Genomic DNA, 116524 nt, shown 5'->3' with positions numbered 1-116524 from the left:
AGCTTTGCAAAAGCTACAAAAGGAATGCGACCATAGTTCTTGTTGATTGTTAAGCCATTACAGTCCCAAATTGCACAGCAGCTCATTAATCATAGCACAGATAGGCAATCTCTTCAAACCCGATGAATTGAAAGGCTCGGGAGTAAGGCATGGTAAATTATGTTTAACATGCAGCCCTCGCCTATACAGATATGCAATGGGAAAATCACCCTTTTCAGCGTTAAAAAGAACTGCTTATCGCTGATTTGCATTCAACACTCTGAATGGTCTTTTAGCCAGTATTAACTCAATGTGCTCCCAAGTATTTTGACAGGCAAATGCTTTACCCACCACCTCCACCCATGTTTTAACAGTCTCCCAAAACAACAAGAGGTTTTGCTCAGAGGATTCATTCCGCACACATCATCTTTTCATCAGTTTGAAATGCAGAACTGCTCTCTTGCTCTCTTCTTTCTGAAAAAATAAGAGCCCTTACCATAGAAACGGTTCATCTCAGGATCTGGTTCAAACTTTTTTCTTCCCCCCCCCTCCAAAAAAATTAAAACAGGAAAAAGAGTGAAATGCAAATGGATAATTAAATACGTATTCGATATTAAATAAATGAAAGGACGTACGATAAAATAAAAATAAAATGCTGTGCACACGTGCTTGGCCAAAGTGAAACAAAATCTTGCTGTATTTCTTATGCTTGAGAGAGATTTTTTGGGGGGGTTTCCCTACAACGTGAAGTGCCTGAGAGCAGCACGAAATGTGTCCTGTTGGAATTGAGCGAAGATTTTTTTTCTTTTAGATTCAAACCATCAAAATACTGCTGGAAGCCAGTGAGCAATTTCTACTTCATTTAAAAGGCACTTAAAATGAGGCAAATGAAACGAAAACCCATATCGACTTAGCGTGCGACTGGGAATGGGGTAAAGTTTTTAAATGAAGAGGAACTTGAAATTGGGTGGTGGGTGGGGGGTGACTGAATGTTTTTACTGCTAATCTCCCCATTCAGGGACAACATTTGCCCAGTTTTTTTTATATATATATATATCAGATCCCTGCTCTCTTGACGCACGCCTTCCTTAATTGTTTTTGTATTGTTTGGTGACTATAAGAGGCATATGGCAATTTTTTTCATTTACACTGTCATGGTGTAATCCTGGTGCAAAACGCTTTGGATTTCAATCAAAGATGCATTTCACACCAGCAACGTGAGGCCTCACCCTTTCCTCGTGGAGTAATCTGGTCACTCACTCCCTGTGTGCGCCCATGTGGAAATTAAAATGAAACACTTCTTTAATCAGCTGCACAGGGAGAGAGAGAGAGAGACAGAGAGAGAGAGAGAGAGAGGAAAGTTGCTTCCAGAGATCGATTTACCGGCTGATCGCCACAGTTTCCCGTCTTTTGCACTTGTTCGACAACAGGAGCTTTTAGATTTCCTTTAGGACGTGGCTTACAAATAAGTTTATTGCTTAAGATGGATCCAAGGAATGGATAGACGCGTGTGCTTAAATCAAAGATTAACAGACAGATCACTCGATACCTTTCCGACATGAATTGTGAGACTTGTGAGCCTATAGTATATATTCTTTAACTTGGTGGAGCTAACGACCAACAGCAAATCAGTCTCTCTCTCTCTCTCAGTGCCAAGATTAATGTAATTATACACGTAGATTGCAGCACACGTGTGATATTTAAAGGAGCCGCCGATATAAGGATTGCAACTTGATTCAGTGTTATGTTAATTAAAGTTCACATGAGTGACAACCATGGAAAAGCAATACGTTGATGGATTCATAATTTTGGGGCAACATAAAACGCCGTGCAATTGAAGAATGCAGCTCGACGTTAGTTTCCATTTCAATTATTTTAAGTGTATTCTGAATTAAGAAGAGATGTTTGCACACGTTAAGTGTTTGGGAAAACTAATGATGGCCCATTCGCATTAATGCATTGCCCCCCCCCCACACACACACAACAACACAATTCACCAGTTAGATTCCGAGATGCAAATACCCCCACGTTAACTATTCTCTCCGAATCCTTTCTGCAATATGTATCCACTCACTACCAGACGCGACTGATGCGTTGAAGAATCCCAAATAAGATTAGTGAAATGCTGTAGTCGAGATAGAACTATATACTGCTTCTATCTATCTATCTATCTATCTATCTATCTATCTATCTATCTATCTATCTATCTATCTATCTATCTATCTATCTATCTATCTATCTATCTATCTATCTATCTATCTATCTATCTATCTATCTATCTATCTATCTATCTATCTATCTATCTATCTATCTATCTATCTATCTATCTATCTATCTATCTATCTATCTATCTATCTATCTATCTATCTATCTATCTATCTATCTATCTATCTATCCATCTATCTATCTATCTATCCATCTATCTATCCATCTATCTATCTATCCATCCATCCCCCTCTCAACTGAAAAAAAAACTTGTTTTTCTCCAGCGATTTCCTAAATAAAAGCAATTAGATATGGCATTTTTTTTTTATTTTCATGGCGGTTGACAGGCGCATGGAGAAAGGCATTAATGTTTTCTGACAGGCGACCCCTAATTGTGGTGGCTTTTCTTCCCTTGCTTTTCTGTGAAATCCTACATACTCGCGCAGCATAACAAAGTGCTGCTTTATTGAAAGCCAACGCTTGCAAGTACAACCAACCAAGGGGAGCAGCGTTATTCATGAATTTTCAGTTTTTTTGTGTGTCTTTTAACTAACCTTTTGAGTTTAATCAGAAGACGTGCTGGGCTCCCCTTTCCAAACTAAACTACTGCCCCTCGACACTTGGAGCCTGACGCTTGATACAATCAATCTATTCACATACAGATTGTGGGGGTTTTGTGCCCATTTGCCATGGTCATTAATTCATTTTTTTTGGTTATTCTGCAAAGTGTTTAATCAAGAAAGAAATGCATTTTGTTAGATATACCAAACAATGAGCCTTTTGTATCTTGAAGCCTTTTATGATTAATAGACTGTACAGTTTACAGTCTGGTTTATGTGTTATTTATCAAAGGAGCCCCGAAGACTGAAGGTAAACCTTCACCGAACTTCATGTAGGAGGCAGATAGGACAGGTGTGTTTTTTTGGAACTTGTGTTTTGTCAAAAATGTACAAGAATCTCCAGGTTTACAGCACTCGTCATCTATCAAATGGACTCAATTACATGGACACGTGGGCATGAAAACCAAAGACGGTTTGGCTGTGTGAAGTTATCTCTCACAGTAGACGAATCATCTTGTTAGCACTTTAACACTTAACTGGTGCCAAATGAAATGCAATGGCCAGAACTATAATATAATAAGAAGAAGAATAATAAGAAGAATAATCCTTGCATTTGATATCGCGCCTTGTCACGTCTTTCAGACCTCTCAAAGTGCTTCACGGAATATACTGTAAAGTGAACTGCCTGCATGTGTTGTGGGTGAAGCTGAATGCAAATAAATACTCTACTTGGCTCGTCTTCGGACTCCGCCACTGTTAAGCGCTCCGAGACGCCGCCCAGCGCGAAGGGCCCGATATAAATCCAAGTCGTTGTTGTACATTAAAAAGTTTATATAATAATAATAATAATAATAGTAATAGCAATAATAATCCTTGCGTTCGATATAGCGCCTCATCCCGTCTTCTAGACGTCTCAAAGCGCTTCCCTGGGGGTACACTGTAAAGCAAATTGAACCGTGTTTTGCGGGCGATACGCGGCAGCCAAGTGGGCAAATTCACTTCCTTACATGCGGTGCGGTGGGGGGTGGGGTGGGGTGGGGGTGGGGGGTGGGGTGGGGTGGGGGGGGGCTGCAAATGAAGGGTAAATAAATGCCCTTTGCAGTTTGCACCATCGCAAAGGAAGGCAGGTGAGCTGGAAGGAAAGCCAAACAGAAGCTCCAGCAACGTGGGAGTGAGTGAGTGAGTGAGTGAATGAGTGAGTGAGTGAGTGAGTGAGTGAGTGAATGAGTGAGTGAGTGAGTGAGTGAGCAGTAGCAGAGCTGCGTCCAGAGGCATTGCGGCTGCAAAGGCAAGGCATTGGCCCCGTGATAACTCGCTGACCCCCGGGGGGGGGGTGGGGGAGGGGGGGGGGAGGGGGGAGGGGGGAGGGGAGGGAGGGGGGGGGGACACACACACACAGACAGAGAGAGAGAGAGAGGGGCTCCTCCATCACCTCCACCACAATGGTTGGCAGACCCTCTGGCGGCTGACAGGCGGCGCATGCCGTGCCCCAATCAGTGCTGAGCGCTCGCCCACACCCCCCCCACACCCCCCAACACACACACACACACACACACTCCCCCCCTCTCCCCCCCCACTGCCCTCCCGCCCCGCATGTTAATGAGTCGGACACGCGACGCACCGCCGCTCTGCCCTCACTCAGCCTCACACACACACACAGAGAGCGAGACAGAGGCTGCAGCTCAGTGCTGCAACACCAACTCACTCCACACACCACCACCACACACCCCCACACACACACCACCACCCCCACACACACCACCACCACCACCCCCCACACACACACACCACCACCCACACACACCACCACCACCCCCCCACACACACACACCACCACCCCACACACACCACCACACACACACCACCCCCACACACACCACCACCACCACCCCCACACACCACCACCACCCCCCCACACCTACACCACCACCACCACCCCCCACACACACACACACACCACCACCACCCCACACACACACCACCACCACCACCCCCACACACACACCACCACCACCCCCCCACACACCACCACCACCACACACCCCCACACACCACCACCACCCCCCACACACACCACCACCACACACCCCCCACACACCACCACCACCACCCCCCCACCCACACACCACCACCACCCACACACACACACACCACCACCACCCCACACACCCCCACACACACCACCCCCCCCCCACACACCACCACCACACACACACCCCCACACACACACCCCACCCCCCACCCACACACCACCACCCCCCACCCACACACCACCACCACCCACACACACACACACACCACCACCCCCACACACCCCCACACACACCACCCCCCCCACACACCACCACCACACACACACCCCCACACACACACCACCACCACCCACACACACACCACCACCACCCCACACACACACACACACACCCCACACACACACCACCCCACACACACACACACACACACCCCACACACACACCACCCCCCCACACACCCACACAAACCACCACCACCCCCCACCCCCTCACACACACACATACACAACCTCACCCCCCCCCACACACACACACAGAGGCCGCAGCTCAGTGCTGCAACACTAACTCACTTCACACACCCCACACGCACACATACCCCCCCCCCCCCCGACCCCCCTACTCTCTGCGCACCCGTCAGCGGCTGAGAATTGCGGATCAGCAGCCACTCCGCTGCCCACTCAGCCCCAGCGAACCTGTCGCTGTGCCCTTTCGGGGATGTTGGCTGCAAAAGAAACCGTCCAACAGCACAATATCGGTGCAGACGCATTGCAGCCACAGACACCTCCTGATCAACATTTGTCTCTCCTGTTTTTTTTTGTTTCAATTAAAATTCCCCCCCACCCCCCACCCCCACACCCATGATAGTTAAATCCAGAAAATGCTGTTGTCGAACAAAACGGGTTTGTGTCTCTTTAATAGGGCATTAACTGTGGTCGAGTCCAAGAACGGTAGTAGGTTTCTGGGACTGTGTTATTGTGGGGAATGGGTCACTCTGTAAGTTATTGATTCATAGGTTTTGCGTAATGCTGCTGCTGACTTTTCCTTGGCAGGAGGTGCTGAATAGCCATCCATGCGAATACAGGCAGACGCTTTGTTTTGCTAAGCGATTAGGACTGACATAATGTGGTTTACTCAATCCTTCTTTGCGCTCTCCCATCATCAGTCAAATACCCATCTCTGTTTCTCCCATTTATTTTAATCACCGCAGACAAATTGCATATCACAAGATACACTTGCAGGATCTATCACACATCACACCATACATTTGCCAGGATTAAATATATATATATATATACATATGGGGCAGATGCCACTGCCTGGATCCAGGCTAATATAATTTAGGAATTCTTATAAGATCGATAATTTATCTTCATGGTCGTCCGAAACACTCCAGAGTTGTATTCATTCTGGATCAGTTCAAGCAATGAATTGAAACATAGGGTCCGTGTTGAAGGGACAATATACTAATCAGGAAGTCGTATGACAGGCAGGCGCCTGAGCAAGTGGCATCTTCGTGGTTTAATGGCTGTCATAAGTCTATCAAAAGCTCAATTAAATAAACAGTCCCTGGATCTTTAGCGATGGCTGTCGTCCTGTTGTGGATGTGTGTAGCCATTCAGGTTTGATTATTGGAGACATCGCAAACGTTAGAGTCGTGTCCTCTTTCCGCTGATGTGTTGACATGCACAGTAGGTCAGGTATCAGAGCAATGTGTCCTTAAGATTTCAATGTCCTATTAGCATTTTGGATGAGGATCTTGTACAGTATATTCTGGTATCAACGATATATTTTGAAACATTACATATTCTCAGCACAGCATCCTCTTACAACGTGAGCGTATTTTCGAGATGAAGACAGACTTTCCCTCGTCTCATCCTCTGTAACCCAATACACCACTGGAGAGTGGCACAAAGCAGATACGATATCCCACTGAGTGTTGGCGAATCTCGCTCTTTGGGGTCTTTCCTCACAATCGTAATGATTCTTTCCAAAATATTTTCAATGCATAAATTAGACAGTATATTGTGTTTCGGGATGGAGTACGTGCCCTGTGTTTTGCAGATACTGTATCTGCCAGATGAAGCAGTTTCGCTGTGGAACCACAAACAAAATCATTAGCAACGATTTTAGCACTAAAAAGCTGAATTCTCTGTGGGTTATGATGGAAACGAACAATGCGCCATCCACTTGTTCCAATAATCGTCAGGCCCGAACATGAAATAAAGCATCTTTACCTAAAAGAAAACACATTTTTTTTTATTGAAACAGCTCAGGGAGGTAAAGGGTTGTGTAAATCTTAAGGGGGGGCCACAGAGAGAGAAACAATAATGCACCGAAGGGATTCGTTGCTCAAGAATGCATTTGTAATGCGACTGGAATTACTTTCACGACTTTTGTAGGCGCTGTGGGATAGACACACCTTTTCCCCTCCCCCGAACATAAACGGGTGGATAATCCTGGAGAGACAGTGTGGCTCGGTTTGAACTTTGTGGCCTCGCCAACTCGATGGCCATTGTATGTCGTTTGATGCATTGGGCGATTGGATTTCCGCTTGACTGGGTGCACGCAAGCTGAATTTCCATGCAGTTCTGGCAACAAGCAATTGACAGCCAAAATAGACTGAACTGATATTCCTGTCACGTCCCTGCTAACTGACAGAAACCAGCTAGCCAAAACACCCAATTCTTCTGGATATTTGACCGAGCCCTTGTCTGTTTCCATCCACAACATATTTAATATTTCTGCATGATCGACAGCGAAGCGTATCTGCAGGGTGTGCACCCGACAATGCGTGTCTCCAAATAGCGAGGGACGAGGTCAAATTTACGTGTTATTTTTTGTTCGGAAGGTGAAGCCAAACCGCAGTCGCTTCATTGGGAATTCTGACCCATGCACCAGGGAATAAATCACAATACGTGCAATCTAACACCGCGTTGGCTTCTCTTTTTTTTCTCTCTCTCTCGTCCCACTCATTTATAATTGCATCACTTATTCGTAATAGGTGGCACAATTTTCACGTTGAAGTGGTGGTATGCTAACAAATGTGTACAAAGCGCGTCCTGTAATTATTACGCAAAGGATTGTTGTGTGTGTGGTGAGTGTGACAACCGTAATCATATGCCCTCAAGTCGCCTTGCATTTCACACTCACCTTTATGGAATAAACTTATGGAAAACCAGACTCGTATTCAAAGCACCACACAGAGACTGGGGAGAATTGATTGCAATAATAAAACACCCACTGGTCGTTTCCGAAATGTTTTATTACGAAACTAATATGTAGAAAAGGCAGTCATACATATGTGGCGTTTTTGTGGTTGTTGTCGTTGTTGCAGTTTTTTTTAAAAAACACACACACACACACACAAAACTACTGAAAGACAATGGCCAAAGTGTAAAAAAAAACACAACATAATTGAATTAAGATTCTGATAAGCGTTCGGACAGGAAGGAACTGAGTCGGTTTTGTTCAACAGTAGTAACACAGTCATTTCGGCAGTAATATACAGATAACAAGGTTTTTGTACAGTGATGTTCTGTAATAAGACACAGTGGTGCTGAAGTACTTTCGGGGATCCTATCCCGCACCTGAAAAGAGTGACTGTCAGAATCACATAGACACGTTGGCAGTTAAAGGCTAAGAGGAACTACCTCTATAAGTATGCAGAGGTATGGGCATTTCATGCTCATTGAATGGCATCGCGATATACACATATTAAAACCTTTTCTGTACAAAATTCTATAAATTCGTCTCTCTTATATACAAAAAAAAATAGTTTAATATATTCAGGTACCGGTTAGGATAGAGTACAAATAGATTTCCTTTCGTTTCATTTTTTTAAAAAAATCAGAAAGACCGGAATCGTTCTATATATTGGGGGGGGGGGGGACAAAAACAGTATAAAAAAGTATATAAAAAAAAACGTAGAACTCTTTGATTGGATAAAGCATCATATGAAATTTTAAAAAAAACACACGCACAAGACAGTGTTGTTATCGAGTTAAAAAAAAAAACCCTATAGGCTCTTTGCCACACTGGGATGACACGAAGAGGCAGTCTATATGGTCTGGTGTTGCTGGACTTTTTCTGATGCCCTTTTTTTTCCTGTTCTGTGGAGCTGAAAGGGCTGTTGAATGAGGTCGAGGAAGCCTTTTATTCCTTATCCAGTAGACAGTTCTCTTAGGCACTGTGTGTGATTGCATCCGTGGACCACACTCTCGATCGAGTCCTTCTTCTGAGTGCAACGCGGTGCTGAAACTTCTCCGAAGGCGGAGTGGACACCTTTATGCTTTTGTGTCCCTGTACGGTTACCGTGAGGGAAAAACTTTGCAGGTTTTCCTGACAGACCTGAGAAGAAGAGGAAAAACGCGCACCGTGGTTTATATCATCGTCACCCAGTGAAAAGCACACCACAAAGCAAAAGTAAAAAAAAAAAGAACTGCACAGGAGTCCTTCAAAGTACAATAAACACGATTAGCTCGTATTTTACTGACATTACACGTGCCAACCATCCACAAGGACTCTGTGCACATAAGCTCTGCAACTGGAAAGTAACTGAAAGCCCAATTTCTCACCAATAAGACCAAAGTCAACTTAGGGTTCTGAAACAAGTTGTTTAAGAAACTATCCTTAACTTTTGGTGAGCGCAATGTGTGTGTATGTGTGTGTGTGTTTCCATTTGAATTCTAAAGATAAACTAAACAGGACCAAAAGCAACCCACCCACCCACCCACCCAAAACCAACCCACCCACCCACCCACCCACCCAAAACCAACCCACCCACCCACCCACCCACCCAAAACCAACCAACCCACCCACCCACCCAAAACCAACCCACCCACCCAACCACCCAAAACCAACCCACCCACCCACCCACCCAAAACCAACCCACCCACCCACCCACCCAAAACCAACCAACCCACCCACCCACCCAAAACCAACCAACCCACCCACCCACCCACCCAAAACCAACCCACCCACCCACCCACCCACCCAAAACCAACCAACCACCCACCCACCCACCCACCCAAAACCAACCAACCCACCCACCCACCCAAAACCAACCAACCCACCCACCCACCCACCTACCTACCCACACACCCACCCACCCACCTACCTACCCACCCACCCACCCACCCACACACCCAAAACCAACCCACCCACCCACCCACCCACACCCACCTACCCAAAACCAACCAACCCACCTACCCACCCACCCAAAACCAACCCACCCACCCAAAACCAACCAACCCACCCACCTACCCACCCCAAACCCACCCACCCCCAAACCCACCTGCTGCGGAAACTCTCAAAACCAGTTGGTGAAGTCCAGCAGCTCGCGTTCTTCGGGGCTCAGGGGGTCGTAGGACGCCTCGTCGGACGAGTACGAGGAGACGGGAGAGCCGGCCATGGAGTTCATGCCGTTCGAGTAGTGGGGGGACAGAGCGGGCGAGAGGGCGCCCGACTGGAAGGCGGCGCTCACGGCGTCGTGCTCGTCCAGCAGCTGCTGCAGCGCCCTGATGTACTCCACCGCCGAGCGGAGCGTCTCCACTTTGCTCATCTTCTTGCTGGCGCTCCCGTTCGGCACGTGCTCCCGGAGGGTGGCGAAGCCCAGGTTCACCAGCTTCACCCGGTTGCGCTCCCGCTCGTTGCGCCGCGCCACGGCCGCCGGCTGCTGCTGGGGCGGACTGTAGCCGAAGCCGCTGAAGTTCAGGCGCCTCTTGCAGCGCAGCAGCTCCGGGGAGGACGAGCGCTGCCGCTTGACCGCCTTGGCCCGGTGGCCCGAGGGTTGGCCGTCGGCCGCCGGGCCGAGCCCCTGCGCGCTTTGGGGGGCGGTGGCGTACAGGCAGTCGGGCTGCAGCGGCGGCGGCGGCGGCGGCGGGTGGTGGTGGTGGTGGTGCTGCTGGTGACCGGCGAGGCTCCCTATGCTCTTGGCAGCGCTGCCCATGATAGGCATCGGTGTTTGGCAAAGGAAGGGGTGGGGGTGGTGGGGGGTGGGGGATGAGCAATGTTCTTGGGGGGCGGCGGGGGGGTGGTGGTGGGTGGTGGGGTGGGGGTGGGGGGGTGGGGATGTGGTGTGTGTGGGGGGGGGGTGCAAAGAGTTTTTTTTAAAAAAAAAGGTAAAAAAGGAAGAAGGGAGTCGGTGGTGGTGGTGCTGGTGCTGGTGGCTGTGTGCGTGTCAGTGTGTGTGCGTGTGTGTGTGTGTGTGCGTCTAACTCGTGGCGTTCGCGTGTTGCGCTGTGCGCCGCTCCACTTCACTTCGAGCTCCAAAGCCCCTCTCTCGTTGGGGTCGGGATCGGGGGGGTTAGGGGGGGGAGGGTGGGGGTTGCGTTGCGTTGCGCACCGCACGCTTCCTTTCCTTTGCCTTCCCTGTCCCTGTCCCTCTCCCTCCCCTCCTTGGCTGGGCTGGGACTGGCCTGGACTGAGCCCCCCCGGCACCGAGCGCCGCCTTTTCAACACACACGCACGACCGCAAGCCCGACCCCCGCCCACCAGCCCCCCATTCAGCCGCTATTGACATCCCCCCCCACCTCCCCCCCTCCCCCCTCTCTCCCCCCCACCGTGTGCCGCCTTGGTGTGCGTGCGCCGGACGCGTGCCACTCGGGCAAGAATAAACAAGCGAGAGCGCTTCAGTGCAATCGCCATCCTCCTCTCTCTCTGCCCCCAAAACAGGAGCAGGCGAAGCCCCCGAGTCCTCAATAACTTAACCAAGTATCCCTGCTTTTATTCATCAGCTCCAGAGAGAATTACACTTGCAATTGAGTGCAAGCGGTTACTTACTTATTTACTTACTGACTTATTTACTTACTTACTTACTTACTTACTTACTTACTTGCGTACTTGCTTACTTGCTTACTTGCTTACTTACTTACTTACTTGCTTACTTCTCACTTACTTACTTGCTTACTTACTTGCTTGCTTGCTTACTTGCTTACTTATTTACTTACTTGCTTACTTACTCACTTACTTACTTGCTTACTTACTTACTTACTTACTTACTTACTTGCTTACTTACTTACTTGCTTACTTACTTGCTTATTTACTTGCTTACTTACTTACTTACTTACTTACTTACTTACTTACTTACTTACTTGCTTACTTACTTACTTACTTGCTTACTTACTTACTTACTTGCTTGCTTACTTGCTTGCTTACTTACTTACTTACTTACTCGCTGACGACCCTCTAAGTCGCTTTGCTGCCTTGGAATTATTTATGTCGCTCGAAGTTCAAAAAAAAAAGGTTTCGCCCACGATAGCAGAGAGTGTCTGTGACTTTATTAACCCCCCGTGCGCTCACTCTGTCGCTTCGCTCTTCAAATTGGTTTGGAAATTCGGAGGGCTTTCCGTGTCCTACTTACTTACTCGTTTGGGCAGATTTTAGTGAGCGTCTGTGTGTGTGTGTCTGTGTGGGTGAGAGAGGTGCAATCCGACAAATAACATTAAAGTGATCCGCTTTCAGTGTAACTGTGCTCAGGCAAAGTGTCTGCGTCTGTACTCTGATTTCCAGCATCTCCAGTATTTTGCGTTTATGTTCTGACTTCTCCTGTTTTGGGGGCAATAAAATAAATCCTTGCATCGGCTGTAGTGCATTGCCACGTCTTCAAGACGTCCCCAAGCTCTTCACAGAATTTGGGTTGGGTGCAGGTTTTTTGGTGACTTTCACAACTTCTCCCAACCCCCCCCCTCCAGCCACCCACCCCCCAAACAAGCACACACCGAACTCACTCTCTGCAAGAGGTTTGATGTCCGCTCAACTTTAGATTATCAATATATTCAAAGCAAACACAAATGCAAACTTATTTTCACGAGTTGCGGCTGTTTCTCTTTTTTTTTCTCCCTGCGATGTTCTCAGCTTTTTGCACAATTTTAATGCGATTTGGTCACTTGAAGCCACAACTGTTCGCGCGAGAGACTGCTGTGGGCAATTGGCTGTCGATAAAACATACAGTCAATTCACATTACAGTCCACCCTGCGAAGCGCTTTGAGACGCCTCGGAAGACGTGATCCAGCGCTACATCAAATGCAAGGATTATTATTTGTATTTGAAATAATTTGCCCCTCCAAAAGAATCCTGGTAGCCGGTGTTTGCCAGATCTTCCCAGTGCTAACTCCGTGGTAGGTGGGTTTTTTTTAAAAAAAGGCGATGGGATGTGTGGCAGACGGGATGTGGGGTGTGGGGGGGGGGGGGGTGGGGGGTGGGGGTGGGTGGGGGGGTTCGTGACAGGAGGGGGAAAAAAAGTCGTCTCGAACTGGACACATGTTTCTTCTTGCAGTGAAAAGTAAAGGTCTTTCACGGTAAACCAGCTGATTCTCCACGCAGAAACTCCACACATGGATGAAAAAACACAAACAATCAAGAGCCATATACTTTTTTTCTCCCCCCCTCCATCCCTCCCTCCCTCCCTCCCTCCATCCCTCCATCCCTCCCTCTCTCTCTCTCTCTCTCTCTCTCTCTCACTACTGGCTATATGGCATTCAAGATTTGAGAAGCATTCAAGAAAGCAGCTCATTTTTTTTTTTGCACAGCGAGGGAGTTTCGAAACAAGCGTGGAGTCTATTCAAAGGCTATATCTCACAATTGTTGGCCTTTACACAACGTATCTTCCATGCCTTGTCAAACCATTTCTGAGGTCCAATTAGTGCTTTTGTCAGGACTCCTTTGCCCTTATCTTTCAGAAGTTCCGAGAGACTCTTTCGAGTGCGCTCTGTTTTTGACTGTTTCGATCATTACGCGGTGTAATAATTAATATGACAACTGGAGCTCGGGGTTTGTTTAACCAAACCCCCCCCCCTCACCCCTCCTCTGCTGCAGCGACAGAGAGGGTTTTTCTTGCGTCGCAGGCAGCAGACTGCAGAGAGAGAGGGTGGTGGGGGGGGGGGGGGGGGAGGAAAGAAAACCTTAACTTTGGGTCCAAAATGTTTTTTCAAAGGTTTAAAAACGTGAAGTTAAGTGCACTTTGCACCTGAGTTGCCATTCCCTGGAAATCTGAAAGGCTGGGAAACTCATCCAACTAAATATACTCTTTATATTCACATCCCACACTTACCGTGTCGTTAATAATCTCATCACAGTGTGCACATTGGATGGTCAGTGCTATTAAACAATCAATGCAGACGTTATAGTAACTTAAGTTATTTGGGCAAACCTATTTTGCTTGGAACAAGTGATGTTCAGCATCTCTTTGGGGATACAGTATATACAGAGGAATGTTGTATACTTTCTGGACAGTTTGGTGGGTGGGTGTTTTTTTCGATGTATTGCGGAAACAGAAACACTGTGAGGTTGAAAGTAGATTTAATATCACAGTATTGTGCAACTACAGAATATGATTTGGCAGATCGAGGTGACCAGCTGATGTGTTTTTTTTCTCCCCCCCCCCCCCCCCCCCCATTCTTCCACGTTGCTCTTTTGACAGTACAGAATCAGGTAAATGAAGAACTTGCTCCTGAAGTTATTCTGGACAGCAGTAGCTGCTACATCATCCTTATTTATATCAAATTGTCCGGGGGTATGTGCCATACAAGGACTTATGTTTTGTACATTGTACCCAAATAAGAATATGACCACGTTACCAGTCCGGAGCTTCACTCGAAGATCTGAACATTTTCTGTTCACAAAATAGGCTCTTCGCTTAAAGTGCTTTATTGGTCGCGCTGAAGCAATGGACCAAATTCTGCACATTTATGCATAAAACCAGAATTTATTTTCCATTCCCTATGAAGATCATGCTTGAGAGCCACTAAGTGCTTTTTCCCCCCAACCTTTCCCTACAGTTGCAGGATTACCCTGAATTCGACAGTGTTTGGGCGGTTGTGCAGGAGATTGCAATTACAGAATGTGTTCTCTCCCTATTTTAACACCGATAGTACTCTCTAGAACACAAACCACGAGGTTACAACGCATAACGCGTGTTTATTTATTTCGAATTGCTTTTAGAGATTGAGATTTTAGTGCACATGAACAGTGAAGTCAACGGAATGCATCATCAGTCCATGATCAAGGATGGAGTTAAGGTCGCTCTGTGGAAGGTTATGAACGGTATACGGTGATTATTTATTTGTTGTGAAGCTGATGTGGTATAGTTCCTCTGTGATTTTGTGCGGTTGTGGTACCAGTAACGTTGCTTTCCAGTTTTTTTGAAGAAAGCTATTCGGTATTATTTGGAGCTCAGTACGGTCCTCTGAAAAGCCAATATTGCTCTTTTCCCATTAGTGCTGGTCTATGGGATTAGAATCGTTTTATAGTGATTAGTGTTGGTCCTTGGAGATTAGTGGCCCTCAATGACGTTCCATCCGACTCTATGGCGTTAGTGCTCCACAGTAAAGATTAGGGCTGTTGACAGTGTTGGACTGTGGAAACCAGTGCCGAGTGTCAGATCGTTGCACTGCACAGACCAGTGTTTCTCGGTGAATGTGTTGCTCTGTAGAAGCAAGTGTTGTTGAGCGAAAAAAGAGCTGCTCTGTTGAGATTGACGTTGCTCTACAAGAGATGACTACTTCGCTACTGAGATGAGTGCTGGTGTTTAGCGACTCGCGTTATTAAGTTAACCTTCGATACTGTTGTCACAGACGTATGGAGGACAGTGTTTCTCTTTCTAGAAGCAGACCAGCATTGAGGCTTGTGATGCTCTAGGAAGGTTTTTTCTCCAAAGACCTTGGCATTGATGCATGTAGATTAGTATCGGTGTATGACGATTGGTTATGCTGAAAATGTGTTAGAATTGGTGTATGGTTAGGACTATTCTGAGGAGGTTAATATTGCTGCAGAGAGGTTAGTTCCGTTGCATAAAAAGGTTGAGATACAGTTATACACAGGTTAATATTGTTGAATGGACAATATTCTGTATATGGACTAATACCGTTGGAGAGAGGTCAAAATACACTCGACAGGTTAATAATGTTGGATGGAGGTTAAGACTTCTCTATTGGAGATAATAGATTTGTTTGGAGGTTTGGGTGCTTTATAGAGGTTAGTGCTGCTGCATAGAGGTTAGTGCTTATAGGTGTTAGTACCACTGGTTAACTAATAGATTAGTAACGTGTTACTGTTTTTTTATGGTGGCTGATACTAGACCAGAGAAGTGATAAAAGTTGGTGAAAATGGTAAATCGCTAAGGAGCAATCAATCTTTTCCCATCCCATTAACCTCCAGGAGCCAATTTCAGCATTGAATCCATACCAACGTATAATTCTGGTGTTAGAATAACTAATACAAAAGGAACGTGTAAACTTAAAACTAAAGTTCATATGTGGTCTATTGGACAAACCTTAACATTTTTATAAAAAATCAGAGAACTGGATGAACTCCCAAATCTTTAATAACTTTAAAATATACTAAATAATCCTTGCATTTGATAGAGCACCTTATTAGGTCATTGAATCGTCTCAACGATGCAATAAGGCACTATACCAAAAGCGAAGATTATTATTATTATTTGGCTCATGGGGTCCTATTAAGAACCAGACAAGTTAGTCATCAACAACACCCTACAGAGCTCGAACTCAGCACTGTTCCAGGGAGACCTGTTTAAAAAGTTCAGAAGATCGGTCACTCTGTGTTAAAAAAAAACTACATTTGCGTTTGTAGTGCTCTTCACGTTACAGCTTCCAATGATGTAAATAAGGTTTTCTTAATTTTCTCCAGACGCATTTCGAAAAATCAGGTGCATCAGAAAAGTTATTTGCTCCCCCCTCCCCAAATATTCTGTGAATATATGGATATAACTTCACTATTCGTTTAGTGTTAGGGTTTGGCAAGTTAGGAGGGGTTTTTTTTTTTTTGGCCAATGTTTGCGTGTCGTGCATACAGTTGAAAACGAAAGAGGCTGTTAGTTTGAGAAACAATGAATATTGATGCACTGACAAGATAGCAAACTGAACAGCTACTAACGTGTTGCTATGCCCACACCATCTTTATAGAGGCTCCTCGTATTTGCCCTGTTAACCACTGGAGACAAGAGCAGCAGGTGGGGATGCAAGTGCACCAGAGCTGAGCCCAGTCATAAACTGCACACTGTATACAGTATTCAGCTAATTTATTGGACTTCAAATTTGATGCATTGCAATGATGCTGGAGCAAGTTAATTGAAACACGGGGGTGGGGGGCAACACGAACAAGAAGAGGACGTTTTATTCGATTTAACGTGTTAATTGCTCCATCTACTGGTGGAGGCGACTATTCCACATTCCAGATTGCAGGAGCTGTCCATTGTAGCTCAGTGAAAAATGCAACCTTTCCAGTTACTGTCAAGGTTTGTACTATCGTTCACTTAAACCTAACCCCAACTGCGGTGAGCAAAGGATGAAGCTCATGGCTCGGCGAGGTTTGGAGACTCACAAATGAACTGATACTTTAAGCCAGAAGTTACTTGCTCTGCCACTTGCGACCTTCTCGTACCATCATCATCATAATAATCCTTGCATTTGATATAGCGCCTTATCGTGTCGATGAGACATCTCAAAGCTCTTCACAGAATATACAGTACTCGAAAGTGAATTGACTGCATATTTTGTGGATGAAATTATGTTATAGTTATGCTTGGAATTCATTGATGCTGGAACATTATTCATATAATGGAACATTATATTGTTTGAACCACACCTTGTTGTTTCTCCAGAGGTTTACCAAACCATAAAGAATGCAAACACTCAACAAGCAAATGCTACTGGGTTGTCTCTGATGATTACTCTAACCATGCTGTATCTCTATAACCTTAAAGGCAGCTTTATTAGAGAATACTGAACATGAAGTCTACTAATAAGCTTTCTTTGTGAAAAATAATCACTGCTAATCATTCTCTGATAGTTTCACTGCAATTTCCCTGCCTGCAGCAAATAATAAACCGGTATCAACAACCATCATTTCTCATCCGTTCTTTAACTGCCGGAATCCCCTGGAGAATGGACTGCAAGGCTAAGAGTTAAGAGTTGCATTGTGGAGTCCTTCCCTTCCAAATAAATAAATAATAAATTGATCACTCAATCCGCAACTGTCTGTGGGACACTCCTGTGCACAATTGGCTGCTGCATTTCACCCACAAGATGTACAGTCAATTCATTTTTTGCAGCATATTCTCTGAAGCGATTTGAGATTAAATTACATTATGCTGTACGAAATGCAAGGATTATTATTATAAAAGTTAGACCCAACTGTTGCATTACAGTTGATGTTTAGGGTCACACATTCCAAGGTAATATAGATGTAACCACTTCGACCATCACACCGCAAAAAAAAAACAACTGTGTTTAACAAAATGATATGTTTTGCAAAAATTAACAGCAACAATAATGTGTGGTGGTGGTTTTAAGATTGAACACCAAGTGCAAGACGTACCTTTGTTATGTTTAGACTATGGGGAAGTTCAAACTGCATGTTATAATATCTTCATTACCCTAAAAAAAACATTTTTTACTTTTATATAAAATGTTGGATTATTTTACCTTCCAGGAAGTCACACTTAACTGTAAGATATTTAGATACTGGCGCCCCCTTCTGGTCTTAATATACAATGCAGCTAGTCTTCAGATCTGTGGATAATATAGGCAATGATGATCCTTGTATTTAATGCAGTGCCTTATCATGTGGGAATGTCTCACAACGCTTTACAAAGTTTTCTGTAAAGTGACTGTATATGTTCTGGCAAACACAACAGCCAATTTGGGCACTGTAATATCTGGGAAACTCAAAAGCTGTTTAAATTATTAATACGAATAGTCAGTAGTCAGTAACTGCAATTATCCGTGAAATGCTTTGAACCAGTTCAATGTTATAGGCACAACATCAAATGCAAGGATTAGATTTATAAATCATACAAATGATTATTATTGCACTACAAGGAAAATGAATGAGGAACAGTACTTTTCAAAATATTCATTTACTGTATTATTTAATGTTTAAGAAGTGATAAGGCGCTATATGAAATGCAAGCATTATTATTATATGCCCCTATAAGTGGGAATAATTTGTCACCGTTTATGCTCTCTAAACCCTGTAATATTGGGATGACCAGTGGCTACAAACTTCTGTAGAATTTTGTAAGTACCACTTTGGAAAGGACCAACACTATTAGCAGCTTCAAACTATAAAATATATATACTAAATTGCCTCACTTATTGCCTCACTAATCACATGATGGCACGTCTCTGCTTGCAAAAGCCTGTTATCCTATTAACTTGTATTCTTTACAGTATTCGTGGAGTCCTGTAGCTCAGTGGTTAGAGCACTCGTCTTGCAAGTGAGACACATGGGTTCAATTCCAGGCAGGGCGAAACCTTGGGCAAGTTTCCTTACTCCACACGCCAAAAATAATCCCTCCAAAACAAAACAATAATAAATTGGTCATTTTTAATCCACCACTGTTTGTGGGACACTGCTGTGCGCAATTGGCTGCCAAGTTTCGCCCACAAATATACGGTCAATTCACTTCACAGCATATTCTGTGAAGAGCTTTGAGACGTCTAGAAGACGTGAAAAGTGCTATATCAAATGCAAGGATTGCTATTTATTATTATTCTTTGAAACAAATGTTCATATATGTAAGATGTTTATTGCGCTAATGCTGCATTGAATAGCGTTGGAGGCTTATAACTACCAGAATAAACAAGATCTTTGGAGTTTGTAAACACAGTCGAGTGTTTTTCCATGACCCATGGTCAATGTATTGGTTAAGGAAGGGAGCCCACCAATCGTATGACCAGAGGCGTACCTCTGGTAAAGCTTAAATCTAGAGTACAGAGAGGAGCTAATAGCACCCTATCTGCAACCCAGGCAAGCAATTGAGGGGATTTTCACCAGCATTGAGACTCAGAACCCAGAAGCGTTTTATAGGCTTCACTCACAAGTCACAGCTGAGAAATTTTAAACTCAAACTCACCGTGCCATGGACCAAGGAGTGAAAAAGATCAATGGAGAGCTTCCTCAGGTATTCAACAAGGCACAGTTAATGGTTGCATTATTATTATTTATTTTATTTATGTATATTTTTACAGTTTGTTAACTTGTTGCTTGTGGTCCAAATTATGAAAAATTATTATCTCCACTACAACCATTAACCTCTCTCTCTAACCCCATTCCTCTCTCATCCCCCGCTCCAAATGAGCTGTTAATTTAGTGTTATCTCAGGGGTATTTCTGATACGTTATGCACACAGTTACCATTCTATTCAATTTGGAATTCTAAAATCGTAGCCTTTTGCACACAAAAGAAACTATTATTTCGTGGAAGTTGGCAAATGATAATAATAATAATTGTTACATTTGATACAGCGCTTTATCACGTCTTCGAGACGTCTCAAAGAGCTTCACAGAATATATTGTAAAGTGAATTGACTGTATGTTTTGTGGGTGTAATAAAGATAATCCTTATTGAACTATTTTATGACTACACCTGATTAAAAATCCTTAGCCCAGGTTTGCTGTTTTAATTTTTGGCTTTTTACAGTTTGTTAACTTGTTGCTTGTGGTCCAAATAGTCCGAGTGCAGAAGTGGTGTTGCAACTTATGGAAAATTATTAACTCCACTACAAACTACAGGGATGATTTTTTTAATATAATATTATGTCAGAAATACCAAAATTGTGTTTATAGGGTTTTGTTTCTGGCTTTGGTAACCATATAGACAAGTACTTTGACTTAACAATTAACCCAATACCCAGTAGGGTACTTGGTAATTTCAGATATGTAACAGTCTTTGAACTGAGCAAAGATGTTGATCAAATCACTGTTTCATAAACGTGTGCTGTTATTTGAGGTTATGTTTTAAGCTGAAATGTGTAAACAGTTGTGAAAGGTTTCAGGGGCCTTACCAAGAAGAGGAACATCCATTCATAAGTAATGTGGTAGTGTCATTGGTCTGGCTAACCTATCACTGAAAAACAAATAGAGATTAACTCTATAGAGTGATTTAAACTCTGTAAATATACAGTCACTAGACTAGATTCTACTGTAAATCCTGGCAAGCACTTTCAAATATTTAGATGATGTGATAACATGCCACAACAAATGCAAGGATTATTATTATAAAACTGATTTCTTTTCACTTCAATAAAACTGTAATAACACAATAACAATAATAATAATAATCTTTACCTTTGGTTAAACGCCTTTCATGTTGGGAAGACAACTCAAAGCGCTTTACAGGATTTATTGTAAAGTGGAGTGACCAATTTGAGGGCAACTTTGACAGTCAACTTGTGCACAGCAGTGTCCCACAGAAAGCCACCAAGTGAATGCTTGGACTTTTGAATTCCTCTGAAATATTAGTACAGATTTATCGTGTTTTCATTTGTACCTACAAAGTAAGTTGAGTGGGAGCAATATAATAATAATAATAATAATCCTTGCATTTGATATAGCGCTTTTCACGTCGGGAGGACGTCCCAAAGCGCTTCACAGAACACACTGTAAAGTGAATTGACTGTATATTTGTGGGCGAACACGGCAGCCAATTGCGCACAGCAATGTCCCACAAACAGTCGTAGATTGAAAATGACCAATTTGTTATTGTTTTGNTTTTTTGGAGGGATTATTATTAGGCTCTGTGTGGAGTAAGGAAACTTGCCCAAGGTTTCGCCCTCTGCCTGGAATTGAACTCAGGTCTCTCGCTTGCAAAGCGAGTGCTCTAACCACTGAGCTACAGGATATAATATTTTTGCGGGATGATATGAGTTTTTCATAAACGCTCTTTGTATGGAAGTATGAAAACTGTGACATAAAAGCATATATCCTAGTATATTGTATACTATCTTAAAGTGATGATAGATTAATATTGAATTACTCTTGCACAACAGTTTCCAATCTGGCCAAGAGATGGCATTGGTGATTTCCCACTGTCCTCTAACCAACCTGAAAATTGTGCAATAATTTATTAGAAGTAATTTGCCAATTGTGTTGAAGTGAAATTTGAAGTTTTTAGCCCGAATTCTAGAGATTTTTGGTATTTTGGGATCTGATGCATATTGTATTTCTTTCATTTAGGGATCGGTGTACCTTGAGGAAAAGTCTATTAAGAGTGGAGTAACATCCCTTATTTTTTCCTTAAAGGAAGAGGTGGGAGCTTTGGCCAAAGCCCTGCGACTGTTTGAGGTAAGTAGTTTTGTATTTTCTCTCCATTTAGTAAGGAATCAAGCAAGATGTCAGTGTGGCTCAGTTGATAACACTCTTTAATAATAATAATCTTTGCATTTGATCCTACAAACAGTTGCGGATTGATTTTTTTGAAGGATTATTAACCCCGGAAAAGCAATCGGTCTGGAGTCCTGGATGAGCAGAAATTTTCTGCGGCTGAATGTCGGCAGGATGGAAGCCATACTCTTTGGCTCCTGTCAATGTCTTCTGTCCTGCAATCTCAACCTTCCCGGGCTCTCCCTCAACTTCACCGAATCCTTGCACTACTTAGGCGTCAGGTTCAATCCCCAACTTTTCTTTCTATCCGTTCCCTGACCAGGATCACTTTTTCCATCTCCGTCACGTTGCCTGCCTCCGCCAATACCTCACAACCAGGGCAGCCACAACTCTCATCCACGCCTTTGTCACTTCCTGGCTGGACTATTCCAATTACTTCCTCGCTGGTCTCTCCAGCTCCACCATACACAAAATTCAATTGCTCCGAAACTCTGCTACACGGATACTCACCCACACAAAACTCTACACCCCCATCACACTAGTCCTTGCCAGGCTTTGGCTCCAAATTACTGAATGGATCGATTTCAAGATCCTTTCAAGACTCTGCTTGTCCTTTGTCTCTTCTGTTCCATCATCGGCCGCCATGCCTTCAGCTGTTATGCCCTGAAACTCTGGAAATCTCTTACTCAATCACCCCACCTTGCTCCCTCCCTCTCTGCTTTCAAATCCGACCTAAAGATCTTCCTTCTTGATCGTGCTTATGGTCACCTTCTCCCTCTCTTCCCCCCAGCTCGGTGTCAGACTCCGCCACTGTCAAGTGCTACCCCGCGTGAAGGGCGCTATATAAATGCAAGTTGTTGTTGTAAGAAATAGAAAAACTATTTATGTTGAAGTGAAAAAGTTCCAGTAATAAATTTTATTATAATAATCCTTGCATTTGTTGTGGCATCTTATCACATCATCTAAATGTTTTAAAGCACGTCCCAGGATTTGCAGTGCAACACCAAAACAACAACGAAATTACATTTGTAAAGCATCTTTCACGTCAGGAGGATGTCCCAAGGCCCTGAACGGTCAGCAATCAGGACCCCAGCGTGGGGGGCAGGATTGGGATGAGGGTGGGGAGGGGGGATAGGAGGGTTTTGAGTAGTGCCTTGAAGGAGGCAAGGGAGGGAGCAAGGCAAAGGGATTGTGGAATGGAATTCCAAAGAGTGGGGGCAGAGAGGCTGAAAGCCCGGCTGCCGATGGTAGGGCGAGTTGGGCAGGAGACCTGGAGCAGGCCGGAGCTTGCCGAGCGGAGGAAGCGGACAGGTTGATAGGGGGTCAGCAGGTCAGAGGTGTGGAGGGCCTTGAAAGTGAGGGCGAGGATTTTGAATTCTATTCTCTGAAGGATGGGGAGCCAGTGGAGCCGGGCGAGGTGCGGGGCAATGGGGTCACGGAGCCTGGTGAGGGAGAGGACATGAGCTGCAGAGTTCTGGATGATCTGCAGTTTGTGGAGGGAAGAGTTGGGGAGGCCGACAAGGGGGGAGTTATAGCCAAGACAGCCAAAATGCACACAGCAATGTCCCACAAACAGCCATAAGGTGAATGAGAATGACCAATTTAATCAAGGGAATGTTGGCCAAAAAACCGGGAGAAACTCTCTTCTTTTAGAGAATTTCAACTCTTTTGTATTTTATGATTCTTGTTTAATGGCTATCTTTGTTTGCTTCACGTTGCTACTCTTTGTAAATATTTATGACTCTGATGCAAAGCTCTCCAAGGCCAGTATTAGATAGAGGTCACGGTTCTCGAATGTAGTTTATCTTTTGTGCCTGTACCAGGTGCTTTAACTGTTTAGATAAGAAACATATTTATCTTCTAGCTTGACACATTGTATAAGTCATGTTTTAAATTAATGTTTCTTCCTAAAATGGTTCTGCATGTTAAAATGTTGCTACTGCATCGGTAAATATAATTTAGATAATGTATAATTCAGCTCATTTCAATAAAGTTCTAATAACGCATGATATATCTTTCAAGCCTTCAGGATTGAAGAATGCTCAACCTCCCCGTTCATTCCAGTCTCTCACCGTAAATGTCATCAAATGTACCCAGAGTAGAGTTGGTTTGTACATATGTTAGAAGTAAATAGAAGATTATGGGTTATGGTCCACACGAGGATTTGAGGATAACATGACCAGAGAGTATAAAATTCCAGATTATTCTGTTCACCTATGTTTTGCCACTGCTTTGTCCCACCAATTAAATGTGATCATTGTGCTAAATAGGTGTCTTTTTCTAATGATTATAGTGAGTAACATTATTGCCCATCTACCTCAATTGATTGACTCGATTTTCCGAATGGTGAACGTAGCACATTAAAATGTCCAGCATGCCATCCCCTCTCTACCTACGTGCAGTGACCTAGTCACCAGTTGCTTTTCAGATTAGCAATTAACTTCTATTTGTATTTGTGTGTGTATGCGTGTGTGCGTGCGGGGCGGGGGGGGGGGCGGGGATTTCCACCCCTTTCCCTCCCACTGTACCGTAGTTCCCTTAAACCTAAATTTCAAATACACTGTACCATGCAATTCTTTACATCATATAATTTGTATGGTGGTGGAGGGGGCAAGGGGTGAAATCTGTTTGTTCAGCATCATTTTTGTTGCAACTTTTGAGATCACTGATAAAGATGAGAAAACAAGTGAAGCAAAATATATTTCCTAAAGAAACCATGAGAGGTACTCTGATAAGATAAACTCCCATTGTCACGATGACCTTGGATCTTCTCCTGGAAAACCACCTGTTTATACTTGGTGAAGGATGTCTCTTTAAGAAGTAAAAGGCAATTAAAAAGCCAATGAGATAACGACAGGAAGTACAAAAGGACAGTGAGCGTGGGACACATTTGGTGTGGCTATAGTTAGTGGATTGAAGTACTTTGAATTGAGAATAAAGAAATTTACTGATACACCCGTGCTTTGAATTGATTATCATTACAGTTTGGTTTTGCGTAATTTTATTTAAACAGAACTTGCTTCGTTTTTAATTTTTTTTAAATCTGCTTTTAAACTCCCTGCCGAATGTCACCAAAGGTTATTTGGATAATATAAAGTTTGGATTAACTTGCTACAGAACTACATATGAAATATCGGTGCTGGTGTCCGCCTTCACCTCCCATTGTAGCCTGGTTCCCTTATTTCAGGGAACATAGTCGAGGACATTGACTGAATGATGCAATTGTTTATTTTTTAGTCTGAGTTTTGGGTTGTTTTGCTTCCAGCTTTCCACCCCTTTCCCTCCCACTGTACAGTAGTTCCCTTCAACCTAAATTCCAAGTACATCGTATGATTTGTATGGTGGAGGAGATGGGGAGGGCTAAAGTTTTTTTTATTACCATAGATAAACATGTCTGGCCTAGAGGTACAAATTGCACCAAAGGTTTTTATTTGCTTTGTTCAAAGTGACAGTTTCAGTGATGCATACAAGGCCATTGTTTACAGCTGAGGTTCCAGTGGGGTTTGGGAGGCAAAGCGATGATTTCCGAATTTGTAAAATACAAAAAAAACAAGCTGACAAACCTGATTGTCTGGTGAAGACATGGAGTCCAGTGCAAGAGAGGATATGGACAAAGGTGTTCTTGATAATCTGGATTTTATGGAAGGCGGAACTAGGAAGGTCAGCGAGGATAATGCTTAAGAATCAAGGCTTGAGGTGCCCAAGTTGTGAATCCATGTTCTGGCAATGGTAGGGGTGAGAGAGGCCTAGAAACAGTTTCAGTCCAGCTAACTAAATTGTTGATCTCAATAACCTTAATCTTTTTTAATAGGCTCACATGATGCAAAATGCTATCCAAGTCTGCACATGGCTTCAGCTTATTTAATAACCCATTAAATATGATAGAAAGAAAGCCTGAGTTCCGAAACATTGACTGGGTATTCAGTGATGGACCATAATTGTAAGGAATTCTGCAAAGGATTGCTTTTCAACAAGGGCCACATTATTCATTTTAGAAAATAACAAAATTAGCAATTTATATGAAGAATAGAGTCATACTTTGGCCCTAATAAGGCTGCTGTCCAGGTCACAAGTTTTTCCACAGACACTTCCTGTTTCGCTTGTCTGTTATCAGACAAGACAGGCAGCGAAGGCTCATCCTGAACATCTTTATCCTCTCTGTGACATGAGGCATTCTATTGCACAACCTGTCTGAGAACCAACAAAAGTAGCGGATTGACTTTAGGTGAGCTATTTAGTAAACAATCCTCTGAATGGGGGAATCGAGTATTCTGGTCACTGGAGCCAAGTAACTGTCCTGATTAATATTCAGATATATCCCATTTGCTTGTTTGTATGTGCAGTAGTTTGTTCAACAGCAGGAGTTGTGTGCATGTGTTCGTTGTGAGTTGCATTGAACTTTCAATAAGTTCTATAGCACTTCTGTATTCTATAAAAATAGAATCTTATAATTTCTTCAGAGCACACTAACAAAGCATTTTGCTTTCATATTTTCTAATCAGCAATGTATTTTGATACAGAAGTTGCCAACAAAAGTAGTCCCTACACTTTACGGCATATCCTATGAAGCGCTTTGAGATAGTCTACTGACGTGAAAGGTGCAATATCAAATGTAAGTATTGTTGGAGTAAAATAGGAGGAGAACGGTCTTCTCTCTCATTAGGTTAATAATATTACTAGCCTATAATAGGTGAAGTAGGATAAGGCTTTGGTTGCCAAACATTCCACGACAATGTTGTGGAGTGTTGATCTGAATAATTGTTTGCTGCTCCGCTTGCTTTTTGCAGGCTATGCTGTACTGTTCCATGTGTGCAGGCCTTGTTGATTCTGAACAAAGAAAAGCACAATTATTTTTGTTTCAAACTATTTTGAGTCAGATTGGCATAATTCCACAGGTTTCTTCGCTTCTTCTCCAAGAGCATTTTGTTCATCATGTAAAGTAATGATTTACTCTCTACGATGGTTTAATTTGAGACAAAAAAGACTTTGTATTACTTTTGCCTGACTGTCAGCGTGGCATTACTCTGAGGAAAACCCCATAATAATAATAATAATCCTTGCATTTGATATAGTACCTTATCATGTCATTGATATGTGTCAAAGCTCTTCACAGAATATGCTGTAAAGTGAATTGACTGTATATTTGATTCTCTGTGTACAGATTCAAATCTATCTTTGTCCTAGTCATACATTGGTGTAAGACTCATGGGAAGACTAATCAAGATGAAGAAAAGTAAATAAAACAACTTGTTCCATGTTTTTTGAACCACTAACCACTTTTCCTTAGTCTTTAATCCCTATAGTTTCTTTTTTTTCCTCCCTGATAATTTTAAGGCATTTTGCTGTTCTTCTTCCCTTCAATAAAACAAGAAGGTGTGGAAATGCTGGTGTTTCATTGAGAAAGAGAAGAGGGATAAAAGCAGACAGTATATTTTATAGTTTGATCACTATTATCATTATTTTTTGTTTGGTTCGGGAATCAAAGGTTAGTCTGTTCTAAAGTTATATTGCTCTCTGCTGGTTTCACTGAGGAACTCGAATGCTCCAATTCTAGCCTCAGTGAGATTTGTTTTTGAACTGCAGATATTCTTGAATATTATTATATGACTGTGAGCGTTGTTTGAACTAAGATATTAAAGCTTGCAATAAAACTGGGAATAGCTACATTCCTATCCATATTTCATTTTGGAATCTGATACAATTATACTTGCAACCAACAAACCTAATTCAAAAACTATAATCATTGATACAAATTGTAGAAATAAAAACTATTTTATTTATACTGAAAATGCTGTAAACAACTTGCATTTATATAGCACCCTTCAGGCAGGATAGGGTTTTAATTTTGCTCCTTACAATTTTCCTTCTGCCCAGTGGTTTGGCTTTTTCATGTGTAAAAATTTTTTTATGCCTGAAAGGGTGGTGGAAGCCAATTCGATAACAACTTTTAAGAGAAAAATAGATAGTTAATTGGGGAGGACAAGTTTGAAGGGCTATGGGGAGAAAGCGGGGGAGTGGGATTGAATTGGAGAGCTCTTTTCAAAGAGCCAGCACAGATATGTTGGACCGAGTGGCCTCCTTCTGTGCTATATAATTCTATGATTCTATGATTCTGTTTGTTCCAAATATTCCAAAGCTTCCGAATATTGCATTAAATTAAAACTTTTTTTTCTGAGTGAGCATGTTTGTCTTGGCAGGAGAAAGGCATCAACCTTACACACATTGAATCCAGACCTTCCCGACTCAAGAAAGGAGAGTACGAATTCTTTATCAACATGGATAGTAAAAATACTCCTGTTTTTGAAGAAATCCTTCTTGGTTTGCATCAAGAGATCAGTGGGACAGTCCATGAACTCTCACGGGCCAAGAAGAAGGATACAGGTAGAGAACTATTTTTTTTCTTATGAGTTAATAAGCAAAGGGTTTTAAACTTTTAGAACAAACTGAATTACCAATCATTTAATCCATTTAAAACAGATTATTGCCCTAGGATCAAGTCAATTAACTTTACAGTGTATTCTGTGAAGCGCTTTGAGGCATCTGGAAGATGTGATAAAAAGCTATAATTTTTAGCTTTTCAAATGAAAGGATTATTATTATTATTATTTGAACAGAGCAACATTGGGCCAGTTAAGAGAGATTAAAGTTTTAGTTTGTCCTGATTGACATGGGTGGTAGTAAAATTATTCTTGCGTTTAAAATCAGAGAGAAAAAGATTTTAGGATTGGTTTATAATGTGCTACTCCTGTAATTACACCCAAGATAACGGGTTTGGAATCTGAATCTTACTCTGTGGGGGTATTCATTTAATGTTGGAGAGCTCATTCTATGTAAATACAATTATGAGTAGGTGCAGCACTGTTGCTTCAGTTGTTAACTGTTGGCATAGAGGACATAGACAATTTTCATTCCCCTGTGTCCTGAACACTGTGAATATTTTTCAATAGTAGGCATATAGATCCTGGGTTATTTGCTGTCCCAACTCTGAATGAATGATATGTATTAGCTTCCAGAAGGTAAGTTACTTTTGCTTATATGGGTCATTAGTTGTTCTTTTATTAACATTATACAACTCAACAAAAATGTAATTTTAAGAGGAATGCAAGCTCTTAATAAATGAACTTAATAAAAGCACAAACTTTCTACTCTTAGAAAGGTTGCTTCATTTTTACAAAGATTTTGATGGCATTAGCTATCTGGAAATATATGTGAATCCCCTTATCTGATCTTTTTACTTTCAATAATCTAATATCTTCAACTGCCAGTTTGGTTAAAACACTCGAGCATCATTGTACTATAAATAAAAATATTAACTTAGCTCGGTTAGTGACAATGCAGCTGGAGCAAGATGGAAACATTATGTGCCCCGGTCTTTCCTTATGGATTTATTGTTGTGTTCTCATTCATTAAGACTGAGTTGGACCATCAATCCAAATTTCTGGTTTAGAAATACAGTGCAACTTTTTATGAGTGTATTTTGGAAATGTATTCATACTGTGCAGACAGACAGGTGCCTCAGGACAACAGAATGACCCCTTATAGTGGTAGGAAATTCATCAGCCTTCAGAGTTGAATGGAAGTCCAAGATGCTGTAGCGGATTTTATTTCCCAGGCCCCCAGGCAGGGTTAAGTTGTCCCCTCTGTTTAGACAGTGGGTAATGAACTCCCATAAATTTCACAAATCTTGAGCAACTAACCTCATTTAGTTCTGGCCACATCATGGGTGTCCAGACCAAGCGTAAAAAGTGCCTTCTGATAAATGGGCAGATCAATATAACTTACTAATCAGCAGCAATCTTCTCTTTCTTTGGGTTACACTAACTGCCTGTGTTGTACTATCCCTCTTGGCTGACCTGCTGTTTACCTTCTGGTCAGTCAATGCAGCTAGTATATGTAAAAATTAAGTGAACAAAATTAAGTGTAATAGATGGCTGCAGATATTAAATTAGTCGGTCTAATTTTAATTTTTTGCCAGTCATTATGGGCTGTTCATTTTCTTCTTTTCCTGTTTTAACATTTCCTTCATTTAATTCTAAATTTCTTTTTGTTCCTTCATTAGAATTTTGTTTTTGTTCTTTTCCAATCTTCTCCTTTCTCCTGAAGGCATAGTTTCATGGGTAACAGGCTCCCTCCAGTACCTCACCAAAATGGTCATTATTCATGCTTAGTAGCAAGTGTCAACACAATATTCAGATTCACAGCTGACCCCAATCCTACCATCACCCTGATACCACACGCCCAACATACAATACTTCGAGCAGGGATCATTTGATACTTATCATGACTGGCTTATTTTTCCCAAACTATCTCAAAGAACTGAGGGTAATTGTAAACTCTTACTGCCATCTGCTGATATCAGCGAGGTGACCTGGGTTTGATTCCCAGGCAGGGCGGAATGTTAGACAAGTTTCCTTATTCCACACGCCTCTGTTTATCTGCAATAAGTATGAACCCAGTTGTGAGTCGATTGGCGGATCGCTTTTACTGGGGTAATAATCAGTTTTTTTTAAAACAAAATTGGTCACTCAATCCAAGACTGTTTGTGGGACACTGCTGTGTGCAATTGGCTGTCATGTTTCGCCCACAAAATAGACAGTCAATTCACTTCACAGCATATTCTATAAAGTGCTTTGTGACGTCTTGAAGATGTTATAAGGCGCTCTATCAAATGCAAGGATTATTATTATTATATTATTATCAGCTATCTTAGGACAGCCTGGGGTTCGTTCAAAGCTACGACATTTCTGACATGTATGTCTTAGCCACTCACTAAATAAGAATATTTGCCCATCAAAGTTCTATTAGATTTATATTCACCTCTACCAGAACCAGCAACATGAGGTTTGTTCATCACTATTGTAATACAAGCTAAAGCAGTTCCAGATTTGACAAAATACTAAAATTCAAAACAAATTCCAATTCAGGCCATGTGGTGGTGCCTTTTCTATACAAATGCTGCAGTGTGCATAGCCAGGGGCAGTTTGTCACCCATTTGTAAGCAATATTTTTTCTTTGTTTCCCTATGATTAGAAGGTAGTAATAGATTTCTACTCCACCCCCCCACCATCTCTGGAACGTCCTCTCTCTAGCCCTTCATCTCACCCGCTCTCTATTCATCTTTAAATCGACCTCACCACTTTCTCTGCTCTCTCTCTCTCCTGGTCAGTGCTAGGTGTTCCAATACATAATCCCATTTGAAGGGTGCTATAGAAATGAAAGTTATTTTTTGGTTTTGATGAAAGGAGGAAACATCAAAAACAAGTGGTAGATGTAATTTTTTTTCCATTATTGAATGCTGAGAGCTCACCCACTGATGGTGGGCTGAATTGAGTGAAACAGCAGATGTAAAGCAGGTCAGTGGAGAGGGGAGCAGATGGCCTGGCCAGTGGCTTCACAGAAGGTCTCAGAGGTACAGTGGGCAACCTCCAGTTGCCCACATAGACCATTTGGAAGTGAGAGCCAGAATCTTAAATTTGATCCATTGGTGGATGGGAAGCCAGTGGAGCTGAGCAAGGATGGGGTCATGGGTTCACAACGCCTGGTGTGGGAGAGGACATGGGCTGTGCGGCTGGACATGAAAGTATGGAGAAAGGTCTCAGCAACTGGATGGGAGTGGTAGTAGTAAAGGTGAACAATGTTGTGGAGTTGAGGGAGAATGCAGCTAGTCAGAGCTTGGATGTAAGTTTCAAGGACAGTTGTGGGTCAAATGAGACCAAGGGGCCACACCAGCTCTATGAGATGGAGTGTGAATCTGTGCAGATTGATACGATCAGTGAGATGAGAAGACACTGACAGGAGCCAAGCAGGAGAGCCTTAGACTAAACTTCTGCTTTTCCTGAATTTTTTTTACCACCAGTTCCATGGTTTCCTCGGACAATGCACGATTTGGACAGATTTGCAAACCAGATCCTGAGCTATGGATCCGAGCTCGACGCAGATCACCCTGTAAGGAGAATATTTTCATAAACTGCATTATTAATAGCGGGGCTTCCAATAGACTTGTTTCGGAGTAGTTCTAACATAATTCTTAAACTTAATGTTCAAATCAAATTCATTTAACAAAATGGTTTGTGGGAATCATGTTAATATTTTTTATAAGAGTGTGAGGGCTTATTCAGTTAGAAAATGGAATTAAATTTATGGGGCATTCTCATCTGAAAAACGGCACCTCCATCAAGGCAGAGCACGCCAACATTACAATAGCAGTCCGAGCTGCCATAGACTATATGACTTTAAAGTCTCAATATGGGCTGGAGCCCACAACCTTCTGACTCAGAGATGAAAGTGCTACCAAATGAGCAAATCTGATACTTAATTTGTTGTACTAATAAAACATGTTTGCCCAGACAAGTCTAATTACCTGACATACTCACTCACAACCCAGCTGCTGCCCCTCAATAATATCTCCTGTATTTCCCACTGTGGAATTAAACTGGGTTTCTTCCCACTCTAGGATATGTTAGTCCATGTCACAGGGATGGAAATTACACACAGCTGTAGCTTTTGAGTGAACTTGCTGTTCATGAAGTAAGCCTGTGGATTCTTGCCAGTGCAGTAAAAATTGGTGTTATTAGTATAATTGATGGAACATAATAAGATATAATTACTCTTCTTGACCCAAATGCATTAGGATTTTCTAAGGGGTACTTTTTTTCAGAAATCAACATAATCATTATGCATTTGTTAAATTCAGCTTCGTTCAATTACATTGGATGTACAACTCTAGCTACATTTTATTTGTGTTATTCCAAACATGCTATTTCCATTAGTAAAACCTGCCATTTGAATGAATTGCTCTAAACTGTTAAGAGCTTGAGCTAATTCATATCATTCTTTCTTTGTAGGGATTCACAGACCCTGTGTATCGATCCCGAAGGCAGGAATTCGCTGATATCGCTTACAACTACAGACAGTGAGTTAATAAAAAGCAAATGAAAGTTCCCCTTTGTACACTTTTCAAAAATAAGCTAAGTGCCCACTAATCTATTACATTGGCTTCGTGTCTCCACTACTTTTCTCATGTTCTTCTCTCAGGAAGCATTTATAGACTCAGAAGTAAATTGCGCAGTGCTTACATTCATTCATTTTCATTATGCATGCGAGCTTTGTTGTTTAATTTCCTGCATTATTAGAAGCTACTACAAAGAGATGAATACTGAATAATCTAGCCCTGAACAACCTTCCCTTAAACACTGAAGAGGTTATAATTTACATTTAAGTATGGATTATACACAATATTATAATAATGACTCATTCAATGTACTAATGCAATCTTCCCCCTTAATATTCTACTTTTATCTTATTGCAGCTGTGGTAAGCAATTTAAGGTTTTTTTTCTTTCTTCATTTGCACCAAAGGAAATAAATCAGACCTGTTCATCCAAAGAAAACTAATTATGGAATCTTTCCAATGTTTTTTGGGAGTATTTGAAAACTATCTTTGGAGTAAAGATGGCCTGGAGCATAGAGAATGAGAACATTTTCCTTCTAAATACATGCTGACTGTGCCATATGACCTCTGTGATCTTTGATGGATGTTGTAGCACTCCATCCAATTCTCTGAAGCATTTTCGCCACCAGTTGTTAATAATAATAATCCTTACATTTGATACAGCGCCTTATCACGTCTTGGAGAGTCCCAAAGCTCTTCTCAGAACTGTATATTTTGTGGGTGAAACGTGGCAGCCAATTGCACACAGCAGTGTCCCACAAACAGTCATGGATTCCTCCTCCTCGCCCGCCCCATCATTGGCGGGTGAGCCTTCAGCCACTCTGCTCCCACCCCCTGGAACCCCTTCCCGCAGGCCCTCTGCCTTGCCCCCTCCCTTGCCTACTTCAAGACCCATCTGAAGGCCCTCCTCTTCAACCGTGTCTTCGTTCACCCTCCTTCCACCCCCTGCCCTCCACCTTCCCCGATCCCGACTGTCAGCTCGGATCCGAAACACTGAATGTCCAAAATTATAATTTGTTTCCTAACTAATCTACAATTCTCAGGTAAATCCTTTTTAGATAAAATTCATTTTCCTCCATTCCTTAGATATATCTCCTGTCCTTTATTATAACTTCAAAAAATTAGACTAGGGTTCAATCTAGTTTGCTTATAGATATGTAAGTTTATTTTACCATTTGCTTGAGTTGCTGAACCAAGATTGACGACATAGGATTCGATCTGGGAGAACTGATGTGAAGGTTCTATTCAAATCATCTGCACACAAACCATGTTTTAATCTCCACTGCAAATACATTAAATATCTTTACAATAGATACCATGAGGAACAAAACTAAGTTGTCGGTGGGCTTCTATGCTTTCGATTAACCCGAAGACAGTGACTTTCCAGTTCTCTGAATTGTGAATTATGTGTGTTCAGGTCTGTCAGAGGAAACCATAGTGCCTAGTGTCAGTGTGTGCAGCAAACCTGAGCAAATGCATATTTGCCAACCAAATGATTTAGTTTTGCACTGTTAAAGACTATCAATAAGGTGATTCTGGCGCACATATTTAACGTGCGCTTTAGTTCCTGTGCTTAGATCTTGGCAGAGATGAAGCAATCTTAGGTTTATATTATTGGTTACTGTGGATTACACAAGCAATATTCGTAATGTTGTACTTTTTGTTTAAACAGCGGTCAACCAATTCCTCAAGTTAAGTACACAGAGGATGAAGTAAAGACCTGGAGTACTGTATTCCGGGAGCTGAAGACATTGTATCCAACCCATGCCTGCCAGGAACATAACTTTGTGTTCCCTTTGCTGGAGAAGTACTGTGGCTATCGTGAGGATAATATTCCTCAGCTCGAGGACATCTCCAAATTTTGCAATGTGAGCAGTGTACTTAAAATGCTAGGATAATCGTTTCAAATGAAACTAATCCATCGTGTGCTTTGGTTTTCACTTCAACTCAGTACCCCAACACACACTCTTGGGTCCCCAACCTGCACCTCATACTTTCCGGAATTAGGTAAACAGGATGTGTTCCTCCAGGGAGAGAGTGCGCATTCCTTTCCAACAATCTATCCCTGGAATTTCCATGTGTAGTTGGGATGTATGGAATTATCAGTTTGGTTTGGATACTCTTAAGCAGAGTGATGGATTTCCACATGGGTCTGACACCCGGCTGACCAAAAAGTTAAACTCAGGAATAGTTTTACCTGAGATATTGAAAAGCTCCTGTTTAGATCACCTGTATGTTAAAACCTTATTTCCAATTTGAAAAGCATTTATAAAACACTAGTTGTACTATGCTGGCAACCAACGGGTCCAATATGGAATGTAGATTTATGTAGTTATGGCTGAGGTTTGGAAAAACTTTGGTTTGGGCTCTGCTGTATCTTGTACAATGGTCCAACAATCTTCGGGGATCTCAATTTGGCCATCTGTTGGATCCACTGGAATTATATACATAAGATAGAGGGGGAGAGGCTAAACTCCATAGGGTAGGGGCTAAATCCCAGCCCCAGGTGAGGCCCCCAACTCAAGCCACAGATTTCACCCTCCCCGACTAGTCACTTCTAGGCCATGGTGCGGAAGAACCCGGAAACCCCGCGGCCTTATTGAGCCAACAGTCACTCGGCACCGGCCCAACTTCCGGCATGGTGCCACCTAGCCCGGGGCCACCCGGGATCAGCAGGAAAAGCAGCTGAATATCAACTCTGCTCGAGGTAACTTCCACCTCACCACCGCCATCTTGTTCCCGCCACTTGGCTTCGTCTGAGTGCTCTGTGACGCACGATGCCACAGCGCCACTGGGAGTTCGGCACAGCCACCAGTTGTAGCTGCAGGGCTATGTTATACCTTAAGTAAAACTGGCATGCGTGTATGATGAGGTTGTTTAGGTCATAGCTCGTCAACAATAGGAGATCCCCTCAAAAAAATATGCCCATGAAACTCCAAGATGCAAGACCTTTTGGATGAGGAATAAATCACTTCTCAATCGGTTATTGAGTTCTTAGCAGACACACAGATACACAGACATTACATCTTTATTAGTATAGATTTAGTTGATCCACGAGTCTACAATAATGCAGATGTCTAATTGTGTATTTTGCCATCCAAAGCTTGCACAGGATTCTCTCTGCGTCCAGTTGCTGGTTTACTGTCCTCCCGAGATTTCCTGGCTGGCCTTGCATTTCGTGTTTTTCATTCCACACAGTACATCCGTCATGGTTCAAGACCTATGTACACACCAGAGCCGTAAGTAGAGGTTTAATGAGGACAGTTAATTATTTAGTTTGAGGAAATTCACAGAAAGCAATAATGTGAAGTACTGTAACATATTGGTTAGAGCATTTGCCTCGCAAGCAAGAGGACCTAGGTTTGATTCCCGGGTAGGGCAAAACATTAGGCAAGTTTCCTTACTCCACACAAGTTTGTTTACTTAGCAGTTAAGTAGCAACTCGATTGTTAGTTGATTGGTGGATCACTTTTCCGGGTAGTAATAATCCCTTTAAATTTAAAAAAAATAGTAATAATAATTTGGTCACTCAATCCACGACTGATTGAGGGACACCTCTGTGTACAATTGGTGTGACAAGGCGCTATATCGAATGCACAGATTATTATTATAATGTTAATGAGGGCAGTGTAGTGAAATTATCAATACATTTCAATACCTCTGCAATTTTACATAAAACTAGCAAAACTCTTCTGTGAAATGATTGTTACCAGAGTTTTGAAAGTATCAGATACAACAGCAAACATTGAGGCTAGAGTTTTGAAGTTGAGTTCTCATTATCTTCTCTTTTCAGGGATGTTTGTCATGAATTGCTAGGACATGTCCCTCTTTTTGCTGATCCAAAGTTTGCCCAGTTTTCACAGGTGAGTTCCAGGTATTTCAAGGTAAATCCTAAAGTTGTGTCATTTAGTTGATCACATGTTTTCATCATTGAAGAGCAGGATTTCTTTATAACCTAAAATTTCTAAAGAGTTGCCTTCATTCTGTTGAAATGTGACAAGAGGGCAGAGTTTTAAGATAATCGCAAAAAGAAATATAAGAGAATTGTGAGTTCGAAAATTTACAGAGCTGTTGGAATGTGGTATTCACTGACACACACTGTTGAGGCAGAGTCTGTAAGATCCTTTAAAATAATTATTTAGATAGTCACTTGAAAAAGAGGAGAATTAATGGGTATGGAGAGTAAGCAAGAGAGTGAGGTACTGGTTAAGTTAAATGGCCTGATTCTGTGCTGTAACATTCGGAGACACTAATGATATTAGACTTTGACAAATGATTTCAAGCCAATAGCAAAAGGTTAAATAGATCACTTTGTTTGGAGTATCTTGACAACATTAAAAAAAAGTGTTGAAATAATATTAAACATGGGCAGTTTATAATCATCATCTGGATGCTAAAATCAGATTCATATCTTGCGAATCACATTGTGTTCACTGCTGCAAGAGAAGATGGGAAGCCCAATCTTTATTTTGAGGGGCCTGTTTGTTTTACTCCTGGCATCTAATCAGTTCATTACTTTTACCTTAGAATCACTCACTGGTGCACACAATAGTGACATTACTACAGTTGCTCTCACAGTTATTACAGTACTAAAGTGTGTGCATTTTAAGGGTTATTCTTTGTTTTGACTATATTAGAAACAATGCCAACCATTATTTTATCCGCACTTAAATTTCCAAGTTTAGTCTTTACTCGATGTACAAGTTACCTGACATAATTTGACAGGCACAAGAGAATATGAGTCAGCCTTACAAAGAATGGGTAGGATGAGAACAATTTAACTGAAAGTGCATTGAAAAGGTTACATTGCAATCTCTTCTCAAGTGGACAAGCTGTCCACTAGAATTAGACATGTTATTTTTATCAGCTTTCTAATACCCACAACATCATCTGTATTATTCGGTAGTCAATGGAAGCAATTGTACTTCAAATTATCTTCAATCAGAAAAGAAAATGCCATGAATATCCATAAAATGTAGATAGAAAAATTGTGAACCACAAACAGAATTTCAAATAGTTTGTCTAATTTGGCTGTCGAAATTTCCTTTACAGTCTGGTACTGAAAGTCTTTTTTTCTCTTATAATTTTGAACAGGAGATAGGACTTGCATCTCTAGGTGCCCCAGATGAATACATTGAGAAACTTGCAACAGTGAGTGGAGCATCGCTTATTGTTTTCATTCTCTGATTTCTGGATCTATATCAATTGCAAATGATTTATCACAAAATGATTTGGAAGTGGCTTCACAAGCGACTCTGCAAAACACTTCGAGACATTGTGACATGATCCTTTGAATGAGACATTAAACCAAGGTCCAGACTACCCGTGCAGGTGCATGTTAGAGATCTCGGAGCACTATGTCAAAAGAGTTTCTCATGCTGTCCCACAAATAAAGTAAGTCATTCACATGATTATTTGTGAGACACTGTTGTGTGCAAATTGGCTGGCACATTTGCCTACAAATACATAGTCACTGCACTTTACAGTATTTCCCGTCTCAACAATGTGATAAGGAGTTATATTAAATGTAAGGATTTGTTATTATTGCTTGTTTTGTCAATGCAGATTATGTTCACTGTTTGATTTTATCATTGGCATTACCAGGTATATTGGTTCACTGTGGAATTTGGACTGTGCAAACAGAATGATGAAATCAAGGCATATGGAGCAGGATTGTTGTCTTCTTTTGGAGAACTGCAGGTATATCTTGCTTGATTACCCTTCTAAGCTTTGAATTTAATCTCAACATTATTTTACTCTTGAATTTGCAATGCAATTATATTAAATGCTAGTGATCCCTTCTTTTCAGTATTGTTTATCAGATAAACCTGAGATTTATCCCTTTGATCCTGAAAGGACCACCCTTCATAAATACCCAGTCACAAATTTCCAACCGATCTATTTTGTCGCTGAAAGTTTTGAAGATGCAAAAGAAAAAGTGAGGTAATATGAGTTTCACATCTTATTTTAAAAAAACTAATGAATACAACAACAACAAGATTACATTTGTATAGCGCCTTTCAAGTCGGGTTTACTGTGAAATATGCAATAGAAGGAGTTTCTTGCAAGTGAATCATGTAACTAATAACCCCATATGGTGTGATATGAGCTATACTACACTTACAAGCACTTAAAGCACTTACAATGGAAGGGCCCAGTGAGAATCATTTGGCCATGGTATCCTTAGGTTTCGATGATCATTATCTACCAACCTTTGCTTCAAGTCTATGTGTTAGAATATTGGTTAAAGACAAGATGAGTCTTAACTATCCTTTCCAGCATCAGGTGTTGTGAGCCTATCACCACCATCTTTGCTCAATTTCACTGGCTCCAACTTCACCCAGCAGATCGAATTCAAGGTCTTATCCTTGCGTTCCAATCCCGCCACAGCCTCGCCCCATCCTACCTCTGCTATCTTTGCAAATGTTTTTTCCTCCTGCCCCCACTAACTCACCTCTAGCATACCCTAAGGCTCCATCCTTGGGCCTCTTCCTTTCCTCATTTATATGCTCCCTCTTGGTGATATCATCTGCAGACATGAGGTCAACTTCCACATATATGTGGACAACATCCAAATCTACTTTTCCTCCAGCTGCAACTCCAGGCCCACTGATGTCCTGTACTATAATAATAATAATAATCCTTGCATTTGATATAGCGCTTTTCACGTCGGGAGGACGTCCCAAAGCGCTTCACAGAACACACTGTAAAGTGAATTGACTGTATATTTGTGGGCGAACGCGGCAGCCAATTGCGCACAGCAATGTCCCACAAACAGTCGTAGATTGAAAATGACCAATTTAATTATTGTTTTTTTTGGGGGGAGGGATTATTATTAGGCGTGTGGAGTAAGGAAACTTGCCCAAGGTTTCGCCCTGCCTGGAATTGAACTCAGGTCTCTCACTTGCAAAGCGAGTGCTCTAACCACTGAGCTACAGGACTCCACAATATCTACCTTACTATTGCTTGTCAGACATCAAGAGTTAGATAGACACCAGCTTTCTGCAGCTGAATGTTGACAAAATAAAAGCCATAATCCTTGACTCCCATCAACATCTTCTCAACTGTGGCTCTAACCTTCTTAACTTCCCCAGCCTATACCTCAGACTTACTGAAACTATGCATAACCCAGGCATCAGGTTCGATCCCCTGCTGTCTTTCCTACTTGTATCTGGTCCTTGACCAGTACCACTTTCCTCCACTGCCCCAGTAACTCTGTGATATGCCAATAGTTGAATATTTTCTTTTTTTTGAAGGAAATATGCTGCAACTATCCCTCGTCCCTTCTCTTTTCGTTATAATGCTTACACCCAGACTATTGAAGTTCTGGACAACATTGAACAATTGAAAAACCTGGCTTCCAGCATTAGTGGTAAGCATTATTATTGCCATGACCCTCATAACAGTCTCAGAGAGTTTCACAGGGACTTTGTCGGTCCCCGAGCAAGGGAGGAGGGGGAGGTGACCTTAGTTGCTAACAAAGTGGTAGACTTTTAGACTAGATTTAAAGATGAAGGAATTTACAGTTGAGGACCTTGAAATCAATCCGGAGAAATGGGGGTATGAAGACCAGGGTTATGGGCATGTGAAGTTCACTGTAGGTGAGGATGCAGATAGCAGGGATGGTATGTTAGAGTGGATTATGGAACTTGAGACAGGTAAGGAGTGGGTTAGAGAACTCAAGTCACAAGGTAACAAAGGAATGAATGAGAATTTTTGCAGTGTTTTGTATGAGATAGTGATGGAAGCAGCCAAAATGGTAAAAGTTAAGGAAAGCATTCATGGTAAGGAACTGAATGTGAGGAATCTATAATAGCTAATGATAGCTAATAAATGTCCATTAAAATGGTACATTATTAACAAACTCTTAATGTCACAGAACATCTGGAAACACTGAATAATTTTGTGTAATTAAAATTTGTAGGTGAAATGGGAATCCTCTCCAATGCACTTAAGAAGCTTGAGTGAAGATTGCAAGTGAAATACATCAGCTGCAAAAGCCATTATTAATATGAATCTTACCATAGGAACTTTTTAAATAAAAAATGCGTAAATGCCATTTAGCCCGTGTAAAGATTGCCTTTATCCTAAACGTTATCCAATTAACTCAATCTTTGGAGGGGAGTAATCAAACCCCAGGTATAACCTCTGGCAAGATGACAAATGTACAGAATGTAAAATCTCTTGCTAGCCCCAGAAGATAATGAAGTTGATCTCCATTATTGGGAAACCACACTATTTAACATGGATACTTCCATTCCTGGAATGATACTCCCAACATTCAAGCAATTCGTATTGGTTTTCTAAAGATTATTTCTTCATCTATGTCTATCCTTGTCCTAATTATTATTATTATTATTATTATTACATTCTTATGCAAATATTGAATCCAGTTTATGTTTATGTATGTGTATATACCCCTGCTGATGAGAACTAAACCAATTTGGCCCCAGCAGTTACATTGGTGTGGAACGGAAATCCAGCCTTTTATTTCCCATTCCATATTGTTTTTCAATCGAACCGAATGACTAAGTACCTGATTTTGGAGTTTTAATCTACTGTATATTGTAATAATACTCTGGTGTTTCATTAATCATTTAAAAAGTCATGCAATCACCTATTTAATAACAATTGAAATAGTATAATCAAAGTTCCAGAATGGGGCAACGAGATTTGCACTGGCTTGTGTGAAACCGATGAGTTAATGAAACCTCCTCCACCACAATTCACCACTTTCTTCACCCCATTTGCACTGCATGTTGAGTGGTGAATCACTGGCAACATGTATATATAGGCATGTATATATTAAACAGGGTTTAATGTATAATTAGATGCAGTTAGATGCATCCTAGTGCTTGATCAACTTTAGGTCATTAGAGATTCACAATGACTGCATAAGGTATATAATTTGGCTAATCATGCTTAAATCACGTTATCATATACATTTATTCCACTAGTTTATTTCAATCTGGGTCGGTTTCCATTTTAAAACCCATCTTCCATCTCCCACTCCTTGGTCTGTCTACTTACCAGATTTAGTTTTCTCTAAAAGCTATTAACTTCTTCCATGCCACCTAACCACAAAGCATGTTATTATAAAGTAATTTTTTCCATTTTGTTCTTGAATACTGGAAGCAACATTAAATGCAGAATTCCACAAAACCACACTAGCTGCTGCCCTCAATCAATCATTATTGAGTTGTGATTCACATGCCATATGGCAAGTTATTGACAAAATGTTGACAGATACAGTATGTTTTCCTGGGCTCTTCGATTCATGGACTGTTGCCTGTGATCTCGCCACTCTTTAGCCCCCACTGCACAGGTTTGTACTGTGGGCACAGCCTCTGTGTGTCTTTATTACAGTATATTAATTCCTTCCAAATGCAAACTGTTCAGCTGCTGCTACCGCTGTGTGAGAATAAAGTCCAGTCATTAACGTGAAGGTACCACCTGGGACCCCTTTGAACAGAATTACACTTATGCAAAATGGCATCATTTTAATGCTTTGAACTCCACACTCACTTATTTTGTATTTCTATAAAAGCCTTCATATGATGCAACATTCATTCGTCAAAGTAACCACTGTTATATTTCCCCCGTTGTTATTAATTGATACACCGATAAATTGAGAGTATTAACAATAAAATATAGCATGTGACTCGGTGATAAAAGGTTTCTTATCCGTTCTAAGACCTTAGACTGACATGGAGGGTACAGGAAAACATGTAATATAAAAAAAGCTTTAGTGTTTTTGCTCTGAGAATTACAAACACATTTATGTAGCAATTGCAAGTTAGAAAAGGCAAAGGATTTCTCAAACTAGTGTTTTATGTTAGTTTAACTGAGTTTAATTCTGTTAAGATTTATAATATATTGCATTTTCCCTCTGTCAAAACAGTGTAAGTGAGTCTTGCTATGGGTTAAACTCATACCTGTGATCTTTTAACTGCATATTAACTTGCAACCAGTCTCTTTTGTTGCCATATTTTGAAAATGAAATAATTTACTGAATCGATATTCAGAGGAATTTGTTTCTCTCCAAAATTGATTCGAAATTACAATTTCATTATTTAGTGTAGTTATTTTACACCAATAGAAGTTAGTGACTGGTCCATGTTCACCGACAAGGTCACTGCACTTCACTGCCAACAAAAAAGAAATACTGTGAAGGGCTTTGAGATGTGCTTCTGTCTTGAAGGGTGTTCTATCTGTCAGTCAATGAACTAAATATAATGCTGTACGTAATAAAATAATCGAAGTTTAAAACCAGCATTTTTTTCAAGTGATTTATTTCTCTTCTAGCTGTGTTTTTTTTGGATAATTCTGAAAATCCCCTGTAGCCTACACTATCAACTTGTGCTCCTGACATGTTTATACTTCAAGCAGCTGTGCAATTAACTAACAAAAAAAATAATCTTCCTACTTACCTGTTGTAATTTCATATCAACTCCAACTCAGATCCGCCTCAGACACTCTTTGCTAATAATCTCTCTGAACACTATTTCACTCATGTCAATTTATTAGATGTTTCCCACGTTAATTGATAGGCACTGGACTTTCTAGCCATTTTCTCATTAGGGAATGCTCTGAGCCATCCTTTCGATTCGCACAACACAATCTAAATAAAAGCAATCGATCAGTGAGTGAAAACACAACCAACAACAACAAATTAGATTTTTATAGCGCCCTTCAAGCAGAGTATCTTAAAATTACCAGATAAACAATTATATTTCTGTGTATTTTCCAACATTGGATGAATATATGTCTATGTGTCTCAAACCCCCCTCACACACACACACCCCCACACACATTTTATATACTTCAGTGTTGTAAAATGATTCCAGTTTTAAGAAAGATATCAAAGATATGTATTACATATTTACCTCACGGTAAGAATCACCCACAGATGGTATAATTCTGTTGAGAGATATTTACATGGGATCACCTGAATTCGAACAAAGTAATGGACACATCAAACTCAATGTGACCACAATTTAACTGTACCAATTTCTAGTTATCATCAATGATATTAATTTTTATTCAATTGATTGCCCACTGTTTCTCCCCCAACTTTTATTCTGTTTTTTTGTTTAACCAAACGAGCCACAGAGCTATCAATGTTTCTGCTTAATATCTTTTAAACGCACCGTTAATATCACACTTAAATTATTTAAGCCATGTTTACCACTCAAGACCCCCCACCACCCCCCACAATAAACCGTCTGTCCTCCTTACAAATCCCAACCAATTTACAGTGGTTAAAGCCAATCGTTTGGCTTTAAATTGCGCTTCAATTAAGAAGAAAATGATCACGACTGAGAGAAAACTCTCCCAATGGAGAGGAAAAAGCACTATTATAAGGTATTATCCTATCCAGTGCCGAAAATACCTGCAATCAACTGAACAATAAAGGCAGAGACTGACATGCAACCTGGACGAGTGGAAACTGTAGCATCTTTCTGCACAGAGGCTAATAAGCAAACCAAGTGCCTCTGATCTCACAGTAATGCAACATATATATATATATAGAGAGAGAGAGAGAGTTATTTTGCTCTCTCCCGCGGATAAATCGTGTTTAAATCGGATTTGCTGCTGCAGTGGAAACACACGGTACCTTTTCCACGGTTCCACTCTACCGGAGGGGTCGGTCCGGTCCACCGTTTGAACAACTTCAGACGACGACCGTAAAAGTTGGGGACCGGTGCAGTGTGTTTGCGGAGAGAGCCAAAGGCCACCCCCCCCCCCCCCCACCCCCACCCCCCCCCCCCCCCCCCCCCACTGGACGTGTTAGTTATTAACCCACACAACGAAAAAAAATCAGAAAAAAAATCAGAAATCAGAAAAAAATAAAAAATAAGAAAACCGAAGCGACTTCCAAACCACCGCTGCGAATCGACGCGCTTTTTCCCACCACATCCTCTTCGCCGGGACACCTCTCCACCAACTGCACACCCGCTCCTCGCTGCCCTGCGGGGGAATAGGATGGAGAAGTCTTTTGCTTCTGCCCAGAAATTTTCTTCCCGTTGCAAAACGGTTACCAGTCCAATACAGATCTGAATTCCGTGCGCAGTGTAACGTGAAACGTGTGGAAGTGAAATAATAATTCGGTCACTCGATCTACGACTATTTGTGTGACACCGCTGTGCGCAATTTGCCTCTGTGTTTCACCCACAAAATATACGGTCAGTTCACTGTACACTATATTTTGAAGCGCTTTGAGACGTATTATTATTATTATTAGTATTATTATTATTATTATAGTATTGGCATTGGATCTGAGCTGTTAGCGGGTGCACAACTGGATTGGGGCAATTTGGGGGCAAAGTTAAATAGGTGATTGGAAAAAAAAATAATAAAACGTCCCTTGTCTTGTAATTCATATAATCTATTAATTTTTCACTCGCATGCACGGAATCATTTAGGTGTTATTATTATTATTATTATTATTATTATGATTATGCCATTGCATCGTTGCTCCAGGTTTTATGCAGACCATTGCTTATTTATTTAAGCTCGTCCAAAAAATTTTTTTTTTGCATTTGGGTCAGTCTGCACGAAGAGAGTGGTTCTTTCTGACAATAAACAGTATCCGGATTTGATGGGACTTTTAAGTAAAAGCGTAATTGTGCAGTGTTTTATCTTCGGCGTTTTAATGCAAGATTGTTTTACACGAAATCCGAAGCAGGTGAGATGGACATTAAAGCAAATTCAGTGATTTATTAATAGAGTTTGCAGACAGCAACAAGCAGAATTGCTATTAATAAATCAATAAAGTGGACCATTTGCACGTGTTTACCTTTTGTACTGGCGATTTATTTAATAACCATTTATCTGCTATGGTCATATATTCATCATTTATTTATTGATCATTCATCGTTTTGCCCACAACATGCAATACAGTCAATCCACTTTGCAATATATTCTGTGAAGCGTTTTGAGGCGTCCCAATCAAGTGATAAGGCGTTATATCAAATGTAAGGATTATTATTGTTGTAGAAATGTTCAAAATACGAATATTTGTTAACGTAAGGAGTCAAAACTCACTCATTGAATGGAGGGGGATATTCGTGCATTCCGTATGAGATTGAAGAATTTCTGTAATGTTCACAGTGATTGTTTTCTTCCTGGTTATTTACTGGTAAGTTGTTTGGTTAAAATGGTACTCGTTAAAACAACTGATCGCAAGGAAAAATAGTGTTAAGATGAAATATTTGCCTTGTGGTGGGGCAGTGCGAGTGATTCAGAACCAGGGACAGCGCCAAACACTGGTATGGTATCTGCTATTGGGGAGGAAAGGGTGAAGGAAATAAAAAAGGGCGAGCAACAGACCAGTAGGTGAATGATTGAATGGGATTAGCTCTGTGATTCCCTGCCAAGGAAAGAGCGAATGCTGAGCAAAAGTGAGTGTATAATGTGTTAGGAGCGAGAAAAAAAATTCAATGAAAGAGTGAGTGATCAGTGACTAAATGTGTGGATCAATGATGAACGGTAATAAATCAATTCAATGGTAGATAATGAATTGAATCTACTACTCCCAACCTCCCCCCCCCCCCCCCCCCCCCATGTATCTATGTCCAGAATTAATCTTAGAAAATTACTCTGCGTTAAAACTCTTAAGATAAAGTGATACAAATGACAAAAACCTAGTGTTGCTTTGATTTCACCTTCCCCCGAAAAAAAACCTTGCACATTTAAGAGTTTAGCAAAAAAAAGTATAATTAATTCATAATTACACACTGTTGGTTGTGAATCACAGACTATTGGACAATAATGGGTAATGATGCATTTCAGACTCAATTTCCTGTTTAGTTCCCACACTGTGTTGAATGTGTTGTGTTTCCATTGGACATTGAGAACCAACTGACATAAAATTCCTCACCATTGAAACCCTGAATTTATATGTGAGATCTAATTTTAGATTCAAAAAACCTATTTGAAACATTGCCATCTAATCTGAATGTCCATGGTGTTTACGTGTATACTTACGTAAAAGATTTCAAGAGGCAGTCCCAATAAATAGGTGTCTCCACACATCCTTTATGCAGCATATTGACATTGAGCACGACCAAATTCACAGCGAGTTCTCCATTGCTCATACTACCGGCTTCTCGATTGAGAGCTATTTTTTCTCTGCAGCCTCCTCCAGTCTGAGATCGTGAGTGACCTAAATCCCAATGAAGACTGAGGTCGGTTCCCAGTGTCTCCCGGGAAGAATGCAAAGTCTAAACGAGGATATTCACAAGAGCTCAGCCCCCGAGCACACTGACCAGTCGGATGGTCCAACCCTCAACGACCACGAAGATGGAAAGGCGATTCTAAACATCGTTTTTACCCTGAGAAATGCCCAAAACTCCAACCTTTCCCTCACCATCAAAATGTTCGAGGTAGGTGTTGTTAGAATTTTTTTTTGTTAGCTCCTGAATGAGTTGAGTCCCACAGAGTCATTTTGTCCAAAACAACAATAACAACTTGCACTTATATTCAAATGAAAGGTTCAACCTGTGTTGAACAGACGATGCAGAGGAAGTACATGATCTTGGTTATGTTAATAACAACAATAATAATCCTTGCAATTGTGCCTTATCATGTCTTCGAGACGTCTCAAAGCACTTCACAGGATACCCTGTAAACTGAATTGACTTTATATTTTGTGAGCAAAACATGGCAGCCAATTGCGCACAGCAGTTTTCCACAAACAGTCGTGGATTGAGTGACCAAATTATTATTATGATTATTGGGTTAAAAAAGTCATGAGATCGAATGTCTTCTCTAGATGTCCTGGGTTGTTACCTTGGTAGGGTTTCACTATTTTGCTTGAGATCACTGTGTAGTTTATTTAGTTGCCATGAACTGATACGGATTACAAAAACAAACGCTGCGATTCTCTGAAATTTGGGGGAGAGTTTTGAAACCATCAACAAATCTTTTTGCAGACGTTTGAGGCCAAAATTCACCACCTAGAAAGCAGGCCAGCGCAAAACTCCAAGAACTGGGCAGAAGATCTGGACTTTTTCGTCCGATGTGAGGTGCAGGGCTCGGTTGCTAAGATGTTGATTAACTCTTTGAAACAAGTGGCTGAGAAGGTCAGCAGCAGCAGAGAGGAAAAAGGTAGTCATCGCTGTATGTCGGTGTCGATGTCGCTGTTCGCCATTTGAACTTCCAGGTTGTTTTGCTTTTTATTAAAAATAGATACCATCTATATATTCTTCAGAGTTTTGATGTGAAATAACTATCTTTTTTACAGTTCGATGGTTTCCGAAGAAGTTGCGAGATCTTGACCGATGCCATCATTTGGTCACAAAGTTTGAACCTGACTTGGATCGCCAACATCCAGTAAGTTTGGATGGAAATGTAATGTGGAAGCAACATTTAGAGTATTCGGTGAGGTGTTCTTTAAACTACAGTAACTAGAATAATAATCCTTGCATTTGATATAGCGCCTTATCACGTCTTCAAAACATCTCAAATCACTTCACAGGATATACTGTAAAGTGAACTGATTGTATATTTTGTGGGTGAAACGCGGCAGCCAATTATGCACAGCAGTGTCCCACAAACAGTCGTGGATTGAGTGACCACATTTTTTTTTAAAAGGGAATATTACCTACCGAAAGCCAATCGACTCGTAACCAGATTTCTACTTACTGCAGGGTAAACTGAAGTGTGTCTAAGCTTTCACCCTGCACAGGAATCGATCCCGGGTCCTCTCGCTTGCAAGGCGAGTGCTCCAACCAATACGCTACAGGACTCCACAATTAGCACAATAAATGTTTTGAAGATTCTGTAAATTTTGCCAAGTATGGCCCTAGTCCTCCCCAGGAGAAATTAAACTTTACCTGTCTGTATATTCAGATCATCAGGAGTCCTGTAGCTCAGCGGTTAGAGCACTCGCCTCGCAAGCGAGAGACCTGGGTTCGATTTCAAGGGTGAAACCTTGGGCAAGTTTCTTTACACCACACGACTCATAATAATCCCTCGAAAAAAAATAATAAAATTGGTCACTTCCACTCACGACTATTTGTGCTACGCTGCTGTGCCCAATTATCTGCTGCTTTTCGCCCACAAACATATACAGTCAATTAATTTTACAGTGTGTTCTGTGAAGCCCGTTGAGCCGTCTAGAAGATGTGAAAAGCGCTATATCGAATGCAAGGATTATTATTATTATTATCATTATCAATAGCAAGAGCAGAGAAACAGAGCTATAATCATTTATTGTGTTGCTTTATTTTTGCTTAAGGGTTACCATGATCCAGAATACAGAAAGCGCAGATCCTTCATCGCAGACCTGGCATTTAACTACAAAGAGTAAGTTTATCTTCAGTAACTCACAAGCCCACTTCAACCCAAGTGAAAAAAAAAGAAGTATTGATAAATAAACGTACTAATTTCTGTTAATAATAATAATAATACTTGCATTTGATATAGCGCCTTATCCTGTTGTCCCTTTACAGAATACACTGCAAAGTGAGTTTGACTGTATATTTCATGGGCAAAACGCAACAGCCAATTGCATACAGCAGTGTCCCAATTTAAAGTGGTGTTTTAATTCATTTAAGTCTTCCAATTTAAAACACAAACGTGGCAGTATCTCCTGCTCGATCCTGCGTTAAAGGAAGAATGCAGCTTTTGGTTTAAAAAGAGCACCACATCCCGAACTGTGGGTGAACTGTAGCCCAGAGTGCTCACCAGCACCAGGTTACATTAGTGCATTCGTGTCGAATTAACACTGAGCCCAAGTTTATTAAATATTGATTGCAAACTAAAAGCGTGGATGATTCAGTCGTGTTTCACTATTCCTTTCTCCACAGGGGAGATCCCTTGCCCAGAGTGGAATACACTCCAGAGGAGATCACAACCTGGTGAGGATTAAATTCCCTTTTCACTTCCAATTGGGTCTAACTTGCTCAGTGATCGAGCGATCTGTTGCAAACCGTTTACTCATTTATTATTATTATTATTATTATTATTATTATTATTATTATTATATCCGTGTTTCCATTTGGCTGTTGATGTGTCTCTTCGGGTTCAATGTAATAGCAAAGTTCAATCGTATTGCATTTAGCTCTGCAGATTAATTTGGTGGACAACGTGTCTGCTTCTTGCTGTTATTACTGTAAATGTTCAGAAATAAATGCAAGTGCTAACTCTTTGCAGAGACTTGTTTCGAGACATAATAATAATACATGCTTCAGATATGCATGTTGCAATCTACCCATTTTAATTAAAAAATTGGATTTCACTGAAGGCGTTTGATCTCACAAAGACAGTGTTTTGCAAATCTTTTCAGTGAACGTCTGATCATCTCTGACCACCTCGAAGAGTGTCGTGTTTACGCGTGTTTACGGGTGAGATGAGAAGATTTAAACAGTTGTTTGGAGATATTTGATTATAAATCTGCACAGGGGCAGTGAGCGCTCATTCCTTCCAGTGCTGGGGCTCGATTTACACATTGCTGTGCGAAATGGGAGCTCGTCTGCAGGAGGTGTGATGTGGGTTCTTGTTGCAGGAAGAGATATACAGAGAGTTGACTGCTCTCTACCCAACTCATGCCTGCAAACAGTTCCTGGATGGGTTTCAGCAGCTGGAGCAACAGTGTGGCTACCGAGAAGACAACATCCCACAGCTCCACGTTGTCTCCAGGTACCTGACAGGTAAAGCAAATCACAAGCAAATATGTGGGAACCAGCATTTTTCCCCCACTCCACCCCCACACACCACCCCCCCTCCATCCATTGCATATGAGGACATGTCACTTTCACTAATAATAATAATAATCCTTGCATTTGATATAACGCTTTTCATGTCGTGAGGACGTCCCAAAGCGCTTCACAGAATACACTGTAAAGTGAATTGACTGTATATTTGTGGGCGAACGCGGCAGCCAATTGCGCACAGCAATGTCCCACAAACAGTCGTAGATTGAAAATGACCAATTTATTATTGTTTTTGGTTTTGGAGGGATTATTATTAGGTGTGTGGAGTAAGGAAACTTGCCCAAGGTTTTGCCCTCTGCCTGGAATTGAACTCAGGTCTCTCGCTTGCAAAGCGAGTGCTCTAACCACTGAGCTACAGGACTCCACAAGGAAGGAGCAACCTGCCAGAGAGATGTTTCCCCCTTCACTTTCCTCCACTCTCTTTCTCTCTGATACTCACAGTGCCCCCCGACACCAAACCTTTTGGTGGAAACCAAATTGAGTGAGCAATGATCCGGTGGCAATGAAAGATCTGATCTGCCCTCGAGATTTTTAAACGCAAACACAATTTAAAAACGGTGCAAATTGCTTGTCTGCTAACATAGGAATATTGTCTTTGGTCGTTTCCCCCCCCCCACCCCAGAAAGGACTGGATTCCGTCTGCGCCCTGTTGCAGGTTTGCTGAGTCCCAGCGACTTCCTCGCCAGTCTGGCATTCAGAGTCTTTCAGTGCACACAGTACATCCGCCACTCCTCAGCCCCAAAACACTCCCCCGAACCGTGAGTTTATTTATTACTATTTATCCCTTGTCTTCGTTTTTTTTTTGCACCTCCACTCTTAATTTATGCTTATTTTGTTTCTACCCTTTGTGTGTGTGTGTGTGTTTGATTATATCATTCATTCCTTCTCTCTCGTTTGCATCAGCTTCTTTATTCCTACCAGCTGTTGTCATAGTGGAGACGAGGATAATAATAATAATAATTAATAATAATAATAACATAACTCACTTTAGTTTGAAACTAGCAGCGAATGTTTAGATGAACTGCAACTTGCCTCATTGACAAGTAAAATGTCATGTAACCCTTTTAGAGCAAAATCGTTTTATAATTTCATTCTTCTTAGTTTTATCCTTTTCCCCCATTTATTTTGCCATCATTCTCTATCTTATTGTTTTTGCCCTTGTTCCCCTGTACTGTTGGTGCTCCACCAAAACAGATAACCTGAACCTGCAATAAAGACAAATGAAAATTCAGGACTGAAAGACAGTAAACCTCACATAAGTCGCATTAATTGATGACCATACATTTAATACGACTTGTGCAAAGTATGAGTTATGTCAAACTTTCATAGAATAAAAACTCTTGAACTGGACTTGGGCAGATGTACGACTTAGGTGATTATACGATTTATACGGTTCAGACTCATGCGATTTTTACTGCATACCGTTCAGTTTCTAATAGTAACGATGAAACACCAAACCTTTATGCGAAGCAAAATGGAGTCAGAAATGGTGGCAATAAGTCATCTGCCTCCAAAGGCTGCTTTGTATGTTAATAGCGAGAAATACGAATAATAATGATGTTTTGCCTTCCTTAAAGTGACTGCTGTCATGAATTGCTGGGACATATTCCTATGTTAGCAGACAAGCAATTTGCACAATTTTCCCAGGTACGGTAGTTTGTTATTTGGAAAAATGCTTCATCCCAGTGTTTGCGTTTAAAAAGATTTTCGCTCGCCATCATTTTCTGCAATAGCATTTTATTTTAGATATCCAGGGATTTTATGTTTATAAAATCGAGAAAATAATCGCTGATCATCTGTGTCTCTGAATAAGTTGAATAACAAATGGGATAGCTCATTGGTTCCGTCAGTTAACTGTCACTTACATTCCTGACAATAAGAAATCTAGCTCATCACATACACCAAAAGTGCAACAAAATATATTAGAATTGTGACTGTTATTATGTATAAACGTACTTGGTAGATAATTTGCGATAAAATCACAAGATTAGCAATTCTACTTCAAACAATTTCAAATTGAAATGAACTGATCCCTGAATGCAGTGATCCCCAAACATTTAATGAGACATATTTTTCCTTTTTATCTATTCTTTAGGAGCTTGGTCTTGCGTCTTTAGGGGCATCCGATGAAGATATTGAAAAATTGTCAACGGTGCGTAATAATAGGAACATTATTTACTGTGGTAGTACAATATATATTTAATAAATATTTAAGCAATCTTTTAAGCAGCTTAGTTCGTTAAGGCAATAATATCCATGTTAAATATTTAAGCATCCCTCTTTATTTTGTCTGTTTGCTAACAGTTCCAATATAGTTCTATAAATTTGACTGAAATACATTGTTGCATTGCTTGGCCGTGCTTTCATCTCACTCAAAATAATGAATATCTCTTCTGCCTTTTCACCCTCCCCAAACAAAATAAAAATGGCTTGTAATCCACTTACTGCAAGTACCAGCATTTAATTATAATATCAACTCATGTGTAACAGTGTGTTTTTTTTAAACAAGGGTGTATTTTGTTCTTTGTTAATGCAGCTTTACTGGTTTACAGTAGAGTTTGGTCTCTGTAAACAGAATGGAATTATTAAAGCCTATGGAGCTGGACTTCTTTCTTCATATGGGGAGCTCAAGGTAAGGAAAAATAATGACATTTCAATACGTTCAACACACACATACTCTACAACATATATGCATATACTGGCATACACACAAACACATCTATACTCGTACTCATTTGACCACAAATACACAGTCATTGCATTTCACAGTAAATTCTGTGAAGCATTTTGGGACGTCCTCCCAACATGAAAGGCACTATAATAATAATAATCATAGTACTTGTATTTGATATAGCGCCTTATCACATCTTCAAGACACCTCAAAGCGCTTCACATAATATACTGTAAAGCAAATTGTCTGTATATTTTGTGGGCACAGCTATACCAAATGCAAGTATTAATATTATTATACTCAAATACTTCAGCATTTATTTAATAAAATTCTGTATTTCAATTTGTAACATTTAAATCTTATCACAGTCGGCGCATAATTTTTCCCTCTTAATCATATGATCCACCAGTGATATGATATATAATTGGAACTTGCACTGTAACTGAATGTTCTTTCCCGTTGTGTACAGTATTCTTTATCCAATGAGCCAGAATACAAAGTATTTGATCCTGAGGTTGTTGCACTCCAGCCATATCAAGATGAGACCTTTCAACCAGTCTATTTTGTGTCTGAAAGTTTTGAGGACGCAAAATCCAAACTTCGGTAAGAAATATGAGTTGTTCAGACAATTCCATTATGAGTTCAATATATTTCACAAGTACAGGTCTATCACTAGTCATGGAAGGAGGAGCTTACGGTATTTTGGAATTCATGTCACGACAAGCAGATAACAGAAATAAACTTTCTTTGTAACCAATTGGAACATCTACTCGGTATTTAGATACTCACGTTAGAGTAATCTGGGATTATTAAACAAGCATAATAACACATTGTTTTAAAAATTGGAATTTAGGGGAATTGGATAGGAACTTAAAAACATAAAATGCAGGGCTCTGGGGTAAGAGCAGGGATGTTGGGACTAGTTGGTTAGTTCTTTCAAGGAGCTGGCAGGGGCCCGATGGGCCGAATGGTCTCCTTCTGTGGTGTAAGGTTCTATGGTTCTATGATTTAGAAAAGCAATTATAATTTGGATGAAATGAACATAGTGTTCAAGAGGTTAACATATAAAATAAACTGCATATAAAAGTTATAAAGGAATGAAGTCAGTATATGAGGGATGACAGAAGTATTTATTTTACAGAGTAAAAATATTTGTTTATTTTTTTAACAGGATTTACGCTTCTAAAATCAAGAAGCCTTTCTCGGTACACTATGATCCTTTCACCTGCAGTGTTGAGCTTCTGGACAAGCCTCAGAAAGTAAAGATTGCACTAAACCAGATGAACTAATGAGCTGAAGAGTTTTTGCTTTGCTCTTGATAAATGTTCTCAAGTAAAGGTTCTACATAAAACTCCTAGATCATTCTGCTCATTTACACCTCAACGTGAAAGAATTGTGATTTGGTTTGATCTGCTGCATGCTTAGCAATACACCAGATGGTATGGTACAAAAGTGTACAAATTGCTCTGTGTATGTCAATACAGCCTTAATCTATAATAAATAGAGAATTAGAAATAAACTGTGCAAAATGAGTTTCTTTTCTGAGATTGTGTGCCCAAAACTGAACAAAGTACTCAAAATGAAGCCTGAAGAGTGCTCCATATAAGAAGAGATGTATATTCCAGACTTCATGCAATAAAGGGCAGCATCCCACTTGTTTTTTTGCATCCCACTTTGTCTTTGCAGTGGTAAACTGCCACAGTTTTGTCTACTCGCTTAATCTATCTTTGTCTCTGCATTTCTTCACCGGTCCTCTTCATAAATTTACAACAGCTTCTAGCTTGGTATCATCCCCAAACTTAGAAACAGTTCCCTCTATTCCTATATCCAGGTCACTGATATATAAGATTAAAAAGCTCGGGCCCCAACAGAGATCCCTGGAGAACACCACTTGTCACTCTCAATCAATCAGAGAATGTCCATTTTATACCAACGCTTTGTCTCTTATTTCCCAACTAATTCCCTACCCATGGCACAATGTTGCTTTCAATTCCAGGGGCAGATTCTTTCTTTCGGCCGAGCTAAAAGGGAAGCATTTTCCACAGACAGGGAGAAAATCATTTGTAGGATGGCCTGAAGCAAGCCTATGGAGGCCAATTTAGCAGCAGCTAAATGTAAGCTACTGGTAGAATCATCACTCAGGGAAAAGAGAAAATAAAAATAACAACTGAGATGTGCCTCCCGTGCATTTCTTTACATTTCCTACATTTTCTTAAGCCAAGTGATCCTGTTGCTCCCGTTATAACTGTTATTCCTGCTTTAGGCACAAGGTGGCAACTGTGCATCATATTGTTTTATGCACATGATATTGCTTGACATGAGCTGCTGAGCAGATTTAATTTGTACGTTTGAGTTCAACTTTAAATACACAAAGCATGTTCCTACGGGCTTGTGGGGAATTGCAGAAGCTGTCCATGCAGGCTGGTAATTATAGTATTTCTTACAATACTCAAGTAGCACTTCTGTTTTCACACAGCGCAGAGGCTTTTCTCATAGCATATATGATGTTAAATGGGTTAGAAAATTAAATCTAATAACGATACTGTCAGATACAGTGCTTCAAAGCAATAAGGCTAAACGACACAGATTAATGACTGTGAAGGGCACTTTTAGAAGACGCGGAAGTTTTTTTTACACAAAGCAAACAGGTTACCAGAAATGATAATAGAGGTTACGAACTGTAGATTAAGTTATGAAACAGCTTCTTGCTTTCATGGGAAGATGGAAGGGCAGGTACTCTGGAAGGATAAATCAAATGGACTGAATCTAATAAAATTACATTTTAGTCACAAAATTCTTAGAAAACAATGAGATATTTAGGGATCGCAAGACACATTTAAACCACGTGGAAGCACAGCATGGAGCTTGAATATTTTCTAATTGACATAATCAGTGCTGATCGTGAGTGTGTACAGCTTCCTATCACACCAAATAAAATAACATCTCAACATATTGCATCAAATTACCCCTGAATAACACCAAAACACCCCATTTGTCAACAAAATACACAGTCACTTTGGAATAATCCTGTGAAGTGCTTTGCGACATTCTCCCAATGTGAAAAGGATTGTATGAAGTGTAAGGACTACTATTTTATTATTGTGTAAATCATTCCAAATTCACACCAAATCACATCGAACCACATATTGAACTCAAATACTATTTCAAAGTCATTTACATGTGACATTGTTACTAACAGTACCATACAATGAAAAATTAACTGAGTGATATTGATGACTGCACCCACATAGGCCTTTCAGTAAAGCCACAAGATTAATTGGGAAAGTTAAATAGGAGTAGTGGAATTATAAAAGTAGTAGATTGTGAGGAACACTGCTTGATATTGGCGGATATTGATGGAACAGGCTCGAGAGGCTGAATGGCCTACTCCTGTTCCTATGTTCCTATGTATGATCCTAAGATATTCAGGTACATGTTCCAGCCTACACTGCTATTTTTTTAATGCTGAGGAAGAATTTTTCCAAGCCGTTGCTTATGCGAGACAAACCTGCCATCAATGTACTACTTAGGTAATAAATGGTAATAATTTCTGAACATGTGCATAGTTCCTTCAAAAATGTACAGGTATAGTGCCCCTAGTTAAAGGGGCAGGCACAGGAATTGTGGCACTGAATGAACAGCGCTTCCACTTTGGTAGTGTGATCCATGCCACAGAAACCACAAAATTTGTAGTGGAAGAGCAATATGGAGTTCTGTAGCGTATTGATTAGATCGCTCACCTCACAAGCGAGGGACCGGGATTTGATTCCCTTCCTCCACACACCTCTGTTTAGCTCGCAGTAAGTAGGAACCCGGTTGCTAGTCGATGTTCTTTCCATGGGTAATAATCCTTTCCAAAAAAATTGAAATAATACTTTAGTCACTCAATCCACGACTTTATGTGGGATACTGCTGTGCACAATTGGCTGCTGAATTTCATCCACAATATATACAGTCAATTCTCTTTATAATATATTCTGTGACGCACTTTGAGATGTCTCAATGACGTGATAAGGCACTATATCAAATGCAATAATTATTATTATTATTATTATTGCTGTGATCACAAATCTTGTTTTGAATTTTTAAAACCGAGGTTTCTGACTCTGAATGTGACAAAGTTATTCATGAATGGCTCACACACAATGCAATACGTTCAGCAGCTCCCACAAACTTGTTTGTTTCATGAGAGAAACAATGATGGATTGTTAGCAGTAGAACTGGAATAAATATTCAGGGAGGAAGTTAAAACCCTGAAGGAACCCAAAGGGAGTTGAAAAGGAGGACAACCAGGAGATGGTAAACATATTAAATGACTACTCCGTGAAGGTTTTTGCCAGGGAAGACACCAACAATATTCTATCCAACATCCAACGTATTTTGTGTAAGCTTCGGGAGTTTGACATTTGGGAAGCAAAAGTTCTAGATAGACTCAAGGGCTGATAAATAAGAAATCCTCTGGGACGGTTGACATACCCACAGTACTTAAAGAGACAAGGGAGGAAAATTGCAAAGTAATGACAGACAGACAGACAGACAGCAAGACAGATACTCTAAGAGAATTGTTCAAAGCTGGAGAGATTCTGGCAAACCACGAAAAAACAAATGTGTCCCTTATGTTCAGCAAAGGAGACAGAGCTATACCTGGCAACTACAGAACACTTAGGCTGATCTCAATAATTAGGAGTCAATAATCCTACGCAAATTGGAAAAAGTACCTATCACGAATTTCACCTGATAAATTACAGCAAGGTATTTGCAGAGACACCAGGATATGAGGTACCTGCAGCATTATCATTTCTCTCTAAATCTCACAAGTACCATTACTACCCGTTGGGAAGAACCCATTGTTCTCTCATAAATATGTATGAAAGAACGATGGGTTCCTTCTCTGAGAAACATGTTGCTTCTCTGTAACTAACAGTGAGTAGGTGGGATGCATGGCAATCTCAGCTTGGTTTGGATACTCTTAAGCATGGTGATGGGTTTGTTTCCGCATGTGTCAGACACTCGGCTGACCCCAAAAAATAGGACAATGAAATCCCAGTAGAAAATCAGGCTTTTGATTCTTGGACAGTTTTGCCAATTTCAGCTATTCCCAGCGGTGCGTGTTACCGAAGACTGTAGGTTAGGATCTTCTGAAAACTTAGGAAGAACACAGTGAAAGAGGGGAGATTGAATCTGTGTCAACCTGTTATGATTCTTTATCTCTGAAGCTAAGTGTTGTTACAAGGTAGTTCTCAAAGGCGAAGATTCCACATACACCTTCTGTTGCTACGTTGTATGTTACCAAACGTTATCAGAACAGCTTATTCCCAAAGGAATATCAACAGAAACATGTCCATTCTGTGCTCATATAATGAAATATCCCCCATACACAGAGGGGTAGATATTCCATAATATATGGTACCTGTGTCAATTAAGCTATGTAGTTTTGCCCACAAAATATACAGTCAATTCACTTTACAGTATATTCTGAGAAGTGCTTTGAGATATCTCGAAGGCGTGATTAGGCGCTATACCAAATGCAAGGATTATTATTAGTAGTAGTAGTGCAATTTTGAAAATAAACTAGAATGACAATCATCAATTAACATCCGAAGTTCCGGGAGGCGTTAGCACAGGTTTGTTCACTATACAGTAGTTGTGTCGAGGAGAAATAAATATTTATCCTTTCTAGCACTTTCGGTATCATTTTGGTAACATCAACACTAAGCTTCAGAGATAATACATCATAACAGGTTGACACAGATTCAACCTCCCCTCTTTCATTGTGTCCTTTATAATTTTACGAAGACCTTTTGAGAGGGACATAAACCTCTACTAGGCTGCAAATTTCTATGGTTCCATGATCCGCGCCTTCTCAGACACCCTTGCCATAACAACTTGCATTTATACAACATCTTTCATGCCGGATAGTGTTTTGGAGTAACAGTAGCGGAGCTTGATCCCGAGCCAGAGAGAGAGCATTGGTGACTGCGGACAAGGAGGGGGCAAAGTGGAGGGATTGAGGCAAGGAGTTCCAGAGTTTCGGGATGTGATGGCTGAAAGCATGGCTGCCGATGATGGAATAGAGTGGATGAGCAACAGACTTGCAGAAGGCACCTTGTTGAGTTGTCATTGAAATGGGTGTGTATGAGAGACCCATTGAGCAGGTAATTCTCACCTCCTTATGCTTGTCAATCAGACTCAAAACCGAGAGGACCCAGGTTCAGATCCTGTGTGGGGTGAAACCTTAGACAAGTTTTCTTACTCCACACATCTCTGTTCATCGAGCAGTAAACAGGAACACGGTTGTCAGTTGCTTTCCTGGGGTAATAATTCTTTAAAGAAAAATGTGCTCACTCAATCCACGACTGTTTGTGGGACACTGCTGTGAGCAATTGGCTGCCGCATTTTGCCCACAAAATACAGTCACTACACATTACAATATATTCTGTGAAGCACTTTGACATGTCTCAATGACATGATAAGGCGTCATCAAATACAAGGATTATTATATTATAGGATTATTTTAATACAATTTCGATCCCATACCAGGAATGGGGATGGGGGGGGGGGGGGGGGTGCTGGAGACGAAGGAGTACACAGATATGCAAAATAGACACTATGCACACATGTAATTTAACAACAACAATAATAATAATCCTTGCATTTGACATCTCAAAGCGCATCCAGAATATATTGTGAGGTGTAGTGACTGTGCGTTTTTGTGGGGCGGGGGGGGGGGGGGGGGGGGGCTGAAAGGCAGCAGCCATTTGTGCACAGGAAGGGTGACACCCACAAACAGCGGCGGATCGAGTGACCAAATGATTGTTTTGTAAACGTATTTATAACACAAAGTTGCCCCATTCCATATTTTCATGACACTTAAACCCAACCCCATCTCTACTGCGAAATGGACCCAACACACATGTAAACTGAACAAGGCTGGTGGCTGGATGGATGGGGATGGATGGATGGGGATGGATTGGGATGGATGGATGGGGATGGATGGATGGATGGGTGGGGATGGATGGATGGGGATGGATGGATGGATGGATGGTGATGGATGGGGATGGATGGATGGGGATGGATGGATGGATGGATGGGGATGGATGGATGGATGGATGGGGATGGATGACTGGATGGATGGATGGATGGTTCCTATGCTGTGTGGATGCACTCGCTGTATCAGTGCTGATAACAGCACTTGCAGACAACATCAACACCTCCCCTGGATTGTTCAGTAGCATTTGCACCCCCCCACCCCCCCCCCAAAAAAAAAACCCTGATTCAAAAGATACTACAAAAAAGGACTTTGTTTTAATAAAACCTTTATGTCTCTCTGTGTGTGTTGTGTGGTGTGTTGTGTGGTGTGTGGTGTGGTGTGTGTTGTGTGTTGTGTGGTGTGGTGTGTGTTGTGTGGTGTGTGTGTGTTTGCAGAGACGTTGCTTGAAACAATGAGTGAAAAACTCCTTCACACACACACACACACACACAAAAAAAAATAACCCACGTACATACAAAGGAGTGAATGCCCCTGCAGCTGTTTCCTGTCTGGGAGGGTGTTTGATGGAGATAAAAAGGGATTTCTGTGAATCCCCTGTTGCTGGAATTTTCACTGTCCCTGAAAGCACATCAGATGCGTTTGCGCAATCGATCGAAAGTCCTCTGTTCCTGGTGTGAAATTGAGAGAAACGTGAGGAGTGCTCGACTGAACCTCTCTCTCTCTCTCTCTCTCACACACACACACACACATCCCCCTTTTTCTTTTTTTTTTCTTGCTCTTTTGCATTCGCAGGAACACACAAAACCAGGAGAGCATTTACTGGCCACAACTCTCCAGCTTCCAGCAAGAGGTGATGGAAGAGACCCAGACCCCGGTGGGAGAGTCCAAATGCATCTCCTGCGCCCTCTCAGAAGTCTTTAAGGTGACTTTTTTGTTTCCTCTGGTTATTGTGGAGTCTGCTTATATATGTGTTGATTTCACTCCAACCCCCTCCACACACACACACACACACACACACCACCACCACACACACACACACCCACACACCCCCAGTATCAGTCAGTCCCTGACTGTGAGGCTGTGCAGGTTTTATATACCTTCATCAGGATATGGGATTGTTTTGCTTTTATTTCCCACCCCAAGAAAAACCTAAACACCTGAAGCCGGATGACTTACACGAATGCAGGTAATTCAGGGGCTGGGAGTTTGTGCAGGTTTTGCTTTTACATATCAGGATATTGGTGGGAATAATAGGAACGTGTCCAGAAGATGGACTTCACAGTTATTGCAACAGGAAAATTCTGCTGTTTTAATGCTGACAGTGATCAACTTGCAACCCCCAACTAGAAAATAACCCCCCACTGGACTGCAAGACTGTATGCATGTGCATTAGAAGTTAACTGATTTAACTTTAAAGAGACACTGGTTATTTTCTTGCACTGTTAATCGTGATTCTTGACGTGCAATCGTGTGTTAAACCCTTCAAAAATGCAATTCCTCTCTTAACAGCTTCTCTCTTATTTTTTGGTTGGGTTGGTTGGTTGGTTGGGGGTGGAGGGGGGGGGGTTGGGGGGTTGGAATTGGCAACGTGTTATCACGCAGAGAATCCAGTTGAAAGTGCAGCATTAAATTATTTACTTTCTTATGTAAGTTTGCGCATTATTTGCCTGTTTGGACTAACCACTGGCAATCACTTTGCAGGATAGAAGTGGGTTGCATTATGAGCCTGGCTTTTCAGAGTCTGATGGTAAAAACGTTGGGGGAAAAAAGGCTGAAAAAAATATATATTCTTCTGTGCTGAGGGTTTTTGTTCCTTACAATGTTAAAGGAAGTTGGGAGCATCTGGGTTCATTGCAGAGAATGATGAGGCTGGTGTTCAGGGAATCACACAGTTATTCTTGTATGTGAGTCGTTTTGGGTTTGAAGACATTTGTAGCTTTTTTTTAAAAAGACTTTACTGTAGACCCCCCCCCCCCCCACTAAGCTGCCAAATAGTTCAGATCACACACATCTGGTCGAGGCTTCAACTTTGCTTCGAAAAAAAATTCTTTCAATTGCAGTTACTGCATAAGTTTCTTAGGGTGAATGGTTCTTCCCCAAGAAAGGGTTTTCATTGCAGTGTTTCGATGGGAGAAATGCAAGTGAAGCGCTTTATACGTGCTGTTTTCATGCAGAAGTGTTCGGTGACTGTTTTCACATGTGTTTGCAAACATGACACACACAGTAATTTGTCTTTAAAATGCACTGAGAGATGCCACATCTCCTGCGCTTGGTGTCACCTCTGAAAGTAACGTACGTTTTATTTTAGGGCTTTATTATTATTATTATTATTATTATTTCTCGCCTCCCAAAACCAACACAACTACTTTGCCAAACGCTTTGTGGTGGAAATACCCGTCTTCCTATATGGCAATCCCTTCAGTTTTCAGATCAGCCTTTGAAACCTCTCAGAAGTATTTTTAATGCAAGGTTTTTTTTTGCATTAAACTGCAGTGTAACCTTCTTTCAAATGTGTTCTGGAGGGATAGAATCAGAATATTTTATTTGGCGAGACCCAGAGAATAACATCACGAATGAAACTCCCTCTTGCATTTTTGCCTGCTTGGCTGATATATTGGAAATGTCCCAGGCATTTGGTGAAATAATTTGGCCTGTGATAGTTTCACATGGAAAGGATTTTTTCTTTTTACAGATAGTCAGAGTTGATTAAGAGTTTTTGGCTTTGCCACTCAATAAGGATTGCTAATATTTGCAAGCGTTTAAAATAAATGCTGCTTAAGTGTTGCAAACTCTGGTTGTGGAAGTAGCACTAAAGTCAGTATTTGCTGAGTTCATACTTCAGAGAAGAATGTCAAACCATTATCAAGCATGAACGTGTAAAACACAACTATTTGAGTTTTTATTGGGTCACTTTTTTTTATTATTTGTGTATTAGGTACTGTAATAACTCGCTTGTAGTCAGGGGCAACTGTAACAAGTACAGAATGCTCCTTTCACCCTGGTGGTTGCAGTTGAAGTACACAATGCTCTGGCAAGTTTATGCTGGGGCCCCAATGGGCAAGTCATAGATTGCTCAGAACTTCATGCTCGCACAGTCCATCCAACAAACCCTGTTCAGCAAATGATGGAGAACTTGTACGTTTGAAGTTTTGCAAATAAAGGAACAGAGTCGAAATCCTACGGTCACTTCCCCCCACCACCCACCCACCCACCCACCCATCCCACCCTCTCCCTCCACCCCCCCCCCCCCGCCCCCGGCTTGGCATCTTGCTCCACCACTGCCAAACGCTCTGGGAAGCTACCGCGCACGGGTGGCGCTAATTAAACGCAAGTTGTTGTTGTTGTTGAAATTGATAATACTGGCTGAAAGCAGGTTACACGTGGAGGCAGACGCAAGGTTTTAAGCTTCACTGTGGATTGATGCAGAACGTTGAGGGAGCTTGAGGGGCACAGAGCACAATCACGTGAATCTGATGATAGCGGCAGATTACAGTCAGTAAGTGGTGTGATTAAATTTCAAGGTTGCTAAGCGCAAGGTATGCAGTTGATTTTTTTTAAAAAAGCACTAGATGACAGGGCAGGAAAGCCAGTCATTGAGTAGTTTTGTTGAAGTTTACAGCTGGACAGCTGATTGTTAATCGGTTCATCCATCATTTAATCAATTATGAATTAGCTGGCCAAACCCAGTCATGTATTAGCCAGTTATTGGTTCCTTGTAAACCAGATATAGTTTGGACTGTGAGCAATGCAAGACATTTTTTACCTGAAATAACTTACAAGAAATAGCACAGGCAAAAGGCCAGCCAGCTTGACAGGAATCAAGCAAATTTGCCAAGAGTGCAAATGAGGTGGTGAGTGAAAATTTGCCTTACCTCTTAAGTAAATCACTAAAGTAAGTGCATGTTTGTCTATGTTGAACTTTAGCAAGGAATCCGTTTAGTTTGGAGGGTTAGCTAATGCCTGTGTTGTGTGTAATTTTGGAATTCCTGCACGTTTTATATGGCAGGGATGACCACACATGTAGGTGGTGCCTTTCAATTGCTTGTTTTAGTTCAACGTTTATGAGCTTGAGCAGCAGTTAGGAACACTTTGTCATATATGAGAGGTCGAAAGGCTATTTCAAACATATATTTCAGCCAGTGGCCAACACACAGGCAGATATAATTGATAACAACAACAAATTATATTTGTATAGCGCCTTTCATGTCAGGAGGACATCCTGAGGTGCTGGACAGTCAGGGATTTAGATCCTAGCTGGGGGGCAGGGAAGGTAGGGCTAGGAAGGTTACTGAAGTTGTGGTTGAAGAGGTCTTGAGGGAAGGGGGTAACTGGACATAGATTTGGAAGGAGCAGGCAGGAGGTATTGCAAGTACTGATTTATCAAATCGGTATGTAGTACTGAATACCTGTGACAAAGATGACAACGCAAGACGAATATATCCATGAGCAAAGTAACTGCCCTGTGGAGTAAATAAGGGAGGAAGTACAGAAATGCTATCAGTAGGAATTTCTAGCAGTGATAGAAAGGCCAGTCATGAGAATGTAGAGGTAGAACCGTAAGCCTCTCGGCTGGCAGGCAGGGTAATCGACATAATAGATTATGTTACAGAAGATTATGGAGTAGAGATGGAGGGGAAAAAAGTTAGATGTTATGGTTCATGTTGGAACTAATGACTAATAAAGATTTCAGCAATTAAGAGTTAAGTTCTCAAGGTGGTATTCTCGTGATTACTACCAATGCCACCTGCTGATTAGTGCACAGGATTAGGGAAATAAATATGCTGGAGAGATGGCATTAGGATGGGAAAAATTTACATTCCTACGGCACTGGGACTGTTTTTTTGGGTCTGGAGTGACTCGTGCAGGACAGGTGGGCTTAACCAGAAGAGCGCTGGGCTGGGACCCATGTCCTTGGTGAAAGAATAACTGATGCTCTTGGGGATCATCCAAACTAATATATATGGCAAAGGGAGGGGAAAACAAGCCAATCAAACAGAGGAAAGCAAGGTGGGGGAAAGGTTTAAGGAATTTAAGAAAGACAAAAGGAAAAAACAAGGAACAGGGGAAGGATTATTATTATTATCAAATGCATAGATTATTATATAGGGTACCAACTAAACAACTAAAAAGGACAAATTAGAGACAGAGAGTTGGCACAATAATGATTGATCAAGTGGCCTTCTCTGCTGTCAAATTCTAGGTGTAACTGTAGTAGATCTTGGTTCCTAGAATAGTGAAATGATCGATCTTTGAAAGGTTTTTTATATATCCACTCCACACTACAGAGAACAGACTCAATCTTGGAGAAGGCTGTTTTCACTCAGTTCCCTGGTATTAATAGCTTCCAACTGTTTGGAATTGAGGAACAAGTTAGACATTTGTGGTTTGATTGTGTGTTTTGTGGGTGAAATACACCATAAAGGTGTCTTTATTGACGTTTATGTTTAAGGGATTTCCAAAGTGATACCCAACCAGTTTTGAAGAGAGATGAAAGTCCTTTCACAAAACTAGAGAGAGTATTACAATACCATCTGCAAATATAAAAGCCCCCAATAATGTTCAACAGAAAACAAATGTTTATTTTCAACTGATGCAGTGAACTGAAACCGAGAGAACAATGAAATGCCATATTTATTCTACAGGAGGAAGATATTCTTCATCATTTGAGGCATTACGATTCATTCAGTCTTGCTTGTTCACAAGTTAACTACTGAATTCCACATTTCACCACTGAATATCTAGTACTGCATGTGCTTCTCTTATGTTTATTGCTATTATCATACTACACCATCCATATATATGTGTGTATATATATATATAATATATATGTGTGTGTGTATGTATATATATATACACACACACACAAATAAGAGTATGTACCTCTTGGGTACTCTGCACCAAGGCCATCCAAGATAGTGGAGTAACACGTCTGCTCCTGTGTAACACTTGGAGGCAACACAATACTGCAAAAGCCAATCTATGTTCCCCAACTTCAATGTTTAAAATAATCATCAGTAACATTTCCAAGCACGGTAGTTTTTACAAACACTAACATCAGAATGAAACCTGCAGTGAAATTGGTTCAATGGTCAATCTAAGATCAATATAGATACTTTACATTATTGCCAGGTGAAATGTAATTTTTATATTGGTTCAATGTACAATGTCTTTGTGATATGCTCGTGTTTTACAGGTAGTTTTCTTTGATCAATAGAGTTAGCATCAACACCAAACTAAGGTTAAAGGTATCTTAAGTCACTTGTCAGCTCACTGACATGGCAGCAATCTGCTTTTGCTGATAAATCAGTGTAATTCTCTCTAGAAATCTGATTTACTGGGGGGGTGGGGGCAACAGCAGACTCTTATATTTATCTCTGTGGCAATCAAATCAATTGTTTTGTTAGAACTTGTCCTACAGTAATCTGCATGATATTAAGAAGAGATCTACATACGCAGCTCATTGTTTACGTATAAACAATACAGGAGTATAAACAAAACAGGAGTCCTGTAGCTCAGTGGTTAGAGCACCCGCTTTGCAAGTGAGAGACCTGAGTTCAATTCCAGGCAGAGGGCGAAACCTTGGGCAAGTTTCCTTACTCCACACAGAGCCTAATAATAATCCCTCCAAAAACAAAAACAATAATAAATTGGTCATTTTCAATCTACGACTGTTTGTGGGACATTGCTGTGCGCAATTGGCTGCCACGTTCGCCCACAAATATACAGTCAATTCACTTTACAGTATGTTCTGTGAAGCGCTTTGGGACGTCCTCCCGACGTGAAAAGCGTTATATCAAATGCAAGGATTATTATTATTATTTTATAAGCAGTGTATTCGTTGTGCCTTTAGTTAAAGACATGTTATTTTTGATTCAATTCTAGTGTTAATATCAGAAGGACGAGAGGATTCTCTTATTTTTTTAAATCTGCCAAACGTAATAATGCCCCCCAAAATAATAGTAATACTAATTTTGGTCACTGAATCCACGACTGTTTGTGGGACATTGCTGAGTGCAATTGGCTGCCACATTTTGCCCACGAAATATACAATTTACTTGACATTATATTCTGTGAAGCAGTTTTGAGACTTCTCAACAATGTGATAAGGTATTATATCAAATGCAAGTATTATTATTATATTTTAAATGTCAAATAGTCCATTGAGATTTAAATGCTTAACTTATTCTGTTATTTTTGCAGGTTAGGATGGCTTTTGCGTCCTACCCTCATCTCTTCTACCTGACGCTCTGTGTACTAATCCTGAGTGGAGCGGAAGCCAATCCAGAGACTCTTTGCGGTTCAGATTTGGTGGATACTCTCCAATTTGTGTGTGGTAATCGAGGCTTTTATTTCAGTAGGTTTACTTTCTTTATTGCTTGGGATAAAACCATTTTGCATGAAGCTAGTCCATATGATAACACTGCAAGTTCTACAATGGATAATGAATGTAAACTGATAGTTTCCTGTTTCCTTGGAACAGGAACCACTGTTTCCTCAACAGCCACCAAACATGTCAAAGGCACATGATATCATGCTGAACAGGTTTATAACAAGAGAATGAAATTAATCTTCAAATCTCCACATCATTCTAACAATATTTTCCTACCCTAAATGAGGCATTAGTTCCTGGGTTTGGTTCCCGGGCAGGGCAAAGCCTTGAGCAAGATTCCTTGCTCCACACACACATGCCTCTGTTTGCCTGGTGGTGAGTTGGAAACTGGTTGTAGGTCAATTGGAGAATTCTTCAAAAGAAAAAGGAAAAAATAATAATTTGGTCACTCAATCCACGACCGTTTGTGGACACTTTTGTGCACAATTGGCTGCCACGTTTTGCCCACAAAATATACAGTCACTCCTCTTTACAGTATATCGTGAAGTGCTTTGGTACATCTCAAAGACGTGAGAAGGTGCTAAATCAAATGCAAGGATTATTATTGTTATTATTACTATTGCAGACTACTGTACCCGTTTCAGCCTTCGCTTGCAACCAAAGGATTCAATATGGAATGTAGATTGACACAGACAAACACACAACAGACATTTCATCTTTATAGCCATCTGGGAGGTCTCCTGTGGGAGGACTTCTTTTGGGATGACTCAATGGGAGGACTTGGCGCTTTAAAAATATAATTTTGTGGTTGCTGTGGCTTAGCTTCGTCTGTGTTCTTTGTTTTGTTCCCGCTGCTTGGCTTCGTGCGTGCTCTGTGATGCAGGATGCCACAGCACCACAGTCAGCCGACGTAGCCACCAGATGTAACTGCAGTTGTATGCGTACATCCGTAGGTACTCAGTGACCCATGATGCCACTACTAACATTATATTTCACATTGTCCTGCATCTAAATACAATTTTGAATTCTGAAGCTGATTTTCTTTTAAGAACGACAGAGAACAAGCTTCAAAGTTAAACCTGAATTCAACAATCTGCCACATTCTGAACAAAAGCCATGTTAATAGAATAAATATAGACCCAAGTGTATTTCTGCCTCACAATGTTTAAAAAGTGCAGTCAATAAACTAATGGCACCCAACTTTTGGTTACTAAAGCACCCAGAACCTGACAGAAACACTTTCTGCCTCATTGCGCACTCTTGCACAATAGACCTATCTTTAATAATTTAGTACAGCCTCTCAGTAATACATGACTGAACTAAACATCACAACTTCAGCCAATATCAATATTGATTTGTTTTTGAAGTTTTATTGGGTGAAAATGTTGACAGCACTTTATCTAGGTTTGATGGAATCAGCAAAGTTGAATGTGGTAAAGGCAGCAAGTATTAAAATGGTAAGATGCTTTTGTGAAGTTTTGCTAACAGTACAAATTGAGACTGAGATGTAGAAAATGAAAGTGAATCATGCTGGAGTCTAAATGCAAAGCTGCTTTAGGAGAGTTATAGCAGCATTTGCACCAGTTTAAATGCAGGTGGTGTAAAGTGATTAACTCCACGCAGATGTAGGAACAAAATATTTTACCCACAAAATACACAGTCAATTCACTTTACAATATATTCTGTGAAGTGCTTTGAGATGTCTTGAAGATGCATTAGGGTGCAATATCAAATGCAAGTATTATTATTCCTTCCTACATATGTATCCACAGTATCTCTCTTTAAATATCACAATTTATTCTCAATAGTCTTCTGGGATAGTGAATTCTACATTCTCACAACCATTTCAGCTCTAAGATTGTATCCTTTGGTCTAACTGTCACCTTAAAAACCTTTTAATTGATCATTTTAAATGGCACTGTAATAACTTCATAAAACTAACACTAGTGAGCAAAGCCAAGTGCACGCATAACATTCTCCCAAGAGATGTATTTAAGAGAAGTAAAAAAATCATACATCCAGCTCCCAATCATTTTGCTGTTGGAAGCAATATTGCTTTGCTTCCAAAAGTACAAACATGGTGTAATAACACTACAAGTGAATACATTTATAAGAATTTTTGTTCAGTTCATCAATTAGTTATAGTTGTTAAAAATCCGCTATCTGCAGTTTAACATAGTCTTGCACGAGTTTTCTTTAAGTCGGGGCATCCAAAGCAGTGGGGAAGTAGATTGTTGAGAGGGAGGAAGGGAAGGAAAGTTGCAGGGCAAGTCCATTCCAACTGTTGTTACACATCTGAGTATTTGGATCAAGAGTAGCATTGGCAAACGCTCATAAGTAGGTCTCCCCACCCACCAGCTGCATCCTCTTGGCTGAAGAATAATGCATGGCATTGGAGGAATAAAGGAAAAAAAAGAACAAACTTGCGTTTTTATAGCGCCTTATCACATTGAAATGTCTCAAAGCATTTCTCAGGTAATTACTGTCAAGTATAATGATTGTTTTTGTAGGCAAACATGCCAACCGATTGCGCCAATAAATTTGTCCAAACAGCTATGAGGTGAACAACCAGTTAATCTGGAGGACTATTGGCCTGGACTTTAGGAGAAACTCCCTTCTTTTTTCGCGTGGTGTCGTGGGATGTTTAACATAGGAACATAGGAGTAGGCCATTCAGGCCCTCGATCCTGTTCCGCCATTCTACTAGATCATGGCTGATCTGTACCTCAGCTAAACAAGCAGATAGGACCTTGGTTTAAATTTCAGGAAAGTTCCCAGTTTGCGCACCTCCTTGCAAGTAGCTTCAGAGCAAGTGGCATTGACAAACCAGGAGCAGGTTGACCCCGTGCACCCTTGGTGGATGACAGCAAATGGCCTGTAGAATTCAAAAATTGTTTGTTTGAGGTTAACTTTTATTTCTGTTTGAATCTTCCATGGCAAAGGCAAGACAGCCGTGCCTCCATTGAGAGGGCGAGTGAGCAACATGCTTTCAATTTCAGTGCTGCTCTAGAACCAGTTGCTGAAGAACATACACGCGTGACCATAATTGACACTTTTATATTTTGGGGGAATCTCTTTTTAGTCTCCGTCCTGATATCTGAACTGCTAGCTCACTTGGGTCGATTTTACTCTGATCGCTAAAAATAGCGATCGTTTAGCTATGGCTTTATAATAAAATTCCATTGTAAAAACATAGCGGAAAAATCGCTATTTTTAGCAAGCAGCCTAAGACCCCAGTGTATGAAGAACTACAGGCACAAAACCACACCCACTGGTTTCTTCTAATGTGGGTCAGACCGCAGGTCAAATCGTGTGACGTTAATGCCGTGACGTCAGTTTTTTTTTTCCTACCACTTTATTTGTGAAATTTTAAGTCTATGGAAGACAAGCTATCTTATCTGAAACCTTGGCAATGGCAGACTTTTTCATTCCAAAAATTATTCTGTGCAGCAGAGCATTTGTCCTGCCAAATGTATTATATTTTTGGCAGTCACCACCATACTCAGGGCTTCAGTTCTGACCTGTGCCTGCAGATTGTGCTGTGTTAGCAAGGTTCATGGCCTCCAGAGTACTGTGTGGGTCTCAGATGATGTATCAAATCATACAAGTATTGTTAGGTTTTTAACTGCCGACAAGTCAGAAGTATTTTTCAGTTCTGCGTGTATTTTTTTTTCACAGACAAACCGACAGGCTACAGGCCTACTATAAGGCGGGCAAACAGAGGGATTGTGGATGAATGTTGCTTCCAGAGCTGTGATCTCAAGTTGCTGGAGATGTATTGTGCAAAACCAGCAAAGCAAGAGGCTTCTGCACGCACACAGCCCCACGCTGATAAAGGACAAAGGGTAAGGAAGAAACAGACCTGATTTCATCCTGTATTAGATAAAGAAAACAAAATTACTATTTTTTAAAAATAACACACCTTTGAACTATACCATCCTCCAATATCTCATGGTTACCCATTAAACACATTTTATATTATTTTGTGGAAGAGAATTGTAATCTTGAGATGATGATGCTCTGTGAAATGTTCCAATAGGTAAAATCTCAAGCTTATAAATCCACCAGATGTATTGTATTATTCATATTATTGATCTTTAACCCATTTACACAGAAGGCCACACTCGCATTTTTCCAGGAACCAGTGGGAGTCTATTCCATAGAAATGTATAAAGTAATGTTTATTAATGGATAATTATGAAATAACACATGGAGTCAGCAATTTTCTTGACCAATTTCCCCCTTTCTTCCTGCCCTGAAGCCATTTAACTTTCTCCCCCACCCCCTGTACTGCAATATGGATCCACAAGAGGCAAATAATGAATGAATAATGAAATAGCCACTGTCCCAAACTCATTAGCATAGTTGTGAGACGGAGATGAAAATCATAACATTAGCTTCTCAGACATATTGATATCTTGAAGAAAATAGATGTCTAAGTGTCTCTATTGGCTTTGCCTACTGTTTAATTGATAAACAAGCCACTTTGGGAATACATTAGTAGATTTGTCCATTGTCTAAATTCATCATTTTGAAATATCCTCTTTCTGAAAATCTTGTGCTTTCCCCTGTCTCTAGTTATCTTGATACTATATGTTGGTTAGCTCCAAGATCTTTCTATGTTCAGTCATCAGCCAGTGTAATACTCCATTTCAAGATTACGGGCCATTTTTACTGACAGGAGAAAAATTACCCCATCAATTATTGCCTCATATCTGAAAAGCCTTAAGGGTTCTCGCAGTTAATTTTGAGATTCTCTGTTTTCAGAATATAAAGCAATTAGTTGGCAGAAAAACAAAGAGGTGAGCAACTGCACTGTTATTAACATTTTGTTTTCGCCCCAGTATTAATTGAGATCATTGTGTTCCACTTATCTGCTAAAATATACAATGTGCTTACATTAATGTGCAAACCTATATCAAACTATGATAATAGCCTGTATGGATGTAATGTCCCCTTCATTTTTCTTTCTGAAAGATGTCAAACGCACTAAGTGACTGTTGTTGAGAGCAAAGTAAAATGTTTTAATTGAATTTATGCAAAAACAAATAACCCTCAATTAGTAGGTAGTTTAGTTTGCATTGTGGGTGAGGCTGTCTCTTTTTCTGAAGTGCTTTTCTCCAGCTCTTTCCTTGGTCTTTGTATCGTTCACAAGCAGGAGACAACCTGCTGCAAGGACAGTCTGATGCCGCTGTGAATGTGGCCTCTAGAACATGTGTAAAAGCAGTCGAGGCCTGACTGTCAGTATCTTTCCCTCTACCTGTGAGATGTGCCTGGCCTCTGCTTGCTTCCTCTCCATGGTGGGATCTCATCTGAGAGGGGATGGCTACAATGCGTTGGTGTTCTAATGACATACCAAAGCACTTCTAATGGGAGAGCTTTCACATCCGTGTGAAATTCTGAATCATACTGGAATTGTCTATTTCTTATGATGAGTCTTATGTTATGTGGCACACAGGTATAAAGAAGAACTATGATCCAATTCACTTCGGATTTCATATTATGTTCCTTAACATCATTCCTCTGATTATTATAGGAGACTGTCTTGAAGAACTCTAGCCGAGGTAATACCAGTAGTGTCAACAGAAATTACAGAATATGAAATACAAGAGAAATGAACAATGGGATGGCTACCACAACATGCCTAATGTAGCTGAAGTGTCTGTTCACCACTGAATCGTTCTATAAGACAGTCATTTCTACAGTCAGAATTGCCTTGATGACCACAACAGACATTATGGAACGATACCTTTGTTAGATCAGCCATTTTGTAGAATACACATGTTTTCAAGACCTTTGAGATCTTCTTGGAGGAGAGCAAGTGAAGTTTACAGCACCCTGGTGTAAAATGTCGATCTAACAAAGAGTTTCACATTCACCTGCAAGGAGCCTATGTAACAATTAGCAGCTCAATATATGTGGACTACTTTAAGGGCCAGTGACAACGAAACAGAATCATTTTTCATTGTGATTACCATACATTTACTTGTTAATATTATTATGTTAATCATGCTTCTGCAATAATATACTTTTGAGGGTGATGAAGTCTTTATTGATGTTGATTATTTTATGAAGGCAGATTAAGTAGATGACACACAGATCAATGTCAGACTACATTTCAATATTTGCACTCTTGTGTGTTCTGTCGTTTGTCGCTGCAAGTAATATAAATCTAGCTGTCTGCAGTTTAAAAGGTTTTGAACAGATAGTCATAAATTTAATGATAATCATCAATCTACATGGTACACTTTAAATGCATTACCCTATCTTGAATACTTCATTAACATTATCAAGATGCTATAATTCTCTCAATATGAAGTTTGCATATAAATGTCAACACTCTTATCATTACAATAAATATTTGCCCAGCTAATTTAATATGAATGAAATTGGATTCTCACCCGTTTCATTTCGCCCCATCCCCAGTTTTTCTTTCATTAAACCTTTCACTGTCAGAGAACTTCCAACTGCACGTATTCATGCTGTAGACAAGTCATTACTCCAGGTAGTGTTGTTTGGACAATTTTAAGATGGAGTTTGTATAAAGCAAAATGGAAACGATTAGTCTTCAGGAAGTTCGGAGGTGGAAATTTGCAATGTTTCAAATAAAAACGTCATGAGACACCACAATTTTTCCCAAGATTACTCCAGATTTGCACAAAGCTTCACACTGGCTGAGAACCGACCAAGTGAAGTGTATGCCAGCAGTAGAAAGGTATTATAGAGCACAGGTAATCCTATTGCTCAGCACTGGGATCATTGTTGAGCTGTCAAAATGATAAGCACGAGTTCCAAACTGCAAATCTGGAATTTGATTTTGCCCAATACAGATTAATTTGAGGGCATATGTAACTGGCCCTATTCAATACTATAAAGTGTTGCACATGAGCACAGAGGTATTTGTGCTGTAGTATTTTCTTTCTTCTAATTTCAAATCATTCTATTGGCAGCTGGAGAAGGGGAGGAGACAGTAATGTGTCCAAATCAAGTTCTGTTATAGAGGTGTATTCAATCAGTTATCTCATGGGGCAATATGCTTGTTTCTGGTGTTGTAGAGGAGTAAGATACATGTGAAGTACATGGTGGATTTAAATCCAGGTTAAATGCTGTATGTAGTATCACCTGTGTGATTTAATTCTTGTTGGAGATGCGACTGATAGGAATGCACTATATCAATCACTGGATATCCAGTGTACCTGTATTCGTATGAATGCATATCTGTGTGGGTAAGGGGAAATTACATCATAATAATTTAATAATAATTTGGTCACTCAATCCATGACCGTTTGTGGGGCACTACTGTGAGCAATTGGCTGCCACATTTTGGCCACAAAATAGTCAATTCACTTTGCAATATATTTTACAGCACTTTGAAATGTGAAGCGCTTTGAGATGTCTCAACGATGTGATAAGGCGCTGTATCAAATGCAAGTATTATTATGATTCAGACCTTGGGATTTTTTTAAAAAAATGTAAATTCCCATGGCAGTGATAAATTGCCAACCCTGGTAGGTAACATATTGGGGTGGGATAAGAACCAGCTCAGATTTTAACTTTTAAACAGAGTGTAAGTCACGTTCAAAGTCCGGTTGTAAGCCCATCTCCTCCAAAGTTCACAATATCAAGTAGCAAATGGGATTGTACCTAGCCATAAAGATCATGATATTTCTAATGGTTGATCTACTGCTGTGTCAGTTAATATACTAACGAGTGATTATTCTCCTGGGAGAGAGGTGGTGGGGGGGGGGGGGGGGGGGGTGTGAGGGTCTCCTCAGAACTGAGCTGCCTCAAAGTCACATATTTGGCAATAGAATGTCAGAATCAAGTTAATGTTCTGTGGTGTGGCAATCTAGGCTGTCCAGTTCCTGAACCAGATGAGTCTGCAGTACTCAAGAGCCAGCCTGGTTCATTAGCTTGGAAGGATTAACCAGCCCACTTGGCTTCTGTTAATGCTGCAAGCCAAAGCCCTTAGGGGCAGAGTAGTCCTAGCTGGACAAGCAGCAGGAAACTTGCCAGATAGTGCACTCAATGATAAGATGTGTTTTAGCTGGTTAAACTCCAGCAGTACTCCTATACTCTGGGATCTCCAAGCCTTGGCTCTTGCCAACCTGCACCTAGTAGTTTCTGGAATTAGAAAGCAGTGGGTAGGTCCTTCCAGGAGAGATGTGCATCTCATTCCAGACACAAGGAAAATCCTGTGTAGCTGGCATACATACGTGAAAGTCAGTCTCCTCTAGTATGGATACTCTTAAGTACTGTGATGGTTTTCCACATGTTTGTTCACCCAGCTGACCAAAAAAAAAGTTTGTTGATCTCATCGAGGGAGGCGGTAGGGGGAACAGCAGTCTCAGTATTTCTGGAATAGAAACGGAAAAACTGGCTAGGATTCTGACTTCCTGTGTGTGTGGGTGTGTGCATTTGTGTGTGTGTGGGTCAGATTAGGACAGGATTATCTTTGGCTATGAAGTCCCCTGCAGTCGATTGGCTCACTGACCAGGCTCACAGTTAAAGGAAAGCCAGTTGGGTGGGGTACTGTTAGGCTGCTGCTGCTTTCAAAATATACCCAAGCATAGACTTCACGATGGATAAGGCTAGAAAACAGCAAGAAGGAAAAAGAAACTGGTATAAATCAATTGGCTTTTAAGAAACAATTGGTTTATTCATGTCTTTTTCCCTGCACTCTAAAGATGTCATTGGAAATTCCTCTGACAAAAATGTGTTTTGTGAGAAAGTAAGCTGTTTCTATAACTGAACTTCAACATGTGAAACAGCAGTCCACCTCTTAATGCTTTTTAAAATAACAAAGCACAATACTGTTGTAATAACTATTAGACTTAAAAGGCCCATAAAACAGAAATGCAGGTAGGTTGTACCTAAAAACATTAACCTTAACTTTCAAATTGATCTGTGAATTTCCAATACTGAGATTTTATTTCAGATTTCCAGTATCTGCTGTGTTTCTTTATAGTCCCATTAGAATATCAGCTTCCAGACCAGATAGATATATGTTCCTCTTCAATGTTTGTAAAATGTTGGGCTAAATGGAGCTACTTAACCTCTCATTAGTAACAATGACATTCCATTTGCAAATAATTTTCTTATGTATTAATGCATTCAATAAAATTGTAACCTTTCTAAATAGAAACCATATTCATTGCTTAAACATTACATTGTTAATTTTGAAAAAAATGAATGCTGCATATTTTCTTTTTTCTACTTTAGTGCAATTTGGAAAACATGCATTTTAAAGATTTTGCTACAAATCTGTAATTACAATATAACCCTCAACCAGCTTCTCGCTATGATTTGCACCCTAAATTCAATATACAGGCTGAAACGGTACACTTAAGCAATACTTATAATCTATTCAATACCATGGTGCTATTTTTTTATTATTGTAAAAATACTTGATGTTAGGGAAAATAAGGAATACAAAAAAAACTGTTAAACAAAATAGCCTGATTTCTGGTAAGATTTTCATATGCACATAGAGCAGATGTAGATTTAAGCTTTTTATTTTGCTGTGGTTTTCAGCTATTGTATTTGAATGTTGTGTTTAAATTCCCGGCATGGGCAGAGCAGCATAGTATGTAGTATAGTATGATGTACTTTACTTTCTCAAAACTCTTAATTATGTTGTACCATTGTCTTCCGTATACACTTTCTCAAACAATTCAAAATGTGTTTTAAAATAAATCCCACTTTTATTTTTGTACCTATGATCTGTTATGAAAGTGTCTTAGCATTTCAAAACTAGCCTTTTTAATTTTTCCAACTTTTTTGTGAAACTATATAAGTATATTAAGCAAAGTAATGTTATCCCTAGAACTATAGCCATGTACAGTTGCACCATATTTTGTTGCATTTAGTTAAGTTAGCAACCCTGGATCCTACAAGAGGATTAAAATATTCCATATGTAATTTCTGTTTTGATTGTTGAAAATGAGTAAGTTCAAATAGATGACTTTCATCTGTTATAAGTTTTAGGTAAATGTCAGGACAAACCGTGACAAAGTGTTGGAAAAAAAATATCAGTGCAGTAAATGTAATTTTTTTCTAAGTGACTTTTGATACTTGCATCGTGCAAATTAAAACAGGATATTATACAGAGAGGGACTGCTGTTTATTTATTAATTTTGTAAATAGCCAATATGAAAGTAATTTTGCAAAGTCTATTGCATCTTTTGTTATTTTAAGGTTAGAGTGTTGGATGGAATATTGTTTTGTAGAAAAACTTGTTTTGAAACAATATTGATTCAATATTTTTGATATGCAGAACATATGGAGCTAGTAATGTAATATGATAATGTCATATCAAAATAATTGACACGCACCTGGAATGCCTCATATTTCAAGATCAATCGAAGGACAGCATGGTATTTACCATTTTCGTTCACTGCTATCTCTTAAGGATTATGTATCTGCAAATTACAAACAGATTTACCATTTTTATTTATTTAGGTATTGTGACAAAATGTAAAGACTGTTTTTCAGTTCCATTGCAGTTGGAAATGTTAAATTTGATATAGTGTCTTATCACATTAAAGCACATTATGCAATGACTGTTATGCAGACAAGCACAACAGCTTCTCTATTCCAGCAACATCTCAAAAAACAGTGAGATGAATGACCAAAGTTAATCTATTTTTCTTGAATTTTGATTGAGGGAAGAATATTGGCCAAGGCACTATGGGAACTTCCTGTTTCAAAATTATATATTGGATCTTTAGTCTACTTGAACCAGAAGACATTATTTTGGGTTGACATTTCATCCAAAGGACAACACTTCCAATAATCCAGCATACCCATATTACTATGCACCCATAATACTGAATTGTCATCTCAGATTAGGAATTCAAGTCCTGGTGTGGGGCTTGAACCTACAATCTTCTAATCCAAAACAAGAGTGCTACCAACTGAGCCACACTGGCACTTTGTTAATAATTTGTAGTATTGCTGAGAAAATAATTTTAAATTGTTACTAACTTCATGAATTTGTGATTCCTTTTAATTGCCCAATAAATGAATGTCAGAACAATATTTTGTTTAAGAATCCAGTGTCAGCTTTAAGCACTCCAAGGTCAGGTAATGGCAGCATCAGATGCAGAGTAAATCTCCCTCTCATCTACCCCAATTTAACTGCAAAAGAGCATCCCTACGACATCACCTCAATTTTTATTTCTTACAACTGCAGCCTTTGTAGTTTTGTTTGAGTGATATTGGGATATTGAGACTTGCAAAAGGATTAGTAAATAGCGAATCCCAGATGTGTCGCAGGTCATTGCTTGAACAATCTTAGCTCCAACTTCCGTGAAGACAGGCTACTTCAATCCTGTTGCAAAATTACAAACAATACTATGCTGGGAATCAATGGCTATTGGGCAAACTCATTTCATATACATTTATATGTGGTAGAGAGGAGAGAGTGGCATTACTTCATTCTGGGCTGTATTCTAACAGAGACCTGGAGGTGAAAGCATAGTGTACCAACTCACTGTAACAACCAGTCCCACTCTGGACAATTTAGAAAATAAATTTTACCATAAGATCACTAAAATAAAAATTGAAGCTGTAATTAAACACTCCATTAAAATTTATTTTTTCCCCCTTCTTTGTGTTGCCGGTTTACATTCAATGGGCAAATTACAACAGAATTTTACAGTACTGAAAGCAGGTAGGGAAAAAAAAGTTTAAAAATAAGTTTTAAGATTGTTGTAATGCTATATCTCAATTTGTGTGAACACTGAAAAAAAAACTTTAACCTGAATACTCTAGTTCTGCATACTTTGATGGTATCGGTTTTCAAATGAGCAATATTACGTATAGAATCTTCAGTGTACATCTGTATCTTTTGCCTGTTTTCAAATGAGAAATATTACTTATAGTATCTTTAGTGTATGTGTATCTTTGCCTCTGTGAGGTTTCTAAATAAAACTTTCACAATTACCTTACCTGTGTTGGTGTATTGATTGTTGCAAATAAATATAGCATATCACTTCGTTCTACAGATATGCCACATTCGTAAAAGCAATGCATGGGTAAAAATTCCATTCAGCATTATAATAATTTTGCATTTGGTAGAGTGCCGTTCACATCAGGAGACGTCTCAAATGGCGTTACAGGATATTACTGTATTTGTAGGTGAATATGGCAATGCATTTGTACCAAATGGTATCCCACAAGAAGCCATGAAGGAAAATATCAGTTTTATTTCTGGTATTGTTGACCGGGATACCAGAAGAAATTCCCTTCTTTTTTCAAATAGTACCATGGAATCTTTAACGTCCACCCGAACAGGTAGATGGGAGCTTGGTCTGAAGAATGATACCTCCAACAATGCAACCAATTGAATGAGCCTGACGCACCTTTGGCAACGTCAGCCTTATTGGTATTTTTCATTATAGTTACACATCATACAATGCTAGACAGAAATTTTAACCCTAAAATGCTCAATATCCCTTGTGTCCATGCTTCAAATGGATGACTCGAAGGACCTTCTTCATCCAGACCAATCTTGTAATGATCGATATTACCTTGAATTCAAATCACAATCCAACAAAAAAAAAAGTTTTTGATGCACATAAAATCCATAATTTAAAACCAATGCAAGTGAAATGACATTAAAACATCAACAAAAATTGAAAAGCTTGACATTCAATGGTGGCACAGGTAAAGCAGGGGACCTGTAGTAAGTACGAGTTAGCTGATCAGAGGGTACAGGGAGAGGAATGAGCTAGGAGATTGACGCGAGGACCTTGAAATCGATTTTGAGATAAATGGTTTAATTAAAGTGCTCAAATGTTCCTTAAAATTGAATTCAAACAAATTTCTCATTGCTCAACAACAAAAACTTGAATTTATGTAGCCCCTTTGTCTTGGAGCACTGTATAGTGGTGGGGTGTGACACTGAGCATGGGAGAAGTGGGAAGTGACCATGTGCAAGTTCAAAGAGATTAGAATCTACATAGATCTTACATAGATCTGTGCACAATTGGCTGATGCGTTTCGTCCACAAAATATAGTCAATCCATTTTACAGTATATTCTGTGAAGTGCTTTGAAAGGTCTCAAAGACGTCATGAGGTGCTACATCAAATGTAAGGATTATTATTATATAAAGAGTTCACACAGGGCAAAAAAATGTTTTTTGTTTTATATTTTAGATTGTTTCACAAGCTGATGTGTAGGAGAACTAGCCACTAATACCCATGACCGCACCCTTCCTCGTTGAGCTGGCTTGGCCTCATGCAAGATAGATTTTCCTCCTGTCAACTTTGGCTACTGTGTGGGGATTGGCTAAAGACATATAAAAGGAAAAATAACATTTAAATCACGGCGTAAGTCCAAGCACAATGTGTGTATGTGCATGCGGAGGCTGCATGCTTGGGCATATGTAATATTCTCTAATTGTCTTTTTAGATTTACTTCAACTAGTCCACTGGCAGATAATTTGGGGATTGACAGCTTTTTTTTTTGTTACCTTTTAAGACTCTGTTCTGAAGGTGGTATTTTCCTTTCCTACTCGAGTTTTTGAATTTGTGAAGCTAGAACCAAAGTTTGCCCTGGCCAAATCAAAGGCTGGGAGTGTGTCATCTTTACCTTTCAGAACAGACACTAAATTCATCCACATCTGTAAATGAACGCAACATTCCTTTCAAGCAGTGGACAAGCTATTTAGCATGCTTTGCCTTCGATAATCCCATTTTCATTACATATTTGAAGAGCCACCCAGATTGGCGTGCAACAAGCCGCTAGAAAATCATTACTGTCTTTTTCCGAAAATGGTTCTCATCGCTTCATTTCCAGCATTTATCAGCCATCAGAAATATTTTATTCACAATAATCATTCCTGTCCAATCTGTCCTTCATGACAGTACATTCGGAATTGATAATGCTAAGTATTTTCTTCTGCCAAAACATTTTCTGAAATTCACCATCATTCCTAAATTACACACAATGTAAATGTCACCCTTACCTAGTCTGGTCTATATGCAACTCCAGCCCTGTACTACTTGATTGATTCTGGCTGTCCTCTGCATGGGTCAAGCAAGTCACTGAGAAAATCACTGCAGAAAAATTCAGTTGGAAAGAAGGCCCATCACCACCATTTTAGAGAATCCATTGATGTGTAATAAATGGCAGTTTTGCCTACATAATAATCCTTACATTTGATATGGCGTCTTTCACTTCAGAAGGACTTCTCAAAAGGCATCACATGATAAAATGTAAAGCGATAACCAATTTCCACACAGTAATGATCCACAATCAGCAATAACATCTTGATATTTCAAGAAGTCAATCCCAATCGACCATTTGGAGACACAAACTTTGATTAATCCCAAAATGTAATGCACCCTAAAAACAATTTTCATGTAAGAAAATTATTACATAAGTTAGATCTCAATTCATTGGTATCGAAGTTTTTCAATATCCAATAAACTGCAATTCAAATACTAGCTACAGAGTGTTACTTTATGAAGAATGATTATTTTTTCCTAATTTGATTTATGTCTAGGTCAACATCATGCAAAAATGTTTTCGGTAAGAAAGGATCTTCCTATCAGGATACACATTCCGCAGAGATTAGCAATTCTTTGTTGTAAAAGATTCCTTTCATCTCCTCTTGGTTTTTAGTAATAAAACCATAATTTCCACTTCCCATTCAGCACATCTAATACAAAGTGCAGAGAATAGTTTTAAAGCTTACCTTCTTAAATCAGATCCATTAATGCATTATTCTTCAGATGAATGAAGTAACCATCCATCATTTTGACATCTAAGATGTATTATTCATTATGCAGATAAAAATACATTAGACATGCTGTTCCTAATGTTAGGAGAGTCACCGTGGAATGAAATCCCTTGAAACGTTAATTAAAATGTAGATCAGGCAATACCTCTTGGTACGATGAATCAGACTATACATTCATTTTAGGTCACAACTGGTAATAAACCCTTCAAGTAGACTCACCGGGAAGTCATTCCATTGTGTTGAAGTATATAAAGGCATTGCTACATGTACCTTCAAAGAAAGCATCTCTTGATCATCATTGGTTTCTGTGCAAACCTTGCTCTTGAGAGAACTTACAGCCAGTGTGAGAATGACTGTGTCAGTGTACACTGTCCTCTTCATCTCGGTTTTGGTCATCACAAAGTTATCTGCTTCTGCAAAATCTGTGGAATGGTTGCAAGAAAACAAGGTGCAACCAAATAATTTTAACCCAAAGAAGCCTGACCTACCAGTAAAAGCAATGGCTTCACTGTTATTCAATCATTACCCACTTTTGGATGACAAATTAAACCCAGAAGTCTTCGTCATAACGGTAAGTTATTTTTTCATCATGTCAATTTCACGTTGTCATTTATAAGAAAATGCAAACTCCAAAATCTTTAATCAAAAGAAGTTGGTAAAATGTCAAAAAAATTGGGAGTGTTACATACAGTAATTCTCAATTTGAGTCAGTTATAGTGACTTAGTCACAAATAGTTAACTCCTGCTGATGGTTTAATGTACATCACAAAATCTGCTTCTGGGCATGTTGGACTGTTGTTCTTGCAGGTTGTCATGACAGAATCCCTGCTACTGGAAGGAGTTGTTATTTATGATTCAGAGTGGCTAATACCAACTCCAACTCTGAATCATCGCGTGCTAGACTTTGATAAATAATAATTCGGTCAGAAGAAAAAATAAGCCTAGATCTCCTGAGGCAGCTTCTCATGCTGTAGTGTAATTTCATTAATGCTCACAGTCATATCCTGTTCCTCAGCCAAAATGTCACTCTTGATGTGTGAGCTTCGAATGGCCATTCTACTATGAGGAACATTGGAGCCAATCTTGATTCTATTCTCATCCAATGTTGACATAGCCATTCTCCAAAGAAACATTAGATGATCGGGAGTGTGAATATTGGCTATTTTCCCTCTCTCCCACCCAGAATACTGAAGCCATTTGTAATGCTCCTAATATTGTCCTGACTGGCTTTTTATTAAAAGAAAATGATGAACAGAAATTTGTTGGAGCGGTTTCTTTATATGTGCTCCCAAATTTTAAATCAATTTCATCAATCTTGGGTTTAAGAGCAAAGTATAGAGTGTCTTACATAGAACATTTAAACTACAAATATCTTTTTAAAAAATCCCATGATAATTTTTTTTGCAATGCATGTAATTAAATGTTGTCCAATAAAAGGGTAATACTAACTAGAAGCAGCACATTAGCCCGAACAGAGAAACAATTAAAAGATGGATTAATCTTTCTGAAAGGTTAAATGATTGTTTTGCATCCCTATCTTTGTTTCAGTCTCCTCGCTTCGCTTACTATTCCCCTGCTAAAAGGTAAACCAGCTTGTATCACAAGCATCTCATGCTCTGCTTGCCAGCAAGTGGACAACAACCATCCAATTATTTTGGGGAGGCAGAGAATGTAGGGGAGAAGAGAAACAGCAACTACGTTTGCACAACGATTTGGTAAAAGTTCTTCCACAAAGTTCCTGCCTCTGAAATACCGACATGTTACAACATCAGTAAAAGCTACTACAATTATCACAAAATGCTTTCAGAGTGACACTACATTAATAATACTGTTTTATGCATCCATTCTTCTTTTCAGGATTTGGGTTATAAATCAGACTGGAAAATCATTCAAGATCATCTAAATTTTGCCAACCAAAGTCTGCTCAAATCCACTCCACCATTGAAAGCCACAGTGAAACAGCCACCTTATTTTGTAATCAAAGGTGCGGGCAAATCAGAATTATCTGACAATATACAGCAGACTGAGACAACAGAGGCTCGAAGAGGTTCTGGTGATATGGAAGGTATAAGCAAATTTCCTGTAACCAGGAGAGATTTTGACAGTAAGTACTTTGCATTCTGTCGACCAGTCATGCTGAAATACCAGTCGAGTAGGGACATGGAATGACAGAAGGGTGGGCTGCAACAAAAACGATCAATTTATTCGTTTATTTTATTTATTAATTTACTTATTCTAGGCTTCAACATTTGCCACAAGAATGTTCTTCCCCATGCAAGATGAGTGCCAACTTTTTAAGATGAGTCTTTGCCTTTTTTTCAAGGTGTTGTGTTGGAATTACTTCACCTCTGTGTGGCAACTTGTCAGACAATCTGTCCACGATAAGGAACTCCAATTTTTTTCCCACACAAACAACAACATTACATTTGTGTAGCGCCTTTAGAAGGGAGGGCAGGGGAAGGGGGGTGACCGATGGCATGGCTGAAAAGGAGGATCTTGAGGCGGGACTTGAAGGAGGCTAAGTTGGGGGCAGAATGGCTGAAGGCTCTCCTGCCAATGGTGGGGCGGGTGGCTCGAGAGACGTGGAGCAGGCCAGAGCCGGCTGAGCGGAGGGAACAGGCGGGTTGGTAGGGGGTTAGGAGGTCGCAGAGGTAGGGTGGGGTGAGGCCATGGAGGGCTTTGTAGGTGAGGACCAGGATCTTGAACTGGATCCTCTGAAGGATAGGAATTTTGAAAAAAAAAATTTAAAAAAAGTTTGAAAGCAAGGAATTCACTGCTGCTCAAGGCTGTGAATGAAAAATGTATTGTGATGTTTAAAAGATGGAGATACTCGGGAAGTATGATTAAGAGATTCGGAGAAAAAAAGTTTGGAAATAGGATTAAAAGATCTGCCATAATCCAATAAAATAGAATAGACTTAATGTCTTCCAGTGCCAGGCCAATAATGCAGGGATAGTGCCAATGTAATATTAATATTACAATCCTGGTGGATGCAAAACAGACACATATTTTCTCATTCAAAGTATCCAAAACTACATTTCAGAATTATGACTCGCAGTAGTGGATGGGTCTGTACTGTGTAAAAAGAGAAGCCAACTGATGATTTTGTCTACTAGTTATTGAATACATTTCTATGCGGTTGTCTGGATAATAGCCCTCTTGCAAATATGTAAATATTAGAAAATAAGAAAATATTTATTTTTGTTATTTGGAGGCAAATTTTCTTTACAGCTAGTAGGGTTACCACATTCTGTTACATGTAAGGATTATTATATAGCTAACAGGATTACAATATTCTTTGAAATTATCCTTGTATTAATATTGTTTTTGCATTACTGTTGATTTAATTGCTAGCCTCCACCTAAAATTCCCCATTCTCTTCCTCCTTGCACATCCCCTAACCTCCTGCATATCCCCTAAACCCCAGCATAATCCAGTTTATGATCTGTCCAGAGTTGCTTAAGAGCTCGAAATACACAATTGACTCACAACCTTGTAATCATATTTTCATTCGCATCCAGAAACACACAAGTTACATGATGCAGGACGGTTGTATAAAACTCGATTGCACTGAACATAGTGACAATTTGGCTCAGTTTTGAGAGCACACTCACCTTCAAGTCAGAAGGCTGTGGGTTTAAACCTCTCATTGGGATCTTGAACTACATAGTCCAGGCTGTGACTGGAATGCAGTCCTCCTGATGTGAAAAGCACTATATCAAATGCAAAGATGACGATCTGATTATTTGTATAAATTAACATCCCTTTTCTATTTTGTCCCACAGTGCTCAGATGTATGCTGGGAAGAGTATATAGGCCCTGCTGGCAAATCTAAAGGCTGGCTGGTATATACAGAATATTGTTTGGAACTTTATCAATGATGTTTAGAAAAAGGTATTCTCCTTGTATCAAATGATAGTGAAAAATGCATGCTTAAATGTCAATCTACTTTATTGTTCGTACTTTAATAGCCAAAGTCATGATGTGAAACTGCATTTTGTTACTGAGCGATCAATGGAATCATTATATTAATAAAGTATTACAAATTGTGCATGCCTGATTACATTGCTGCAAGGAAACATTATTCACATAGTTTTGATTAAAAAACAATTTCAGAATGAATCACTTCAAGTTAATAACAAGGTCAATATTTAAAAAGTATACCCAATAGTCTTTTAAACAAACAGAAGAAATCCTGACAATTTTACATTCTAAAAAAGTGCGTTAACTTTCCTTGTCCAGGAATTAACTTATTCTTGGCTGCATTTTTGCCTCTCTTTGATGACATTGGCATTTTCATATCTATTTTACCCTTCAATGGGATGCACTTCACATCATTCGTTTTACCAGACTTCTGCCGTGGCTCACTTGCATCATTGCATTCCGAAAGAGAGTTCAGCTCGGTCAGTTTCCGCTTGGTCACTTTCCTGCTGCCCTTCAGATTCACGCTTTGCTTATGTTGAGTGTTCCCAGCCTTCATCCCAAGTCCATGTTTCTTCACTGCACATTCTTTACTGACTGGTGAGTGAGCTGCTGATGTTCTAGGTTCACATTCATCTAGTTCGAGGGGGAGATCAGGTGGATAGAAAGGAGAGAAAGTTTTCTGGTTTAACAATGGTGAAATTCTAATGTAGCATACTTGCATTTGATAGAACACCTTATAATATCAAAAAGCTTCAAAGCCCCTTTCATAATAAGTGTATTTGCAATTATGCAGGCAAACAGACCCAACTGGAGAAAGTTAGCTCTCATCCAGGACTTGATGTCCTGTTATCGAGGGCGGAGGCAGAGAGATAGAGTCGTGTGTCACCCGCATACATGTGGAAATTGCCCTCATCTCTGCGGTTCATGTCACTGAGCGGGAGCATATGGAAGTTGAAAAGGAGAGGACCAAGGACAGAGCCCTGAGAAAAGATACAACAGGCTGACCAGACCGTAGGGCAGGGGATTCCAGGATCTACAAATACACATTAATACACTTTCTGTAAAGTGCTTTGAGATGTTTCAGTGTAATAATAAATGCCAGCATTACTATCTGGCAAGAGACAGATCTCATTTAATGTGGGCAAAAGTAGAGATTCAAAGAAAAAGAGAGAATATAATCTAAACAATGTTAGTGTGCAGAAATGAATACACTACAAAGGAGAACAAGTTGGGGTACTGGTGGAGAGATCACAAAAAAAGACAAATGTTAGCAACAGTAAAGAAGGTGAGCAACATGTTAGGGGTGTATACAAGGAGGAGTAGAACACAAGAGTGATACTGAGTTTGTAAAGAGCACATGTCAGCCCTATCTGGGGTATTGCATGTAATTCTGGTCATCACATTGAAGTAAGGACATCTTGAACAGACAGTTCAGATTGAATTACTTTCCACAGAGAGTGATGGATATGAGAAATAGACTGCCCAAGGAGGTGGGGTGGGTGGATTGCATCAGCAAATTCAAAGGGGAATTAATTCGCTATTTGGCAGAGAAATCCATCAAAGCTTACGAGGTAGACTAGTGTAAGCATTTTATATTTGTTGTTTACTTAACATATGAAGCACACAGTTTTTTCAGGTCTTGTATGGTCAAAACTCTAAACGCCCCATTTGCCTTTTGAGTGTTCCCCGAACATTCTCAGATATTGAAAGATCAGATCGAGAGCAACGAGCTGTAATCTAGTAACCAAACAGTTAACATCAACAGCAAGCCAAGAAAAAAAAAAATCTTTTGTTTCCTTTTGTTTTGAATTATATTTCAAGGTATGAGTGATAGATGTTAACCGGAGGAAAATGAGACTGCAATATTGGCATTCCCTCTTTGCACCAAGAACTCCATGTAGTTTTACCTTCAGTGGATGTACTGTCACAGTATATATCTGGAACACGTTTTGGTCCTGGGTGAACGCATGTTGGAGCTTGGCTGAGGCTTCGATAGTTCTGAAGATTGTTGGTCACTACATCATCCTCTTTGTATGTGCACGAAAACTGGGATTTAATCAGATTGTGCTTCACCTATGGTAACAGACATGTAAAGTGAAATACCTCGTTACCGATGCTCAGCACAAAATAATTTATCTTGAATTCACATCGGCGTGAAACCAGTCTAGTTCTAAAAATGTAAAAGCAAATCCTGATTTTATACAATTTGGTCAAGTACATTTTTTCTTCGGTAATGGAGAATAATTTTAATTTAATAGCTTTACAGGAGTTAAAATAATAATGTATATTCTTGGAAATCATTACCAGTTGGATTTTTTTTTATAAAAAGCAGCATTTGAAGATTGTATTACCTAGCTTAATGCAGATGTTGCAGATCACATAGCACACATCTGGGATTCAACTCTAAAAGCTGAATTGCAACATGACCCTTCACAGAACAAATTGCTGTGGTACAGCAGTTGTTTTGAAGCCAATAATAATCTAGTCTATGTGTGGAGTTCACCAATGCAATGAACAAAACAGATGCTTTGAACCTAATTCCAACAATTTGTATCAAGGAGTTGTAAACACATCAGACTTAATATTTTATGAAACAAATTTACCCCCAAAAAAGTTTTAAAGATGTGCTAACAAAACTAACTCAGACCTTTGGAAGGAAATCAGTTCAATCTATAGTGGAGTTAAAGGAGGCCAGACAATTGAGATGGCTTTTACAGGTGGAAAAGGGCTTTTCTCACGAAGCTTAAAATTCTAAAATCATACATTTCTGTCCATATAAAAAGTCAAAGAGTGATCTCTGTGAGCTTGGAACAATTTTTGGTGGACAAATTGACACAAATCTACTTCATAAATCTTACATCGAAACAGTTTCAATGTACAATACTAACTCAAATCTAAACAAGTTGGGGATTTATGAATGCATATTTTTTTTTAAAAAAACAGGAAAATTATTTGATTAGATTAGAATATTGTTGAGGTACTGAGGAACTCCAAATAAAATAAATTGTATTACCCGGAACTTTGTAAGAGTTACCATCATGATACAGATTATGGATTAATCGTTATACAAATAATAAGGATAGCAATTTTACATTTATATAATGCATTTCACGTCAGGGGGAACGTCTTAAAGTGTTTCATAGAAACATCTGGGTGGGTGAAGTTGAGATGAGAGGAATGTAAGACGTCAATACTAATGAAGAGATCAGTGTGAAAAGATCTTAGTTTTACATGATTTTAATAATTCACAAAAGTTAAGCATTTCTAACTGTAGAACCTGGTTTAGGGACCTTTGTAAAAACTCGCAGCAGACGCAGAAGCTAGCTGCCATTCGTGCAACAACAAGGTACTACAAAAATGTAAAACAAACACCTGATTGTGTGATATTGCCATATAAATAGTCTGCCACTAATTGTTATGTAAAGAAAGTACACAAGAATGGCGAACAGTTGAACATTCAGTGATAGTGGAACCACATCCCAGTACTCTTCACTGTTTTTTTTCCCCCTGTCATTTGTGTAAGTAACTAAAACGTTAATCTGGAAAACAGAAACCTTACCCTGATAGCAATCAGTCTCTTTGGATCACTACTTACTGCAGCACATTAAGAATTTATTAAAGTTAAATCCAATATTTTCATAAAATAAACCTGCTGAGAGTCACCTTAACAGTACCTCTGGCAACAGCACTAACGCCATTAAAACGCTTTCTTTTTTGGCACAGAATATCCGCAACATTGACAAAGTCTATTGGAACAACTTCCATTTTCTTCCCCTATGGGGATAANTTTTTTCTAAATAAATAACTGTTTCAGAAAAACTCCAGGAAGCACTTTAAGATGTTTTGAGGTGATAAAATGTTGCATCTAATTATAAGCATTATTATTATTTAGCAAATCTCCAAATGACTGTCAAGAGCGGAAAGTCCCAGTGCACAATAGTATGGTACCTTAATGGCTTTTCCTTCACGGACTCGACTTTGAACACGATTGCGCAAAGGCTTTGGAGATGAGCCACTTGGCTGCTCTGGAGATCTACAATTAAAATAACATTATTGAAAATGTTTTACTTAAAGTGGAAACATAGTACAATAGTACCTTGAATTATGGAAAGATCAATTGAATTGATCCTCACACTGGTCTACAAAATCCCTTTATGCCCCAGTACCTCCCTACTTCTGATATGCTTATTCCCCACGCCACCGCCACTCTGCTGTGTTTCATACCCCTTGCATTCCACCTTTTAGCCCGCTACACCCCGCAACTCTAACTCTCTCCCTCAACCTTTCCATCTTGCCCCCATTTTCAGATCACTCCTTAAGACCCTCCTCTTTGATCGTGCTTCCAGTCACCTCCCCACTCCCCTCGGCGGCTCTATTGTGTATCATTATTACATCTTATAGGTTTCACAAGTTGTTCTTCAGCAACTCAATATTGAAACGCTTTGAATCAATACCTGAAGAGAGTTAACATACAAGGCAATCCTAAGACGTTATGGTGTTCTGCTCCGTGCAGCAGCTCAGCTTTGTTTCTGCTTGGAAGATTTGCTGCCTCCTCATCCATCAGAGCGAGGAATGCTTTCACAGTATCCCTGCCACCGTATGCTGAGGCATGGTTGATAGCATAAACTCGAGGCTAACAATTTAAAAACATAGACATCATCATAAATCCCTCCAGAAGAACAAAATTTGGTTACTCGGTCCACAACTGTTTGTGGGACACTGCTGTGAGCAATTGGCTGCTGCGTTTCTCCCACAAAATACAGTTGTTCCACTTTATAATATATTGTGTGAAGTGCTTTGAGATGTCTCGACAAAGTGATCAGATGCTATATTAAATGTAAGGATTATTATCATCATCATCATCATATGAAACTACATTGCTGAATGGCTTTAAAAGTACGAGAGTAAGAACACCCTTTTTCACATTATGTTCAATTTTACATTATGTAAAATATTAATACCTACATTTGATATAGCACCTTTTATATCACAAGAATGTCTCAAAGTGCTTCACAGGATATACAATAAAGGAGAGTGGCTATATTTTATGGGTGAAATTTTCTAAAAGCTAATCTAAAAAATGTCTTTAGTGTAAAATCACATAAGCATTGCAGGACAGCAGAGCAAATGGATGCCTTTCCATCTGTACCAAAACAATTTGATGCCAGAGAGAAGAAGAAAAAACTGGCAGATACACAATGCGCAAGTTGCAATCAGAATAGATATCTCAGCAAGTTACGCAAATGGTAGAGTCAGTTGTAACTAATTAAAGAAAATTAAATTACAATTAAAAGAAATGAAGATTGCAACTTCAAAACAATCCAGGTCAATTATATATTTCAAGGCTAACATTAGCTAACACGAAGGCTAGCATTGACCATTAAGAAACATAGTTGAAAACAGTTTAGTTGCATCCTTTGAGGCTTCAAGAGAATTGCTGCATCAAATTTGAGCCTAGTTGGTATTGAAATACATTTCTAACGCTACTTTTATCCTGCATTCCCAAATCATTACTTTCAAAGATTTTAGATTGTCAATCCAAAGCCTGTAGAACTATTTAAAAAGGAAAAACAAACTAATTATGAGCAGAAATGAGGCAGGATGATGTCACTTAAAATGCAAAAAAAAAATCAAGATTACAGCTACCATAGAAAATGTGCCTGGGGTGAAAAGAGAAATTTAGCATTTGGTTTGAACTCGACATGAAATTAAGTTTGCATGAGTAATTTAAGTGAATACATTTTTTGGATAGAATTAGGGAGACTCCAACTGGGAATCTGAAATTCAATACTGCAATTTATGCCCAGAGCTATGTCAGTCACTAAGTGAAGATCCTTTTGTTGCATTACAAATAGAAACAACATTACCAGTACCTCTTGCCTTTTGCTTTAATCAGGGGATTAACTCTAATCTCTAGCACACAAATATCAAATGCAGATGAAAGATTGGTCATCATCTAAAGCAAATCAGCGTGAGATTGAAGATCTATTTACCCGTGCTGGACTGATGCCTGTAGCTGCTCCGTCTCTGGCTTCACGCTGGCAATTGATAATATTGTTAATCCTCATTCTTAGCTCTCGTGTGGCTTCCTCTGCAGCGAGGTAAAGTGGGCTCTCACAGCCATGGCCTTTTAGCAGCCGCGTCTTGATCACAGTGAGAATTCGACCCCCTGCAATACTGCCAACAAACATAGTTACCCGTTTGTTGTTCCTCAGCAACTGACTGTCACTTTGTACAGGATTGAACTCATTTTCAGAGCAATTGTTATGCATCACTTGCATGGTCATCTACTATTTTGAAAGATTTGGACAGAAGTTCCACCTGTGTCCAGATTTACTTTAACTAGATAGTACAGTTGGTCAACCTGTGGCCCGTGAAGAAGAAGCATTCCACTCACCCCTCCATCCCCAAACATGATTTATGGTATAAATCAAGAAATACTGAATCAAGAAAAACTTATGTTGTTGGCTAACCGTAAAGGTCAAACATTTTGGGTGTGTGGAGTGGGGAAAGGAGGTTTAAAAAACACTCTGAGCACATTCAGTATTATTTGGGAAGGGATTTAAACTATCCAAATTGATTAGAATGTCTCTGGCCCTCAAAATATGTCAAATTGTGACCAAATGACAAATCGTAAAGATAAAACTTGCTGAATGAGAAACAGATGAGTTTTCACCCCCCACACCCCCCAAACATGTTACTGGGAACTTGGGTCAGAGCACCAGTTCCCAGATAAATTGATTTGACATTTTAAAGAAAAACACAAATTTAACCAAACACTCTTGGGAACAGTTTTAAAAGAAAAGGATGGCCAAAAACACAGTGAAAGTGGCAGAACCACTTAGCCACTGAGACTTCTTGGAGGAGAAACTGGAATTAACAATGATTGAAAATTATGTAATGTTATATTTATTAAAAGAACTGTTTGAGCAGAGAGATAAGAGTAGTATTTGATGGCTCTAAACTGCTGAGTGTTTTCTCCCATGAGGAAAGTTTGTGGAATGAGAAAACTAAGAGGATATAAGCAAACCTTGCATTTCATATGGTGGTCTCATCACATCAATGTGTCTCAAAGTGCTTCAGAGTCTACGATATAGATTGAAGATGCAATGGCAAAGATATATAACTGAGCAATTCTAAAGAATATAATTCACTGTAAATGCAACTCATTACCAATTATTTCCACGTTAGTTGCCATGAATTTAATCATGTGATACAGCTGATTGGTTAAACATATGTAGTCTTATGATTTTCAGGAAATTAAGGAACATGAATTAAATTCAGCAGCTGCTAAATTTTCATTCCAAGAACAAGCGACTTCTTCAATTTCTAGTTAATAGCAAGATCAGCATTTTCAGATTGGCAACTTGCCCATAAAAATCCCACGTTTTTTTGTTTCTAGTTCTCATAGGTACAACTAAGGCTGTAGGCTATAGTTAAAGATTTTTAAGAAATTGTCTACTTTTTATCTGAAATACTTTCCCATTCTCACACTTCAGAATTGAGAAAACTTCATCCATTAAGATTATTTTCATTATAAGTTAAACTAATTTTATTTTAGTTCAGTTGAAATAATAAGTTACAAAGTTACAAAGTGGTTCACTTGAAATTTCTAATAAAATGTTATAGATTTAGGAATTAAATAACTTACATTCCTTTATTTCAACCTAAATTTGTGATAGTTTTCTTCCTGGTGCTAATTGTTACTATAACTCATTCACTCTGAAGTTTTATTGTAGAATAAAAAAGTGCATTCACACAAAGGAAAATAACTATTTTCCATATAATGGCATCCTACATTTCTAAGCTAGTTTTACAATTAAGCTTTTTAAAGCTCCAATACATTTGCCAAAGTTACCATCATGTATTTACTTTCTTGTTAAAAATGTAAGTCAGTTCTTATTCGTTACATGCACAAAAGAAAGTAGTTACCTGGAGTCTGCGGTTTCTCCCAGTATTTCTTGTAATGCATCTGTGAAATGCACAAATTCTAAAAGTCCTTTAACGTGCTGTTTAAGTGGATCTCCTTCTGAAGGAGCATAGCTTTTTCCTCCCAGCTCTAGACTTCTAATAAAGGATGTTGCAGCCTAGAGAGTAAAGTAAAACATAAATTAAATGACAGTAGTCATAGCCTTCCTCATTCTTTGAAAGAAATTCAACCTTGTATCCTTAGCAGTCGAGATATTTCCCCGCTCAGCCCTTACTTTGTAGCTGTGCACTTAGACTTTCCCCGGAGGAGGCAGAATTGAGACCTAAATCGGTAGGAAGAAAACTGAAATACGGCAATAAACAAAATGCATCTCCAATCACAAATGGTCCAATCTGATGAGGGCATCAGGGGATATAGGGCAAAAGCGTATAATTAGATTTGAGGTACAGATCAGCCATGATCTAATAGAATGCCGGAACAGGCTTCAGGGGCTGAATGACCAACTCCTGTTCCTATGTTCCAGAGGACGCATGAGAAACACAAGAAAAAACATTAACAGTAGACAGCAAAACAAATTTCCAATTTATTCAACCTCTGTATACAAGTAAGAGAAACTTTGGTTTCTCTAAACCTAGCACCTTCAGGTGTGTGTGGAGCACAGCAGCTCTCAAGTATATACTGAACTGCCAAGACAATATTTGATATTTAATAATAGTTTGTATGGCTCTGTCCATTATGATGATCTTGGTCACGGCAGTTTTGTCTGTAGCTTAACCACCATCTGAGACAATCATGGAGTTGTGCTTCAATGAATGCTGTATCAGTATTGTATGTGTGCTTAAAAGGAAAGTTCCCCAGGTTAATTCATCCCCGGTATGATGACAAATCTTGTTGTACCCAGAGGCTGAATATGGCATAGTGTAGACCAGAGTGGTCCAACTGGCGGCCCGTGGGTCAATTTCATCCAGGTCCTTCCCCACCTTCCATCTGGCCCACCCGCTCCCTCCATAACCCGTAAATGTTATGTTTCTGGAAGGGAAAAGCAAAAATATTGCTAATGTTGCCTGCAGACGTGTCTCAAATAGGGCCTCTGGCACACAATGACACTAGTTAATTGGCAATCGAAGCATAGTTACATAGATCATTCAAAATTTATAGCTGAAAAATATTTTGCATCTGACAATTATATCAATATTTTAAGTTCCATTGCAGTAAATGCTGCATAAATAAATAATTAAAATCCATTTCTCTTTTCTACACTTGGTCCACTAAATCATGTTGGGATTATTTTTAGCTCCAAACTCATAATAAAGAAATGCCTCAAGAGGTTCATGAAAAATTATATTTGTAAGCCTTTCCTTCTGATCTCTCAAGACGCAGAAATTCAAAAAAATTAATGTTAAAATTGCTTTTTTTTAAAAATATAAAGTTGTCCTGTTTCGTGGAACTTTCTGAGCTCATTACTCCAGGGCTCTCTCGTGCTACAAAATGAAGCCTGATGATGTAAGAGTGCTGGCTGCCAAATCCAGCACTCCCCAACATCAGTGCTTAGTGACATTAACATTCTACTATACAAACATACTATTCTCCCACTGAACAGCACTTCTAAACTTTTCAGAAGACGAAAAGCGTCACCCACTGGAAGGGTAAAGCATTAGAGTAATAAAAAATTAATCCCATTCTGTGCTTGTGCCACCTCCAAAGTTTGGGATTGCTCGACTTGGTGCTATGCATGTTATTACAGTATTCCACATTACTCTGAAAATAGCATAGGTTTGTGATAGTTGTTGGGCACGGTGGAAGATAATGTTATTTAACAAAAAAAGCGCAGAAAATCTGGGATTCACATGGAGTATTTGGCAAATTCCTACAGTCTTTGCAGCTTTAATTAGAGCTGTGTCAATTTAACTGGTTAAGATTGTGAAAGAGTTCCAACTTGCTCGTTTACCAAGAATAGAGAGGTCTGTTTGCTTTGTGCCGCATGTCGGAGATCAGTGAAGGCATTCCTTCCAAGTCCTCGATCAGGGCTGTTGAACACACATGCCAAAGCTAGATCACTCTTTGAGTTCACCAGTAAGTTCAAATAATCACAGAGGAGCTTCTTCACCATCAGGGCCAACTGCAGCAAAAAAAATAATGTAACACAAAAATATTAATGCAGGATTCAGCTATTACATAGTCAAATCAGCCATTTAATTTTTCAGATTTACCAATCTAAACCAGAACCTTTTTTTTCTTTTCTGGACAATGTTATCAAGAAAAGGAGAAAGTTTATATTATTACTAAGTGTAACCTCAAGGATTACGTATGAGAAGAGATCATTTATGTTCACGTCTCCAACAACAACAAATTACATTTGTTATAGCACCTTCCACATCAGGAGAAAGTCCCAAGGTGCTGGACGGTCGAGGAACCACACCCGAGCTGGTGGTTAGGATCAGGAGGGCTGGAAGGATAGGAGGGTAATTGAAGATGCGGTCAAAGAGGAGGCTCTTGAGACAGGCCTTAGAGGAAAGGGAGGGTGTGAGGTGAAAGGACTATGGGGTGGACTTTCAAAGGGTGGTGACAAGAAGGCTGAGGGCCCAACCAGTGTTGAAGGCCAAGGTTCCAGACTGGCTCATCCTTGGATGGTGATGCTGTCAGCGCCTGAGGTTTGGAGGTGCTGATGGGAGCTAAGCAGGAGGGCCTCAGCCTTGTCGATGGTCAACTGGGGAATGTTAGCTCTCACCCAGGACTTGATGTCTGATAGACAATCCATCAGGACAGTTGTGGTCTTGGAGTCGAGGGTGAAGGCAGAGATGGGTGTCATCTGCATATATGTGGAAATTAACCCCATGTCTGCGAATGATGTCACCGAGGGCGAGCATATAGATATTGAAGAGGAAAGGACCAAGGACAGAGCCCTGAGGAATGTTGCATATGACGTTGCAGGGACTGGAAGAGAAGCCGTCAAGTAGGGCTTATAGGGGCATGAACTATGGAGCAGGTGACTATTTCCCTTTAGCTATCGCTGATTTAATCGTAAGCAGTTGCTGAAATGAACTGAACAGCAGTTGGTAATTATGCATTACTGAAACTGTGATGGAATCTGAAGACTCCATATTTGCTGGTCCAGATGGGCAAACCAGGGAGAGTTCAGTAAGTGGAACACCACCCTGTACACTTTGCCAGTCCAATATTATCAAGCTTTCCTTGTTCCAGTCACGAGAAGTCTCAACTCCAGAACTATATTTTTTGTTAACAACATATTTGCAATGGCAGCATAAGCAGACACCACCAGAACGCTGATAGTTCTGCCCAACTAGATTTCAGATACTCTTTAATAGGTTAAGAGCAATTGTATTTGAGCTTCAATTCTGTACTTTCTGACTAGTTAAGAAAATAAAACCAAATCAACCAATTTGTATTTAAAAAACAAAACAAAAAACAATTTGGATATCCCTTTCTCCCAGTTTTCTTTCTCAGATTTAGATGATCAGATACTGATGTTCTTTTTTTTAATGTTAACCAGATTTGGATGTAGTTCATCATAGAAAAGTGGTGCCCTTTGAGGGGATAATGGTTAGTGTGAATACATTCTAAATGGGGAGGAGGGAGGGGTATATTAACAAAGATATTTAGGGATTTAAGTAGAGAGCATGAAAGGCTGCCTCACAGGTGCCGAGAGCAATCAAACCATTAATGGGATGCCATGATTTATAACAAGTGGTCTGGACTAGGAAAGGAAAATTGCTGTTGCACTACTGGTTGAACCTCATTTAGAGTATTATATTCAGTTTTGGACACCCAACCTTAGGAAGAATAAGGGAGTGTTTGTAGCAACTATTCACTAGGTTAATATCCAGATGAAGGGCCTTAGCTAATATGAGAGTCTGGATAAATTTCACTAGATTTAGAAGGTTAAGGGGCGATTTGAATGAGGCAAAGGACAACTCTTACCTCTGGTTGAGATATCCAAAACAAGGAGACATGAATATAAAGTTAGAGTTCAGCTGGTTTGAAGTTAGATGAGAAAACATTTCTTCACACAAAGAGTTGCTTCACTTTCCTGAAGCCGCAAATGCAGCATTGTCTAAAAAGGAGATAGTTTAAAAGGCCCATTGCATGCATCTTTATCGTAAGGTTAGAGGTGTGAAATCCCCCCACAAACACACAGCTGGCAATACAAGATCTGGAAGTCAGCCATTTTTAGCTAAAGTGAAAATAAAATGGCCAACTTCTCAGGTTTTCTCTGGCATCACCTCCAGTGAAATGGCATGGGTAGTGACCCAAAGGCAGATCATTTTAGTGTGACATCTTGATGGTACATTGGAGGTCAATGAGACTGCTACCTGCATGTTTAGTGAACGGGGTAACCTAACTTAATCACCATTGTAAAGAAACATCGTCTAACAGGGCTTCTCTATTTTACAAGATCGCCATTCAAAAAAATTATATAAAGTTATCATTTCCCAAAATATTTTGAGCTCACCTTAGAATTGATTGGATACCCATTGGATGGGGAAGTGGGAACTGAGATCAAGGAGTTATCCAAAGTTTCAGATGATCCCGACAGGAAGTCGAACAGTTGCACCTGGCAGTAACAGTCCAGTTAGTTATTCTATTACACACCACTCCGCAACATCATACAAGACCCAATAATTTGCAACAGAAGATCAAATTCACCTTTAGATACAAATCCTATATGCATTGTTATTTCTCACAGACTAGCATGAACAGAAAAACCTAATGGATTTAGATTATGTTAAGCAGAAAAATACAAGCAGGCTAGCAGATTAAATCTAAATTACACATGAATATAGATATATATATTTATGTGTTTGTGCAAAATGATTCATACCGTCAACATACCACAGATAACATTTCTCGAAGTCCATTTTCAGGTTTTAACTCAATACAAATCCTGTACACATCAATCAGGTCAACAGAGTTACTTCTGGTCAGGAAAGCATCATAAGCTTTTCGAACTTTAACGTATCCTTCTGGTGCTTCTTCACCTTCACTCAGCAGGTTTAGTTTCTCCTGAAGTAAGTGCCTCCATGACACAAGCACATCACTTAAGGCAATGCTGAATTCTCCACAGGACTGAGGATTAAATGCAGAAAAGCAATATTCAAGAGAAAAGGTTCATATAGTGAGACAGTGGTTCACAAAGTAAGGAAGAAGAAAAAAAAACACACTCCCAACTCTAACGATAATACTGAAACTTAACTCACATTCAGTGCTGCTTTTCAGTTTGCACATACACTTAGTGCACACAGTCTTTACTGGACTGACCTAAGAGCAAGAGTGACTCAGAGCTAAGAGTATAACATGTGACTGTAATTTCAATTGGTATCTGTAATATATCTGTCACATAAATGTAATGCTCATCACAAATGAAATGGATCTGGATCTGCACCTCTCTTGTGCAAACATGCAACTGTATAAAATACATTTTATACCAGAAAAAAATATCTTGTCACTGTTGGCTCTCTGTTGAAAGTTTTGTTTTTGCCGAAGCAAAACAACTCTTTAAAGCTATTCATCCTCGTGTGGAACCGTAATTTTTTCAGAGCTTAGGACAATTAGATAGAAATTCTGTGATATTTGAGATGTATGCGTTTGCATACTTGTGTGTGGTGGGAGAGATGGACTAGAGTAATGTGCTGGAAAGTCTGGCATACAACAGGTTTAGTCAATCAGGCAGTTCTATCCAGCTGATAAATTAGTGACCTTCAATCTCTTACAACGGAATGGATGCCAAAGTCTTATATGTCAATATTTGGAAATAAGATCCATGTTTAAACTTGGGTTGGAATCTAAATAGGCTAAGTCCTGTTTATCAATACTGGATTGAGATTCCAGAGGTAGGAATAGGAAGGTTTATAGCTAAATACTATAAATCAGTGGAAGACCAACTGGATATATAGTTGTTGAAATGGGATCCCATAGTTGTTGAACTGGGAGCCAATTTAGGATTGGAATTCTCCACAGTGTGATGTGGAGATATCCATGTGACATTTAATAGAATTCCAAATAATGCACATCTATTTTCAGACCACGGTGGTCCTAGCTGATGGTTGAGACTGGCAGTCCAGAACCATTGACAGGACAGCATGCGGTTTTATCTCTTGAGCAGCTGCCCCATGGTAGCAGTCATCTGGAAAGATGAAGAGAGATTTACTAGGAATGCACCAAATGGCTGTATCCCTATAAATCCACATTTGTAAAGCATCTTTCATTTGTGCATCAGCTTACATTATTTAGATGGGATTTACATTTGCTCACAGATTATTCAGTGCTGATGGGAGAATATGTTACATACTAGATTGATGAAATGGCTTTCGGACACAAATGTCCTTTTGAATAACATAGGCTTAGAAAGAAAGGGAAGCAAACTACAGAACAAATTTAGGCTGCAGGTGGCAAAGCGCATAGTATCCTATAGTCTAAAGCTACAAAGACTAAAAAAAATTCTAAAATGGCAATGTATTCTATGCTAGAGACCTTCAAAGAGATTTGAGCAGTTAATTTGTCCTCTATGTGTCATGAAATCTTTAATAACATTGAAAAGTTAAACAGCATTTGATGCTGGCAAGTGGAACTCCTTGCAGGTGCAAATGTTCCTCAAAGCCTGACAAACGCAATTTTGGATCAGGAAATCGAAAGCAAGTTAAGCAAACCTACTAGATAAGATTAGTTTATTCGCTTTTTTTAAGATTTTAGTGAACCAGCATGACCATACAAAAACAACAAATTACATGTATAATAGCACCTAGCATAGGAGAACATCCTAACAGGGAACTCTATCCCCCAGTGCCTTCGCCGCTTTCTCGCTTTCCTCCTCCAAGGCTGGTCTCAAGACCTTTCTCTTTGACCGTGCCTTCAGCTCCCCTCTCGACTCTCTACCCCCTCCTCGCTCCCTCCCCTCACCCTGACCATTTCCCCCCAATGCTCGGGTCCTGACCCAACTGTACAGCGCCTTGGGACATCCTACCGACATGAAAGGCGCTCTATAAATGGAATCTTGTTGTTGTTGTAAGGCACTGGACAATCAGGGATCCACACCTGAGCATAAAAAGGTCGAGTTGGAAAAAGTTATAGCTCATTGACATCTCCATTGGCATTGAAGGGCAAGGCATTAACTCACGTGATGGTCTTACCCACTTCTACAACGGTACAAACTCTTCCAAAACATTTAGAATAAACTCCAGAAAATGGTTATTATTTCAAATGTTCTGCATTTACAATGTTAACACCTGCAAGCAACAACAGCACCTACAGCACTTTGGGGAGAGGGCACCAGGATGGGAGTCATGGTCCCACAGAGCCCGGTGCAAGAGAGGATAATGGGCTGCAGAGTTTTGTGTGGACTGGAAATTGTGGAGGGCAGTGAGTAGTTGAATAACAACAACAACAAGATTCCATTTATAAAGCGCCTTTCACGTCAGGAGGACTTGAGAGGTCATAAAGGTACAGATCAGGGTTTATACTGCATTAGATGACAAGGTAATGGCAGAGCCAGGAGATTTTGCGGACGAGGATGAAAGGTAGCTTGGTCAGATCCCAAGTGAAAGGTTTGAAGGAAAGTGAAATCTTTGTTCTGCACAGGCTCTGTGATTTGGACTGAGCAACTGGGGAGATGAATATGATGAAAACATTAGGCGAGGAGGCGCAAATGGGAGACAAGGAGGCACTAATGGGAGACAAGCAAGATTGTCTCAGGTTTGTTGACATTGAGTTGGAGAATATTACAGCTCATCCAGGACTTGAGGTCTGACAAGCAGTATTTCAGAACAGCGGTGTTACAGAAATCGAGGGAAGAAGCAGAAAAATAGAGTTGTGTGTCATCTGTGTATGGAAATAGATCCATGCCTGAAAATGTCACCAAGGGAGAACATGTAGATGAAGTGGAGAGGACTGAGGGTAAAGCCCTACTGAACTCCCCATGTAACCCTGCAGGGACAAGTAAAGACACCATTGAATGAGATGAAGTGAAGACACCGGAACAGGTAGGAGTGAATGACACCAGAAAAATAGAGCAACAGATGTGAACAGAGATAGTGGAGAAGGCACATACCTCTTTATTTATTTCTGCCATAGCAAGCTGCAAGACCATGAGCATGCTATCTGCACCGCATACTGTGGTTCTTTCAGATTCAGACAATTTATAACGCTCTTTTCTGAATGTTTTTACCAGCTGCAATACTTTCAACTGAACGCAATCCATGTTCCTAAAAGAAAAATTGCCATTTATATTTTTTCCAAAAGAGATTGGATCTTTATGATGCAAGAACAAACAATACATATAAGGCCAAGATTCCATTACATTCTCAACACTAGTCAGTAAAAGCCAACAAATGGGAAGTTTCTGTCAGGAAGCACAACACTGCTGGCTTCACCCAGCACAGGTAGAGAGTTGGAGTAGCCATCCAACCAACTCTCTCAATACAGAAGGTAGGAAACATTAATTGAAATATTTGACAATGGTTTGCAGAGTTGGCAGGTAACTGGCAGGTGGAATTCAATGAAAACATCCTAAAAGTAATGTGCTGTTTTTTGAGAGAGAGAGAAAGAAAGAAACAGAAACATACTGTAAATAATAAGAAGTCTTTATGGATTGGAGAAACAAAAAACTTGAGCAGATACACACAGGTATTTAAAATCAGGTGTGAAAGTAGAACATAACAATTGGAAACAGCATTCTAAATTTGATACACAGGAGTGCTGGATACAAAGCAACAAGTTACAAAACATTGGCTAAGAGAAAGAGAGCTAATTTCCATTCCAAGTACAAGAGCATTTCGAAATCTGAGTCACATCTACACGAAATAGAGAGCAGTTATGTCAGTTGCAACAGGACTCGAATCGCTCAATAATTCCCCAAATAAAGTAGCAAAAAAAAAGTCAAGTTTAACTTCAGAACTATTTGCGCTTAGAAGAGTGGTGTGTGGTGGTTGGGGGGGAAGGGGGGGGTTTAAAGATAGGATAAGCTGGAAAATCCGTACCTGCTGTCAGGGAAAACTACTCCCAACTCGTCCCCTTTTCACGGTTTCGTAATTTAAATCTCCCGCACCAGTGAGCGAGCGACCAATCAGCGAGAGAGCGGATGGAACGCGAGCGATCGGACCAACGGGAGCGCGGAGGCGGGGCGGGACCAGGGATGGTCCAATCGGAGCCCCGGATTAGCCGGGCAGCAGCCAATGGCCAGCGCCGCGGGGGCTGCGAAACTGACCAATGGGCGGAGGAGGCGGGGGCGGGGCTCGGAGACCATGAAGGACGCGGCGGCCGCGGCCCGAACCGCCACCTACACGGCCCAGTGCGAGGAGTGCGTTCACGTGGCCGAGTTCAGCCCCTTCGGGAGCGGCCTGGCCGGGGGCCTCCTCGCCTACGGAGGCCGCAACTATGTGGTTGTTGGGACGTGCAGCTTCCAGGTTTGTCGCCCAATCTAACCCACTCCCTTCCCTGGTCCGCCCTTGCCTGGCCCGCCCTGCCCTGGCCTGGCCCGCCTGCCCTGGTCTGCCCTGGTCTGGTCTGGCCTGGCCTGCCCTTCTCTGGCCTGCCCTTCCCTGGCCTGGCCTGCCCTGGCCCGCCCCGCCCTGGTCTGGCCTGGTCCGCCCTGCCCTGGTCTGGCCTGCCCTTCCCTGGCCTGCCCTGGCCCGCCCTGGCCTGGCCCGCCCTGCCCTGGCCCGCCCTGGTCTGGCCTGGCCCGCCCTGCCCTGGTCTGGCCCGCCCTGCCCTGGTCTGGCCTGCCCTTCCCTGGCCTGCCCTGGCCCGCCCTGCCCTGGTCTGGCCCGCCCTGCCCTGGTCTGGCCTGCCCTGCCCTGGTCTGGCCCGCCCTGCCCTGGCCCACCCTGGCCTGGCCCGCCCCGCCCTGCCCTGGCCCGCCCCGCCCTGCCCTGGCCCGCCCCGCCCTGGCCTGGCCCGCCCTGCCCTGGCCTGGCCCGCCCTGGCCCGCCCGCCCTGGCCTGGCCCGCCCTGGCCCGCCCCGCCCTGGCCCGCCCTGCCCTGGTCTGGCCCGCCCTGGCCTGCCCTGGCCTGCCCTGCCCTGCCCTGGCCCGCCCTGCCCTGGCCCGCCCTGCCCTGGTCTGGCCTGCCCTGGCCCGCCCTGCCCTGCCCTGCCCTGGCCTGCCCTTCCCTGGCCCTGGTCTGGCCCGCCCTGCCCTGCCCTGGCCTGCCCTTCCCTGGCCCTGGTCTGGCCCGCCCTGCCCTGGCCTGGCAGCCACACTAGCAATGGATGGCATGTAAATTAGTGGATTGCCCCCTCCCCCCTCTCTCTCTCTCTCTCATGGCTCTCTATTCCCACTTCACGTTAAAGGTTTCTATGTATTAAGGAGCTCCAGGTTTTTTTGTAGTTGTAAATAAGACAATAGATTAATCCCAATAAATTCTGGAAAACCCACAAACAGGATCCTGTGCTGAACGCCCCAGACACGTGCAATAATAATAATAATAATTTAATATGAATTATAATCCTTGCATTTGATACTTACACCACTGTACTTGGGTGACGGACATGTGGAGTCCTGTAGCTCAGTGGTTAGAGCACTCGCTTTGCAAGTGAGAGACCTGAGTTCAATTCCAGGCAGAGGGCGAAACCTTGGGCAAGTTTCCTTACTCCACACAGAGCCTAATAATAATCCCTCCAAAACCAAAAACAATAATAAATTGGTCATTTTCAATCTACGACTGTTTGTGGGACATTGCTGTGCGCAATTGGCTGCCGCGTTCGCCCACAAATATACAGTCAATTCACTTTACAGTGCGTTCTGTGAAGGGCTTTGGGACGTCCTCCCGACGTGAAAAGCGCTATATCAAATGCAAGGATTATTATTATAATTATGTAACTTGTCCGATGCATCTAATTCTGGAAACGGTCCCAACAGATGAAACACATGTATCTGTCAAATCCGTTCTAAAATGAATCATGAATCTCAGTTTAAATATGTTATCAGCTTAACATTTCTTCACCTCCCCACCACCCTCCCCACCCCACCACCCTGTTTTTTTAAACAGTTATTTTAGGTTCACAGACCAACAGTCACAAGTATCATTCAGTCTTTATACTGTACACTTTGGAGTAATTCTGTAGAAATTTGCATAACTTCAATTTTGCCCATAATAGTATAACCAGAGCTCTACACATGTGCTTAGGTGTGCGTTCCCATCATTCTACTTAACTGCTGACTACCCCCCCACCCACAAATAGACCTGGTAGTTATCTATACCTGCAATGCACTGACCCTCATTTCTGTATTAAAACACTGCATAAAATTCATGGCTGAAATATGACTAAGGATTGGAGTTTTGATTCACAGTGATTTTTGAAGTCCATTGATAGGTTTGTCTAACAGCGTTGAAAAGCTTCTATTAAACTTCCCAGTGATTTAACTTTTTGGCATCTCGTTAGTAATCCCATGAAGCATTCTCCAATTCAGTTGTAGAATTCAGCCAGTGAAGGGAGAAGACTTTAATCTTTGTTCAAGCTGTATTCAAACCAGGTCTCTTAACCCACTGTGCCATCATCTCACATACATACTATCAAATACTATCAAACTGTTCAAAATCTTTGAATATATTCTGTCTATATAATGAACAATGCTCCTTGAGACCTAACCTCAAGTATGATCTGTATGATCTTTTTCTTTTCCCACACTAGCTTTCATTAATCAGCAAAAGGGGAAGACTTGTATTTCTTCAGTCCAAGCTGCATTCAAATGCAAGTCCCTGTTCTCAGTCCTTTCCAAGTTTCAATCCCATCTGTTTGAGCAACTATATACATTCTTATCTTCTCCAAATGGCTTCTCCTCCAGACCTACACTGACGCATGTGACATTGTGAGCATGCCAATGAGCGTTGGTGTATGGTCAAGCTCAGAGTAATGTGTGAAAAATAAGGTGACAGGTTTTCACATTCTCACATACAAGTTATAAATGAGTAAGAGGTGTTAACTATTCTGAATCCAGTGGAGGATGAATATTCTAAATCCTATTTTTCAATATATTTTAGGAAGAAGACACTGAAATTAAAGGTGTAGAATACAATACACTGAAGACTTTTCATCGTGGTATTCGTGTAGATGCAATCGCTTGGAGTCCAGAAACTAAACTTGACACAGTGCCACAGGTACTCAGGTAGGAAAGCACTCGTGTTCATTAAATATGTTAAACAATGTTTCAGTTTTGAAACCATTTTAGCTTGAAACTAAATTCAGTGGTGAAATAACGCTAGTATAGATCCATTAATTTTGAAACAAAATTTCAGAATTTTAGTGCAAGGGTAAACAAGCTTAATTGTGGCTTCTTTTAGCCTCAATAATAGGATAATTAATAACCCAATACTGTATTTCACTCCAGGATAATACTCATACTTCGTTTCTACTTTTCATGAAATTGAATTACATTTGCTAATATGTTGAATGAAACACTGAACATTAACATTACCACAAGAATGCAAACCAGTTTGGATTCTAATTAGGATCAGGAATTTGTATCTTTCATGAAGCTTAAGTTGGAAATTTGGGAGTGATTATGAATATAAGAAAACCTGGAACAAAAAAGATTAGCCATCCCATCAGCCTGTTCCTTATATTACTTGCATGTTACTCTTATCACTGCCTCTTCCCTCCCCATTGGTCCCTAACTTCAAGATTCCTAATACCTTGCCCGATTCCCATGGTAATTAATTAGAGCCAAGTTCCAAATAAATGTTAGTAATACAGATCGGAAGGTGTATTTTCTTGGAGAAAACAGCTAGACTGTAAAAGTTTTGACCCAAACCGTTTGCACCACCGAACTTTGTTTAGTTAATTATTTGTAAATAACAAATATAACAATTCCAAGTAAAATAAAAGTTTCAGCATCTGAAAGCCAAATTCTTTATATATCTCTGCCTGTGTCATCATTCTGCAATGGAACAAGTAGCTCCTCCTATCATTTCTGTTCTTGACAACTAACCACCCATTGTACCCTGACAGCTGCTGCTTTCCAACATGTTTATCCTACTTGTTCCCTCTTGGTTTCTGCCCTTATCCGAGGTGGTGGTCTGATCCCATGTGTAGAGGCAGGAGATCAGCTGATGTATAAAAAGAGGAAGCCATGGCTGAAACATTTAAGACATTTTGAAGCCATTATATTGAAGCTATTGGAGAAAAAAGGCTTTGTAAGACATTTCATGACTTTTGCAACTGCTTTACTGCTTAAACAGCCATTGTGGTGGTCGACAGATGATTAATATATTCATCTATCAAGCTTCCGGAAAGGGAAATAGCTTGTAGTAATTTATTAAGTCCTCAACAATTTTATATTTGCCCTACATGTATGTGCATTAAGTGTAAATTTTTACTTTTTTTAAAAAAAAATGAAAGCTTTGAGTAATCCTTACTGCAGTTGTGTGTTGAGAATCAGCCTCCCCTATGTAATCAGCATCCTAATCTCCTGATTAGAGGGATTAAGAGCCGGTGGCTCCATATGTTTGGAGACCATACTTTTAGATAATGGGATTTACTTTGGCTGAAGAGTTTTTTTTATCCTTAATTCTGTCTCCACACATGTACAGCTGGCAGATGCAGATTTGGCAGTCTAATGGGAGAGGATTTCAAATGGAAACTGATTGCTATAGTGTTTTAATCAAACCAATGGAAAAAATACAGTAAAAATGGAATAGGGCTTAAATGAAAGAAGTAGAAACTTTTGTAACTTGGAGTTTAGATCTAGAGCATGTTATTAATAATAATAAACTTTGCATTTGATATAGTACCTAATCACATTATTCAGACATTTCAAAGCGCTTCACAGACTATATTGTAAAGTGGGGTGTCTGTACTTTGTGGGTGAAACATGGTACTCAATTGTCTTGCAATAATATTCAGTAAATAGAAAACCCTTCAGTACCTACTGATTGCATTGACTCTGGAGGAAATAATATAAAGGATTTGCTATGGAAGAGAAAGTTAATCTTTAGAAGAGAGCAACTCAGCCAGAAAGGAACAGGAACTACATTATTACAAAAAAATGTACGCTATACCTGAAACCAGCAGCTCTAATATCTCACTCAAATTTGAGAAGCACAGGGAAAAAAAGATTCTTTGCCTTAATACTAATTATATTTCATGTCCAACTAAAATCAACGGAAACGCCCAACTTTTATTTTTGGTTTGATTTGCTGTTATTGCTTGTTTTCTTTTTAACTATCTCTCAACTTTTGCAGATTGTGCACAGCAGATGCTGATAATAAGTTGAGACTTCTCACATCTGACCTCAAAGATGAAAATGGATGGAAGGTAACTTTGTTAACGTTAGTTTTCTAAGATAAAGACACAGTTTTCCTATTTGTAGATGAAATGGTGTCCCCGTGTAGGTAGTTGGGACCTGAGTTTGAAATCTGTGATCTGATATATGGCATTGAGTTTTTTGGTGTATTTGATACGAGACACTATTGTTCAAGACAATTACTGCCCTGAGTTCAACTTAGTCTTCAATTCAGTTGATGAGTGAGCCACATAGTTTTGCATTTGCACACAGTATCTATCTATCTCAGTTTGTTTTAAGGACTTGAGTATCAATATAATGTTACATCAGACAGCCTGGTTTAAAATAGTGCCATTGTTCCAGTCAGAGTCCACAGTCCATCCACTAAGTGTCCTGATTTGTTATTTCACGTAGGTAATCGAAGGTCATGCAGATTACATCAATGACCTAGTATTTGAACCCAACGATGGAAAGCAAATTGCAAGTGTTAGTGACGATCACACGTGTCGGTAAGTACATGTGCCAACATGCATTTTTACTTCTATAGGCTGTAAGTGTTATTTACTGCAATTTAGCTGTGCTAAGTTAACTTCATATCTGGATCAGATATAAAAATGACAACACCAGTTCCTGTTTCTTTTTGCTCTGCTTTTTAATAATCATTAGCAAATTTACCTTGCCAAATCAAATGTTTAGTTTTCTTGTTCTTAACAAACTGAATTGGCTGAAAAGTCACCCCTAGGTTATACGCAGGGTATACGTGCACCAGTTCAGGAGATTGAACTTTAGTTGGTATTATTGTATCATTGAATACAAAATACTTCTTCAGGTTGATGTTAAGCATTCCATGATACTATTTTGAAAATAGGGTTAAGGTTTGAAAATAAGTAAGGCATTCTCCTGACATTCTGCCAAATATTCTTCTCTTACAAAAATAGATGAAATTTGGTCATTCGTCTTGTCCCCGCTGTGAGGCTTTGCTGGCGCATATTAGCTGCCGTGTTTTCCTACATTACACTCAACACATTTCAGAGTAGCTTAGATGTTTCCAGAGTGATAACGTTTTTTGAAGCTCAATTCCACAAATTCCTTAAACATGGTGCTATGTTCAATTCCTATTTTCCAACATCACAATATTCAGCGTGTTCCTGCATATAGGAAAAACAATATGGTCACAGAATCAGTTCTTTTGCTTTCAGCCTGAGAGTTCTAAGTTATTTATTAGAATTAAGCTTTTTATTCCAGTTAAATATATCACGTTTGACCTATTCACAGTGTTTTATATTACCTTGCAGAATCTGGGACCTTGAGGGGAACCAAAAAGCATCTTTTCTTCTTCATTCTCCAGGCATGAGTGTGTGCTGGCACCCAGAAGAGAGTTTCAAAGTTAGTTTGCACCACTTTCTAGTTGTTTGACATGTTTTTTGGTTGTGTCTCTTTGACCGTGTTGTGGTGAATAAAGCTGGAATTTAGCTTAATTCTTCAGCTAGAACTAAAAAACAATTAAAAAAATTTGGGGAACCCAATGATGTGCTTACTGAAAAAAGATCAGTGTCTTTAATGATGATGATAAGCTAACCTTCAATCTCTGAATGCAGAGATTGAAGGTCTACAAGTGCCAGTTACTCTTTTGGTGCCAAGCCTAATGGCTTTTCTTACCTGAAGGGTCATTTCAATGTAGCCTGTTCCTGTCCTTACCAGATATTCACACAAGCTTTCCAGTAGGGCTTTCAAGATTGCACATCACCCAGTCTTTTTGTCTTTTGCTACATCAAATATTGCTGTGAATATTTTTGACCAGTTTATATTGTTGAGCGATTCATTATTATTTTCTCTTTCTCCAGTTGATGGTGGCAGAAAAGAATGGAATCATAAGGTTTTATGACCTGGTCACTCTGCAGGCTATTCTCTCTCTGGATTGTGGACAGATGCCACTAATGTCAGCAGACTGGTGTTTAGGAAACACTATAAAAGTTGGTGCAGTGTCAGGAAAGGACTGGTTTATCTGGGATATCACTCGCTCCAGGTGCAGTTGATTTTAACTTTCATCTACATTTTAATCACAGCATCGTTCAATCACATTTCTGTGCATCTTATCGCTCCAAATAACTGAACGTTTGAATTCTCAATTTAATTAGCTCAGTGGTGTTATTCATGCTGTAGGGCAGTAACAACATTTTTTTCTTTTGTTGGTTACGATGATGATAGCTGAAGGGACAGATGTTCGCCTACAAAACACACAGTTGCTGTACTTTACAGTATATGCTGTGAAATGCTTTGGGACACTCTCCTGAAGTAACAACAACAACTTGCACTTATATAGCGCACTCCATACAGGGTAGCGTCTCAGAGTGCTTCTGTAAAGGGCACTACACCAAATGTAATGATTATTGTAATAATGTTCAAATTACTGATTGCAACATATGGTTTGGGGCTTGCGGAGTGGACTAAGGGCTATGTCTGCAGAGAAGGCAAAGGGTTGTGGAAATGACCTCCTGGTGACCGGGCAGACATTTAATTCATGGCTGTTAGTGGGACATTGCCGTGGTACAATAGCTGCTGTGTTTACGTACAGAATACACAGTCAATGCTTTTTATAGAAAATCCTGTTAAGCACTTTGAGGCATCCTCCTGATGTGAAAGGCGCTATTTCAAATGCAAGGATTATTATCTTCAGTTATTAAAATTGTGTTGATTGCATCCTGTATATCATCCAAGAGACTAGGAACAGAACTTATGCCTATATTCTATTTCCAGATCTTAAAAGCTGAATTAAGGTGTGGTTTGTGTACCAGATTTTATAATATTATACTGAGATATCAACTAAAAATAAGTTTAGAATCAGGGATATTAAACAATTTGTTTGTAAAAGCACTAAGAATCAAGTATTTTTATAGTAAGCTGATCTTTGAAAGTGTGTGTGTATATACTGTGTATGATTTAACTATTACTATTCCTGTTTTACAGTTACCCCCAAGATAAGAGACCATCACACTTGGATGGAGCGAGACGATTCCGGTAATAAAAATAGATAGAAATAGAGCAGTTAGATAAATAGAGGCATCTCCCTGTGAAGTGGAAGTTGGTGATTATGAATATTGGGGGGAACTCTTCACTTATGCATTTATTTTTACTCTGACTTGAATGACCAGCATGAAATTCCTTTTAAATCTGAGTACCAACAATCTACTGGATTAAGTGCTTAACTGTCCAGCGCCTTGGGATGTCCTTCTGATGTGAAAGGCATTATACAAATGTAATTTTGTTGTAGGTTGTGGATCTGAACACCAAGCTTTTTTTTCTTAACTCTATCCAATCCAAATTTGTCCTAAGACTGACACAAATAAATGTTGATGATATGCTTCTATGAAAAAAAATTGCTTATTAAAACAGATACAAAATGCTTCTATGATTATCCCCTTATACCATCTATTAATCACTAATCACACAGACTAGAAGTGTTCAAAGCTCCAATTACCAGCATAATAGAACAGTTTGTAAAAATTGCAGTTAATACTGTAGTATAGGAATTTTATTGGGAAATGTTCACTACTTGACTATTTCTTCTCTTCCATTTTGGTTATTTAGGTGGTCAAGAGCCAGTGAAAATCTTTTTGCAACTACTGGTTGTCCAGGAAAGATAAACAGCCAACTGCTGGTTCATCACTTGGGCCATCCCCAGGTAATAGAACAAAATATACACTGTCATTCCCGGTGATCAGCTGTGGATTGTTACTCAATGAAATGTGTAATTATTGATTTATTCTGTTAAATCTTCAGCGTAAATGTCATGGTGCGTCAAGCGTAAGGAATGCATTAACTGGCAGAATATACAATGACAAAGTTCTCAGTTTCTGACGTTTGTACCAATTCAATGAGTTTATTGCATTTTAATCGCTGCCGGTTATTTGATATTCTTCATTTAAAATACAGAATTTTTAAATTCATTTAAAAACAGAGGCTCCTGTAAAACAAAGCCATTTAATAGCTATTGAGACATATTATTTGTAGAGTGTATACAACGTTCCAGAACTCAACCTTTTAGACTTTTGGCATCCTAAACATTTGAGACAATTTTGCCACATGTTCTGGCTTCAAAATATGGCAATTCTGTAGTATATTTTGCATTCTCAATTTTTTTAATTGAATGATATATAATATACTAGCTGTAAACGTTGTATATCTGTGCACTTGACAGCCTTATTGTTTCTGCATTTTATATTTTAAAACTTCTCAGAAGTAATGTTGGAAGAGAGATTTGTGTGTCATCCCCTTAATTTTGCCTTCATGACTTGGGGAGGCCATCTCGTGCTTATATTCAGGAAACTGCACTCAAAGTGTATTGCATTTGAAATAATGCCTGCAATGTTGAGAACATCCCAAAGCATTTCACAAATTTCTCTGAGGTTTAGTGACTGTATTTGTAGGCAAATGTGGTAACCAATTTTGCACAGTAATGTCCCACATACTGCCGCATAGTGAACAATTTTATCTGAAGAGCACCAGGAAAAACACATTTTGAGTAATGCCATGGCATTTTGTTTTAACATCTATGAACTTTATGAGCTCTAAGTCCCAAAGTGAAGCTTGAACTCACAACTATATCCAATCATCAATTTTCTAAGCTTGTTTTCAAGATCCCCAAGGGGAGTTTTCCTGAACAAATTAAATTTCAATCCTTTATATGGTCCTACAGATTTAAGTGTATTCTCAGAGTAACATTGTGGAATTAGCACTTGAAAACCTGTGAGATCGATGGTCTGCAGGGATGATTGATAGTCAGTTAGGACTGACTCATGTAATATGACTTGTTCTGTTATTTTCACAGGCAATTATGATTGGTTCTGCATCTGTGGCTTCAGGACTGAGCTGGCACAGGACCCTTCCATTATGTGTGATCGGAGGCGATCACAAGCTATTATTTTGGATGACTGAAATGTAGAGCCAATGCATTTTACTATTCAGTTAAGTTGTAAAATATTTAAAGTGCTTTGAATGTTTAATACAACTCTCTTAATTCTGTTTTCAAAGTGGCATCAGTATTAAATGACTCCATATTTTCTTTATTTGTAAATGAATACAAATTGAAAAATAAAGCACCATTCTGTTTATTCTGTTCTTGCAACTCTGGATATGGATAAGACATAAACTATTGGTTCCTGCCAATGTCTCCTCACTTTGGGCTCTGACCTCCTCAATCTCCCTCCCTAGCTTATTAATGAAGCTAACTGAGCCAGGGCTCAACTTTGGTATCTTGTTCAATACTTGGCTCTCCTTTCTCCCTCACATTGGTCCCTAACCAGACTGCTTTTCTTCACCTCCAACACATCAGCTACTTCCATTAACCTATCTAGCACTAAATGCTGTCACTTCAGTTACTTCCCACAAGGACTTTTCAAATGATTTCCTAGCTAATCTCCCTAGCTGAACCATCCATAAACTCGGTTTATCCAAACTTTTTGCGTCCTGCTCCTTGAGGCAGAGCTGACTTTAAGGTGACGTGCTTGGCAACCGAATGTCGGGATGGAGTCAATCCTCTGTGGCAGTCTCGGTATTTGTGGAGTCCTGTGGTTAGAGCACTCGCTTTGCCAGCGAGAGACCTGGGTTCAATTCCTGGCAGGGTGAAACCTTGAGGAAGTTTCCCTACTCCACACACCTGATAATAATTCCTAAAGAAAAAAATAAATAAATTGGTCATTTCAATCCACGACTGTTGTGGGACACTGCTGTGCGCAATTGACTGCCGCATTTTGCCCACAAATATACAGTCAATTTGCTTTACAATATATTCTGTGAAGCGCTTTGAGATGTCTAGAAGGCGTGAGAAGCACTATATCAAATGCAAGGATTATTATTATTCCAGTACTGTTGACAGACCAGCCAGCCTGGCTCATCAGGAGGATGTGGAGGGAATGACTAATCATTGGGGAGCAGGGAATCTTCCCATTTAGTTGCTTTTAACCCTGCAAGCCAAAAGGAGTAATAATAATAATAATCATCCTTGCATTTGATATACCACTTTTCACATCTTCTAAACGTCTCAAAGTGCTTCACAGAATATACTGTAAAGTGAATTGACTGTATACTTTTGGATGAGACGCAGCAGCCAATTGTGCACAACAGTGTCCCACAGTCATGGATTGAGTGACCAAATTATTATTGTTTTTTTTCTTGAGGGATTACTATCAGGCATGTGGAGTAAGGAAACTTGCCCAAGATTTCGCCCTGCCGGGAATCAAACCCAAGTCTCGCTGGCGAGGTGGTTGCTCTAACTACTAAGCTACAGGCCTAATGAGTAGGGTTGGCTAATGACTAGCTGGACAAGCAGCAGAAAGCTTCCCAGACAGTGCTCTCGATGGAGGTTTTAGCTGGTTAAATGCCACCAATGACATTCAATGGAATTAGGTAAGCAGGATAGGTTCCTCCAGGGAAAGAGTGCACCATATAGTCAAACGCAATCAAGCAACCCCCTCTATTCAGCGGCCATACTCTCAATCTCTAATACTGTACTGGAGAAAACTCCCTACTCAAAATAATGCTCTGATCGCAACTTCAGGCTGCAAGTGAAATGCAGACACAATTTTAGGTGCAGTTCTATCCTGATGAATGCGTGGCTAGTTTTGAAATAATGTATGTTTTAGCAATCAGTAAGTACCAGTTCACAAGGCGATATATGTACCCCAATAAAACTTTAAGTGACCATTAAAATGATATGTATTTATATATACTGAATTGTTTTAAATGTTTTGCCAGGGATTGAAGTGCAGCAGATTGTTTCCCACCAGACATTATCAGTCTGTTCCAGAAGTTGAGTCTGTCTGCAAATCTTTGCCAACTAAGAAGACAATAGAGCTTTAATCATGCTTCAACTGAATGTGAATTAAGAGTTTATTGTGAAATTCTATGGTAGGTAAGTCAAAACACTTTAGAGGAACAGGATGTGGGTTGTATGGAAATATTAAGTGTGCTAAGCGTTGTTCATGCAAATAATTGCATTAAGTTTTATGACTGATTCCGATCATAGAGTTTAAATGTTATGCCAGGATTAGGAGTTCTGTTTAAAGCGTGTGCGCAGGATCTATGATGTAATCTCACAACTGGGATTTATTTCAATTGTTAGAACAGCAGAAACTGTTCTACTTCCTACGCAAATAAATTGTCACAAATCCCGCATCATTTAAATTTTTTTTAAAAATACCTAAATGTTTCCTACGTACAATGTATCAGTCCTGTTTGTGGTACTGGGGTATCTATTCAGGAAGCCCATCTCCTTAACACACTTCCTACAAATATATAATCACTATACATCAGAGCAAAAAAATACCTGTGAAGGATATAGTGACTAGAGACTATATTGGGGGGGTGGGGGGAGAGATATGTCTTTATTTCATATACCATCATGCAATTTCCAATATAGAAGATAATTGAGATTCCAATGTGCATATAATCTCTTTGACCAGACTAACAACCAGACATTTCTACTGGTTGTTAATAATAGATGTAATAAAACAAGAAGGAGATTTCAAACAAATAAAAATTAGAATAAGAATATTTGATTGAAATTTCCAAGTGTGCAGAAACACCATCAGTAAGCAAAGTCAACTCAAAGCTGTTAAATACTGAGCAAATACTAGGCTGCATCTTGATTGTATTTGGTCAGAAGTGAAAATTAGATATTCTAACTTATGAATCTCTGATGAGGCCTCATTTTGAATATTATATTCCTTTTGGCACCCTACCTTCAAAAGGACAATTGGAGAGGGCTCAGGGAAAAGCAACAAAGATGATTTCAGTTATATCCTCTTGACCTGGATTCCCCAAATAGAATTAAGAGTAGTTGCCAATTTACTTTGTCAACACCTTTCATTATATTGAAGATCTCAACAAGATAGTTGAGATAGTTGACCTCCTGACTTCCAAAGAATACCATTGACCACTCTATCCTCCTCCACCACCTCTCCTCTCACCTCAATCTTCATGGTTTTTTCCATGAATGGTTCAGATCCTACCTCTCACACCATCTCCACTTCATCTCCACAAACAGCTTCTCCTCTAGCCCCCACACTGTCTTGTGTAGAATTTCTCAGTTCTCTGTCCTTGATCCCCTCCTTTTCAATACCTATATG

General features: G+C 40.1%; 7 protein-coding genes across 8 annotated transcripts; 5 read left to right on the top strand and 2 right to left on the bottom strand.

Annotated features, from left to right (window-relative positions):
* Positions 1-10085: 10085 nt before the first annotated feature.
* ascl1a (achaete-scute family bHLH transcription factor 1a) lies at positions 10086-10724 on the bottom strand. Its single transcript, XM_007895453.2, has one exon. The coding sequence runs from the start codon at positions 10722-10724 to the stop codon at positions 10086-10088; it is 639 nt and encodes a 212-aa protein (XP_007893644.2).
* Positions 10725-19507: 8783 nt separating this feature from the next.
* Positions 19508-43123, top strand: pah (phenylalanine hydroxylase). Its single transcript, XM_042335533.1, has 13 exons — positions 19508-19701; positions 21755-21862; positions 28099-28282; positions 31758-31846; positions 32746-32813; positions 34524-34726; positions 35955-36090; positions 36645-36714; positions 37946-38002; positions 38456-38551; positions 38661-38794; positions 40108-40223; positions 40776-43123. The coding sequence occupies exons 1-13, from the start codon at positions 19660-19662 to the stop codon at positions 40817-40819; spliced, it is 1347 nt and encodes a 448-aa protein (XP_042191467.1). The 5' UTR covers positions 19508-19659; the 3' UTR covers positions 40820-43123.
* A 3905-nt stretch (positions 43124-47028) lies between these two features.
* Positions 47029-54667, top strand: th2 (tyrosine hydroxylase 2). The gene is given in 13 exon segments (XM_042335048.1): positions 47029-47238; positions 47788-47962; positions 48099-48187; positions 49095-49162; positions 49666-49716; positions 50363-50508; positions 51194-51329; positions 52149-52218; positions 52667-52723; positions 53108-53203; positions 53712-53845; positions 54414-54528; positions 54530-54667. Coding segments are annotated over 13 exon segments (1485 nt in total).
* Positions 54668-60785: 6118 nt separating this feature from the next.
* igf1 (insulin-like growth factor 1) lies at positions 60786-74856 on the top strand. Of its 2 annotated transcripts, XM_007895369.2 has the most exons (5): positions 60786-61155; positions 67434-67587; positions 71241-71407; positions 72330-72364; positions 73099-73183. In XM_007895369.2, exons 1-5 carry the CDS (start codon positions 61087-61089, stop codon positions 73109-73111), a joined length of 438 nt encoding a protein of 145 aa, XP_007893560.1. In that variant the 5' UTR covers positions 60786-61086; the 3' UTR covers positions 73112-73183. The 2 variants fall into 2 exon arrangements, with proteins under 2 accessions (XP_007893560.1, XP_007893559.1); XM_007895368.2 differs by lacking the exon at positions 72330-72364 and having other exon boundaries at positions 73099-74856.
* Positions 74857-82662: 7806 nt separating this feature from the next.
* On the top strand, positions 82663-84596 carry LOC103179920 (pro-melanin-concentrating hormone). Its single transcript, XM_042335047.1, has 3 exons — positions 82663-82884; positions 84171-84417; positions 84553-84596. Exons 1-3 carry the CDS (start codon positions 82663-82665, stop codon positions 84594-84596), a joined length of 513 nt encoding a protein of 170 aa, XP_042190981.1.
* A 1595-nt stretch (positions 84597-86191) lies between these two features.
* LOC103179869 (PARP1 binding protein) lies at positions 86192-103220 on the bottom strand. The gene is made up of 11 exons (XM_007895370.2): positions 103158-103220; positions 102230-102383; positions 99019-99252; positions 98639-98740; positions 96116-96286; positions 94170-94324; positions 92231-92414; positions 90692-90870; positions 90186-90270; positions 88145-88310; positions 86192-86870 (listed from the first exon to the last, which is right to left on the bottom strand). The coding sequence occupies exons 2-11, from the start codon at positions 102377-102379 to the stop codon at positions 86518-86520; spliced, it is 1779 nt and encodes a 592-aa protein (XP_007893561.1). The 5' UTR covers positions 102380-102383; positions 103158-103220; the 3' UTR covers positions 86192-86517.
* Positions 103221-103393: 173 nt separating this feature from the next.
* On the top strand, positions 103394-113494 carry nup37 (nucleoporin 37). Its single transcript, XM_007895371.2, has 9 exons — positions 103394-103583; positions 106159-106283; positions 108358-108430; positions 108813-108907; positions 109694-109784; positions 110243-110424; positions 111366-111416; positions 111987-112080; positions 113227-113494. The coding sequence occupies exons 1-9, from the start codon at positions 103422-103424 to the stop codon at positions 113338-113340; spliced, it is 987 nt and encodes a 328-aa protein (XP_007893562.1). The 5' UTR covers positions 103394-103421; the 3' UTR covers positions 113341-113494.
* The last annotated feature ends 3030 nt before the right edge of the window (positions 113495-116524 follow it).

The sequence above is a fragment of the Callorhinchus milii genome, unplaced genomic scaffold (genome assembly GCF_018977255.1).
Source record: "Callorhinchus milii isolate IMCB2004 unplaced genomic scaffold, IMCB_Cmil_1.0 Scaffold5, whole genome shotgun sequence".
Classification (NCBI taxonomy): Eukaryota; Metazoa; Chordata; class Chondrichthyes; order Chimaeriformes; family Callorhinchidae; genus Callorhinchus; species Callorhinchus milii.
This window is presented reverse-complemented; position numbering and strand designations above follow the sequence as displayed.

Excerpts from the sequence above, each read along its gene's own strand:
- igf1 (XM_007895368.2), top strand. The coding sequence starts at position 61,087 with ATGGAAGAGACCCAGACCCCGGTGGGAGAGTCCAAATGCATCTCCTGC. Across the intron at positions 61,156-67,433 it reads CCCTCTCAGAAGTCTTTAAG|GTTAGGATGGCTTTTGCGTC; the intron begins GTGACTTTTTTG and ends TTATTTTTGCAG. Across the intron at positions 71,408-73,098 it reads ACGCTGATAAAGGACAAAGG|GAGACTGTCTTGAAGAACTC; the intron begins GTAAGGAAGAAA and ends TGATTATTATAG.
- pah (XM_042335533.1), top strand. The coding sequence starts at position 19,660 with ATGGACCAAGGAGTGAAAAAGATCAATGGAGAGCTTCCTCAG. Across the intron at positions 32,814-34,523 it reads ATCGCTTACAACTACAGACA|CGGTCAACCAATTCCTCAAG; the intron begins GTGAGTTAATAA and ends TTGTTTAAACAG. Across the intron at positions 38,552-38,660 it reads CTTCTTTTGGAGAACTGCAG|TATTGTTTATCAGATAAACC; the intron begins GTATATCTTGCT and ends CCTTCTTTTCAG.
- LOC103179869 (XM_007895370.2), bottom strand. The coding sequence starts at position 102,379 with ATGGATTGCGTTCAGTTGAAAGTATTGCAGCTGGTAAAAACATTCAGA. Across the intron at positions 92,415-94,169 it reads GGAGAAACCGCAGACTCCAG|TATTGCAGGGGGTCGAATTC; the intron begins GTAACTACTTTC and ends GTTTGTTGGCAG. Across the intron at positions 86,871-88,144 it reads TGACAGTACATCCACTGAAG|ATGAATGTGAACCTAGAACA; the intron begins GTAAAACTACAT and ends CCCTCGAACTAG.
- nup37 (XM_007895371.2), top strand. The coding sequence starts at position 103,422 with ATGAAGGACGCGGCGGCCGCGGCCCGAACCGCCACCTACACGGCCCAG. Across the intron at positions 106,284-108,357 it reads ACAGTGCCACAGGTACTCAG|ATTGTGCACAGCAGATGCTG; the intron begins GTAGGAAAGCAC and ends CAACTTTTGCAG. Across the intron at positions 110,425-111,365 it reads TGGGATATCACTCGCTCCAG|TTACCCCCAAGATAAGAGAC; the intron begins GTGCAGTTGATT and ends CCTGTTTTACAG.
- LOC103179920 (XM_042335047.1), top strand. The coding sequence starts at position 82,663 with ATGACTGTGTCAGTGTACACTGTCCTCTTCATCTCGGTTTTGGTCATC. Across the intron at positions 82,885-84,170 it reads CAGAAGTCTTCGTCATAACG|GATTTGGGTTATAAATCAGA; the intron begins GTAAGTTATTTT and ends TCTTCTTTTCAG. Across the intron at positions 84,418-84,552 it reads AACCAGGAGAGATTTTGACA|GCTTCAACATTTGCCACAAG; the intron begins GTAAGTACTTTG and ends TACTTATTCTAG.
- ascl1a (XM_007895453.2), bottom strand. The coding sequence starts at position 10,724 with ATGGGCAGCGCTGCCAAGAGCATAGGGAGCCTCGCCGGTCACCAGCAG.